At 43.1% G+C, this 110,204-nt stretch overlaps 4 protein-coding genes across 8 annotated transcripts; 2 read left to right on the top strand and 2 right to left on the bottom strand.

The window, feature by feature from the left end:
• The first annotated feature begins 25,784 nt into the window (after positions 1–25,784).
• adrb3a (adrenoceptor beta 3a) lies at positions 25,785–34,799 on the top strand. 3 transcript variants are annotated; one of them, XM_061768507.1, is made up of 4 exons: positions 25,785–25,867; positions 26,052–26,140; positions 26,224–27,533; positions 33,625–34,799. In XM_061768507.1, exons 3-4 carry the CDS (start codon positions 26,242–26,244, stop codon positions 33,650–33,652), a joined length of 1,320 nt encoding a protein of 439 aa, XP_061624491.1. In that variant the 5' UTR covers positions 25,785–25,867; positions 26,052–26,140; positions 26,224–26,241; the 3' UTR covers positions 33,653–34,799. The 3 variants fall into 3 exon arrangements, with proteins under 3 accessions (XP_061624491.1, XP_061624489.1, XP_061624490.1); XM_061768505.1 differs by having other exon boundaries at positions 25,811–25,980; XM_061768506.1 differs by having other exon boundaries at positions 25,811–25,980; positions 26,052–27,533.
• Positions 34,800–44,414: 9,615 nt separating this feature from the next.
• Positions 44,415–52,252, top strand: prlhr2a (prolactin releasing hormone receptor 2a). Its single transcript, XM_061768511.1, has 2 exons — positions 44,415–45,689; positions 50,323–52,252. The coding sequence occupies exons 1-2, from the start codon at positions 45,247–45,249 to the stop codon at positions 50,957–50,959; spliced, it is 1,080 nt and encodes a 359-aa protein (XP_061624495.1). The 5' UTR covers positions 44,415–45,246; the 3' UTR covers positions 50,960–52,252.
• Positions 52,253–52,452: 200 nt separating this feature from the next.
• On the bottom strand, positions 52,453–66,026 carry rab11fip1a (RAB11 family interacting protein 1 (class I) a). Of its 2 annotated transcripts, XM_061768509.1 has the most exons (6): positions 65,350–66,026; positions 59,138–59,562; positions 57,331–58,195; positions 54,322–56,202; positions 53,929–54,037; positions 52,453–53,716 (listed from the first exon to the last, which is right to left on the bottom strand). In XM_061768509.1, the coding sequence occupies exons 1-6, from the start codon at positions 65,697–65,699 to the stop codon at positions 53,513–53,515; spliced, it is 3,834 nt and encodes a 1,277-aa protein (XP_061624493.1). In that variant the 5' UTR covers positions 65,700–66,026; the 3' UTR covers positions 52,453–53,512. The 2 variants fall into 2 exon arrangements, with proteins under 2 accessions (XP_061624493.1, XP_061624494.1); XM_061768510.1 differs by lacking the exon at positions 54,322–56,202 and having other exon boundaries at positions 65,350–66,025.
• Positions 66,027–67,752: 1,726 nt separating this feature from the next.
• Positions 67,753–108,919, bottom strand: adgra2 (adhesion G protein-coupled receptor A2). 2 transcript variants are annotated; one of them, XM_061768513.1, is made up of 19 exons: positions 108,099–108,919; positions 90,400–90,471; positions 77,832–77,903; positions 74,876–74,947; positions 74,714–74,785; positions 74,243–74,406; positions 73,962–74,172; positions 73,707–73,871; positions 73,430–73,628; positions 73,195–73,344; positions 72,175–72,336; positions 71,858–72,058; positions 71,591–71,780; positions 71,230–71,438; positions 71,033–71,160; positions 70,763–70,886; positions 70,554–70,702; positions 69,868–69,957; positions 67,753–69,733 (listed from the first exon to the last, which is right to left on the bottom strand). In XM_061768513.1, exons 1-19 carry the CDS (start codon positions 108,341–108,343, stop codon positions 68,314–68,316), a joined length of 4,095 nt encoding a protein of 1,364 aa, XP_061624497.1. In that variant the 5' UTR covers positions 108,344–108,919; the 3' UTR covers positions 67,753–68,313. The 2 variants fall into 2 exon arrangements, with proteins under 2 accessions (XP_061624497.1, XP_061624496.1); XM_061768512.1 differs by having other exon boundaries at positions 73,962–74,175.
• Between the last annotated feature and the right edge of the window lie 1,285 nt (positions 108,920–110,204).

A 110,204-nucleotide genomic window follows, 5' to 3' on the forward strand; every position in this document is an offset into this window, starting at 1 on the left:
ATCCTGTAACTGTTTAGCCTTTTTTAAATTAATTTTAAAATTACAAAATACTGCATTTTATGTCAAATGATTGTACAAATCATTGCACGATCTTCTGAATGAAATATGACAAAAAAGAATAACCTTTTAAGATTTCCTTTTAGGCATTTATTATTATATTTTTGATTGACTTGATTGAGATCTTGATTTTATTTCTTTATCTCCATTTAGTCTTCTTTTCCATTTATTTTTGTACTGTATGTGTGCTCTCTCTTCTTTGCCATAAGTGTATGGTTCCTGCCTTTTGTGCTTTCTGCCCCTTTTTTGTACCTGTTATTTGTATAGATTATGCAGTTATAGATTGTTTTTTCTGCCTACACCTGTCAGTCTGTTTCATAGAATAGAATAGAATGCCTTTTATTGTCACAATACGATATACACATACAACAAGATTAAAAGCAGCTTCTTCTCCAGTGCCGAAATGTATGTGAAATAAAATATATCAAATATTTGGTCCTGGCTGGGGGAGAGAAGGAGGAGGAGAGCTGATGATCTTCTGCGCTGCCTTTACCACTCTCTGCAGCCTCTCCCTGTCCGTCATGGTATACTGTAATACAATATGTCATCACATCAGGCTCTCAATGGACAGCGAGTGGTAGAAGGTCAGCAACATGTTGAAGTCCAGGTAGATATTGAATTCAGGTCCATCATTCCTTTGCCACTGTAATCCTAATCTAAATTGTTTTGAATGCAGCTAGATTAGACGCCCACTGACCTAACATTCATTGTGCATCTGCAGTTTGAGGTTACTGTAACAGAAAGCTTTCTGCTTGGCTGATGGAAAAGGGTTGACAAACAGAAGATTAATGGCCAGTCAGTGTGATAAAAGGTGTGAATTGAAGCTGACATTCAAGCAACTCGTCGAAACGCAGGCAAATGACAGAAAGTGATTACAACTTACTTACTACTACTTTTACTATTTATCTTGTATCATAATAATGTAATAATTTAGTCTTGACTTAAAGTAACTCATGTAGTTAACAGACCTCAGGAGGAAGCTGGTTTGAATTAAGCACAGTGAGAACATGAAGCTCTGCACAGAATTGTATGAACCAAGATTCAAACCACAAACCATTTAAGATTGTCATCTGTGAAGAAAGCGACATTGTGAACAAGTGTGTGTTCCATGAACGGAACAGAGGATAGGACCCAAAAATGCACGACTCCAAAACAAACGGACAGTTTCAAAAAGAGAGGTTTAATAGGTAATCAGGTTATCAGGCAGGTAATCAAAAAAAGGAAACAGTATCCAAAAACGTGAGGCAAAAAGGCGAGGTCAATAATCGGAACAAGGTCTAGTCTTACTGTGATTCTGTGACGTGGAAACAAGGAAAGCGACGACAAGGTACAACGAACTGGCGACTAGAAAGAATGAAACATGAGGTTAAATGCAAGGGGTAACTAGGGTGAACGAGGCACAGGTGGTGAAGATGCTCAATTCAAACGCAGTGGAGATGAGAGGAAGAGGGTACCTGTTTTTCACGGTTATGTACGTTGAGACCCCGGCAATTGATACAGGGTCGCAGAGTCTTGTCCTTTTTGTCCACAAAGAAAAATCCGGCTCCTGCAGGGGATAAAGATGGGCAAATAATCCCGGCTGCCAGTGATTCATCCACATACTCCTTCATAGCCTTGTTTTCCGGCCCTGAAAGAGAGAATAACCTCCCTCGTGGGGGTGTGGTTCCAGGCAGCAAGTCAACTGCACAGTCTGTGAGGTGGAAGAGATTTGGCCTTGGACTTGGAAAAAACGCCTTTAATGTCCTGGTAACAGGTGGGCACCTGAGTTAAGTCAGGATCCCCAGATGGGGTCTGTGGATTGTCATTTGAAACATAGCCCTGAACATCACATGGAGGCTTGAAACAGTTCTGGGCGCAATTGCTGCCCCATGACATAACCTCCCCAGAGGACCAGTCAATGTGGGGGTTATGCAATTTCAACCATGGGTTCCCTAAAATAAGGTCATGATTCCTGGCGTCAAAAACATGAAAACTAATGCGTTCCGAGTGGGAATCAGGAAGTGGCATTGTGAGTGTTTGGGTGCGGTGAGTGATCTTGCCCATAAAACTGCCATCTGCAGCATAGGTGTTGCGGTGCCGTTTTATTTCAAAGGTTCTAAGGTGCATCCGTCTAACGAGGAGGGAGTTGAGTCAGTTTGTGTCAGAATCAGAGTCAATTAATACAGGTGTTTCAATTTCTTGATCAGGAGAGCATAGTGTCACTTTTGGAAGAACCCGAGTAGGGTATTCCTTAATGAAATTTAGACTCACCGCTCCCGTGCCCTTGCTACAATGACGTGACAGTTGCTCACGGACTGACCCAACTGTCCGCAGTTGAAGCACCGCCCTTCCCTCGTTGATGTTCCTCAGGGGTGAGACGGAACCTGCCCAGATGCATGGGTTCATCCGTGGTGACGCTAGCCAGTGGGTTGAGACCGGAAAAAGGGGATCTGCCTTGGTTTGGCTGGTCACCAAGGCTCGTCCTCCAAGTGCGAGGCGACCCAGCCTTCACCGAACTCCGTCCAGCTCGCGATCCAAAAGCCTCTTGTCGATCTTTACTGTGAGAGCGGTGAGAGTGTCCAAGTCGGTCGGCAGGTCTAGTGGGACCAAATGATCCTTGACGATGGGGGATAGTCCTTGAAAAAATGCATCGAGCAGTGCCCTATTATTCCACTGACTCTCAGCTGCTAGAATGCGAAACTCAATCGCGTAATCTGACACACTGCGCTTGCCTTGTTGTAAGGTGACAAGGGAGCGAGCTGCCTCATGATCTGGTGATTTTTGCCCACTCGGTGGGGAAGGCAGCTGCCTGCAGCTCTAAGTGGAGTTGGCACTGAGTGATGAATGGCTTAATATTCCCAGAATCTCCAGAGAACATCTCCGGTTGTGAGAGTTGTGGGCAGACAGCAGCGGAGGTGGCAGGTGGCTGCATGGTAACTGCTTCACATGAAAACGTTGGTACCGTGGCGGCATCAGTTGTTGTGCCAACTGGTTCCTTCTTCTGAATCATTTTCATAAAAACTTTACTGCGAGGCCACCTGTCTCATCATATTGTCCTGATGCTCTGACAGTCCCTCAAGATGAAGGTGGAGGTCGAGTCTTACTTTGACTCTGTGACGTGGAAACAAGGAATGCTGGAGCGCAACGACAAGGTACAACGAACTGGCGACTAGAAAGAATGAGACACGAGGTTAAATGCAAGGGGTAATTAGAGTGAACGAGCCACAGGTGGTGAAGATGCTCTCAGGAGCAGGTGCGTACGAGACAAGGGGAAAACAACAACCGGAACACACACGCATGACAGTGTGACAGTGTCCCGATCACACTATTATGATAATAATCATGCAACAATGGAGATGTGTTCTAGTAGTAATTGTGCTATATTTTCACAACAACTACCAATAATTTCTGACATGTCAGAAATTAATCCATTTGTGATAGGACCCTTGCCAGCTGCCAATCAAAATGTGCTGCGGACTCAGAATCAGCCTTAAAATGGTCTTGAGTTACACAGAGTATACTGAGCTATTTTTTTGTTTTCATTCAATAATGGGAATTTGACTCAATTTGGACTTGCGTCTTACGAAAAGTGAAGAATCCTATCACCGATCATTACATTATGAATGGTACTTTCCCAGTCTGAAACTACAATTTGACCCATTTAAGTTGTTGACTGAGTGAATTAGTCTGGCACTGTGTCACTTTGTGCAATGCAGTTGAGTGCTGACAGCAGCACCTATACAAGGAACTGCAGTTTTCTCATACTGCCATTTCTCAATCTAACCAGGACAGCCTAATGCGTCCTGTAATCATGCCAATTATAGTGAGAGAAGGAACGGCTTTTTGGTACCACTGTGGCAGTGTTCCAGTATGTCATGCTGATAAGAACTTTATGGCGAGATCAGATCCATTAATGTGACGTAAGTGCCGATCATTCCTCTCAGCCTCTTTCCAGAGACTTGCTCAAACCTTGTTTTATTGTCAGAAGTTCAAAGGTCATAACTGTGTCTCATGAATGACATTAACACATGGAATGCACACCTCAAATGACTATTTATCTAATCTCATTTTGGAGAATGGATTGACATTTCAGATGAAATGTTACAGCGGTAAAATTATCATCAAATATTTATCAAAGCTAACAAAGAAAAGTTGTGCAGCTGTTTAAAAGTCAAAACTGATAATAGGAAAATAAAACAAAGGTTACATGTCCAGATAGCTGCATGTATTATAGTTACAATTTTATATGCTTGCCATAAATTGTAATCATAAAACACTTTCCGTCGTTCCCCTGACTTTAGGATGCATATTAGCTCCGACAATCGGGGTTTCATTCATCCGAATAAGAAAATTGCATAAGCCAATTAGGGGTGCAAATAACAAAAAATTGTCAATTTAATTATATGCCGCATTAACATGCAGTCAGTCAATAAAATGTTGACCTAAATACATATTTCAACCGTGATAGTTATTCATGACCCAGTCATTGCAAATTTGTTGTACCAATGCTGCATACACTGTAGCACTAAATACTACTTCTACTTATACTACTAGCGCTACGACTACCACCACTACTACTACTAATACACAATTCTCTTTGCTAAGTTTAAATTTGTGATGACATCCAATTAAAGTCACATTAAGAACATTTTCTTTTGTACACTGGTTCCAATTGGGCGGCGCAGTGACCGACTGGTTACCACATCTGCCTCACAGTTCTGAGGACCGGGGTTCAAATCCCGGCCCCGCCTGTGCAGAGTTTGCATGTTCTCCCCGTGCCTGTGTGGGTTTTCTCCAGGTACTCAGGTTTCCCCCCGCCTCCCCAAAACATGCGTGGAAGGTTAATTGAAGACTCCAAATTGCCCGTAGGTGTGAATGTGAGTCCGAATGCTTGTTTGTTTCTGTGTGCCCTGCGATTGGCTGGCGACCAGTTCAGGATGTACCCCGCCTCTCGCCCCAAGATAGCTGGGATAGGCTCCAGCATGCCTAGCGACCCTAGTGAGGATAAGCGGTACAGAAAATGGATGGATGGTTCCAATTGTTGCGATGAGATCATGTTGAGATTACTGTTGTGAACAATAATAATAAAAAAAAAACAATGTTGCTTGAACCAAAATTTTTAGTCAATTTTTAGCTTTTTAGCCAACTTTCATTCCCTTTGTACCCAACCATTTTCTCAAACGTTCCCCTCAACTCAAAAGCATATTTTACATTCACTAAGAACGTTTATGTGATGTGTGGTTCAGTTACATTTTAATAGCAGGTTGGAAGCAGGTAGTGTTCAATCCATCATGTTGTCAAATTTGACAGACCGATACTCATATTATTGTCATCAAATATTATTTTTGGCGTAGTCTTATTGCTGCAACCACATTTCCTAAAATAAAATATCTCATATACTGTATGTATCATATATATCGCCAAGATATAGAGATTTCCCACTTTCATATCCTAACTGTGGATTACTTTGAAATGCAACTCAAGACCTTTTGAAGATGAAGAAAGTGAATGTTCTTCCATAGCCAAATCAGTCGCCTCATTTCAAGCCAACAGAGCATGATTTTCACTTACTGAAGAAAAGAGAGAAGGTATCAAGACCATAAAGAAGCAACAAGTCCTCCAGGGAGGGAGTTGAGAATTTAGTGATGTACTTTCCATGGGCTCTAGACTTCTGGGACTTGACATCAATGGATCCCCCCCCAAGTTTTAAAATATAGGATTTAATATCACTTCTAAATGGTAAATGCCATATTTTTGCGAAAGATGTATAAAGGGAAAAACATAAAAACATTGTCACTGTCCAAATGCATTTGGGCCTAGCTATACAGGAACTGGTTGGCTTAAAATGTCCAGTATCCTGTTTGTCCCAGCGGAAGGCCAGTGTGAGGGCCTGAGAACAGGCCTGGAATGTCAGTGTGTCACTTTGCAAGCGAATGCAAACTATGTTTAAAAAACAAAACAGAAAATGCCAAATAAATATATCCTGATTTACACAGTTAGCTCTATCTTGGTGATCAGGATTAAATACCTTATGTCTCAAGGGAAGGAGTCTTTGATGATTATAATTGTACTCGTCCTTCTTGTCCATCCGTCCAGTCTCACAAACTCCCCTTGGCTTGCTTGTTAATCACACTAAAATATTAGTTTCCTCATATTTTTCAAGTGGCATAATTTGCACCGATAAGCATGTGGCCTGTGTGGTATGTGGTGATTTCCAATCAGCAGATGGATTTACTAATGCTGATTCCTTTTAAGTGGAAAATAAACACGTGGGCCGGCAAAGGAGGCCACAAGGTGAAAGGTGAAAAGCGGGTCTATCTGATGAGGAATGAGAAGAATCTGATCAACTGATGCAGTGTGTGGATTTACACACGGCGTCTGGGTGAGGTTGCACACATACTGACTGTACAAAGAGGACGAACAATATAGCGTTGGCAGGAAAAAGCCTTGTTCTCGGACCACACACTAACAAGTCCATCTTTTTTGTGTGTTGTTTATAGTGGAAACTGTCACATGATCAAAGACTTGCAATTATTTGTCTCTCAAATGTGACACTGAGTAGACAAACTCTTCTGCCACTTCAGGTAATAAACGATTTGTTGTTTAAGCATTTGGAGTGCTTTTATGTCAAATCGGTCTCCATAATGGGCATGTGATGACACCTGTGTGATTATTTAATGAAAGTAAATCTCTCAACTGGAGTCTGATCAGCATTAGAAATTAAACATTGGCAATTCAAATGATTAATAAAGGTCAACCCATGTTATGATTCTTGCAAAATAAGGGTATCGATTATGAAGCATGTCTGAATACTTTATGTGTGATATGTTCCTCTTTGGTATTCTAGTAATGTGTTAATGAATCAAACCAGAATAAAATTTAAATGACCCCAGCCATAGGTGAAACTAAGATATCTATCTTTGCTATTTTTCAGATAGAAGTGAAATGAATTTTATTGAGCGCTGTCGGGGATGGTAAAAAAAAAAAGAAAAAGAAAAAGAAAAAAAAAAAGAAATCAGTTGGGCGTGACCACTTCAAGCAAAAGGAAAATCTAGTTTTGCAAGGCCCCTGCCATGTCATGGGCCCTTAGAATTGGCATCATTTCCATCTTCTTTATTTAGACTCTGAGTCTATGAAAAAAATAACTACATTAATTGTTAATTTGAGTTTTTTGTGACCATTGAAACTCTGCCAATGTCAGGGGTAATCAAACTCATTTTAATCACTTGCCTCATTGTAGCTATAGTTGCACTCAGAGGACCGGTTCTAAAATGGTGAAACCACATGAATACAGTAGGCCCTTATAATCTCTTGGGGTGTAACGCTACCCCTAAAATCAAGATTTTGCACATTGGGTACGGTAAGGCAACAAAATGCAAAACAAACTGCTTGTCTGCCATCTAAAATTAAATCATCAACAGCTTAAATATTTCTGTTTTTCCTTTTTTTTTTTTTTTTTTTTTTTTACAGATGTGCACCATCAGTACTTTTAGAAAATGAACAATCCAGACAAGTGCCACAGTCTAAATTATTATGCCACAAAAACTCTAATAATAGCATTTGTCATTATTTGGCTGTCTGAAGAGCCCGGGAGAGGCCGTTTAAATGCAGCTTAAAGTTGCGTTTCTATAGCACTATTTAAAAAAAAAACAACTATGGCTAGCCATGATGTCTGCTAGCCAGAAACTGAGCTGCGCTGTGATTTTTTACGGCCTTGGCGTGTCAACAGAGCACAAGGCAGTCACACTTTTTGTCCCTTACCTTAAAAGTTTTTTTTTCATTTTTGTGACGACTTGTGGATTTGGCCCTCGGGCCTCGGGTTTGCCACCCGTGGCCTTGGCGAACCCACAGACCTTCCGCCTGGGCATAACCTGCTTGAGGAACCAGTGATGGAGGCCAAATTTACACAGCACACAAAGCAAATGCATTTATTGAACGAGCTGCCATGCAGCCCTGGAAATGTCCTTTGTAGCATGAGTGGGTGGAAAAAAAAGATGAATGACAAGTAAGTAACTTGTACAAGACCGTGTTGTCCAATAACTGTGCTCCCCTTTTGTTTGTTACTGTCCCACTGGCATCAGCGATTCCGAGTAGTCAGGGAAGACACGGGAATGGTGGAAACAACCAAACAAACTGCAACCACGCAAATGAAAATCATGAAGCAACCATGATCTCGCTCCCAGATAAGAGAATTCCATCAGTAGAAACTGAAGAAACAACACATGCGTTGTATCACAATTTACAAATGCACAAGGATGATGATGTCCATATCAATATTTCATTTTTATGTGTGCAGTTTAAGGTGGTGTAGAGCTGCATTGCATCACAAAGAGAGTTCTAATATTTTGGGTACTTAATTAACAACAAGATTGTGGCGACAGAAACAACGATCGCGACATATTACAAACACATCTGACATCTCACCCAGCATAAACTATTAACAAATATTACATAAATGAGTACAAATTGATTCTTCCTTTATAGTGTCAATGTATTTCTCTAAAGACAGAATATTGAATGTTCTTGTTTTGTATCTTATTAGAATGTGCGGGTATATTATCCAGTAACAATTAATAAAGCAATTTACTGTATGCGTTTTACAAGCCCTTTTCCAAAATCTTTCCAAATACGTCGCTAATGTTGTGGCTGATGAGTGTCGAGATGATGAGAGATAGCACGAAAAGCAATCCATTTACCTCAGCGACATTGACAGTTTTACGGTTTCCCGGGGGTGCAAGTATCTCTCCAAATAGAGCAGCTATCCCCCAATGCCACAGAAACATACGTAGTGACTATTATATTTGTTTAGCTTATGCCATGTGAACTCGACTCTTTCACAGCTTGCTAAAAATGGGCGTACTTAACATTCAGTCCATTAAGAGGGTCCTGACGATGGATGGGATCATTAGATAAACTTCAGACTCTTGGCTGTATGTTTTTTTTTTTTTTTTTTCTGTGGGAAGGACCTAACTGCAGGCAATATTTTCCAGATTCTCCCTAAGTACACAGTGAGGGTCTACAGCATAGGTGTCAAACTCAAGGCCCGGGGGCCAGATGCGGCCCGCCACATCGTTTTATGTGGCCCGCGAAAGCAAATCATGCTCGTCAATTTACGTGATTTTTGCTAAAATCTGTACCCAAATTCCAAATTGTCATAATAATAAACAATACTGTTGAGATATTGCATTTTTCTGTTACCAAACCCTTCTTCTGCAGTAACGTAAACAATATTTGACCAAACTATTATCCTTGTCTTCTGATTTCAAAACTAGTTATCCCTCAATTTGTTGTGTAATGGTAATAATATGTTTTGGCGATGATTAAACATTTTTATGTTTCACTGTTCTAACGGCCCTCTGAGGGAAATCATAACTACAACGCGGTCCGAGACAAAAAAAAAAAAAAAAAAAAAGAGTTTGACACCCCTGGTCGACAGAAACAAACATACATATGCAGAAAACAAGAAGCCATGGATAAAACATCAGCACAGAATGGAATGATGGTCTGCTACTCAGCTTAATGTTAAACCAAATGGCACTAGAAAGTGTTAAAGTGTTACATGTTGTATGGCCCATTAAAAGTGAAAAAGAAGAACACAAATACAATGAAGACTTTTTTTTCAAACAATGCCACAGCAGCAACAATTGTGTATTTAACACAGTAGCGGGCTGTGCATTTGGTATCTGGGCATTCAGTACTGATTCACCTGACTTAATCCACCTTTTAATAGCACCGCTATCATGTCACAACTACAGAAATAATTGATACTATACAAAAGTACAGTATAAGAGCACACAACCGTACATCTGGAGCAGTTTAGAATCCATCTTTATGCAATAACCTGACAAAACATAAAATAATTAAATAAAATACACAATACTTACCAGGGTTGTTGGCTATCAAATGTATTAATGTTTGCAGATCGCTACAGATGTGTTTTGGGGGTCAAAGTTGGCTTTAACAAGTTTTGCTCCGCCTAACCAATCAGACGATGGAAAAATCCTAACATCATCAAGGGCCAGCACTCGGGACGGATTTGAAATTGGCTTAAGAAACAGAGACGTTGACAGTCAAATTGACATGGCAACACAAAGAGGCTGAAATCTGATTGGACAAAAAAAAAAAGAAAAAGTGCTCCCAAGTGAAACACTATGCAGTCAAGAGAAAAGCTTTGGGGAATAAATCAATATAATTTCATGACACAAATATTAGAATTTAGGTTGTAAATGTAGATCAGTGCTTTTGATAGCGTTTATTCCAATAGAGAAGGCCTAAACATCGTGTTAACACTATTCACTTCCAGGTTTATACCCATGTAATATGTAATATAATGTAATATTTCAGTGCACTCAAGGCTGGGGCTCAAATAAATGGTTCAGGATGGCGTTCCCTTTGTGGCATCCTATTTTTAACACATGAACAACGGATGCCAAAAAACTGAGCGAAGACACCACTTTTATTTTGTCACATGCACCACATGACTTGCTTACTTTTTTCCCCTTGTCATTTACTGTACGTATTAGCAGTGTTCACAATTCTGTTTTGTTTTGCACTCTGCATGGTTCAACATTCGATCCATTACAAAAGTTCCTGCCAGCACTGCCAGGATCACATTGCCACCAGTCTGCCGCGTACAGACGAGGAATTAGGCAAATGATTGTATCAATAACATGTAATTCCATTAGCCATGTGTCCCACGTGAGTTGGCTGTAATGTGACCTGCGCACTTCTGGCTCAAATAAGCGCTGTGAGCTTGTCGACGCGACGCATTAAACTGGCTCAACTTGCTGTTTTTCCTTGTAAATCTAGACAGGGTGGATTTCCACATGAAGAAAATATTGTTCTCTAATATTCAGCTGAGGTACCAGATGGAAAAGCTTCTCACACCTTTGCCCAACAAGACAAATAACTTGAGGATAACAGTGCATGTGTCTCACAATTGTTTTAGTGTCTCCACTTGATGTGGTTTGTTGTGCTCCCCACCTCGCCTCAAGCGATAAGATATCTTGCTATTTCGGGTTGCTGCTCCACTGGCCTGGCAAAGACAAGGCAGGTTGTTCTATTTTCAGCTACAAGCTTGTCAAGTAACTTATACATAATACTGCATCATTAGCGATGTCACAAGGTTCCGTTGCAGAAAAAAAAGATACTATCGCAGACTCTGCCGTCTGTCGTGTTTTCATACCAATCCTGTCTCTCCACCGTCTCAGTCTGCCGTCGAAAAAAACTTCAGACCTATCTTGTCTGCTCAAGCTTATCCTACTCCACCCACACATTGTGACATTTGCAAAATCTGCCCTCAAGTCTCTCCATTGCAATCCAAGCATAAACTGGCCTGTCAAGATTCTTGCCGACATGCAGGTAGACAGGTCATCAGAATGCAAGCGCAGGAAGTGTGTCTCGTTGCCGATCTCAGTCTGCAGTCGAGGCTGTCAAGGGACTTGCGTGCAGAGGAGGAATTTAGGACAAAGGAAGGCAGATGCCCCAATCTCCCCACCCCAATGGCCTCATCAGCCTTTTATCTCGACAACCTCTTGAGATCGACTCAAGAGCGATGAGAGAGAAAGAGAGAGAGAGAGAGAGAGAGCTGGAGCTTTAACACACAATTCTCTTTCAAACTCTTATTCGCTTTTCGACAAAGAATCATTTCTTTCTTTCTTCTTTCTCATCTTTATTTTCAATCAGCACGCCTGCCCCGGTTATAGTTTGCTCCACATGGCGCCAAGCGCTGCGCACAGGGTTAGTGTTGTCGAACTGCGGGCACCTCATTAATGTTCTTTGCTAGTGGCATAATTAATCTTATCGTCAACCACATCTGAGCGTTAGCATACCACAAATAAAAATAGGACCAATAAGCAGCTAGCCCCGAAATATGGATCACACATAGTGCAGGGCATAGTGGAAAACTGCGTTTCTTTTCTTGTGCCGACAGCTTTTGAATTTCTTTTTTCTGTTGTGACGGAACACGCTCGCAATATCTCGTCTCCCAATGATTTTACACTGTGAAGAGCACCAAATGATGCGCTTGACAGTCAACAAACAACAGTTGCAGCTTTCTGTGCCAAATACTTAGCATCCAAAATAGTAGATAAACAAATAGTGACACAAACTAGTTGTTTTCTAGAGGAAAATTAAGATGCCTCGAAAAGGCAAACATAATGTTTAGCACCCCTTACACCCCCCTGACACCTCCCCTGCTAATATCTTTCATCAGAGTTGCAAACACATTCAAATTGAGTCTGGGTTAGCGATGAAGAATAAATACAAGTGCATGTGACGTCTGGAAAAGATGTGTGTGTCTTTGTGTGTGCAGGAGTGCGTGGAGTCATTCAGTTTGTTATGTGACTGTATGCTTGTTTCGTGTATTTTATCATGTGGATCTCCACACACTAATTGTCGAGGTACATGCGCCGCTTACAAATGATTGATCACCGGGACGGCATGAAAAACAGCTTTGACTCCCTGCTTAAAGAAATGTCTTGTTGGGTTGTAATGAGTCCACTCGCTGTGGATGGCGGGCACTCACACAAAGACCTGCCTTGAAACAGCCTGAGAATTGCATACACATGACAAGGAGGTGGATTTAATTGCCACTACAGTCTGACCTGAAGATGAAGGCGCCTCAAAAGAGGTACTTTGAGGCTTTCCAGGTCCGTGCTCCAAAACAGTGTTGTTGTACAAGTCTTTTTGCCCCTGATTGATCAAAGAGGTGATTTCATGCAGTTAGAAACAACATCTTGGGGCATCTTGTTCCAGTAATAACATGAAATTTGATGTGAGTCTCAGTAATTATTTATAGTCCTTTATACTGTAGGTAACCTTAACTTGAGTCAAAATGGAAGCCACGTGCGCCACTCAAAGATAAAAATGAAAAAGTGAGAATAGAATGCAAGCTAGAATTACTTTTTTTTTTTTTTAAAGAGGAGAATACTCAAATCTGTGGTCTTGAAGAGGTGGACTTCAGGCTGGATCATTTGAATGAATTTAACCAGCGCAACATTTTCAGGATTTGAGAATACATGTAGATTTAAACCTGTGCAGCATTCTGCAGCTTTTCCTCTCATCATGTCGTATGCATACAGAACATTTGCGAGCATTGTAACTCCTCCCACATGACACAATTTCGCCAATCAAATTTATATGAATCTCGAGATGCAGGCAAGCTGTCAGGACAAAAGTCAAAGTTCAGTGTACACAGATAATGTTGCGCTCTGTAACGGGAAAACAGAAAAGAAAAATGGATTTAAGCTGCTTAGTTGGTAATATGAGTTCAGATTGTTTATATCCCAAATAGTTTGCAAATGCTCGCATGCAAGCCTTTTTTTCCCTTTTGTTTCTTTAACGTTTAATGTGTACAGAAATGGATGGATTGATGTTTTTACTTTCTTTTCTTTTCTTTTTTTTCCTTTTCAGGCCTTGTTCAAAAGTTATTTTCAATGCAAACTTCATTGAACACGTTTTCTGGTCATTAAGGCATGCAATTCATTTGCATACATCTGAACTACTTCAGCGTAACTCGGCCAAATAAATCCTTTCTGAATCCAGTGAGGAGATATGTCAAAGGAAAAAGGTTCAGTGTAAACAGATCATGTTGTTCTTTAAAACAGGAACTAATGCGTTTAAGATGTTTACTTGGTAATATTATTTCAGAATGTTTGTAACCAAAATATCTTAAATGTCAGGAAATAATGTAGCATGTCAAAATGCACACACCCAAAGCTTTTTCTTTGTTTTTATAATTTTTCAATTGTCATGCCCTTTAGGATGCCTTGTTCAAAGGTTAGTTCAAAATCCACCCATCAATAATGATTTTTATGAGTCTTTGCAGTTCAGTGGGAAAATCAACAATAAATAGTGTTGAAATACTATAAAGATGTAAGTCTCTCTCGCTCTTTTTTTATTTTTTTTTATTTTTACATGATGTTCTGGACCTTATAAAAACGTTTTCCTGAATTGGACGTCTCTAACTTTTATTTAACGACCCTTGGATTCAGTTATAAAGTTAATAAATTGTCAGGAATAGAAAAAAAAACAAAAAAACAAGTCCTGAAATCAAGTCCTAAGTGAAAGTAATGAGTCAAGTGAAAATACAATAAAGAGTAAATTGTTTGCATTGCAAGATCAAATCCGAAGTTTCTTTCTAAAAGAAATAAAAGACACAACAAACAAACAAACAAGCAAAGGGTAGTCATACTAAAAAAATAATGACACGTGTTGTGATCCCAAATAATCTTTCCATCTTTAATGTCTTGTCAAACTCAGTTACAACAATCGCAGTGTACTTGTGTTATCATAACATCATGTCACAAGCTACAAGACACACGACTTGTGTATTTGGTTGTCAGAAAATATTGTTTGTACTGTGTAGCTATCTGAGAAGGAGGGATGACAATGTTCACGGGGTGCGATGAGCTTCACAAATCTATTCGACAACCTGCCATAAAAAAGACAAAACCTATATAAATATTTCAAAAACTTAAAAAAAAAAAAAAAAAACGGTTGAGGAACTCTCTAACTGAATCCATATTTCCATCCACAAATTTAAGCCAGCTCAGTGATCTTTTCTGAAAAGTCAGAATCTAATCAGGTTAATATTCAACCACAAAAACTGTTTTCCTTTTTTTTTTTTTTTTTTTTTCCTCATCCGGAATGTAAGTAAATAACTATTATTTCACATCTTAATCAAGAACTAATCATGTGCTTTATTTGCAAAAATGCAAATTCATGGATAATAATACCGATTACATTTCAGCTTCAGGCACATTATTCAAGTTAGACAGCTTTACAGTCACTTACAGTCACTACCACTGCCATTAACTTAAAATGAGATTTTGTTAATCACCAATGGTGTTAATGTAACGTAGCCATACCGTACATCTCATCATAAATTTGTTAAGCACGCCTAAGCACTTTAAAAAAAATTGTTTTTTTTTAAAGAACTAACTATATTAATCGTTATATCTATATGTACCTCCACTTTCTCATCACTCTGACTTTGACAGCAAGTGGATGCTTGTTGAAAATCTGCTGAAAATATAAAGGATTTATAAAGATATTGTCTTAACCATTTCACCATAACAAAGAATGATAAATAAAAGAAAGATCTGAAGAAATCAGGGCATAAACATACCAAGAAATCGTGATGAAATGAATGCGTCACGAAAAGTGAGCAGCGATTATGTCCTGATAATAGCGCTTGTTCGGAATATGTTGCTGGTGTGCCTAATGTTATGGTCCACGAGTGTACAATACACTGGTTGAAAACTCAAAGTCAATGAGTGTGCATGTTCCTAATCAGCTCACAATTTCCGCGTGAGGTAGTGCTTCCTGTTGTGTACTATTTTTGTGCCTATACGGTATTTACCTTTTTATGCTTAATTAGCTGCCTTCTGTTCTACCTCCCATTCATCTGCTGTACTGACAAGACGGCTGCCATTACTCCAGGCACTCAATCTTTATTTTAGCAGGTCATTTTTGTGCGAAGATTTCACTCACTGTTGGCCCTGCAACTGCACTGCTTTCACTCATTCAATGAGCTCACAAGTGCTAATAAAGAGTAATAACAGCAATTACTGTCAGCGCAACGCAACAACTGACTTTAGCTTTAGTTATTGATCCTTGATCCTTCTTCTTCTTCTTCTTCTTCTTCTTCTTCTTCTTCTTCTCTCTGAGTGTGTCTGGGACGTTGGCGCCATGCACCCTGCGCCCCAACTGCCCACCCTCCCCAGTCTTGATCTAAAGCGAGATCATAAGGAGACCTCTTTCCCGCTCCTTCTGGCCAGAAGGACAACAGATAAAAATACCCCATGACCATCACAAGCGTATCTAAAGACAAGCCAGGTCACATTTTCGTCAAAAATACAAATCGTGTCATGCATGCCTACATGGGATTATAAAACATGAAATCATGTCAAAAACATCTTCTTTTCCAAGCTTTCTGTTATCTGTAAAATCTGCAATTTGCAAGATGCAAAGGCAAAATTTGCAACATCAAAATAAAACAGCAATTTCATCTTTTCCTCATCTGACCGACAGAACATAACAGGGTTATGTTGTAAAATATCATCAAACAGACATTCTCTAAAGTGATGAGAAAGTGTGAGAAATACAAGAGAAAATGAGATTCACTTTCCACTTCATTCAAGTTCTACATCTCACACAGTTTGTTACCTGAAAGGATATTCGTGTGAAGGCCAACCAGTTTGATATATACACCTTTGCTCAGATTTTATTTAATTATGTTATTATTAACAATTCATGATATTCATCAATGTGAAGCCACCTGTCGTGAATTGTTTCTCCCAATAACGATCAACAACGATTGAAAAAGGTGAGAATTTAAATTCTCAAACGATCACTTCAACATCATTCCTAGGAAATCACATTGGTGAGCTATTTTTAGAACAGCTCCACGGCGTAGTCATGTGGTCCTTGGGGGCTACTTGGTGTGAATAGATGTGAATGTGAGTGTGAATGTTTATTTTTCTAGGCCTCTATGTGCCTAGCTAGACATATTTGATTCATCCAGTGAGGAACATTTGATGGTCACAGCAGCGATGTTCACAATTACAACCCAAAAACAGGACCACGTAAAAAGAAAAAATGACAAGCGCAAAAGCAGCATTTGAGGAGGACCTAAGGAATTGAATTGAATTTTTAAGAATTGAACATCTAATCCAAGACGGGAGAAAAAGAGACGGAGATTTTAAGTTGTTGCGAGTTGGACCATGTCAAGTAATAAATAGTCATATAATAAATATAATCCAATTATGCGAAGCTAAAGTCATGTCGCGCCAGCGGATTTACTCTATAATGACATGTTGAGAAATTCAGTACGTTCACTATAAATGCAGCATTCACACAAACTGTTAGAATGCATTTTATGTATGCATGATATTGTACATTGAATAATGCTGATTGTACATGTGCAAAATGTATACATTATTTATTGCAGGAGTATTTTGCTCACATCCAGTGGTGAATTGTTATACAAGTGAATAGTGAACGAAGATGATCTGAACCGCTGTTTCTGGTAGCGAAGCTGACTAAATGACCAATTCGGGGTGCACCCAGCCGCTCGCTGGGAGCTGGGATAGGTGCTGACCCTTGACCCGTATGAGGGCAAGCTGTATAGACAATGGACAGATTGACTGGATCAGACAATTAGTATGGAGTAGCACTGGTGTAATTTCCTGTCACAATGCCCTTGAGAATTCATGCAAAGCAGAAAACAAGGCAATATTAATTATGGTAAAAAGGAACACTAAAGCAGCTTTCATCATTTGCTTCCCACTTATTTATGAATAGGAGCTTCAAACTTAAAAGGCCTGTGGGTTTTCATAATGAAATATTTCGAACAGACCCCAAAATAGCCTGACATTGTTCTCCTGAGACATTCATTGGTGATTTAAGGGTTTTGTACACAACCCTCAGAAAAGACCCCAGGAAACCCCAACATATGTTTCCATTCAGATGAAAATAAGTATGTGTGTCACAAGACGAGTGGCAAAACCTTTAACAATGGACAGTTGAGTTCAAAATTATTCAGACTATGGCCAAATTTTAGCGTTAAAGTGATGTTTTTGGGGTGGAACTCTCTCGGTGAATGCATATCTTTTGACTAGGGATCATACTAGAAAGTTGCAAAAGGTGTCGCGTTCCTCAAATTTGTCATATCGTTTATCAATATCCATATCATATCCATTGTTCTAAATTTGTGCTCGATGAGAATTTTTGTCCTGTTCTGTTTTTATGTATGAAGATTAGAACAGAATAGAAAAAAGATGGTGTCTTGAAATTGTCCGATAAGATCAGGGACACGTAAAAATGATGAACTCAAAGAGTATGAATAATAGCCTTAGTGTATTATAATTATAATATATTATACAAATGCTTAAGTAATCAAATAAAGAGTGAATTGACATTGCTCATGACCAAAATCATTTATTCTGGTGTGCTGGCTAATTTACCATAGAAGCTCTTTTTTCAATTTTTTTTTTAATGGCAGAATATGTCCCACGCTGATGAGAGCTGCTTTTGAGTCTTTTTCCTTGTCGTGACAATTCGGTGGTTTATTCTCCTCCAACTCTTCCGATGCACGTTTGCCAGGACAAGCGGAGCCTTTATTTGCGCTGCCGGAGTGAACTTCCAGCCTCCCGCTTCCAGTCTTGAGCAACTTCCACTATCTAATGGACCGTTTCCTGTCTTCTGAGATCCCCAAGCACACTCACAGGAGGAATTTGTAAACATCTAATGTACAGAAAGCAAGCGTGCGCTCTGAAGAATCCCATCCAAATGTTCAATGGAACATATACTGGAGTGAATTTAATGAACGTGAAGCCCAGCAGGACAATTACTCTTCCATTGTCATTCTTGTCTGTGTTTGACATAATTAAAAGCTTGAGGTACCAGTTTAGCACAATTTAAAAGGCACACGAAGTGATACAAATAAAAAAAAAAAATAGCTGCAAGCAATAAACTTAGCAACATAATTCTCTTAGAATTGTATTGTTGTCAGGGGATGGAGAATGAATGCGAGGCTCTTTTCCAAACATGGGAGCTTTGGCAAAGAACAGATGAATGGCACTGTGGATTGAATTGAAAAGCAAACTTGTAAAATCCAGATGGCTGACGCACATCAGGCATTACTATACTAGTATGCTGATAAATATCAGGAGCTTCTTTTTTTTTTTTTATAATGGCATATGATTACAACATATTGTCTTTCAGGTTTCCACGGAGAGGACAGAAACATTCCCAGGGCAAGATGTGTGAATGAGGGAGTGTGACGAGCTTGTTAAAACTCAATGACGCCTTGGATGACTTACAACTGGGCAATTCCCACATGCCGCACGCTGTAAATTGAATTTCGTTTCCAGAACGGCTACGCTTGCTTTAAAATACGATCTCAATAATCAGCGGGTGATACAAACATTTCGGCGAATATACGAATCTATTTCTTCTATTGCTCCTGCAGTCCATTGGAGGGTCATGCTCGTTTGAAGGTTGTCCACACAATTGTATTCCTTTTAAGGTTTCAACCATAAATCATTTCCAACCTCATTATTCAACAACGCTAGGAGCTTTGAGGATATTTGACCCGCGAAGTGAACTGTGCCTTTAAGCATGTTGCTTTGCGCACTGCGAAACAGTCATGCAAGGCCTTACCCAAATTGTTGCCACAAAATTGGAAGCACACAGTTGTCCGATATGTCTCCGTAAGATGTAGAAGAAGATTTATGGCGAAGTAAGGGGTCCCAGACAGCCTCCTATGATCTAACTAAGCGGCTAAATGATGGATCATCTGGATTTACTTGATCTTACTTTGCTGGGGTTAATGGTATTTGTAGGTGCATTTTGCTCGTCAACGCTGCGAGCACCCCGAGCGAGCTTATTGATTTCTCACACAGATTGACTGAGGGACTGGAGTCAAATGTCAAACCATCAATCAAAACAGTCATTCGGCAACTGCGTTGTGAGGAAAACCCAAGAAGGATGCTAACCAAAGAAGGAGCTGCTGGGTGACAAAAGCAGATTAGCACTGCCGCAAGATGAATATCTCGAGTCTCATGGAAGGCATTTGCTTGAATGTTCTTCCCCAGTTGACTGGATTGATAGCCATCTCCTTTACTGCAGAGTCAGAAGGAGTGCAACGAGTTCCTATTTTCTACACTCGAGCATGCTTTTTGGTCTCCTGAGTAGACCAAAAAGTAAATGGCAAAAAAAAAAAAAAAGTCACAACCTTTAGAGATTCCGAGAATTTTACAGCGATCGAAAACCATATTCAACACAGCATAAACCGCCTGCGGTACTGTATGTGGACAGATCTACATCCAGCTGTGTACAACTAGTCTAGTCTGTAATCTCGAAGACTCATGGAGACAGCAGAGACCAGACGGTAGAATCCAATATGATTTTTTTGAAAATATGAAAATATTTCCCCCGAGTGAGCAAATACTATGTAAAAGAAGAAATGCATTTAATGTGTTTTCAAAGCAAATGTTTTATGTTTGTCAACAGCGCAACACATTTTTCTTTCTGCGACATCTGTTCTCTGCCTCCGGAGACTCAGGTCGCTGTTGTATTCATTTCAGAGCCACAGCAGCATGCAGCATACCCCTCACTGTTGTATTTACTCCAGCACAATACTCGAGTAAGCTTTCTTTTGTATCATATTCATTTGCTTATGCTTTCTTTGTCACTGCCTTCATCAATGTGTCTTCAAATTTTTGACCATCAATTCAGATTCAGAAGCAAGTCTGGCAAAAAGGAGACCCAGTTCGCATTTCCCAGCTCTTCTAATAACACGTCTGTGACACACTTTCATCGAAATACGCCCAGAATAAAGAATTATAACAATTGTACTTTGCAGACTACTGTCTTGATGAAATCAGCCTGTTTTTAGGGGTAACTCCCGTTTCATGCAAATGAGCAACTGTATACCGAAGCTCATATAGTGCTCGGCCAATGGCGAGTCTGGCTTTCCTCAAAATGATGGAGACTACAGTAGCTTATATTTACGACAGCAGAGCCAAGAATGGAAAAAAAGCACGTGCCCGTAAAGACAAGAAAACATTTTTGGTCTCTTTCAGACAGTGTAGTCACTTGAAAGTGGCTCTGAACTTTGCCCAGCCTAGTCGATCGAGTCACGAGCAAAGAAAGTCACCCGCGCTGTCATGTAACTCTCACAGACATCCATCCATCTATCCATTTTCTTTACCGCTTCTCCTCACGCGGGTCGCGGGCTGCTGGAGCCTATCCCAGCTAGCATCGGGCGGGAGGCGGCGTACACCCCGAACCGGTCGCCAGCCAATCGCAGGGCACTCACATTCACACCTACGGGTCAATTTAGAGTCTTCAATCAACCTACCACGCATGTTTTTTGGGATGTAGGAGTAAACTGGAGCGCCCGGAGAAAACCCACCCAGGCACGGGGAGAACATGGGATTTGAACCCCGATCCCCACAACTGTGAGGCAGATGTGCTAACCAGTAGTTCACCGTGCCGACACATATCCCGAAATAGGCAGATAAGAGATTCACTTGGTTGTTTAATTTCACACTGAATGATTGGATAGCCACCCTAACAAACCGACTATTTGTATGCAATCAATTAAAAAGTCAATTTTCCATCCCGTTCTCCCTCGAAAGCTGAATATCTGTTGAAACAGCTTACAAAGCTTGGTGCGGAATCAATAATCCTTTGAATCTACATGCAAGCCTACCTGTCTGGTCCGGTGGAAAAAAATCAATCCGGATTTTGAAAAAAATAAATAAAAATAACTGGCCACTGTCAGTCTTAAGGAAGAACCACTTTAAAAAAAAAACAAACAAAAAACAAACAACGACACTTTTGAAAACTTCTTGGGTACCGATTAATGTGAAGCGCTACTAGTTTTATACACACTTCTGAAACAAACTACCACTTAATTGTATCCATCCATCCATCCATCCATCCATCCATTTTCTGTCGCGCTTCCCCTCACGCGGGTCGCAGGCGTGCTGGAGCCTATCATCGGGCAGGAGGCGGGGTACACCCTGAACTGGTTGCCAGCCAATCGCAGGGCACATACAAACACACAACCATTCGCACTCACCTTCACACCTACGGGCAATTTAGAGTTGTCAATTAACCTAGCATGCATGTTTTTGGGATGTGGGAGGAAACCGGAGTGCCCGGAGAAAACCCACCCAGGCACTGGGAGAACATGCAAACGCCGCACAGGCGTTACACAATTGTATGTTAATAATAATTAATAACATTCATCGATGTGAGGACACTGATCATGTAAATGATTTCACAAGAATTGTTAATAATAGTCTTCTACAACATTCCTAGGAAATCCCGTCGCATCAATGCTGAGCTATTTTTAGAACATTTTAGAACATGCCTGCAAGCTACTCATGCGGTCCTTAGGGGCAACCTGGTGCCCACGGGCACCATGTCGGTGACCCCTGATCTCCAGTATTATCTTTTGTTGAATATGTAAAGATTTAGACAATGAATTGATCTAACAGGATAACATGAATGTTTGTTGAATTTACTGGTCTATGTAAATAAATGTCATTTTTCTCCGAATAATCAAAATGGATTTATAACATATTGCAAAACAGCTTGTGTATTTCTGTAAGAAAAAGGTTTGTTCATGTTTTCTTGACCATCCAAAATGCTCCTTTCGTCTATATCTTCCACGACATCTGCAAACGGTGTCTGATGTTGCCAAGTTGTCAATTAAATGTAACCACCAAGCGGAAAACGTCTCTCGTGCGTTCATTGGAGACGACCGACAACTACATTCGCTCAAGTCTCATTTGACAGTCCAGAATCTGAACACGGGCAGGCCATGGAAAAGCCTGTCACGATGTTGACACTGTCAAGTGACAGATGCCCTTAATAGGTTAACAAGTGTACACCACATTTAACACACAACTTTGGAAAAAGGCATCATCTGCAAGTTATACATTTCATGCCATTCACTTGAGGTGTGTAAATGTGGTACACATTTTAAAGATATGTTGGAGAGCTTAAAAAAGGAAACAAATAATAATAATTATAATGTGCAGTTAGATGCAGAAATATTTGGGCAATGCCGAGGCTCCAATCATCTTGCCTTTATGTAACAACACGATTTCAAGCTGTGATTTTATAGACTTTCTTAAATTTAAGAGGTTTTTACAGAAATATGACATTTACAACATTACTGTAGGATTTAGTTCCTCCATTGTGAGGGGATCAAGCATTTGGACAATTGACTCATTCAAGGTTTACAGACCTGGAGCAATCCATTCCCTCGTTACTTCAAGGCACACGAAACAGACTAAAGTTCGGAGTTGATTTGGCAAAAGTTTGACCGGCGCTAACAAACTGTAGCCCAAGGACAACTCACAGCAAGTGAAGGAAGCCATCATGAATAAAATATTTGCGGACCTAAGTGTATATTGGTCCAGATAGATTGGATTATATAATGCAGAGGTTTAATTTTCATTTCAGAGCTGTTCTTAATATGCTTGCCTTTTATTCTTTTACATTAGACTTGTCAATGGTGTTTTAACCTTGCAGCTGCATTCAATTTGGGCTTCCATTGGAAATAATGACAGACATTTTCACAGACAGACACACGCACACACGCACACACACAAAACATTTAATATACTTGTTAATTTATTTTTTTTATAATTACTATGGCTAACACAGTGGAAAGGCACTCAACAGGGTGGAAAGAATCCAAGAGTGTGGAATTCCCAGCACTGACCCAGTGAATTTTAAGAGTAATTTTATTATTAACTAAATATTTACTGAGAATACACAACATTCAACAAATTAACAATTACATAAATATTTCCCCATCCAAACAAACGCACTCCTTCCCCAAACAACACAACAGAAACACATTTTATGAGCGTCAGAAAATACCCTCCTAAATGGAAAAGAGTGTTACTGCAGCAGCAGCCGAAACAAATGGCAGACATGTTGAGACACTTCAAAATGCCTCCTCCATCCACCCCCCCCCCCCCCCCCCCCCCCAAAAAAAAAAAAAAAAAAAAAAAGTCAGAAAGTTTCCTCGGGACACACAATAGATGGAAAATATTTCTATTCATATTTATTTATATTTTGAGACATTTGAAGCAAATGTAAGCGATGATGAAAAAGCATTTCTATTCATTTATTTATATTTAAATTGTAAATATGTCTCTGAAACAGAAAATCTGTCCTTGGGGCATCATTTAAGGGGAGCTCTGGGCCACAAAAACAAGTTAACATCTCTTGAAAAAACAAAAACAAAAGCATTTTACAGGCATTATTTTGTGTTTATGTCAGAAGTAAAACCACAATCATAGATGAAATGTTTTCATAATAAGTATTTTATTATTTTAAGTAAAACTAAAGACCCCCTTCCCATAGGCTCTCCACCTGTGGGAGGGGCCATAGGGGTCGGGTGCAGTGCGAGCTGGTCGGTGGCCGAAGGCAGGGACCTTCGCGATCCGTTGCCCGGCTACAGAAGCTGGCTCCAGGGGCGTGGATTGTCACCTCTCTGGCCCGATCAGAACCCGAGCGGTGTTCTGTTATTGGACTTCTGTGCTCATCACGGATTGTCCATAACGAACACCATGTTCAAGCAGAAGGGTGTCCACACGTGCACTTGGCACCAGGACACCCTAGGTCGCAGTTTGATGATCGACTTTGTGGTCGTGTCATCGCACTTGCTGGAAGGAGTTTCAACTCACACCTCCGACAAAACTTTGCCCATGTTCCGGGGGAGGCGGGGGACATCGAGTCTGAGTGGACCATGTTCCGCGCCTCCATTGCTGAGGCGGCCATCCGGAGCTGTGGCCGTAAGGTGGTCGGAAAGCAGTGCACCACCAACACTGTGTATAGTGGGGATGGGGCGCTGCTGACCTCGACTCGGGACGTTGTGAGTCGGTGGGGAGAATACTTCGCAGACCTCCCTGGTAAGGTCTATTCAGGGGTGCTGGAGAAGAGGTCAGGAAGTCGAATCTCAGATTCAGGAGGAGCAGTGTGGTTTTCGTCCTGGTCGTGGAACAGTGGACCAGCTCTACACCCTCGGCAGGGTCCTCGAGGGTGCATGGGAGTTCGCCGACCCAGTCTACATGTGTTTTGTGACCTTGGAGAAGGCGTTCGACCGTGTCCCTCGGGGGTCCTGTGGGGGGTGCTTCGGGAGTATGGGCTACCGAACGCCCTGATACGGGCTGTTCGGTCCCTGTATGACCGTAGTCAGAGTTTGATCCGCATATCCGGCAGTAAGTCGGACTCGTTCCCTGTGAGGGTTGGACTCCGCTAAGGCTGCCCTTTGTCACCGTTTCTGTTCATAACTTGGGGATGAGATCCTGCCCCAAGTGGAGGAGTTCAAGTATCTTGGGGTCTTGTTCACAATTGAGGGAAGAATGGAACGGGAGATCGACAGGCTGATCGGTGCGGCGTCTGCAGTGATGCAGACTTTGTATCGGTCCGTTGTGGTAAAGAAGGAGCTAAGCCGAAAGGCAAATCTCTCAATTTACCGGTCGATCTACGTTCCAAGCTTCACCTATGGTCACGAGCTGTGGGTTGTGACCGAAAGAACGAGATCCTGGATACAAGCGGCCGACATGAGTTTCCTCCGCAGGGTGTCCGGGCTCTCCCTTAGAGATAGGGTGAGAAGCTCCGTCATCCGGGAGGATCTCAGAGTACAGTCGCTGCTCCTCCACATCGAGAGGAGCCAGATGAGGTGGCTGGGGCAAACTAAAGTCCACTCATCCCTCCATCCATCCATCCATCCATCCATTGTCTTCCGCTCATCTGAGGTCAGGTCGCGGGGGCAGTAGCTTCAGCAGGGAAGTCTACCCAGCCACTTCATCCAGCTCTTCCGAGGGGATCCCGAGGCGTTCACAGGCCAGCCGAGCGACGTAGTCTCTCCAGCGTGTCCCGGGTCGCCCCTGGGGTCTGCTCCCGGTGGGACGTGCCCGGAACACCTCACCGGGGAGGCGCAGGGGTCATAAAAGTCATAAAATGTATTTTCACGGGTACAGAAAAGGTACCAATAGTCAGAAATGACCCATGTAGTCATCAACATCCAGTAAATACTCAATAGCAAGGAGAAATAAAGAAATGTAGTACACATAAAACCAGTACTTAGGTGTTGTTACTTTAAACAGTTTGTATCTTCATGATTGAGTGAAGCCACAAATGCATGTTTGGTTTCTGCACACTGGACAGCGCTCACATCCTTCAACTCCTCCCCTCGGCCGCCACAATCATAGACAGCTGAGAGGGAGAGAGAGAGAGAGAGAGAGAGAGAGAGAGAGAGCGAGGGAGAGAAGGAGAGCAGACGCAAAAGGTGGGCTCTCACTCTGATGCACTTCTCTTCTTTATCATTATCAAACTGTCGCAGTTGTCGATCGTGCAGCTGTTGGTGATGATTGCGGACAAGGCTGACTTTGTTCAATTAAGGTTTGGACTTTTACCAACTCCGTGAACTTTTATTGTTTCAGCATTGAGGGAAATTTACTTTTTTTGGACAGAACATGTTGACTCCATTAAGAGGTCCTCGTTTGTGGAAGCATGGGAAGCCCGGGCTGAAGTTTGAGTGCGGCCAAGCAATCCTCCTGAGGTGAGACATGTCAGAGCATCTGCTTTGTGCAAGCGGCTAGCACATTTATGACTTTCAAAAGGCTGGGTGTGCAAAACTTCTAGTGACTGAGCTGGTGAATAATGGACGGCAACCTGAGCGCATCAGCGTCCGCCTTGAGCAACAACACGGCCCCCTACCACCCTGCCGCGGGATCCTGGATCCTCCTCGTACTGGTCGCTGTCATCGTCATCATCGTGGTGGGAAATCTGCTAGTCATCATCGCTGTAGCTTCGACTTCCCAGCTCCAGACCACAACAAACATCTTCATCATGTCTCTGGCGTGCGCTGATCTCATCATGGGCGTCCTGGTGGTGCCCTTGGGGGCCACCATCGTGCTGACTGGCAACTGGCAGTTGGACGAAACCTCGTGCGATTTCTGGACTTCGGTGGATGTTTTGTGCGTGACGGCGAGCATAGAGACGCTCTGTGTGATAGCGGTGGACCGCTACATAGCGATCACGAGGCCGCTCCGACACCAAGTTTTACTGTGTAAGTGGCGCGCCAGGGCAATCGTTTGCTTGGTGTGGATCGTTTCTGCCTTAATCTCGTTCGTACCGATTATGAAAGGCTACTGGCGCGCGGACAACGAATACGAAGCCAGAATGTGCTACGATGACCCCGCTTGCTGTGACTTTGTCACCAACTGGGCGTACGCCATCGTATCTTCCATAGTGTCTTTTTACATTCCTCTCTTTATCATGATCTTCGTGTACGCGAAGGTCTTCCTAATAGCGAGACGGCAGGTGAAGCTCATCGATAAAAGCAGAATGCGTTTCAAGCACGAGTGTCCAGCAATGCAAATGCAAGGCGGTTCCGAATTGAACAATGCGGCCCTCCAGTCGGTGTGCATAAGCCAGGGTACGTGCAACAGTGGTCTGTGGAGGAAGGGCATCAAGCGAAGACCGTCGCGGTTATTGCTTGTCAAAGAACACAAGGCCCTAAAAACTTTAGGTATCATCATGGGGACATTTACCGTGTGCTGGCTCCCGTTCTTCGTCGCCAACATCATCAACGCTTTTGACCGAAGCGTTCCGTCGGAGAGGATCTTCAGACTCTTAAACTGGCTGGGTTACGTCAACTCTGGCCTCAATCCAATCATTTACTGCCGGAGCCCCGAGTTCCGCGTCGCCTTCAAGAACCTTCTGGGCTGTCCGTGGCTGTCCTCCCTGTGGCTCAATACCTTCTACAAAGAAGTGCGGACCCGCTGCTCCTGCTTTCAATGGCGGGCCGAGTCGGGCCTGGGGGGCTCTTTCCATAAAGCTCCGAGCTTGACCGGTACTCGAGGGAACAAGAGCGAAGAAGCTTCCCCAGTTCCTCTCCAGTCCAACGGCAGCACACAGTTCAGTGAGTCATCACAACCAGAGGCCAGATTGTAAGTAAAATGTTTTATTTTTTTCTTACTTTTATCCTCTCTTCCATCCAAACAGTTGCCATGACTCTTAACTGCACGCTTAATGGTAAATTTTCCGGACTGCAGATGTTTTATGCATACTGCTTATTGTGCATGCAAACACGGGCCAACTGTGGGAATGTCGTAGCATTGAACAGCCGCGGCATTGACTTGATGAGCGACGTTCCATCTAAGTTAAGTGTATAGCATTAGTGGTTATGCCACGTGACAGATCAGCAATGAAGTACCCAAGTCATGAAAGTCATTATTTACCACATTTCGACTTCCAGTTGCAGATAAACAAAATATGCAGTGACATGGGGGAAAAGGCATCAATTGCCTAAACGTGCTGTTTATGTCTCAACAATATGATGACAAGGAAATAGGTCCACATATTATTTATTGATATATTATTAGTAGTACATTTTATTCTCAGGAGTCTTTCTGGGCCCTCAGGGACAAAGCACAACAATAATTCACTGGTAACTTAATCAATAATGTCACATTAGTTAATTATGTTCTCCATATGGTATACAGATATGGAATAACAAAGTTTATTCAATGCATTTGAAATATTGCTCATCTTACAATACACAACAGTACAAATACAAATATAATTGCATACTGTTTCCTGTAAAACGTTCACATAATTTAAGTTATGAATTGTCATTTTCGTGTTCTGGTTACTTAAAAATAAACTACATTCGCTGTATTGCATACAGTGAAAGCAGAGCTCCATGTTGTGCATTCTTCAGCCATGTCAGCAGAATTGTGCAGAAAAAGAAATCATCTGAAGCATTTGCTGTTTCAGCACAACTAAATTAAACTGGAACTTAATACTTGCTTCAATTAGACTACATGAGGACTGCAACAATATCAGTGATTTGATTATGTGTGCATAATTAATTTCTTGAATTGATGTAAAAACATCCTATTACTCATGGAGTTTTTTGCAGTCACCGTTACTATCCGGTTTGTGAATTAAAACAGTGGATTTAGTGCCCTTGCACGGCCAACACGGTGAGATTTGTGGCACATATCGGCAAATATTAGGATGGGTCTTCGCCAGTCGAGGGGGCCTCGGTGGACCGTGCCCAGTGCCCAGCACAGCAGATAAATCTTTATCATATATGCACAGCACACTCTGTCCAATTAACTGCACAGGCTGTTGAGCACACAGCTTAAACTGTAGCTGGAACTCCAAAACATTTTGCTCAATGTCACACCAAGGTGCGGCCATAACAAGAAAACTGCAGAAAAACAGCATGATAGTTCTTTGGACTGTATTTTTTTTTTTTTTTAAATTAAAAACAACAACAACAACAACAAAACAAACAAACAACAACACAAAGTAATTATTGCTAATAGAAATGAAATTCAACCTAATACAAAAATTTGTGTTGATTGTTTCATAAAATTCACTACACAATCACGTCGGCAATATGAATAAATATGCTGCTTTTCCCTGTTTGTTAGTTTTAAATGCTAGTATCTCATTAATTCTATTGCTTACACTACACTATATAATAAGTCTCTTCTTTGGTAGGTACTGTATACATCGTAGAAACTCCAGATTAGAGTTGAAACTAAATAAATTGTGGCAATAGTGTAAGCCAGATAGTGAGCCACAGTGTACTGCTTCATGTCATTCGCAAGTGTCAAGCAGGAATTTCAGTTTAAATGTTTAAAATGTTCTTTTTAAAGGTGCTCGTGATGTAAATGTTTTCATTAATTTCTCCTTTATATGTCATTCGATATCAATTCTTATTCATAAGTCATTCAAATCTAAGGCAACACACGTTTGTCTGCCCCGTATTGTATTTCCTTATGAAAGTACGATACTTCATATTTAAATATTGACTTTGTTGCTTTATGCAACGATATGTATCATAAATACTTCTGGTGGAATTTTACAGGCGCAATCAATATTGCTATGAAACAAGAAGAGACATTTAGGAGGATATAAAAAAAAAAAAAAAAAAAAAAACATTTTAAAGGAGTTGTATGGAGGATCAGAGTCAGGTTGAATGAATGCAACTATCAACTTCAAATATTAGTTTCTTGTAGTCATAATGCGTTGTGGTGACTCTCAATACTTTGAGCTACTTTGTTTCCGAGAAATGCTTGCAGGAATATCACGGCAGCCCTTATCAACATTGCCGGCAGCAGCCCACAGTCTGTCCCGTATACACCATCCTAATGACGACAACACAGTAATTGTTCGTGAGCTGCTACCATTCCTATTTGTTTTTCATGACCACTGGTTATAGCTACTCCTCCAAGTGGAAGCCGAGGCTAAGGCCTGTCCAATCCATCCGTACATGCTGAAGAAAATGTCAAGAAAATCTAAATGTACACATAAGCCCAAAAGCATTCATTTCAAATGTTGAGTTGAAGTGAATTTTAGCTGGGAATGACAGACGGAAGTAGCAAATGACTGGAAGAAATAGTGACTAGTAATAGTAGCTATTTTTATTATTTTCTTTACAGCTTGACAAAATAGTCAGTGTCCAAAACACAATGAAAATGGCCCCAAAATGCATCACTTTAACTCAATATTTGGGCAGGGTAAGGGTCATTTTGCTATCTAGGAATAGCGTTGCAATATTATATGTGCCTTGTTAGAAGCTGCTTAAGGAAGTGCTCACCTATAATCCATTTTAAACGAACTGAACTTGTTTGATTCAAGTACAGTAAGCTAGAAAGACTTAAACAGACGTACCAATCCAACATCGTAAGTGGACCCGATTCTCTTTCTGCTGCACTTCTGCTACACATCTGAACCTAAAGTGCTTCTGTGTTCACATTGTACACTTTAAACAACACATCTGGGCGGGTTTGAAGCTTTTCGAAGGGCTGAGTTTGTTCACAGTGCTCACATAGATTGGCACAAAAAAATGCGGACTGTAAACGCTCCAGTTGTGTTTGTTTGACCGTTGAGTGAAACCAATTGCGCTGTCTGCACGAGGCAACTTGCACCATGCCTCCGTTTGCACGCTCATCCCGCCGTGTCTGTTGCGCATCAAAAGATATTCCAAAAAAAGTTGACTGGCATCACAGAGTGGGTTGTGTTCAATTTTGGAAGTTCCACTGTTCTTCTTTAGTACATATATTGGAAATGTCATATGGTCTCGCTTCATCCATCTGATATGGAAACCTCGTTGTAACTCGGGATGTAACTAGTGAAATATTGTTTTTAGTGTTAAACTAGTGTTACATGACAGGAAGTGAAACTGTTGATTTGACTTGTCTTGCTTAGTTATATTAGTTAGTTTGATCACGTGTCATCACATGTTCAAAGCTAAATGTCCTTATGTTTGTTTGGATTTTGGAATTGTTGTCAGGCCACTGACTGAAAAAGTTCTTTGCCTTCAAAATGTCTTGTTTTCACTGTAACCTGCTGTCTGGTAAAATCTACAATCTAGAGACCTGAATGTAAACACAGACCTAAAACAAAAACAAAACAAACACACAAAAAAAACAAAAAAAAAAAACAAGATGCAAACCACTGGTAACATTAATGCACAGGAAAGGAAGCCTGAAAACATTAGAAAGTTCTCCAATGTTGTTGAATCAGATTGTGTGGACAGGAGGGGGAAAAAAAGTTCAGTGAAAACTGTAGAAAAAGTACAGCCCGTGGTCCAAAGGGCCAGCAGCCCGGCCCTGTGAGGATATATTTGTAATCTGATTGGTTAAAGAAGCAGTCGCATTGCTAATATAGTTGAAGTTACATCGGTCAGCACAACTGATTCTTAAGGGCAGATTAGATTGACATAGCAACACATAGAGGATGAAATCTGATTGGACAAAAAAAATCTAACATCCACATACATGTACTGGAACCAGTGTAGCCAAGAGAAATGCTATGAAATGGAGAGAATAGAGTGCTGGGAACAGAATTTATTTACAAATAAATTAGGTTGTAAATGTAGGTCGGTGCTTCTGAAAATGTTTAGGTCACCACTGCTAAAAAGCTGAAAGTCTATCCAATCACATTGTGATTGGTTATGTCAAATCCATTGTTGTGAAATAGAATGAAAAAAAAATCATTAAAAACTCTTGCCGTTGCTAACGGCATCTGCAATACATCATGTACTGTAGTTAGCCCCCACAAAAAGATTGTGTTCTATCCTTGTGTAGGCTAATTTTGTCTTTTTTTTCCCATTTTAAATGTACTTTACTCTGGCCATTAGAAAACAACTATTTATTTTCAACAACACACTTTGAAAGCAGATTAGTAGAAGGTCTTTAAAAAACATTTTTATTTTTTATTTTTTTTTGGATCTGCGTTTCTCTTATCAGTGTGGAGGAGTGTGAGTCTTCCTGTACAGACATGTACGCTGGAAGTGATAGTATCAGTGTCCATGATGCGTTGGGGAATTTCCATAAAAGAATGCAGGAATAGGGGATGCCTGCTGTCATTAGCAAGAAAAGAAAAAACACAAGGGAAATGGCAGCATGATGCTACCAACAGAGTTTTCTCCCTAAGAAGGCCATCATACTTTCTTTGACTTTTGAAACAATTGGTACACACTCTTATCTGATTGTAACTGACATTCCATCTAAGGCATGACCAACACAGGCCAACAAGTTGCACAATTACATTCAAATAAGGCCATTTTTATGCCGAAACTAAAAAAAAATGACTGTGAAAGTGACTGCATGCCACGAACCATAGCGTACTCTCTATTGTCTGATGTACCTTTTTAGTTCTTCCTTTCTTTATCCTAAACCACACAGACAACAACTAAAATAAGTTATACATTATAAAACTTTACAACAAAAAAAAAACAAAACTTCCTTTTTTTCCCCCTGTCACTTGTTACTAGGTAGACTTTGTGGGGCACCAAACATTAAAAGATGGTGTACTGTACTTGAACCGTCACCTATTTGCAGTTCACAATTGTAAAAATGTTCCTGTTTTGTTTCTTTCTGTGAACCCTATTCTTAGCTATTCACTGAAAAACTCATCTATTTGTCTATATTTATGCTTTTTGTGTAACCCCCTAACGTCACACAATGGTGCCAAAGCCCTGGCACTTTCTCATGGCCTAATAACACACAGTGCAGTACAAAATGATTGTAAATGTAAGTTTACCTAAACTTAGCTTTAAACCTTGCTGGAGTGATATAATGTCGTGCTGGCGGGAGAAAGTTGTTGCGATACGGTGGCGAGTCGACGTCGCTGTCATGAGCCGCAGCGACGGCGGGCTTCTTTTTCTCCCCTCCAATACGATTGGATGCCATAGTGACAGGCTTAACAAATACAACTGGAAACTGTACCAAAATCAGTAAATCTTTGTTTGGTGTATCATTATAACTGAGAAGACATTGCTCACAAGGTTCTCAGTCATCCTAATTTAATGAATTCATTAAGGCGCCATAACGACTGTTTGAAGATTATTGGACATGTTTCATCGAGGAGTTTTTTTTATTTTTTTTTATTATTTTTTTTTAACAGTGTTCTGCTCAAACGAACAGATGGTGGCTGTAGTATGGCGATAGAGCCTCGATCTTTGTTTCCATTTAAAATGGGAACACTGGTGTCCTGGAAATTGTGTCCATTATTTATCAGGTGGACCTAAGTTGCTCGTTTCTGAACATGAAAACATAAATGGAGTTTCCTTTGTTGGCTTTCTCTCATTGAGCTGCAAATAGACAAAATACTGTAGTTATTCTAGTGGTTCAATCCTTTGGCTGGAACATTTTTGGAGTGGCATTAGTTTTAAAAAAAATCCATGTGAAAGTGGATAAACTATCGCTCATTGGAGAAGTGGAAGTGCACGTCGACAAAATTATCCTTTCACCCATCACAGAAATATTGACAAATATTCACAATGGGACCCAGTTTTCAACAACAAACAAGTCACCACTAACCCCAACGAGATTGAAAACTTGGTCTCCTGGGGCGGAACGTCCTCAGCAATCTCCCAGACGAGTCCAACATGGCCTCAATCAAATGTGTGTGTCAAAAAAAAAGAAAGAAAAAAAAAAACAATCAGCACAGCAAACTGCTATAAAGATTTTTGGAGGCATTGTGTGGTTGTAATCTGTTTGTGTGTGTATATCCCAGCTTCACATTGCAGGAAAAAGAAGGATGAGGACCGCCAATGTCACACTACTGAAGCCATTACTGTGAATCCCAGCAGCCAATGAGGAGCCTCCACAGTGGACAGTGAGGTCCAGCACTGAGATAGCGGGACTGATTTGATTGGTGGCACAGCACCACCTTGGACAACTGATCGTACGCAGCGCCATCGACGTGAAACTTAACACTGACTGAATTTGAATATGTACTTACAAAAAATTATTTACATGCAGACTGCATAGGCACCTGCTTGTGGTTTCAAACTGTAAAAACATTTGCACAGAATGATATAATAACTTATCTATTTATGATATACATGATCGCGAGCAAAATATGCTCGCTAATTTAATAAACTCTTTTCCGTTTAGGAATTTTAATTGCATAAATATTAAAGGGGCTGCCCTGTGAAATCAATTCTGGTATCTTTTCAGCCTTCGTCTTTCCAGCGATTCAGTTGTTGTTGTCTAAATCCCGACTATAAATGGAAACATAACTCAATGTAAACCACATTTTGAAAATTTGCTATCCACTAAAACTGTCTTTCAGCATTTTTCCATCAATTTGCAAGTAACCTACGACGAGCTGCACGTAAAACGCCCCCAATTCAATTTATGGATATTAGCAAATACCTCTTTGGAGAAGCATTTTAAGGATTGGGGTATGCAATGTTTGCAGTTATGTGCCAGTGGAGTACGGGGCTTGCACGTAGCTCCAAAGATGTCAAATTGATAGCGACTGTTTCTGACATCTTCTTGGGGATTGCGAGATGCAGCATCAATCCATCTTCACCAAAGATGCAAGTAAGTGATACTCTGATCATGTCATGTGTGTACTGTACTGTACAGCAGATGTATATGCACCACATTCATCTTGTCCTGCCACAGTTTGATCGCATGACACGAGCAAACCTTTTTTTAAGTAAGAATCAATCCCAATTTAGAAAGATCACCTCTTTTGAGCCACGTCTCTCAAAGCGAGTTGTCTTCGCTGCCAGTCTTTCTCTTGCCTGCTTGCCAGGTCCGCTGAATTATGGTATGATGCAGTCAAAATTCATCGGCCTCATCGATGACTTTTCTTCCCCTGGCTCTTTGGTGTGTGTTATGTGTGTGATGGCGCCATATATTTGTGTTACGCTGACAAATAAAACTAGAAATGCAAAACGTTTGTTGCATGTGTGCTCCCTGCAGACCCGCCACGTCCTATATGATCAGTTTCACTCGACCGTTGCGTACATTTTTTAAAAATCAAAATGTATGTGATAATGTGAGTGAATCTTTCCTCAAAGATGTTGACAGTTAATGTATTGACGAAGCATGTTGGTCACATGAATACTGCAAAAAAATCATACATTCATGTAAAAAAGTCATGCTCATCAATATGCTATATTTAGATCTCAAGTACATGGCACAAACTAAATTACTATTTTGACGGATTTGCCATGTATAAAAATGTATATATATATATTTTTTAATCACCAAATTTTGCTACTGTCTTCATCTTGGTGGAAATGAATATTGGTGTGACCAGTGGTCAGACTGGCCAGATTTTTATGCGGGGCCACAGAGGGGGCCAAACCCAGTGCTCGGGGGGCACTGGCCCCTCCCAGCCCCCTCTAGAACTGCCAATGGGTGTGACCACCACATATATGCTTGGTGGGCATGAGTTGGACCCCCAAAAAGTCCAAGAAGCCTGACCCAAAAGACAGGAAGTCTGCCATTTTGTTTTGAAGCGGCCATTTTAGGGTAAGTGTGGTCATTTCCAGGGGTTCTTCTCAAGTGTACGACGTACGTACATGCAGAGATTTTGTCGGATGATACCAAATCCGCCCCCCAACTTTCACGCGCCTCAACATGGTGGAGTTGCGAGGAGCTGATTTTTCGCAGCTTCAACTTACTGTTGTGGTTCACTGAAGTTTAAGTGGTGTAAAACAGGCCTTAGGCGCAATAGTTTGCTCAACTCTCCTTTACATCCGCCCATTTTGTGTACCACTCATCCTCACTGGGGTCAAAGTTGAGCTGGAGCGTATCCCGGCTGGTGCACCCTGGACCGGTCACCAGCAAGTAGAGAACGTAGAGACCAACAACCGTTCACATCTCAGGACAATTTATAGTCTTCAATTCAAATAAGAAGCATGTTTTTGAAATTGTGAGGAAGCCACAGAAGCACATGCAAACTCCACACGGGAAGGCTTCAAACCTTCTAACTGTCAGGCGGATGTGCCAACCAATTGGCGACCTTACCGCCCTGCAAGTGCTTGCTTTTACTGCCACCTCGTGCACTGATTTGTAACTACCAGCTTTACGTCTTTTTCTTCTGCAGATAATTACGGTAGCGACCGTACCGGATTTTCACTATGAATTACGTTCTTTCCCCGAGAACAATGGACTTCCTCGAAGTCGCTTGAAAGTGGCCCAGTGTCTTCTGTTGTAACTTGAAGAGTGTCTGTTACGCTCTAAAGGACGCTGGATTTCTTCTCCATCATTATCGTGTGTTTTCGTAAATTACCATTCGCTATTTTGCCACAAAATGACCTGAATCCAAGATTAATGCCCCACTTCTCCCGTGCGCAAAGCCCGTGTTGCCGGGGTGACCGTTTCTGTTGCCTGGCAACCTTCGTCCAAACAAAAGGCCGGCAGGTAGCAGATTCATTTTTGCAGGCGGTATCAAAATTGAGCGGAAAGGTGTTGCCTTAATGACCCTTTGATTGCAAACCACCTCACAATGACCTTTCATAGTCATTAATTGTTGGTGTTGATTGTTGATGAACGTTGTGCTGCGGTTTCCAACTAAACACACGACAGGATTATCTTCTGGATTCATCCACCCATCCATTCATTTTCTACCGCTTATCCGAGGTCGGGCAGTAGCTTTAGCACGGACACTCAGACATCCCTCTCCCCAGCCACTTCATCCAGCTCTTCCGGGGGGATCCCGTGGCCTTCACAGGCCAGCTGAAAGACGTAGTCTCTCCAGCGTGTCCTGGGTCGTACCCGGGGTCTCCTCCCGGTGGAAGGTGCCCGGAACACCTCACCGGAGAGGCGTCCAGGAGGCATCTGAATCAGATGCCCCAGGCTCTGGCGCCTCTCGTACTCGGAGGAGCAGCGGCTCTGCTCTGAGATCCTCCCGAATGACCGAGCTTCTCACGCTATCTCTAAGGGAGAGCCCGGACACCCTGCGGAGGAAACTCATTTCGGCCGCTTGTATCCGGGATCTCGTTCTTTCGGTCACGACCCACAGCTCGTGACCATAGGTGAGGGTAGGAACCTTGATCAACCGGTAAATCGAGAGTTTCGCCTTTCGGCTTAGCTCCTTCTTTACCACAACGGAGCGATACAAAGTCCGCATCACCGCAGACGCTGCACCGATCCGCCTGTCGATCTCCCGTTCCATTCTTCCTCACTCGTGAACAAGACCCCAAGATACTTGAACTTCTCCACTTGGGGCAGGATCTCATCCCCGACCCGGAGAGGGCACGCCACCCTTTTCCGACTGAGGACCACGGTCTCAGATTTGGAGGTGCTGATTATCATCCCAGCCGCTTCACACTTGGCTGTGAACCGCTCCAGTGAGAGTTGGAGATCACAGCTTGATGAAGCCAACAGAACCACATCATCTGCAAAAAGCAGAGTTGCAATACTGAGGCCACCAAACCGGACCCCCTCTACGCCTTGGCTGCGCCTAGAAATTCTGTCCATAAAAGTTACGAACAGAATCGGTGACAAAGGGCAGCCTTGGCGGAGTCCAACCCTCACTGGAAACAAGTCCGACTTACTGCCGGATATGCGGACCAAACTCTGACTCCGGCCGTACAGGGACCGAACATATCAGGGGATTCGGTACCCCATACTCCCGAAGCACCCCCCACAGGTCTACATGAGGAACACGGTCGAACGCCTTCTCCATGTCCACATAACACATAGACTGGTTGGGTGAACTCCCACGCACCCTCGAGGACCCTGCCGAGGGTGTAGAGCTGGTCCACTGTTCCACGGGCAGGACGAAAACCACACTGCTCCTCTTGAATCTGAGATTCGACTTCCCGACGGACCCTCCTCTCCAGCACCTTACCAAGGAGGCTGAGGATTGTGATCCCGTGTAGTTGGAACACATCCTCCGGTCCCCTTCTTAAAAAGGGGGACCACCACCCCAGTCTGCCAATCCAGATGCACTGCCCCCGATGTCCACGAGATGTTGCAGAGGCGTGTCAACCAGGACAGCCCCACAACATCCAGAGCTCCGGGCGAATCTCATCCACCCCCGGGGCCTTGCCACCGAGGAGCTTTTTAACTCCAGAGATAGGAGAGCCCGCCTCAGAGAACCCAGACTCTGCTTCCTCATGGGAAGGCGTGTCGGTGGGATTGAGGAGGTCTTCGAAGTATTCAACGTCCCGAGTCGAGGTTCAGCAGCGCCCCATCCCCACTATACACAGTGTTGACGGTGCACTGCTTCCCCCTCGTGAGACGCCGGATGGTGGACCAGAATTTCCTCGAAGCCGTCCGGAAGTCTTTCTTCTGGATTTATCTTGAATTATTTTGTACACTGGTTATAATTTGTATGTGTTGTGAGGACCCCTCAAAAATGAGATCACTGCATCTCAAGGAGGCTATTCTTGAAATAATAAAAAAGTGCAGCACTTTTTGCTGCATTTCTAATGCATGAAAAGTGCTACATAAATGAAGTTGTGTTTGATTGTTTGAAAAGAAGCACTCTCTGCCTTCTGCGCTTTGTACCGTACATGTGAATGCATGGCCTATTATGTTCATGTGCATTCTGTACAATTGGTACATATCCTGTTGTCCTCCTTGCACTTTGCAATTTTTGTATTCCCTGTATCCACTATTGCTGTTGAAACGATGCCAATGTCCCCATTTTAAAACCAATAAAGGTTGTCTTTATCTTATCTTTAGCTTATAATTGTATTTTGCACTGGCATCATAATCAGAAATGTCCTAATATGTTTGACTTTCTCCGGTAACCGGAGGCAAATAAATGTGTTGTATTACAGGCTGCTTCTATTTGTAGATGGCAACATTTTTAGCTTAACACACATCCACATGTTCAGTGTCTTTGTCTTTATATGTAATATGTTTTGGTGATCGATGCTGTGTTTCTTTTGGAAAAATCTTCATTTTTGAAGAAGAGCTGATTGTCTGTACAGAACAGCTTCAACTTCCAGGCTGTTTTGGAGAAGCGGGTACTGTAATATATGTGTAAACATGGCGCTAAACAGCACTGCCCTCACCTGGACGATCCATGCATATCATTCTGCAATTATTTGGGAATAAATCAAGTTGAGGCCTTGGTCATTTTCATCCATTCCCTCCGTTTTCTGTATTACTCATCCTCAGTGTGGACCCGTCGAACTCTCTGCCCTTTGTAATGGTAAATAACCTTTTGCCTTCTTTTAATAGAATTTGATTACCAATTAATAAAACACATAAGATGTTTCACGACTATACCATTTTAGTGTAATGTATTGTTTTGCACTGACACACATTTTAGTGTGATGCTATGTCACATTGACCTCTTTCTCAAAACAAAAAGGTATTTGTTTTTTTTTTTTTAGAATTACATTTCTATTTCTAAAATCCTCGTCCTTTACGGTGCTGGTATGTTCGCTTGAAATTGTACTTGTCACTTGAATTATACAACCCCAATTCCAATGAAGTTGTTATTATTAGCAGCGGGACGTTTGTGTGTAGACGATTTTTGTGGCTCCGAAAAGCTCGTGGACACCACCCCAGTGGTGCGGAACTCTCCCCCAATCAGTGGGTTGTTATTGCACTTCCTATTATGCTATCAGACAAACATGTACAACCAAATTACCCTCGGCTGACTTGTCACTGTCACGCTGATCATTACTGGTGCGTGTTCTTGCGCTCGTTCGATAGAGACGTGAACTGCTGCCTTTCCTCGCAGGAACTTGGTTTTGGAGATTTATTGGCAGCCAATGTAAAGGTTCAAAGGGGTCAAACGTCCATTACAACCACATTTCATCCCGTGTCTGCTCCTGAGTCATTCTTCGTTCTGAACTGTATCACGAGTACTGTTTTACTTGAAAATAAGTCATGCCACCACCGTAGCGGCTGTGTCTAACGGCTCGTTCGCAGCACATCCCATACAGTATCCCGTATTTATATTCAAACTAGTTATTTCTATTCATTCCTAAAATGGATGGGTATTCGGTATCAGTGAGTATTGAAAAAGAAATACTCACGCTCGGTCTAAAAAAACAAAAACAAAAGTGGTATCAGCGCATCCCTAGTTGTATTACTGATTTATTACCTATTACTGGTGCACCAATAGTTTTATGGAATAATATCAGTAATACTATCATATATTTTTTCAGTAACAATGCACCCACCAAATGTGTAACGTTACGTTTCGTCACTTTCTAATTAGACCATCCATATTACATACGCCTGCGCAATCCAATGTGGAAGCCATGACGATATCTATCAAGCAGATTTTTGGTGAGTGTGAATTATTTATTTTTTTTGGTGTGTGTGTGAAGAGTTTTTGCTGGTGTGGGAAGTTTTTTTTTTTTTTTTTTTTGTGAGCGTGTGCTGTAAATGTTCTTTTTTGGCCAATACTGCACAGCTTTCCATCTTAATAACTTGCTTGCAGCAGCTGCTACTGTCATCCATATTTATACATTTTATATGAAGTGTACTTTTTTTTGTCCACTCAATATGTAGTTAACGTATGTAGGACAGTACACGATACATTAGTGAGCAAGTGTTGATCGCCAGTCACAGAAGATGAACATAACAGCCTTTTTTTTTTTCCCAATAGCATGCTTTTATCCACAAACTGTAATTTTCTCTAATTTGCAAGCCCCCGCCACTTTTTCTTTCAGCGTCATTTGCGACAAACAGGTTTCAAAACGACATTTAATGGAGGCAAGAAATGTTTGTTCTTTTCATTTGCGTGGCATTTGGGGAACACTGAGCACAATCAGTCTTGCTCATATTAGTCCATTATTCAGATGCACTAACTTGTTCCTTCTCTGTTTATGACAGGGGGGGGGGGGGGCGAAAAAAAACAAGACTACAAGCTGCACTTTCCTATTATATTGTCCCACACGTTTATAATGTCAATGAATCAGCTCGCAATCTTGATTTAAAAAAAAAAAATAATAATAATAATTCATCCAAGGCTTGTATTGGATCACATTATTCAGGTGTACCTAATGTTGTGGCCGTTGATTTGCTTTTGTGCTTCCATTGAAAGAACTCCTGCGTCGTCATAGCCACTGAATATCCACAGCACACTCAATGGCACTCCATTGTCAATACCTCTGTGGGCCATTATGATCTTTTTAAAAACGCTAACATTACAGTAACTCACTCCAAAACATACTTAACAATAAACACAATAAAACTGTAAGCACGGATTTGGGGGTGAAATGTGTCCTGTGTATCCAGCTGTATTGTACTTCTTGCGTATTTGTTTTCTTGTACGCAGAGATGCCACAATAGGGCAGGCACCCAGCTGATGAGGACCTGGAGAGACAGCCGATATCGCAACGTCCTCCTACTGGTCAAACGAGACGCTCTCATCTCGCTCATCTATTAACAGTTACTGTAAAAGGGTTGGGTGAAGGGAGCTATTGTTTATTAATATTTTGTGCGTGTTTGGTTTTGTGTACAGATTGTGAACATCACATTGTATATATATCCAAACAAAACATGGCTTTTAAGTGATTACTGGCTTTCTCAAGATTTTTGGAATGATTGATTTCTTTTCTGTAACTCAGTAATATGTTTGCTACTCTGTCACCGACACTTCCAGTTGCAATCACTTCACTTTGCACGTCTCAAATGTCCGATGGTGAATACCATCAGAGCGAACCATCCCGAGCCCAGGATGTCCGAGGCAGGCACTTCAAGTATTAACTAAGCTTCCTGTTCACTATTCATTACGTTTGTCAGGTGTCTTCAAAGGGTGAGTCGTTGTACTTGCTTTATTTTGGGTTGAAATCCTTTTGAATGCGCAGTGGTTGGGTTCTCTTTACGACTGTATAACAGTTAGCGATATTCAAAATAACAAAACTCACTGTGTTTAACTTCCAATGATTTGTTAGCGAGACAAATATGAGGTGGGCCACCACCTGCATGTGTCCTTAATGTCTACACTGGTTTTGTCCCTTTGGGTCTAAGATGACATGTTGTCTTATTGAAGCTTTCCGGATGAACTAACGTCTACAGCTCGAAATTTTCTCCTCATGCTTCGATTCTGTTGTTTTCATAGTACACACATTACAACGAAATTCATCACAAGGTTTCTCAGTTTGATGAAAAACAGAAGAACAAGGACTGTCATACTCAAATGCTTATTGTAAGAACTGTGAGGCAAATGTGCTTACCAAGAAAAAAAACAACCATAAAATAAATACTAATTAATCATAGCGTAAAAACAAGATAGAATGAGTTAAACCCTAAACAAAAAAGGTGGCTGTATAGAGAATTATTCCTCTTTCTGTATCCATTGTCATGAAAAACAGATATTGTACCAATTCCTTCTTACTTTTGTTCTTAAGTACATTTCAGTCAGATTTATTTTATTGTTACCGAAGGGGTTAAATCGGTCTTTCTACTTTTACCAGTGTTTTTTTTTTTTTTTTTTTTTTAAATCTGTTAAGTTTCTGTGCTGATACTAAAGTACAGAGTTTGAACCTTTTGGTTCTTGCCATGAAATTGCCCACATGACTCCAAGCGGCTGCACGCACGCGGGACAGCGGGTCGACTTAACTACAAATGAAAAGGAGCGCCAGAGAGACACGTGGCCAGTGCGTCTCCCGCCGTGCGGACAATATCGGGATTCCTCAGACCAGACTCCTATCGATTGTCAATAATAAGCGCTCCAACGTCTGCTTTGGGAGGAACTGAGCTCCTGTTTGTTCAAATGAAACATCATGTCCTCACAAAACATTCACACACCACTTCCCGTCTCCTGCTTATCAGACAGCCCTCAGTTGCTTGTGCAAACACGTTCGAGGATAATGAATGATTACAACTCAAACAGGAGAGCCACCCTCCATTCATGAAAGCAGCGTGACCTTCTGGGCAAGTGTTAAGTGTTACCTTAACCTTTGTCATTAGCCTTTTATATGCAACCATTGGTAGACAACCGCACACTTCGTTCCGTTTCACAGATTTTGAAGCAATTGTTGTTGTTTTTATGGCTTTTTGCAGTAGTGCCATATTAAAAATAAAAAAAAAATAAAAAACAACGTTGGAGCTACTGACCAGGTGCAGCAAAACCAGGCTACAGACTTGCTTAGATTCTTCTCTGGTCATGTCACATGTTGAACATAATGAATCAAATAAAGCCCCAATAACGTACAGTAAATTGGCATAAATGAGCCACGCTCACGAGGTTGTTTCCTTGGCAACTTGGGTCAAAGAGCTTTGAAGCCCAAAAAAAATAAAAATAAAAATAAGAGTGAGCAGGAACACTCAGTCAGACAATCAGAAAATCACTGTGGAAACATTCTATACTTTGCCACTGAATGTGTGATGTCTGTTCATTGCTATGACAACAGATGCTACAATAGCGGTTGTTATTTTTGTCCAAATAAAAGGAGAGATGTTAGTCTGCTTTGTGACCCATCACTCTGACTGAATATGTGGCGCCGGGTTCTCTGTGTGGTGTGCAACAAAAATACCCAAAATAAAGATGATTCTGATAAGAATTTAAAAATGCTAACTTTAAAAAAAATGTAAAAAAAAAAATACAAAATTGACATGATGTATTTCTTGGTTGGAAATGAGATTGTTAACTTTAATCATACAAATGTCAATACCGACAGATAACTACAGTGGATATAAAAAGTCTACACACCCCTGTTCAAATGCCAGGTTTTTGTGACATGAAAAACGAGACCAAGATAAATCATTTCAAAAACTTTTCCGCCATTTATAGGACCTATAACCTGTCCAGCCGAATTGATTTTGAACTATCTCTTCGAGAGGGGAAGTTCAACGTAGATAAGAAGTGCTGCAGAAGTGTGCACCAGCTAGCTAAAATTGGGGAAGTGGCTGAAGTATAGAAAATGGATGGTTGGGTGAATATGAATATGGATGAATTCAATTGAATTCACCTGAATTCAATTCAACTGAATTTACATGGACAAAATTGAACGAGAGCTGCATGTGTCCAGTTTGAATGCAGAACAGTGCCCCCCTTTGACAGTCAGTGGAAGCACAGAACACACTGCATGTGTGTCCCCACAAAGTCTACTAAAATCACATTTTGACAGATTTTCATTTAAAAAATAAATAATAAAAATAAAAAATAAAAATTAGCCTACAATTTCGCTCCTCATTGCATGATGGCAAATCTTGTGTTCTTTGAGCTGAATTTCAACACAAACGCGACGTCACAGGCGAAGATCATGCAAAGGAGAAGTGGCACCTTTGAAATTGCAAAAAGGGGGGAGGAAAGCGCGCGCCTCGGCTCATCGAACACGAGGCTGCATCCATCAGTGTGAGAAGTGTGCCGCTCTTGCAGCTGCCGGACCTGGACGCTCCACACTTGGCGGCCAGCACAAGGTAGGTACTGCCATGCATACGAGAACAATTCAGACTTGACATGCATCGATGCTCTCGAGTATGTTTTCTTCAAAAGGGACCCAGTCACGCAAAAGTACATCTTTGACAGGATTTTTATTCTTTGTTCACGTTTTTCCATTTTCCATTTCATTGCCTGTTTTCATTTTCTACACACATGCAGTTCATGCTACAAATAAATAATTAGATGTAAGGGGGACAAAGTAAAGAATGCGATAAATTCAAATAAGTAGAGCCTGCAAAAAAGGAATGTGGTTGTTAATAAGTTAAAAAAAAGAAGCTGTTGAAGCAAAAATGATATTTGTAATGCTGAAATATAATCATTATTGTTATCCATGATTTTTTTTTTTATTCTAATGTATGATAATAAAACTAATAATAAAAAACTGGCAAAAACACTTTATTTCTTGATTAAAATTCAATAAAATGTTAGTTACTTAGTTACATTACAGAACAGAAACAAAATATATTTCTTTGGCCTGAACATTATGATTGAAAAATGTGAATTTAGTTAAAAATTCTTCAAGAGCTCACTGAAATTGAAAGAAAAACGCATTAAAATGACTTCACGATTCACGTCTCTTCTTGTATGATGACATGAGCGGCAACTTTACGTCCCACCCCTGCGCCTGTGCCGCCGTGTGCGATCGCACACGTCGCACATGCCCATTACCGCCCATTACAATCCATACAATGTGACAGGTGTACACGTTTGAAATGCTGAAAGCGTGATTGTGACAGCTCCACGCAGGCAATTGCTGCAGCACACTGGTCACCCTCTATCGTGCCAGATCAAAGCGTCCAATCAGATGAGCTCCTGCTCACAGTCCACGGGGCGATATTTGCACAGTTACTAGACATTGCTGTGATGTATTAGCCATCATACGGCCCTCATTAATATCAGTCCTTGTCATTTCAATTCGATGATATCTCCACGTCAACTCACATCAGGTCTGTAAGCGATGCGCAGAATACAGTTGCTCCCTGTGGTAATCACGAGCTAATTGTCCCAGGTGGACGTCCGCCTCTTGGGATGGAGGGCCCAACCGGTGATCGCATCACCACGCCCGTGACCCATCAGTCGAACGACACGAGTGGCATCTTCGAGGTGGCGCTCCAGAATGTCTCCACGGAGCGCAAGCCTCAGTTCGAGGGTGTGGAGCTGCTGCAGTCCTTCAAAGTGCTCATCATCCCCTGCTACACTCTGGTGGCCCTGGTGGGCGTCGTCGGCAACTACCTGCTCCTGTACGTCATCTGCCGCGCTCGCAAGATGCACAACGTCACCAACTTCTTCATCGGGAACCTGGCCTTCTCCGACATGCTCATGTGCGCCACGTGCATCCCCTTCACTCTGGCCTATGCGCTCAACCCACACGGGTGGGTGTTTGGCCGCTTCATGTGCTACCTGGTTTATCTCATCCAGCCGGTGACCGTGTACGTGTCAGTTTTCACCCTCACCGCCATCGGGGTGGATAGGTAAGTCACGAATCCATCATCTGATGAGAAATCATGCAGGGGAGATGAGAGACTCTCAGCTTGGAGCTACCTAATCATCAAGTAAATAATGGGAAACCTTGGCACATAATTTCACACACATACACAAAAGTAATGTTATTACCTGGCAAAGGGATTTGCTCAAAATTGCAGCGGCAGATTTTAGCTGTGAAAAATGTTTTTCGGGGTGCAACCAAATAAATAGCTTAATGCTTCAGATGTAGGAAAAAAAGAACTTACTGACAAAAACATGGAACAATGTCTGTCCTTACCTTTGGTCAAAGTCTTTGAGTGCGCTGCAGTTTCCTACAGCTACAAAACCACAAACACGAACAATAATGCATGTACAGTGGGGGGGGAAAAGTATTCAGTCACCCACCAATTGTGCAAGTTCTCCCACGTAAAAAGAGGAGTGAGGTCTGTAATTTTCATCATAGGTATACCTCACCTATGAGAGACAAAATGAGAACAAAAAAATCCAGAAAATCACAGTCAGATTTTAAAGAAATTATGAGCAAATTATGGTGGAAAATAAGTGTTTGGTCACCTCCAAACAAGCAAGATTTTTGGCACTCACAGACCTGTAACTTCTTCTTTGAGAGGCTCCTCTGTACTCCACTCGTTACCTGTATTAATGGCACCTCTTTGAACTCGTTATCAGTATAAAAGACACCTGTCCAAAACCTCAAACAGTCACACTCCAAACTCCACTATGGCCAAGACCAAAGAGCTGTCAAAGGCCACCAGAAACAAAATTGTAGACCTGCACCAGGCTGAGAAGACTGAATCTGCAATAGATAAGCAGCTTTTTGTGAAGAAATCAACTGTTGGAGCAATTATTAGAAAACAGAAGACATACAAGACCACTAATAATTTCCCTTGATCTGGGGCTCCACGCAAGATCTCACCCCGTGGGGTCAAAACGATCACAAGGACGGTGAGCAAAAATCCCAGAACCACATGGGGGGACCTAGTGAATGACCTGCAGAGAGCTTGGACCAAAGTAACAAAGGGTACCATCAGTAACACACTACGCCGCCAAGTGACTCAAATCCTGCAGTGCCAGACGTGTCACCCTGCTTAAACCAGTACATGTCCACGCCCGTCTGAAGTTTGCTAGAGAGCATTTGGATGATCCAGAAGAGGATTGGGAGAATGTCACATGGTCAGATGAAACCAAAATAGAACCTTTTGGTAAAAACTCAACTTCTTGTGTTTGGAGGAGAAAGAATGCTGAGTTGCATCCAAAGAACACCATACCTACTGTGAAGCATGGGGGCGGAAACGTCATGCTATGGGGCTGTTTTTCTGCGAAGGGACCAGGACGACTGATCCGTGTAAAGGAAAGAATGAATGGGGCCGTGGATCGTGAGATTTTGAGTGAAAACCTCCTTTCATCAACAAGGGCATTGAAAATGAAACGTGGTCGGGTCTTTCAGCATGACAATGATCCCAAACATGGGCAACGAAGGGGTGGCTTCGTAAGAAGCATTTCAAGGTCCTGGAGTGGCCACGCCAGTCTCCAGATCTCAACCCCATAGAAAATCTTTGGAGGGAGTTGAAAGTCTGTGTTGTGCAGCGACAGCCCCAAAACATCACTGCTCTGGAGGAGATCTGCATGGAGGAATGGGTCAAAATACCAGCAACAGTGTGTAAAAACCTTTTGAACACTTACGGAAAACGTTTGAACTCTGTCATTGCCAACAAAAGGATATATAACAGAGTTTTGAGATAAACTTTTCTTATTGACCATGTACTTATTTTCGACCATAATTTGCAAATTCTTTAAAAATCAGACAATGTGTTTTTCTGGATTGACTCCCTCCCCCCCTCCCATTTTGTCTCTCATATGCGAGGTACACTTATGATGAAAATTACAGGCCTCTCCCATCTTTTTAAGTGGGAGAACTGACTAAATACTTTCTTGCCCCACAGTACACCGAGCAGCCACATTATGATGACTTGCGCAATACATAATGATATAATGATTCAAATACACAAGATGTACCAAATAGTGTGCCAACTTTACAAAGGTAATGCTCTGTTTTGATTAATAGCTGATTGTGTTAAGTTTATTTTTGTGGTTTAGTCGTTGAGGTCACTTTCCGAACTTCTGTGCATGCAGCACGTTGCCACTCAGTGACCGTGTGAATGAGACTGAACGGCTCCATACAGTGTGTGTCTGTATGTTTGAGAGCTAATTCCGTCATTATCACTTGACCTTGACAACAGAGTCAGGGATGAATGGAATGTGATGTGAATTTGCAAACAGCTGAGAGAAAGCGAGTGAAAGTCCGTGGGAGAGATGGCTGGTGGACTGATGATGGATAGATGGAGGGATGGATGGATGGATGGTGGAAAGATGGTTGAATAGGTTGGTCTGCATATTGTATGCTCTGAATGGCTCTGATATGGATTGGGAACCCTCATAAGTATACATAAATGTGATATTTTATGCAGCACGGTGCCCTAGAGGTGGGCACCATTTCCCGCACCATCCTCCTGAGCAGACTCCACAATATTGGCATTTCACACAGAAAGTCCTCTAGTGGTTCACTTCTTAACTGTCCGGCCGCATGCAGTTTGTTCAAATGAAATCATTCAAATCCCATCCGTCCTGCATTTCTTCTGGTGTTCCCCAAGGCTCTGTCTTTGGCCCCATGCGATTTATCACCTAAATTCAACTTGCACTTTCACCGTTTCGGATGACACTCTGCTCTACCTCCCCACCAAACCCAGCGCCACTCTTCCTCCTTCCTCGTCTCTGAACTCAAACACTGGTTCTCATCCAACTTTCTACAACTCAACAGTGACAAAACAGAACTTCCACTCACAGGTACCAAGTCCATGCTAGCCAAAATTGACTTTTTTTTTTTTTTTGATAATTCCTCTGTTTCAACTCAGGTTAAGAGTCTCGGTGTCATCCTCGACAGCACACTCTCCTTCCGAGCACACATAAACAACATCAACCTGCCTGCATACTTTCACTTCATCCATCCTGCACCAGCCCCGCATTGCTGCTGTCCTTGTTCATCGCTTCCCACCTGGATTATTGCAACTCGCTCCTGTTCGGTCAAGTTACCACAAAAACTATATATTTACCAGAACTCTGCCACCCGTATTATCACAAGGACCCCCGCCACTCACAACATCACTCCAGCCCTGCAACCACTTCACTGGCTCCTTGTCCAGTACTGCATCCAATATAAAATTCTGATCTTCACCTTCAACGACATCAATAACCTCACCCCGCCATATCTTGCTGACCTCCTTCACGTTGCCATCCCTTCCCGGTCACTCAGATTCTCATTCTCCAACTACCTCATAGTCCCTTCTGCTCGTCTGTCCACCGTTTTTGGAACTCACTACCACCTGACGTCCGATACACAGACTTTTTAACTCTCTTGAAATCCAATCTCAAGACACACCTATCATCCATCCGTTCTCAACACCGCTTATCCTGTTCAGGGTGGTGGAGCCTATCCCACCTGACTTCTGGCGAAAGCCGGACTACACCCTGAACTGGTCGTCAGTCAGTCGCAAAAATAAATGGCTTACAGATGATTCTATTTTTTAAAAAAAATGTAAAAATGAAAATGCACTCGTGTGCGTCTCCATGCGGTGACGACTCTCTTAACTTCTTCCGCCTCCTTGGCCAAATTTAGCTCCTCCCTGATCAGCAAAGCTCGTATCTAATTTAAGATGTGTCACTTCAACATAGTTCCTTTGATACAACATGGTACCAAATTCCTGTCTAATGCCTAGCTACAGTATTTTAGCTCCGTTATTGGCCCCATTAGCTATAGCGGCCGATTTCCCAGATCGAGCCTGATATACAGTATTTTGTCAGAAACGACAAAACCTTCTGTAGTGTCACATAATCTACAACCAACGATTTGGCCCTATGATAGCCCTACGACGCCAAAATGAAAAGTCTAGCATGTTTTATTTTTTGGATATCTTCCGTGTAGTGTGACATATCAACGACAATTATCGGACAGCGCACCTTGATGTCGACTAATAGGATTGCATTGCACAAACCAACGTACTGAAGCTTTACAGTATGATTCGACAGAACGTCGGCATGTTTACGTACAGACGTTAGAGCTAGCAATAGCTTGCTGGGCTGCATAATGTTTTGTAACCTCTTTGCTAACTGTATCATAGTAAAAGTACATGAACATACCTCAAGCAATCCTTTAATGGACAGCCCAAAACGGCCTCTCCCAAGAATCGGTATAGACCACCACACATTTCGTTCTTTTTTTTGCCTACACAATACATTGGCCCGATCTATGGTTGTGTATCCGGTTGTGTTGACCGGTGACACGTTTTCTGGTTCCGCCTCGCCGACAGTGTTTTGATTTGACAAGATAAAGTGATCGTAAAAGACGGCATATGGTGGTATCGTAATAAATGTCTGACCGAGATACGACAAGATTTGATAGCAGTAGTCTAACACACTGCAATCGTGAAAGACCAAAGTTGTTTTGTAGTCTGATCGAGGCATCAGAGAAAAGTATTCTACTTTATTACGTTTCTATTAGAAGTAATTAGGATTAGGAAAAACAAAATTAGGACCACCTAGTCTTTTCTCTTCTTCTCTCTCTGACAGGTACTACGCCACAGTGCATCCTCTGAAGAAGCGCATTTCAGTCTTGGCATGCACCTACTTGCTGTCCGCTATCTGGCTGCTGTCCTGTGCTCTGGTGGCTCCTGCTGTGGCTCACACCTACCATGTGGAGTTCCAAAACGAGGGCTTCACCATCTGTGAGGAATTCTGGATGGGTCAGGAGGGGGAGCATCTGGCCTACGCGTACAGCACTCTCTTCATCACCTACGTGCTGCCTCTGTCTGCCCTCTGCATCTCCTATCTGTGCATCTCTGTCAAACTGAGGAACTGTGTGGTTCCAGGCTACCGCACTCGGAGCCAGGCCGAGGCTCAGCGCATGCGCAAACGCAAGACCTTCCGCCTCGTGAGCCTTGTGGTGGCCGCTTTTGGCATTTGCTGGATGCCCATCAGCGTGTTCAACGTGCTACGTGACATTGACATTGATCTGATTGATAAGCGCTACTTCCTGCTCATTCAGTTGCTCTGTCACCTTTGTGCTATGAGCTCGTCCTGCTGTAATCCTTTCCTGTACGCTTGGCTCCACGACCGCTTTCGTACCGAGCTCCGCAAAATGATGGTGTGCCGCCGGCGTATTGGCATTGCCGCCAACAATGGCGCCACTGCAAGTGTTGTGCTGTGAAAGACACTTCAGAAATTACTTAGGGAAAGTAAGACAAATCACTGTGGGGATGGGACTAGGGTCCTCCCAACCTTTTGGGTTTAGGAACTTCTTGGGGAGATTTCTTCCAAGGACAAATGCATAACTACCATGTGCACCGATAATTGCCATGGGAATTCTTTATTCTTTAAACCTTTCAAGCTAAATATTCATTCAAGCAAATTCAGTTGAATTAGTTTGACAAGCACTGGTAAAGACAAGGGCTGGCACCTAAAAAAAAAAAAAAAACATCCTGGAAGGTGATCAGATGATCGTTGTCTCTGTGACATAGCACACCACAGTGTTAATGTGGCAAACTAATATGATTAAAAACATGTGTGTGTATATATATAGATATATATATGTTTCAGTCGAGAAGTCACCAGTGCTCCTGTTAAAGTTCCCAAGAGAAGCAATCCCTGCCTACCCACGGTTGTTCAAAACCTTTTGAACCTTGCCCTCCCCTCTCCTGTCCGTCCACCCACACACACTACTCTATATGCATTCGGCCACTTATGTGAGCCATCGTTTCATAAAACCTTTCTGACTTTGTGGAATATGTAGTCAGTCTATTTCTATCGAGCAAAGTGGTGGTTACGATGAATAACTGGCATGAAGCACCTTCACATTAATTATATGACACATACATTACACATGCATGTGCAGTGGACTTTTTGTACTTTGTTCATTTTAATCTGTTTATTCATATTATGCAATGTGCCGGTTATCATGAATAACTAGCAAGGAACGATCGCATTACATTAACGGAATAAACTGTAAAACGTGACCAATTGTGCTGGGCTCGGCCAAGTACAGCAAGGATTGCCGAGTACGTTAAAGGTCTTTGCTTGCTTTGGACACGTATGCCAAATCGGCATTGCAAATGAGAATTTGTTCTCAATCGCCATTGCCTACCTGGATAAACTATAAACCTAAACGACACCCCTAACACCGGAGTTTGCTTATCTGGAGTTTTTGGCCAGCCAATCAGGCTGAAGCTTGGCAAAAGGGATTTGTTTTGTTGTAAATGAAGCTGCCTGTGTTGTTACTGATTGGAATTCAGGTCCTGAGGTTTGCTGTTAGCTGCTGTATATAAAATCAGTAAAGATCTGTTTAAAAAGCATTGCCAGTATTGATATTCAGTTTGTTGACCATTTAATTTGTGCTTGTTTCTTAAGAGGATTCACAACATACATTTGTGTTACCTTCACTAGGTTCCACATTCAAGCTGATGTAAACAATTTAATTCAATGTTCTGTACAACAACACGATGCTATATTACTGTCACAACTAAAACTTACTGTTCCAGTGGAAACTAGGTAGACAGGCAGGCCAGAACTACCATTTACAGCTGAATGCTTGTGAAAGGAAACAATGTAGAGAAACAACGAATTTCTTTGACAAACACAAAACTTTGTGCATAAGGACAGGTTGTTGAGTGAAAGTGTATTTAATTGAAATAAAACCAGTTTGCATTTGGACAAAACTGAGTGTCTTTATTTAAAATGAAACCACAATTCATGACCTCTGTCATATATGTCGTCAGGAGCGTTATTTGAGCTGTAATCCATGAGGCATCTGGGGACATTCTTTACTGTTTCAGTGCTCGGCCCACACAGAAAGAGAGGTAGCAAAAAATGAGTTCCTCAAATGAGACGTCAACATGTCTCTACATTCATAACAGCAATATTGCAAGAATTTCTGCAAAAGGTATATGGTAAAAATAAAGGCAAATACGGTGTGCTCATCATTCATATGGGCTTCCACTTCAGACGAGGCTAGTTGAAGAACAGCGAGCCTTTTATTGTAGTCTCTGATTATCACAGACTTCCTTCATTAATGGGAGTTTGGCTCCGTGTTATTTCTTCGCGTTCTCAAACGTCACTGCATCGGCTCATAGGACTCAGGTAATTGCAAGTATACAGGTGGCATTAGGCGCTTGCTTAATGCTGGTTTTCTTGATCTAAAAAAAAAAAAAAAAAAAAAAAAAAAAAAGAAAAAAGGCACAGCATCTCGCAAAGATACGGCAAAGCAGCAGATAAGAGAAAAATAAAACAGCTCAGTGGAGGGAAAATCAGTGATCATCGGTTGATGAGGTATTAATTTATAAATTATATTTTTGGAAAATACTCTCATAAAATGTATGTACATTATGGGGAATACATTTGGAATGATTGAGCCACATATACAGTTTGGGTACAGTGGGGAAAAAAAAGAAAGATGAAATAACGCACAACCCACGTCTCAAGTATTGTAAATACATCACGAAGATTTCAAATAAAACAATTTAAAGCGTTTTTAAAGCACACGCCAGTACCTGTGTCCAAACAAATCCATTGATTTATATACACATTTAATTGCTCGTTTATCAACCAGAGACAATTTCCAGCATTCTTAAAGGAACCTGAATATTACTCCACAAAGTGCATATGATATTAAACCTCAATTAGGATGTGTCTCAGTACACACACACAGTCAAGAAAAACATTAGTGGGCCATTACGCGTACTGGGCTCGTCTTCTCTTAGCCGTTACCTCACACTGGCTCGGTAGTGCTCATGGCCTGCAGGATGGCGGGCTTCTCCTCTATGACACGCACTAACAGGTTGTCTATGTACGCCTCAAGCTCGCCGATTTTGCAGTCTTTCTTGGACAGATCCGCTTGCTGCCGCACCACCAGTGTGATCAACTCTTCATGGGTCAGCTGAGTGAATGGTCCGCTGTCAGCCATGCCCGCCACCTGTGTCAAGTGCAATGATGTGTTCAGAGCTTTTTGAATTGTCCCTTGAGAAAATTTGACAGCGACTCAAAAGAGGAATAACTTCAACAATCTGATCCAAAAAGTCTCTACTGTTTCAACTGGAGGCTTTTTACAATGGGGTCGCCGCGAGAGTATCAAAAGTGTCATTGTGTTTTGGTCCACATGTATATTTTATATTCATGCCACAGTACCTTAACCTTTCCAGCTGTGCCGTTCTGAACATGCATGTCTTTCAGTGCCGAAGTGCTGGTGTGATGCTGACTTTCAATAGGGTGCATTACAGGCTTCACTGGATGAGGCCTGCAAGGAAATGTATTTTCTTAACAACAATATACAGTATTAAGCAATTCGACAAGGACTGAAGCATGTTTGTTGCAAACTGGGCACGTCAAGTCAGTGTGTTTAAAAGTGAGTTACACAACATAGTTGAGTCTTTGCTTAGGTTTTAATCATCTTCCAAGTCCAAGCCTGAATTCACCAAGAAAACCAACAATCCCAACCAAGGAAAAACCAAAGACCAAAGATTTTTTTGTCCAAATAGCAGCTGCAATCACATTGTGATGCAAACATTTTTTAAGTCTCACCTGGATAAAGTGGAGGAAAGGCCATCGCCATTGCTAATCTGAGGACTGACAAACTGAGACTCAGAGGGGGGCAACAACGCTCTCTTGGGTTTCTTTCTCACAGAAACAACTTCTCCTTTTGAGGACGGTTCCTCCATTACAACGGGGAGGGGCTCTGAAGTTGCAAAAGGGTCACTTCCAAATGGATCTTCTCCCTCAAAATGATGGACTTGTGCCTTCCCATCAGCTGGATGCCTTTGTGTGATGGACTCAATGACATCATCCCTTTGAGTTCTAGTAGTTTTTTCTTCATCCGAAGATTCTTGGTGAAACTTTAAAGCCTTCTGTGAGTTACTTCTCGAAGGAGGTGACGACAGTCGTCTCGATGAATTTTGTCTTTGGAAAACTGGACTGATTTGCCTGAATTCATCCTCCATTTTGCTTGTCTCATAGCCATTCAAACTTGAGAAGGGATCAACCGGTTTCTCGTCATTGAAAATTTGATCGAGATCATCTCCCGTCATTCCAGAGTTTTCAGGTTTTTGTTCCGTTTGTAGTACCCTGGAATAAAGGTCCTCTGATGTTCTGGGTGGTTTTTCTGGCACCTCCATATATCTAGAAAGAAGGTCCGTGCTGGGATATGGTTGAAACTCAGAATTACCTTCCGTCCCCTGTTTGCCATTTTTGTCCATTTCGCTCATACTGAAACTGGGTGTTTTTTGGATGTTGCCGCTCATGTGCAGATCAGCAAAAGCTGGTGTGGCTCCAAAATACTCTTGTTCCGTTGGCTCTTTAATGACCGACCTTTGTCTCGGTCTCGCAGTGGGAACGTGGATGTCAGAAGTCTCTGGATGTTTTGTCTGCTCAGCAGGCGTTCCCGAATCCCAGTCCATTTGGCTAGTTGATATGGTCCCACGTGCTGGTAGAAAGGACTGTTGCAAAGCATTCTTTGATTCATCTAGAGAGATCTCTTGGAGACTCTCACTTGTAGTTTTGTTCATATTTAGCATTCCTGCGGTTACTGAGGGAAGAGACCTTGTGAGAGACTCATCGACCCAGCCGAAGTTCTGGCTCTCTCTTTGACCGGAATCTGACATTGACTGGCTGTGCATAGTTGACACTTGCATAGGTGGAGGAGGGGCTGCCACTTTTTTGGACGACCGACGTCTGTTTTCCTGCTGATGCGTTTGAAAATATCCCACAACAGGGCTCTCCCCTGAAAATGAAGGTCTAGTCTCGCCTAGGTCCTCTGGACCATCCACACTCATCTCTGGACCTGTAAGTTCTGGTGTACTGTCCATGCGTCTTTGATTGACTTCAGCAATGATATGATCCCATCGAGTGGTCCCCTGTACCCCATGTCTCTTCTGGGGAAATAGGGTTTCATAATCAGGAAGTGGAAGAGAGAGTTTTTTGTCTTGCTGAGATCCATTTGTGTGGCTTGAGCTTTGCACCTCTTGGGTTCCGCCAGTGTGGGCCTCATATATGGGATACAACGGTGGCAAGGGGGCTCTTGCCATTTTATCAGCCATTGTGGGTGAAGATGAAACGTCTATGCTGTTAGAAGGGGAACCAGGCAGACTTTGACAAGGAGAACCAGGCAGACTTTTAAGAGGAGAACCAGGCGGACTTTGACAAGGAGAACCAGGCAGACTTTTAAGAGGAGAAGCAGGCAGACTTTTACAAGGGGAACCAGGCGGAGTTTCCCTTAATCTGAGGGGAGCCAATGATGAATGAAGGTAGGAGAAAGTATCGGGAGAGTCATACGGTACACTAGGGAGGGTAGATTCAGAGGCGCCTGGGGAAGACCACTGCTGGTCCACTGGAGCACTGGAGGTTTGAGGCTCAGAGTATTCAGATTGCAGGTGCTCAGAGGATTCAGATTCCAGAGAATGACTCAATCTGCCAAGAAGTGAAAACAAAGGCCTACAAATCAGTGAAACCATCAAATAACCCAGAGTTGCGTCCACCAGCGTATAACCCCATCACCGAATTAGCTTGCAGCTATCAGGTCAGCACATTTTTATGACAAAAATGATTTGTCAAACATTGTGCAACTACTGTGATTGTTTATGAAACCCCTATTTAATACCTACATAATACCACTGAGCATACATGTGAACTGTAATCATTATTATTGTACATGCCTTTTAGCAAATACACCGTTTAAAACCCACAGACAAGCTACAGAAACAATGCCTTCTAGATGTTTCTATTTTAAATTGTGAAATAATTGTTTGGGTGTAAGCGTCATTATTCCCTTTCAGTTTTCGTAAACCCAATTCAATTGGAACGTAAAACACTTTCCAAACTTAGTTGATTTTAACTAAACGCAAACCAATTTCACCCTTCAAAGCCACAGTCCATCATCGAACACAAAATGCAACATCATTTACAAACACGAGTGCAGTTTGCTCACCATGATGACCCAAAGCCAACGGAAATTGCCACCAAGGTCCAAATGTAAAGCAAAAAATTAAGAAAAGGGAAAAAGGAAAATCACACACCCAAGACATCCACATTACAAGTCACACTTTAACGACTTCTACAAGCGGTTTCCACAACCTGTTCCACAACACCTTTACAAAAACTGACACGCCCTTATTCTCATCATACAGCAGAGCAGTCTGGCCAAACAAGTCTATCAACTGTTGGGTGGAATACTAAAGGTAGTCCAAGAGTCACCAGTGTGAGTCAATGTCAAACAGACCGTAGGTGGAAATGCGTCTTTGTGAAGAGACTGTGTGAAGAATGTTAAGATACTTTCATGTGCATGTCAAACTGTTATGTGCATTTTACTGCAAGATGTGCTCAAGATTTATTGAAAGTAAAGTTCCCATTTGTTCTGTAAAAATCTGTGGGCTCAGCCAAGAGGTAAAATGCACATAACAGCAAAGCTAATGAATTTCAAAGCAAAAGAAGAATGTGCCCACAAGCAACGTCAAAATAAAACTGCATTGCAGACTTTCGAACAGAACAACTCTTTTGATCATTTAAAAAAACAAATTTTAAATAAAAGAGAAGGCCTACCTCGGTTTAACTGTGGACACTCTTGCGGTGCGGTTTAGGAAGAGCATGGCCGACGAGGTTTGTGGGTTAAGACTGGATTTCTGCTCATCGGCTGGACTTTCACTGCTGTTAAATTGAGTGCTCGAGCTCAGCGAAACATTCTCAAACGAATTGGTGGCCCTCAAGACTTGCTGATCTCTCACGTCATAGTGAGAAGCTTGTGTGGTCCCTTCTTCGGGGTGTTGCAGTGCCTCCTCCTTTTTTCCCTCCTTCCTTCGTATGATTCCAAACAGAGATGAGAGCCTTTCGCTCATGGAAGCCTCCTCCTGACTTTTCTGCTCTTCGTTTTTTTGAGTCACCTCCTCCAGTTTACGGCGCTCCTCATCCTCTGTTGCTTCCAGCCTTCTGTGTTCTTCTTCCTCTTCCTCCCAGTGTTTCTCTCTTCTCGCCTCATCTTCAAGAAAGCGCCTGTTCCTGTCATATTCATCCTCCTGCAATTTCTTAAGCCTCTCCTCTTCCTCCTGCAATCTCATAGCTTCAATCTGCCTTCTTTCCTCTTCCTCTTGTCGACGCTGCTGTTCCATCACAAGCCTATCTCTAGTCTCGGACCTAAACAAAGGCCCTGGCGTGTGCCTGTCTGGCAAGACACTGGTGGCGTGTTGTTGTACATTCTCCATAGAACCTTGGCCGGAGCTGTTCAGACTGAGAGTAGAGCCGCTCCTGGCATCTGTCTCGTCTGCATTCACATGTCTGCCGTTAACGCTGGGGTTGTTTATGTCACTGTTGCTGTGCTTGGAGCGGCCCAGTAACGATAATGGACCCAGAGACATCTTGCTGTCAGAGCTACCGCTGCGCTTGTGTCCAAGAAATTTGAATTTCTTCTTGACTACGGAAGAAGAGAAGGGGATGATGTGAGGTTATTGCTTACATGATTATTTGAATTGCACTAATGTCCCTTGTCCACTCCACGGTACCTATTTGGGTTGACTCACTACTGACAAATTAGCATAATCAGGTACTACTTCATCTAGGAATTGGTAAGGCTGAGGTTCTAAGCCTGCTGATGGGTGACGCAAACCACCAATGGTCGCTCACTACGGGTCAGTAGTATACGCCAGTCTCAACTTCGCTGTGCACGTGAAAATAGTCTCCTTATCGTGCAGCACACATGGCGTGAAGTAAATACAAGACTCCATTGTTGTAATTCATTAGAATAGTGACTACACCCACTGTGGAAAATTATCAAATTTCACTTCTTGGTATTAAAATGATCACTTATTTAACATCCATCCATCCATCCATCCATTTTCTTTACCGCTTCTCCTCACGCGGGCCACGGGCGTGCTGGAGCCTATCCAAGCTATCTTCGGGCGGGAGGCGGGGGACACCCTGAACCGGTCGCCAGCCAATCGCAGGGCACATAGAAACAAATAACCATTCGCACTCACATTCACACCGACGGGCAATTTAGAGTCTTCAAGCAACCTACCACGCATGTTTTGGGGATGTGGGAGGAAACCCACCCAGGCACGGGGAGAACATGCAAACTCCACCCAGGCGGGGACGGGATTTGAACCCCGGTCCCCAGAACTGTGAGGCAGATGTGCGAACCAGTTGTCTACCATGCTGGCCGTATTTAACACAAATGTATCTTTTTTTCATCTATCCATGCCAGCGATATACAGTATAGTGAAAAATTAACTGCTCTTCAATATGGAAAAAAGTACAATTAACCTGTATAGCTAAGTCAGTATGGTGCAGTGGAAAAGCACCATATCAAACAGTTATTAAGAAGCCAACTATTTCTACACAGAAAGAAACTGTATACCTTCAGGAGTTTCTACATTGATGCCAGATGAGCGGCTGCCGCTAAGGGATGAGTTCTTCCTAGGAAGACTCACTAAAGTCGACATGGACTGTGAGGTGTTCCGCTGCAAGTTGGATTTAGGTGCAAAGAGGTTCTTGAGCTTGTTTTTTTTCTTCTCCTTTGCAGTTTGGTTGGGGGAGAGCGAATCGTGGTCTCCCTCGCTGTCTGTCAGGACCTGGCTCATAGCAGAGCCAGAGTCCGAGAAGCTGTCCTTTTTCTTCAGGCGGACTTTGTCTTTGAACTTGGAGATGCGGGAACGAGGCTTGTCGTGCATAGAAAGGTCCACCATGCTCGCTGACATGTTGTTCCTCATGAAGGTGATGCCGAGCAGCACGTCGCCTCGCAACTTGTCCGCTTTTCCGCTCTTGTCCACTAACGGGAACCAACTGAGAATGACAGAGAAGGTAAACCATTACTTAAAAATACTATAAATTACTTCAACCTTATTTCTTTATGTAACACAAGATTAAAGATTAAAAAAGACAGCAATCGGATGGGTGCTTGGGTTAGGTAGGCAGGTACAGCCTCAGACAAAAATGTACATTTTAAAACCTCTCTGTCTCAGGGCCGATTTTCACAGCACCAGCGTTGGATTTCATCAAACGAGCTTGGTTGTGGCCAGTGAGTGTAGATCAGGGGTCGGCAACCCAAAATGTTGGAAGAGCCATATTCGACCCCCAAAAAAAAAAAAAAAAAAAAAAAATCTGTCTGGAGCCGCAAAAAAATGAAAAGCCTTATAATTAAGGTAACATGCTGTAAGTGTCTATATTTGCCTACTATCCAAATGACAAGGAGCATTGATGATTAAATGTTTATTATTTCTGCAACGCTTCCTGGAGAGAATGACGCACCACGGGACTACTCTACTGTACGATGGTGTTTTAAGTTTAACTTAACGTTGCATTGATGAAATTCTAGAAATATAATAAAGAAAACTGATTTTTTTTTAATGTCATTTTTATTTTGAGGATTCAAAAGAACAAAATGGAACACGCCTCCTGTAATTTCAGACCTCCCCATGGAAATAAAATGCAGTCCTCTTCAATCCTCAATAATAGAAACAATCCTCTTCTCTTTTCCCCCTTATCTGGGCAACAGAGTGTAATAAAACGCAGCTCGCAATTATAAAACAGCCTTTTGAAAAGGTAAGTACTACGAAAATAAGCCAGTTTCATACAGATTAATAAAATAAAACAATGTACAATCCTCTGCTCTGCTCGGCTGTCAGACTTTTGAATTTGGGCACCCATAAATCTTTGTCAGCTATATCGCCCATTTGCATTTGGAGGTCAGCTTGATTTACTCCCGGGAATGAGTTCAACAAGGACAGCTAAGCATGCCTTCCCTGGAAATGTCTTTCCACATGACTCTTTTTGTTATTTGACAACTTCTCATTACAAAGCAGACATGCAGGCAAACTGTCCGCACTGTTCACCTCAGCTATCTTTCTCTTTTTCCTTTTGCGATCCATGGCCCATCACACACCCGCCGGTTTGTTTGCGACAGCCACTTGCCGCACCGAGCTCAAAGAAGCGCGCGTCGCAGGCTATGGCGGAAATTTTCGTTGACAGATATGTTGAAATTTAATATTTATTGCAAACATTTTTATAGCATTGGAAAACGTTGGGAATGTTTGTCATGTTTGTCCTCCAACAGAAACCACATTAAAACAAAAAATATATTTTCCTCCCCCCCATCTTTTTTTCATTTTCATACATTTTTTAAAAAGCTCCAGGGAGCCACTAGGGCAGCGCTAAAGAGCCGCATGCGGCTCGAGTGCTGTGGGTTGCCGACCCCCGGTGTAGATATTATTAAGAATACAAAAACAACTCATGGGAGTGCCTCATTTCTCATTTTCAGATGTGTTTGAAATATAAGTGGCATTATGATTATTGTGGCGTGATGATGTTGACTAATTGATGTAGATGTCAATAACCCTCAGTCAATGAGAGCAACTAGCTTGAAGGGTGAGGGTTGATTTAAAGCAGAAAATGGCACGATTGACATCAGCCAAAAATATCACTCGGTCATTTTTAGTTTTTACGCGTGTACAGATAAATTTCAACTCGTGGACTGATTGCAGCACACATAACACGTGCATGTCTGACGTATGTGTAATGTGCAATTAATGTATTCAATCAAGGTGTAGAGATTCCTGCAAAATCAACACAAACACAACCCCTACTGGATTGATTCTTTGTGACAGTTGCAAAGATTGAAAGGTGTGGAATATATTACTCAGCTTGTTGCAGTCTCTATTGTCAAAGGCAATTGCGACTGTTTGGTGCCTCCCCGCCCGTGTTTTCTCTGTTATTAAGGATCATCACTTATTTTCTGAAGGGAGAGGGAGGAGTGTTCTGGACCTGGAGGGAATCTTGTTTAAAAAAAACAAAAGCTATTACACCAACTAGCTTTGACTTTCATTGGTACAATTTAAGTACTTATACGTGTTATAATAGCCACAGACATAATGATAGGCCTGTTGCTTTAGAGCTTGTTTGATGAAAAGCAAAAACACCTTTCACTAAAACAAGTTCTCACTCTGGTCAATTTGTTAGCCTTTAATGTAATCATTGGGAAAAAAAAAATTCTTTATGCCTGTGAATTTGTGGTGTTATCTGCAGTTCATGGGGAGTTAACCGCTGCATTAGTCAATTTGCTGTCAGAGACCTCTCGTGGTGCTCTTTATTGTAAACATAACAAATCAGGAGACAAGCTTGGGAATGAATCAGCATTCCTCTGAGTATAATGTCATGAAGGTTACGCTAATTCAAGAGCGTTTCCCATATTCCGCCCTGTGCACTAGGCCAAGTCAAACAAGACTCTCCGACATGTCTCAAAACAAGGGAAAAAAAATAGTTCCATTTACACTCACTGGACACTTCATTAGGTACACCTGAAATGCAACACATATAAGACAATGAGGAATCTTTGACAACCACAAAGTTATTCGTATGTTATTTACACACAATGAATTTTCTTATTTTTGTAAGAAAAATACAATCCATCAGCTTAAATATTAGCACAAATCAGCAAAACGATATAATTATACTACATCTGAAGCCACCCAGGAAAAACTCTATTACCATGTCAAAATTTGATACAGTTGACCAAAAAACTGGAGAGAAAACGGTTCAGCAGCTGAACCCAACAACGAGCTGTCTTGACTCAATACCATCTGACTTTTTCAAAGCTATTGCGAAGTCTGTGCTAGCTGATTTGCAGCAAATAATCAATTGCTCACTTCAGTCAGGCGAGTTTTCTAAAGCTCTTAAAGCTCCAATTCTAAAGTCTTTACACTGGCTTCCTGTCAGCTTTAGAATATATTTCAAAGTTCTGCTACTGGTCTATAAATCACTAAACAGTTTAAGTCCTGAATACATGAATGAAATGCTAATGGAATATAAACCCAGTAGGGCTCTGAGATCGACAGACTCAGGTCAAATAGTGGAGCACAGAGTCCAAAGCAAACATAGTGAAGCAGCACACAAATGGAATAAGTTGCCAACAGAAGTGACGTCAGCCCCAAGTGTGCATGTTTTTAAGTCCAGGTTAAGAACTCTTCTTTTTTCCCATGCTTTTTAGAGCATTTCCACTTTTAAATGATATTTGGCCGGGAAGCCGTTAAGTAAAATGTTTGTTGTCATCCAGAAAACAATGTGAAAATCAAACAGCTCGGCGCTCATGTTGTCTGTTTCTTAGCGGGAAATACCGATAAAGTTGCTATTTTTTTGAGAAATAATCACTAGAGGGGCAACCAGAAAGCGCAGTGTGCAACACTCTGCTTTGTAAACTAGCGCCTCTCTGTTTGCAGCCATGTTGTTAAAGTGGGCAGTGCACATCAGTGGGGACGTTAATTAAACTATGAAAGACGCTTAACAAAAAGATTTCAAGAAAAAAAATATATATCTTACAAACTCAATTTAGTCGATAAAAGTTATTAATCGCCCAGCCCTAAGTTCCAGTTAGAAATATGAGACGCTGGGGCCTTGGAATCAGCCTTTGCATTTCTTACACAGCAATCTCTCAAAAATTGCCTCATCAGAGCTTTAACAGTAGATATGTCATTTATCCGCCTTTGCTTTTTACACAGAAAGAACCCAGCAGGATATTACCACAAACTGTGTGCGCCACTCCACGGCAGCACAATATCCTGTAATCACAATATTAGATTGTGATGACGCCTGCACAGGCCTGACAAGAACAGATTGCAGAATTCCCCAACACGCAGGCGTCATCCCGCCTCCCTTCGTTCTCTGATACATCATGGAAAGGCGGACTATTTGCGGCCAAAAACTAAGCTCCTGTCAAGTTTATCAGGAAATTGCCTGCTGTTACTTGGAGGCATCTTGCCTGTGTCAACGTCAGCATGGCGTGCCCTAAATTGGCTTAAAGAGACAATGAATTGTTACATCAGCTGACTGACTGGGTGTTCATTAACACGATGTTCTTAGCGAGCCATGCATCTCAAGCATGCGTTCGCCATTCCTGCAAGTCAGGTTCCATCTGGTAACTGCTGAGAAGATTTATTTTCGGTGCCAAATGACAAACAATAGGTTGTTTTATTCATGCAATGCCAACCCTCCAGTAAATGAAATGTATGAAAAGTGTATTTGCACTTTTACTGTTTTGAAACAAACCGCCAATGTCATGTGTCACAAGTAGCAAGTACAGTAGGTCTGAAGTCCAATAAGTTGCACAATTTGGCACTCATCTGAATTGGGTTATGTTTTTTTTTTAATAATTATTATTATTGCTGAAAAGGATAAGGTGATAACTCGATATGCCAGTTTGTCTCCTATTCTTAAGCCAATATAATTGCCCAATGGAATAAAAAAATAAAAAACATTAAAATTAAAAAACAAATGATCAGTCAACCATAGTGGATTCTTAGAGGTAACTGCAAAGCTTTTTCATCTGGAATAGTTGGTATTCACAAACCCTGCATCAGCATGTCACGGAAGTAGCGGAGTAATCGAATACGGTCGGCCGCAAGGTGAAAAAATCCAGTAGCCATCCCGCATGCTGTTCCTTACTCAAAACAAAGCGAGTGGCGCACTCGAGGAGAGAGAAACAATTGAGCCATGAACAGGGAAAGGGCAAGGACTGAACTTTCCCAGCAAAGTGTAAAAAGGTCATGTGCAAACACAAGATATGAGTGCAGTATCCAAGAGAATTCGCCTTTACAAACAACCATTTCAAAATTGGGAATGGTTCTCTCTCTACATTAAACCTTTACCTTTAGAATATATTCACACGAGAGGGTGCTTGTCTAAATGTTACACCAAAGCTTCATTTAAGCAACATTGTCATCCAAGACATCAGGGTGTGAGCGCACACAGCACTGAGCTAATGGCTCCCAGGAATGTGCAGAATTGACAGCAGCAATGTGAAACGTGGATTCCAGGGTGGGTCTGCGACGCACCAAAATCATTACAAAGATCACACACTGCAATGAGAATGGTTCATTGCAGCAAGGAATTAAAAGCTTTGGGACGCTTTTCACTTTACTGTTACAAAAAACACGAACACATACAAAGTCCCTTTGAGGCCTTCAACTGGAATTGAACTAGTTAGCAGTGCAACACTACAACGCTCCCAAAGATCAATGTTCAGTACATCCATTTTCTACATCTCTTATCATCATTAGGGTCACGGGCGAGCTGGAAGCTATCCCAGCTGGCTTTGGCAGAGGCAGGGTACACCCTGGGCTGGTCACACAAACAGACAAAGAACCATCACACCTATGTGCAATTTCAAGTCTTCAACGAAGCAAATGTGCATGTTCTTAAAATGCAGGAGGAAAATGTTAACTTAGTAATAGTAACTATAAATGTAGGGTTTTTCTATGCATTTGTTTCTCTCTTCTTTTTTTTTTTTACTGATTAATTGACAGTAAACAAATGGGTCACATGGTCAAAAGGTGACCACTGTGTCACAATACTAAACTAATGATATGTCTGCATTAAATATCAGTCATCAGCGTCAATAAAATTGGTGAAAAGTAAAAATCCACTTGATGAACTCGACCAACAATGATTTCCTTTTAACCTTGAGTTTTGTCTCCCTGCTCCACTGGTGCCAGTGGCCATCTTTGCGCCCCTTCAAACCCCCAGGGTAAACAAATCTACTTGGATGGTGCCAAGATGCGTTATGAGACGAAGAGTGCTTACTCTGGCCTTTGGCGAGCCTTGTTTTCGTGCAGTTCCACGAGGTTGACGACGGCTTGGCCCAGGAACTTGTCGAGTCCGGCCTGGACTCGGTGCATGACAACGACGTACAGCGTGCAGCGGTCGACGTTCCCCGGGTGGAAGAGCGGCAGGCCGAACGAAGCCTCCTCTTTCCACATCGGTGCGGTGCTCTTCTCGGCCACCGATGTGGAAAACTTGTCTTTGGCCACCTGGATGATGGCGTAGGCGTCGTTGGTGCCATTCTTCCCCTTCGGGCGAAGGTTCCGAGCCTGGTGCACCGTTACCTGCACGCTGGTGGGGAACGACTGCTGGCTCTGATCGACCAGAGACATCGCGGCGATCGACGGAGTCGTGACCGAAAGCTTCCCCGAATGGTTGAGGAAGGGCGGCCGGTCTGGCGTCGCTGTTACCTTCGACGTCCTCTGGTAAGTTACAACTGCAGGTTTTGAGTTACCGAGCTCGGCTTCGGTTCAGGAAGCTCAGGTTGGTGTGGAAGTACGCCCACCTCTTCCTCGTAACGCTACATTTTAAGCCTCTGGCTGCGTACATAGACGACAGAATAAAATATAAGCGCAGTGTATAACTATAAGAAGAAGCTTTCATACGAATACCACAGACAGCTCCTTTAACGCGCGTTGCAGAAAATTAAAACGCTTACCTCCCTGATGTTTATGATACCCAATGGTACTGTACACACGGCCACCTGATTGGCTAGATGGAGCTGTCAATATTTCTTACAATTCACTGATTGGACCGTGATGACGAGGGGCGTAAACAGTCAGTCAACTGTAACCAAAGAGTTAGGACTCTGGTCGGGAATCAGTTTGCAAATACGGAGGCGAGTAAGACAAAAAAAAAAAGAAAAGAAAAAGAAAATAGTACGTCACCAGATGTCCAGTGACTAAGAAAGTCATTGTCTCTGTTGCCGTCACGGGGGTTGCCACTTAAACAAAGACGTCAGAGTAGAAATGAATGGGATTGCATGACGTCCCTGCATGGTTGATAGCATGACACATTTTCGACAAGGTCATAATGTACTCACTATTGAGATGTTTTGAGTTGACTAAAATATTGACATACTGCGCCGACTAATTTGGTTTGATTTATGTTACAGTAAAGACAATGCCATAATGTTTGAGTAGCAAACAACGGGGCCAGGGCCTTGCGGGCTGGGAACAGAACCTCCATCATGGTGTTTGTAGAGGACATTTTCAGACAGAAAAGTCAGTTAATTAGCCGCTGCCTAAGTTATCATGCTAACTACCATGCACCGCCTCTATTTTTCAATCAACTTACCCGTACCAATGTAACTTACAAGTAGCATTCCATTTCCCTTGGAGGCAATTTTTGTCATGTTACAATCTTCTTTTAGACTGACACATTGCACATTCAAAGTGGCTTAGACAAGAAGGCTAAACTCATCTTTTTTTTTTTTAATCAGTCTGCCTTAGTCAAATGACATAGAAGGCTTTTTTTTTTTTTTTTTAATGTCTGATGTCATGGTGGAAAGTTGGTGGCAAAATGACTCACATTGTGTATTTAAACTTAAATCTACACAAAATAGCTTCCCTCTTTTAATAAGATACATAAAGTTCTTACTGAGATTATTATTTTTTTAATATTATGTCACATTTTTCTTTATGAGCGAATTAGTGTTGGCTTGACTTTTATGCTATCAAAACAACATTTTCCCATCGCTTTACTAACGTGAACGGAGTAACACAAGATGCTAAATTAGCTAATGATAATAACTGAAAAACACACCTTATTTGGGAGGTTTTTTTGTTGTTGTTTTGTTTTGTTGTTCGCCTTCAGATTATAACGTATACATTTTGAAACCCAGAAACTGGTGCTTTTTAATCTGCCACATGACACAGTGCATTCACCACAAATCATTGTGGGGACAACATTTCAGTTCTCCTCACAAAAGGCCGTGGGTGGAGAATATCCTGCTTCTCGGAATTACAAATTAAATCAACAAAGCACCGATTAAACTATGTTTCTGTAAAAGTACCTGTCTGTGTAACTTTCACGAAACACGCTGATTATTTTCAGTAATTTCTCTTGCAGGATCAGCGTCTGCTGATGTCAGAATGAAAGCTGGTTACTAAATGTGTGTGCATACTAGGATGTTGTAACATTTGGTGTATTGTTCTCTGGATTTCACAAAGACTTCCTTTGAACAATGACAAAACATGGTTACAATAAGATCCATAGCGGAAGGCCAAGTTCCTGTTCATACAACTTCCTTAATAGCTGAATAAAATGCAAACGTTAAAAAAAAAAAATACTGGTTTACAGTGGTCTCCTAACGTTTGATTGCCAAATGCTACAGGAATGGATTATACTTGACAGACATGCACAAACGCACACGTATGCTGTATGTTAATCATATGTACATCCTCCACAATTGGATTTTATTACAAGGAGTTCTGATGGGAATCCATAATGCTAAAAAATTATTTCCACACTGTATTCAGAAATCTCACATTCTTCTTTTTGACAATGGATTATGTACAGCAACGCACACGCACACACACACACACGCACACACACTGCACATGCAAAAAAGTAATTGAAGAAAACATGACCATGAAAGGAATTGCATAAAGCTGTGTACTATGAAATCGAACAGTCTCCTGAAATGCATAGACAAATCAAAACTAAAATAATAAATCTCTTATTAAACTTAAATCCTCATACACCTCATATATGCACAATCCTGCACTATTATCAGTTGAATAAAATACAAATATCCTTTTTTTCCCCTACTTGTCTAAATTTTTACCGTTTTACATCAACTGCTTTGCCACTGAAACAAAAGTAGCAGTTTGGGGTCCTGGATCTGTCTTAAATTATATGGAAATAATCAAGAGCCATTCAAAACATAGTGTTCTCATGAAAAAAGCTGTCAGGGTAACACTGAAGTTCATGTACAAGTACAGATTACACAGTGGTTTCGCTCTTCCACAAACTGCTCTTCACTCCCACAGAACTTTGGGAGTGATCGGTGCCGCTCAAGTCGCGGTCCAGCTCTAGAACCGAGTTCTTCAGGGCGCCATTTGGCGCTGCGGCCCCCGGCACGGTCGTGGTGATGCTGTTCAAAGGGTAAGAACAGCGCTTAGCTTCCCGCTCTGCAGCAGCCGCGAGTTTCAGATTGTCTCTGCTGATGCATCGTCTGTGCGCGCCGTTCATGGCCACCCTGCTGGCCACAGACGGGAGGAGAGGGTAGGGTTTGCGACTGCCGCTGCTCCCCCCGTCGCTGCCCTCCGAAGGGCTGGTGGCCACTGACTGACCGACACGCTTTCCGTTTGACAGCGGGCCCGCGTGGCTCTCGGGGAGGCTGTGATGAATGCTCCCGTTCTCACTGGTGGCTTGTTTATGGCCCACGTGTGATGAGCTGAGGTGCTCCGAGCTCGTGGGACCCAAAGCTCCGAGGCTGCCCCCGCCTCCTGCTGTCCTTAAAGCTTTGAGACGGTAGTGACCTCTGCCATCGCCCCGATGGTGATACTGGCTACCGCCTTGTTTAGTCCTGCTATTTACTTTCCTTCTCTGAGGATGCACTGGAACTGAAGAGTTAATGCTGGGAAAAATATTATTTGATGGCTTGGTGACATTGTCAGTGCTGGTGCCAGTGTTGATACTGGCAGCAGCCCGTGAGGTGTTGCTCGGAGTGTCTTGCGCCACCTGCAGCAGGTTGGTGAGCTTGCAGGGCCCGGGTCCGACACTGCTGATGCCGCTCGGCGTGGATGACGAGCGAGTCGACGGAGAGTTGTGCGAGTCACCGGGCTGATGGCAGTTGATGAAAAGTTGGGACCCCTGCTCCGAGGTTTGCGCTCTGCTTCTTGTCGTGCAGGTGTGCGCGTAGGTAGACGCGTCCCGGGTGCCGCTGTGACCCGGGCAGCACGGCAGCCACGAGGCCTGCACATCTGCTCGTCGGAAGAAGTGGTGCACCACCAGGAACACCCCCAGGGCTATAGCCGCCATTCCATAAAGAGAACTAAACAACAAGCTGGCGTGCCCAGTCAGGAACACTGCCATGGCCCCACAACACCACAGCACCACAAACAGGAAGTGGGTGACCACCAAAATTAAAAACTGTGTCTTTAGCGAGTACTGGTCCTCTGACGCCACATTGGCATTTAAAGGACCCACAACTGAGTCTGTAGACAGAAGGCTGATGCTTCCTGCCAGCGCAGGCTGGCTCTCAGTCACAGGAGAAGACGGTGCGGTTCCTGTGCATTCTTTGGTTGTACGCTGCCTCAGGCAGAACACAGTGCACAGGAAGTAGATCCAGGTCACCAACACCACTAAGCCCGCTGGGACAAAGAAAGCCCCCAGACTGGGGCGCCACACCAGCCAGCAGCTGCAAGAGGCAGTAAAGAATCCGTGAAGGGTCAATGCAGAACAAGGACATCATTGTGAATTATTCACTTTGCCGCGAAACGTAATAACAAAGTCAAAGGGGTCGGCTCAACGACGAAGAAGTCCAGTACTCACTAAGGGCTGTTGTCTCCGTAGTTACTGACATTGACAGCTGCAGTGATCCCGCAAATGATGAGAGGAACTCCACCAGCAATCAAATAGAACCTTGAATGAGAGTTAAAACACATCTGTTTGACCTTTGGCTGTGACATTTTTAACGTATGCAAGTCTGTGTCATATCTGTCCCCGGCTGTAATATGAATAGAGCTGTGTGATCCTTTATTTTCCGAGCGGACTGAGGTCAGTAAGGCAGCAATTTTATTGCGGAATGGTGCAATATATCTGAGTGGGCAACAAAGAGGCTTCGGAGGAGCAGCGCCGTGTATGATCTTTCCTGTGGGATCACAGGGGCAAGACGAGGCCAGGGAGAGGACAAACACAAGGGATTATTTGGGAAGACAGTGCACCCCCTGAATCTCCATCCAGATTTACAGCGACCCCCTCTGCCCTGTTATGCTGCATTCATACATTCTTCTCGCCTACGTCTGGTCTTATTGCTTTATGTGTCTTTACAGAAAGCCTTCAAGGTTTCCTAAAAAACAGAGGGACTTTGGTTGTTGGGCACAGTGATGCCTTTAATGCTGCACAGTGTGGGTGGTCGGGCACGAGAACATCTGCATCTGTCTAAAACATAAACCGTATTGACAGCTAACAACAACCTTATGGAACAAGAGGAGGTGACGGTGAGTTCTTGCTCTGACCTGAGCATCGGTCGCTGAGTAGGCGGAACAGAAGAATCCCCTTCTGCTGGCGGCGGCATTCTCCACATAGCTTCTTTGTAGATGACCCTGGCACTCACGCCGATCCACAGCAGGGTTGACAGCGAGGAGTAGTGCAGGGCGATGCCCACCTGTTGTATGACACATTACTAGTAAGAACATTAGAGAATTGAATCGTAAAAAAAACTTACTGCTTGACAAACAACTGGGTAGCTGGTCAGGCTTATGCCTCCTGCGTAGATGGCTGTTGTCATGGCGATGTGGAAGCACGTATTCAGTAATGTATGCCAGCTTTTTCTTGAAATGTGAATGGAACTGTTGCGGGAAATAGAAAACGTATACATTTGCAATTGTTCATTTGTATCTAACGCAACAGCATTTTATTTCATTTAATAGCACCAGAAAGTGTGTCGTAAAATTGAAGGTACCGCATGTACTGTGTATGCCACGACATGAAGTACCTGTGGTGTAGTATGTGGGTGATGATGATGGTGAAGAGGCAAAGGAGGAGCAGTGCAGTACAGGCATACACCACAGGGTGGAGCACCCGCGCGGAGATTTGGGAAGAGTTGGGGAAGTCTGGCACCTCCTAGATCACAAATGTAAAGTCAAATGACGGTCTCGTTAGCATGTGCAGGGTCAGTGTGTATCGTCCTGCCTGCAGCACAGCATAGTTGCTAAGCAGAGAGCAGCGCATCGTGGAGGTGCTGCTGTCACTGTGGACGAGCTGGCATCCCTCCGGGCTCCAGCCTCCATGTTTGTTCAGCGTCTTCGGACTCCACTGGGCCGCCACGGCATCACTACCAGGTGACAAGTGGCGGAGTGAGACCCAGACAGGCTCTGAGTGGTTCCACATAGTGCAGCCATCTGTGTCACAGAGGAGGGAAACCAATGGATTTATCCATGTGGAACACTGATGGAATTTTTCTGTGTGTCAAGAGAAATGCACTGGGATGGGTAACCCGTCGAGTTTAACTAGTTGAAAGACAATAATTCATTCAATGTTCATTCTTCCTCACCAAGGCCCACATAGATGACTGGAGTGTTGACACTGCGCCTTCGGGAGTGTCCCGCACTGTTGCTTGAATTCCCAGTCAGAGGGAAAAAGCTTCCAGTTCGGAAGGCCACAAACTGCAGCTTGCAGTCTGCAGGCGCATCAGAAGGAAACAAAGTAGCAGGGAGAGTCACAGAGGCCACGGCTACTGAACTCTGGAGTAAGAAAACAAAACAAGCATTAAATTCACAAGCATTGGAATAAATACACACAGATGATGCTTAAAGCTCACCTTGAGCGGAAAATCGTTCAGAGATGTGTTATGGGAGCCTGTGCTGCAGCGAAAACGAAGTTGTTGTTCACGTGTGAACTCTGGCATTTCCATTCCCAGAGTGGCTGTCGAGACATCACGGCGCTCATACGCGGTGCAGGTTATGCCAGTGAAGTGGGCTGGTCGAATCAAGTGGGCTTCCATAACAATGTTCCTTGACACCTGTACAAATCAAAAAAACGGAACTAGAGACTCATGTCTGAAATGGGTTCTAGTCTGTTAAACAAAGTTAGAATGAGATTTTAAAAAAATAATAAAGTTCAGATAAGAGTTCCTACCATGGAGAAGTCCTGAGCGTGGCTGTGCAGCTGAGGCCAGGCCAGAGACTCCAAGGAGCCCACTATGGAGCTGCAGGCTCTCTTCTCTCTCTGGGCCACAGCAAGGATTTGGTCATCCACCTGCATCAGGTTACTGCCCATCTCTACCAACACCTCTGACAACTGGAGCAAATACAGATATGGAGACACATGACTCGCATTCACAGTCACTGTGCTGCGACACATTAGTGCGCTGCGAGAGCGCATCAGGTGTGCCAATTATCCAATTTCACTTACGTGGTCAGAAAATTATGACCCATTTACTGAATTCGTCTTTGTTCATCTATCTGCGAGACAGGCAGTATAATGAAATGCCCTTCCACGAGATTGGTGGAATGGTTTGGGTCGGAAATACATTCAAGAAATGTTAATGGAATGTAAACCCCAGTCAGGCTCTGAGATCTGCAGACTCAGGTCAGATAGTGGAGCACAGAGCCCAAAGCAAACGTGGTGAAGCAGCATTACGCTATTATGCTAAACACAAATTGAATAAGTTGCCAACAGAAGTCAAATGCTTTTATGCTGTCTTTTATTTTTCTGTAATATTTTTGTGTGTGTTTACATAGCTCTTTGTTTCTAAATGCTTTTAACCATGTAAAGCGCATTGAGTTACCCTGTGTATGAGATGAACTATATAAATAAATTTGCCTTGCCTTGCCTAGATGACAGAAGACACAATTAACCTGATGCCATTTACACAACAGAATAGCTTTGTTCAAATAAAACAGGCTCAGATTTCACACTAAGTAGATTTGTGGGTAAATTGAGATGAGACCTTTTGCCAAATTGAATGTAAAATATGAGCTAAAGTAATCTAGCAACTGTATGCCCTCTTCTGACTTTGCAGTTCAGTTATATTCTGCTATAAACTAAATGAGAATCAGATTTAAAAAAAAAAAAAGTCAAATTAGATGTGACGGTGTTAGTCATAACAACCGTCATCTTTGCAAAAGCTCTGTGCGTGTAATGACGATTTCCAACCTCTTGCAGCTGTCTGACATATTCCATAAACTTCTCCATCATCTGCGCAACATAGAGCACGTCCACCGAGTCGGTGAAGCCCGCAGCCTCCAGGGTGTATGTGCGCACTTGGTGGGCCAAAGTGACAGCATTTGATGTATTGATGGGCCTCTGCAATACAAGTGTTTGGAAAACAAATTGGAGTTTGATATTTAACACGCAGGACACATTGAGCACACACGGCAGCCTCACTGACCAGGATGAAGGTATGCAGGACACGGGTGATGCCATTCGTGTAGTGACAGTTGGTGTAGTTGCCCTCCTGCCACTTTCCAAAGCGGTCACACAGGCGAGAGGCCTTTTTCTGCTCCACGTCCCCCTCTACAGACAGGGAGGGGTAACGCAGCTGCAGGCAGTACTGGTGGGAGGTGATGCCTGCCAGAGTTCTTGGCCACCTGGAGTTTGCACCCGGAGAAGAATGTGAACAACGCACATTTAAACATTCAGCATTAGTAGATGCAACTGTGAGTTACCTGAACTCCCCTCGGTTGTTAACAACTTTATCCTCTGGGCAGAAGGAGGCGCTGTTCTCTAGCACCACTATTTCAACAGAGCGAGATGTGTTTCCTCTCCCGGTTGTAACCACACACTCCCACTCTCCACTGGCCTCCACATGTACGTTGAATAGAATAAGTTCACTGGGTATTAAAGATACACACATATGACAGATTTCAGTGCACATTGTCATGGAAAACGTGGTCTGAAAGCACCTGTTGCAGTTTCTTCACCTGGTAATGAAGGTGCAATCATGCACGGCATTGCTCTCCAACTGGACACCCTTCTCAGGGTCAGAGGTCACTAGCTGACCATTGTGATGCCAGTGCAAAGCGCTGACTTTGTCCACCAGAGCGGCAGTACAGTGGAACGGCAGCCGATCCCCTTTGAAGACCACCTGACGCTGGGAAGGCAGCAGCGTCAGGGTGTGCAGGTCCAAAGGGCCTTCTGGCACGATGGAGAAGACAACGTCTGAGACTGGCCCACATCACACCGAAAGTGAGCAAATCCTCACCACAGCTCAACTGGCTTTCCCGAAGTCCTCGTAGGGGTTTCCCCCGCAGGCTTCTTGGATAGGCACACAGGGTTTCATCCCCCAGTCGAGCTGAGCTGCTGCGAAAGAAGCCTGGGATCCAGTGCAGCCCACAGTCACATGACAGATATTCTGAGTTGAAGTTCCTGGTGACAGAACTCACGGTCATGGGACACGACTTCATACTCATGGCACATTCCCAAAAACATGCATGTTAGGTTCATTTAAGACTTCAGTCTGGGTTGAAAATGGATAATTTCATATAATGGTACGTTGTGATGTCTTTGCCGAAGACACTCTTTGATTCTTTGGAATTTTGGCTTGGGGCCAGCATCTATTTGCGTTGACACAGTTCCTTCGAGAATTGCAATTCATGATCAATGTGTGTCTACAATAAGGCAACAATTAATAACGTGATGCTTGGATATTGTGAGGATGATGAAAAAGACTCACACAAGCTTAAGGGATGGTAGCTCCTGAAACACGTCCGGATCCAAGGTTGATATGATGTTTCCAGATAAGTTTCTAACCAAGCACAAATTGGATAAACAAGAGATGTCGGTAGTTTTCCCAAGACTCAGAATATGCAAGTCCATCATTTTAGCTTCCTCTTACAATTTAGTGAGATTAGTCAACCCTTGGAACATGTCTGAAGTCAGGCAGCCAATGCGGTTGTTGGAAAGGTCGCTGGAAGAGGGAAAAGACCAAAAAATGCATTTGGTTACTTTTGATGCATTAGATGTGTCTCCATAAGTGATGATATCATAGCTCCTTCACGTTATGTTTCTGTGACATCAGATGGAACTACATTGCATGAAAAGGATGGCCTTCTTTTGAACTTTGCCTCGATCATCCGCATATTACTTCCCATCGTTTTGGACCACTAGACCGCCTGTAAACTTACATCTAAATAAGAAGGTCTGAAGGCTTCACCTCACTTATCTCGACTCCGTGGCTCCATGGAACACCAGTAAATGTTTATCGCCAAAAGCAGGGCCCCTGGCCTGAGTGTGATGTATCGCCACAGCCAGAGAGATGTGCTCTGGTCCTTGTCTGACGCTACCCAGCAGAGCACTGTCCAAAGCATGTTTATCTCCCCCTGTTTGTTTTGAGAAGCCCCAGACCTTGCAGGGAAAACACAAGCAGGGGGGGGACGAGGGAAGGCGAGTCACGCGGTGCAGCACAGATGACAGCAGCTCCAGCCAGCACCTCCACTGACCAGTGAACCGCCATCTTGTCCTGTATGGGACCTTTCTTGCGCAGCTTGAAGATAAGTTGGTTTGGGCTACATGACCAATCAGCTGAACTTTGTGCCAGGGTGTCATGCTGATGAAGAAACAATCCATTAAATTGATCTATTTGCAGTTTGAGCGTCAGGGATAGCAAGGCCTTGCTTGCCTGCTGGCCTAAACACTATCAGAAGCACTGTCCTATATTTTAATATTTATTTCATGAAGTTGTATTGATTTATTTCCAGCAGTCTATACTCCTTATTTCATAGCATTTCTTTGGCTGTACTGCTCCTAGCATGTGTACATGGATATTAGATTTTTAGGTTTTTCAGCCTCTATGTGCTGCTATGTCACTCTGATCTGCCAAGGGCCTTCAGAATCAGTAGTGCTAGTAAACTGTATGAGAACTGGGACTGTTTCTTTAACTAATTGAATTTCAAATTCGCTTCAGCAGCTATCTGGCTCCCAATATGTCAGCATTTTTCTGCATCATGTAATGGTTTTGTCACATGTTACGAGGTGGATTAAGTTGGCTGAGTCCGGGTACCAAATGCGCAGCTTTCCTCTCCGTTTGAGTCATGCTGGAACCATACCCCCCAACCCCAAGATGCAAAAAGTGTGTTCTCGTCTGTCTATTCCTAATGACATAAATAAAACAAATACAGTGCTCGGCGGTGGAAGAAGTGTAGTTTCTCTTCAGGCCCTTTGACTCATGATGGAAATTAAACGTAAAATAATATGGTAGAGTCCTTTCATCTTACGTCATCTTCCATGAACCAGAAGCGGTATACAGATAGAGACACAAACAAAAATGCAGCAAAAACAGACAAGTGTTGTTTTTATCATTTGTTGGTTTTGGTTATTGAATTTACATTCTGCTGTTCTCTTTCCTTCTTTTTTGAGTATGAGTATGGCGTATTGAGTAGGGAACCATTTTCCTGCCCCCAAACGGTACTTTCAAAAGGTTCACATAGTTTATATGAACCCTCAAAATGCCCACAATTGAGAATCCAAATGAGAATAAGTCCATGGCAAGACAGAATGTGTATAATTGGTCAAAGGTCAACCCTTCTGCCACTCTCCCTAGGAGTGGCCATCCGCCAAAAGCACAGTACAAAATGCACAATGACATTAAGAAAAATTCTAGACTGTAGACTAAAGAATTACTGAAATTTATGGCACATGAAAATATCTCTGTATGAGCTCATGGTATGGGACTGCTTTTCTACCTGCAGGGCCTGATGCGCATTTCTATCATGAACAGAAAATCACATTTCCAAGCTTATCTAGAATTGAATTTAAGACCATTTAGACGCAAATTAACATTGGCAAGGGACACGGAAAAACATGGCCTGACTAAACAAAAACTAAATTGATTCAAACCAAAATCAACAAAAAAGAAAGATCATGCCACATGGGTTCTCTCGCCTCACCACAATGGTTTGATCCTTGTCTCCACCAATTTACTGACTTACTGTTCCCGGTGACAGATATTTGTATTGTATGTGCTGACTCTAAGCTGTTTCCTCTTTTTTTCTTTATCCCTCTCTACTGCTGCTAATTTGCAGTTGCTGTACTCTCCACTTAAACACATCTTACTACATTTTGTTCAGATTCACATTTCTGTCAGGTTAAGTACAATATTTCATTGCTTGGTTGAAGTTATTTCTGCCAAAAGAGGCTTAACCAGTTATTAAATCCACAGGTTCACATACCTTTCCCATCCTGCACTGACGTTTACATTGTGTTCATTAAAAACGTGGAAGCATACTGTGATTGTTTGTGCACGATTAGCTGAAGAAAACCGTGTTTGTCTTTTGTGATTTCGATGAAGATCAGATCACATCGTACGATCAACTTCTGCAGAAATCCAGGCAATTCCAAAGGGTTCACATACTTTTTCTCGCAACTGTATATTAAAGAGGTATATTTTCTACACTGTTTATGCTGATGAGGGTCCCAGATATAATTCATACATACATAGGGTGCATACATCTTACACGAACCAAGAAGCGGCCTGAGAACATAACACACAGAAACAACTTCTGTTTGTCTTGTCTAAGACAGTCACACAGTAATTTACAGTTATTCAAATTCAAATCGGTTCAAATGTAATGTTTGCATTCTTCTGCGAAAACTAGAAACCCTTCTAGTTTTCTTTGCATGGCCCACTTGAAGATGGAACACCTACATGATGACCCTAACATCTGCCATGAACTGCCAGACCAAACCTGTGCTATTTAAAAAAAGATTGATCACTCTAAAGTCTCCGAGTTGCAAAATTCCTATTATTGCATTTGCTGATGTGAACAGGAATAAGGCGAATCACATCCACTTACAGTTTCCGGAGCTCAGACAGGCCTTGGAAGGCTCCAGGCATGATGGTGCTGATTAAGTTGTGCTTGAGATCCCTGTGGAGAGAGAACATATCAAATGATATAATACATGCGGGGGCAATGTTGACACATCTTCATGGAGACCCTTCACAGGAATGCTTTCTGAAATAAAACAAGGGAAAAGCGATGGCGTGATTCTCGTGGCCTAACGTGGCTCCTCCAGCAGGACACAGCAGGATACTGCACAGCGATAGGAAATCTTATCCAGCAGCCACCTGGGCTTGAAGTGAGAAACTTGCCCCAAAAATGACCAAATAAGTCGTTTCTCTTTTATAGTGTAGTATATATTGTATAGAATATAATATAATAGTTCAGCCCATGATCTGCTCAGAGTGACACATAAATATTAATTCTTTCAGCTGTCTTTGAAGATCTAATTTCATCCTACCCACTGCACTTTTCTCCACCCGCTTCCCATTCCACTTCCACACCCATGTGGTAAAGCATTTAGCAAAATTCCCACCCCTCCAATCAACTTTGTCCCGTGTTTGATTTCACGTCCAAGTTTTTTTTTTTGGTTTTGTTTGTTTTTTTAATACTACTATGGGAATAGTGAGGTCCAAGCAGGTTAGGAGACTGATAAGTAATTTTGCGGGACATGGTCAATGCAAGTTGGAATGTCTTAGTTCCTTCAGCATGAAAAATGTCCATTTTCATCACAGTTTAATGAAACGGATTTCTGCGCACGAGCATTCACACCAGCCTATACCGGATGTGGCTTTGATCTATTCCATTTCTATAAAGCATAGGTGTCAAACCCAAGGCCCGGGGGCCAGATGTGGCCCGCCACATCCTTTTATGTGGCCCGCGAAAGCAAATCATGCTCGTCAACTTCTGTGACTTTTGCTCAAATCTATACCCAAATTCCAAATTGTCATAATAATAAACAGTAATGTTGAGATATTGCATTTTTCTGTTACCAAACCCTTCTTCTACAGTAACTTAAACAATACTTGAACAAACTATTATCCTTGTCTTCTCATTTCAAAACCAGTTATCCCTCAATTTGTCGTGTAATGGTAATAATGTTTTGGTGATTAAACATTTATATGGTTTCACTGTTCTAACAGCCCTCTGAGGGAAATCAGAACTACAACGCGGCCCGAGACAAAAAAAGAGTTTGACACCCCTGCTATAAAGGATGCTACTGCAGTAGGCGCCTCATCAGGGGATTCTCTGTCACAAAATCTGTCTTTCCTCACTATTCTCAGCAGTGCTGCCTTACGTCATGCATCACCTCAGAGCTATTTTGATCAAACTGGGAGAGGTTTTTGAAATCAGATTTCACAAAAAAAGGTGTGGTGCATCTGGAATTGGGACTTTGCTAGATTATAGATACTAGCAATGGATACAGTATATGCTGCAAATATGCCATAATGATATGCAATGGATATAAAAAGTCTACACTGTTGAATTTATAAGCAAAATTATGACACAATTCCCTAATATGAACAATTTATGATGTGCCACAACTAACATTTTTCTCCAAACAAGTCTCTTTACAACCTACTCACAAACTGGAGCTCCAGTGAGGTTGATATTTAGGTGATGACTATCGGCGTGCCCTCTTGAGTAGACCTTGACAAGAACTTCACATCTGAGTGGTCTTGACGCTTGATGTCTGACAACAGCTGTCACCAAGTAAGGATAATATCAGACCAAAAACACTCCAAAGCTTCGTGCATGCTGAGCAAGAAAATGAAAAAGGACTGCGGTGGCAGCTACAACCCCAATTCCAATAAAGTTGGGACGTTGTGTTAAACATAAATAAAAACAGAATACAATGATTTGCAAATCATGTTCGACCTATATTTACTTGAATAAAGACAAAGACAAGATATTTAATGTTCAAACTGATAAACTTGTTTTTAGCAAATAATCAACTTAGAATTGGTCATGTTTATCACTGTGTTACATCACCTTTTCTTTTAACAACATTCAATAAACGTTTGGGACACTAATTGTTGAAGCTTTGTAGGTGGAATTCTTTCCCATTCTTGCTTGATGTACAGCTTCAGCTGTTCAACAGTCCGGGGTCTCCGTTGTCGTATTTTACACTTCATAACGCGGCACATATTTTCAATGGGAGACAGGTCTGGACTGCAGGCCTGCACTCTTTTACTAACAAGCCTACTTTGCGTCCATAACAGTCCGGATGGTTCTTTTCCTCTTTGGCGCGGAGGACACGACGTCCACAATTTCCAAAAACAATTTGAAATGTGGACTCGTCGGACCACAGAACACTTTCCACTTTGCATCAGTCCATCTTAGAGGTGCTCGGGCCCAGAGAAGCCGGCGGCGTTTCTGGGTGTTGTTGATAAATGGCTTTTGCTTTGCATAGTAGAGTTTCAAGTTGCACTTACGGATGTAGCGCCGAACTGTATTTACTGACATTGGTTTTCTGAAGTGTTCCTAAGCCCATGTGGTGATATCCTTTACACATCAATGACTGTTTTTGATCCAATGCCGCCTGAGGGATCCAAGGTCACGGGCATTCAATGTTGGTTTTCGCCCTTGCCGCTTCCATGCAGTGAATTCTCCAGATTCTCTGAACCTTTTGATGATATTATGGACCGTAGATGATGAAATCCCTCAATTGCTTGCAATTGTACGTTGAGGAACATTGTCCTTAAACTGTTCGACTATCTTCTCACGCACTTGTTCACAAAGAGGTAAACCTCGCCCCATCTTTGCTTGCAAATGACAATTCAGGGAAGCTCCTTTTATACCCAATCATGGCACCCACCTGTTCCCAATTAGCCTGTTCACCTGTGGGATGTTCCAAACAGGTGTTTGATGAGCATTCCTCAACTTTTTTGCCACCTGTCCCAGCTTTTTTGGAGCGTGTTGCAGCCATAAAATTCTAAGTTAATGATTATTTGCTAAAAACAATCAAGTTTAGCAGTTTGAACATTAAATATCTTGTCTTTGTAGTGTATTCAATTAAATATAGGTTGAACATGATTTGCAAATCATTGTATTCTAATTTTATTTATGTTTAACACAACGTCCCAACTTCTTTGGAATTGGGGTTGTATATGTTGCTACATTTGCTTCCTAATGTTCTGACAAGCTCTTTTCTGCTCAACCAATAGGGCCTCTTATCTGATGCGGCACCGTAGAGCTACGAACAAGGGAGTGGTAATGCAAATTAACTCTCGAATCCCCGTGGGGAAAAAAAAGAATTCTGAATCAGATTTTTCACATTCAAACCTAATTGAATCAAAGAATAACATACTTCTTTATTCTAACAAGAGCTGCAATGCTGCCACTTCTGAGAAAACCATAAAGTATTCATTTATTTTTATTTTTTTTTAAATAGCTCTCTGCTGAAGGAAGCTGGCATTAGCCTAGCTCCAATTAGCTGCACAGATAACATGGAAGCGCCAAAACGGAAGCAGAAAACGAGCTATTGCTGGAGGGGGCGACCGCGGGAGATGGGATGGGAGAAAGTTGATCCAACACAGCGTGCCGTGAAGCTAGAGCGGCTATGCAGTCAGCCGGCTACGTAGCAGCGGGCTAGCTGGAAATGTGGGAGCTTGGTCCAGTCCGCAAGAATCTATACCACATACGAGCACAAAACATACCCAGGATTCTACCTGTGGCTCAGGTACGGCGAGGGATCCTGGTTAAAGTAAGCAGTGTTAAACTAAAAAGAAAAAAACATTCATACCGAGACACGGCAGCTAAAACGTCAGTCAGTCATTCAAAACGTGCCAGTGTTCTTTCCAACCAGTACAAAAGGTTTTTAAAGTTTTTAAATAATTCAATTGGATGTTTCATTTGTTGGACTATTATTTTGGAACAGTACAAGCAGTAACAATTTAATTGTGACTCGCTAGTCATTCAATATTGCCAATAGGAATAGCGAATGAGGTTTCAGGGGACGAGTCCGAGGACTACTGTACTGTGTGAAGACTGAATTTCTCCTGGGGCTGCCCCACTGCTGTTGCGAGGAGTCAGACAGGGCTGGAGAAGAGCAACGATAATAAACAAAATATTATTGAGCCTTTCCAATCCGGTTTTAAAACATTGCACAGCACCGAATCAGCATTAAGAGTTTTTAACTACTGACTCTGTTCTCTGTGTTGTCCTAGTACTTTTAAGTCTGACTGCAGCTTTTGATACAGTGGACCATGACATCCTGATTGCTCGTTTGTAGCACTGGGTGGGCATCAGTGGCACAGCACTTGAATGGTTCAGGTCCTACCTGTCTCAGCGAACCTTTTGTGTTAGCCTTGCTGACTCTGTGTCCTCCACTACTCCTCTTTCACATGGGGTGCCACAGGGTTCTGTGCTTGGCCCTCTCTTATTTCCCCTCTATTTACTCCCACTCGGCTCAATTCTCAGGAAACATGGCATTTTTTTTCCATTGCTATGCAGATGACAGATCTATGCCCACCTTAAAAAGTCAGACTCCTACTGTGCTAAGCCATTGCTGGAGTGCTTACATGATATTAAGGCCTGGATCCACGCCTTTGTGACCACTCGGCTGGATTACTGCAATGCACTTTATATGTAAATTAGTGAGTCTTCCATTGCTCATCTGCAACTGGTTCAAAATGCTGCAGCTCGTCTTTTAACTGGCACAAGAAAGTATAAGCATATATCATCTATTTTAGCTTCACGCCACTGGCTGCCTGTTCGTTTTAAAGTTCTTTTATTTGCTTTTAAAGCCTTGAATGGCCTTGCCCCGTCGTACCTCTCTGAGCTGCTGCACCCCTACATTCCCAGCCCCGCTCTCAGGTCAGCTGACCAGCTGCTCCTGACTGAGCCCCGATCCAGGCTTAAACTTAGAGGTGAACGAGCATTTGCTGTTGCAGCTCCGACAAGCCTCATCACTGTCTCATTTTAAAGCCTTGCTTAAAACCCATCTTTTTACCCTGGCTTTTAACACCAGTTAGCGTCTGATGTGATGTACGTGTGTTGTGTGGGCAGTGCATTTTTATTTTATGTGGATTTTACCTACTTCATTTTATGTAATTTTGATCTCATTCTATTTTATTTTGTTGTTTTTATCCCTATTTTGTATGTTTGCTGTGTTTTTATTGCATTGTACAGCACTTTGGGAACCTTGTTTTGGTTTAAATTGTGCTATATATAATAAAATGGATTTGTTCATGGAGGGCAGCGATAGACTATTAATCAAGACGTGTCGAACAGCCCAGACATAAAGTTCCATTATAAGAAGCACAACGCCGGGGACGTGGGGGCTCAATTGACATTGTTTAGGGCCCGGCCCCGGAGGGAACTGGAAAAATGACTGAGGCCGGGGAATGGCCGCTCATTATCGCTAGACTAGAATCAGGAATTTCCTGTTCCTGTAATTTTCTTATGGAAAGCCATCACAATCCTGAGGCAAATTTATTTACTGCAATTCTATTTATCTCCTGTGCTACAGTTCTATTTGCATTCATTTACAAAAGGAAATACATCTGTGGGTTAGAAGTATGTTTTGAAAATACGAAAGCAAGCGTTTACTAGTTCCTTGTTTCCTGACAAGGGTCAGAGGAACCATTTTTGTTCCGCGTGTCATTTCCTGTCTGGTTGCCGTCTTAGCGGAGGCCCTCACTCGTTTATTTTTACAGTTTCCTTTTTCTCCTTTTTTTCACAAGCTCGCTTTCCCCTCCAGGGAGGGGCAGGTGGTTTGGGGGATTGAGCACTGAGCAAAATTGTCCGTGTACAGTTCAGACCCCGCCTCCTTACTCCTTAACACACTCACAATGGGGTCTCTGTACCGCACCCCCTAAACGCACTCCTGTCTTTCCCCCAAAACAGGAAACCAGGATCTGCAGAGCTCTTGTTTTTCTACTAATTTCCTGCTTTGCTGCCCATTGCCCTGATTATTTTCTTTATTTGCTCTGTTCCCCTAAGATTGGATACCCAATCAACCTTTGTCTGTTTTCATCTGGAGACTGATTGCTTTGTGAAAAGTAAAACATAAGCCAGTGAAACAAAGATAAGATGCTGTGAATAATATCTTCTATGTTAGTAACATGCTTTACGTAACTGGAGCCAACATTGAGACAAACGCTCAGGATTTAACCGTCAATGAAGAAGTGCACAGGGGTAACGCTTTTATTTTGTGCAACGTTTCCTGAGTTGCTTATAAGTTTTGTAGTCTGCAGCAACAGGAGTGTGATGCTATCCTGCCAAGAAAAACTTTATAAGCCTCAACATGTTGTTGACTTCATTTTTGGCATTTGGAAGGACCAAAGAAGCAGACGATTACCGCTTTAGCGCTTGTGTTGGCTTCATGGGCTCAGCTAGCAAGCATGGTGTCTGCCATTAATGATGTTTAGTCGGTGATAAAACATTTAATGCGCCGGGAACACTTTCTGAACAGGAACAATGGCTTTGGACTGTAAATGAGCAATGAAGAAGGAACCTCATTTCTCTTCAACAATATGTTGACTTAATATTCAGTGGAACCTCTAGCGCAGTGGTTCTCAACTGTTGTCACCCTGGGACCCGCATTTTCCTAATGTTGCAAAGTAGCGACCCACTTTTATCGAAGTACAATAAAGATATTTTTTGTTGTTGTTCAGAAATAGCCTCTGAAAACACATGTACTGTATTATTACAATTTTAAACGCCGTTTCAAATACTCCCAATAGACATACTCCCAAAAGCATATTGCTAGCCTTGATGCCCTCTAGCCAGGAGCTAAGCGGCACTGTATTTGTTAAAAACTAGTAAACTCGTGACTAAAACACAAGTAGGTAACATTGCCTGTTGCTGACCTGTCGCATTTGGGGGGAGAAAAAAAATCTGATTAAAAATACATATAATTTTTTAAGTAGCTGTCCACGACCCACCCAAAATGGGTCCGCAACCCACCAGTTGAGAATCGTTGCTCTTGAGACCGTTTTGAATTTGACCATGGAACATACGGTATTCTGGAAAATCCACCTAACAAAAGTTAAGAGGTCCAAAAGCAAGTGATGCGCAGACCTAATGATGACCATAGAACCAAAACTGGAACTTACTGCTATTGACGTAACGCTTTTATATAAAAAAAAAAAAAAAAAAAAACGGTACAATATGCCAAGACATCCATCCATCCCTTCATTTTCTTTACCGCTTCTCCTCACACGGGTCGCGGGCCGCTGGAGCCTATCCCAGCTATCTCCGGGCGAGAGGCGGGGTACACCCTGAACCCGTCGCCAGCCAATCCCAGTGCCACGACATCCACAACAACAAATGACAACACGCTGACAACAATAAGCGAAGGTTAGGCCTGGCATGATGGAGGAACATAGAGAAACTGTGAGTAAGGAGAACGTTTCAGCAAAAATACATTTGAGCTCAAAGTCCATAGAGAACCACCTACAAAGAGATTTTTAAGAGCATTTATACCGTCTCAACTTTTACCAGCAAGTGTGTAAAACAGATTTAGTGATATATATACCGCATTCGATTTAGTAATTGGCTTATGAGGTGACTCGCTATGTGTTTCAGTAAAGCCCCAGAGCCATGCCGGAGCAAGGCTTGTAACACAAACACCCAGCTCCTTCAGTTTATCTGCGAGACACATCTGGAGTCTATCAAGTCCAGCAGCACCCCCCTTTCTGTTTCCTCTCTCCGGCACGCTTAACCCTTTCCTCACCCGCTCCACCCCTGCATGATAAGCACGAGCAGGACGGCGCAGGCAAATGTATTGACGTAAACATTCATTTTTCAACGTGTGGCGTCCGCGGTCCTCGCAGAGTAGCGGTCCAGCGCGAACCCAGGCGGGGCTAGACAAAGGGGCTCCTCTCGGAGTTTTTTTAATGTGCTGCCCACCTCTTCTTTGTTCCAACTCATCAGCGTCATTCGCTTAGCCTCTGTGGAAATCTCTCGCTAAGGAAAACAACCTCACATTTATTTAAGACAAATTGCAGGGGCATGCGTTCCCTCTCTCCCTCGCTCTCTCCGGCCACCATACCATCTATAGCCATCATGGCTACCCCTCCCTTGCGTCAGTAAGCCTGTTTAAGTTGGACTACTTCCTAACCACTAAACGCTCAAAAGTCGCCCAACTCGCATTTAGCAAAAGACACAAAGTGTGCTCACTTTTATCAATAATAAACATAATGTGATAATGCTACCTTGAGTATATATAACATGGATGTGGACCAAACCAATCCAACACGCAAGCTAAATGCTGCATGATGCGCTCTCGTCCGTGAGAGTCATTTTGGACTCTCGAGTGGAGGAGTCCACTCGGCATAATGTTGCCAAGGCCCTGAGTCATCAAGCTCATTGCTGCCGTCCGGACCCGTCCGCTGCAGCGTCCTGCTGCTCCCTCATCCATCATCGCGGCTGCCCTCTGCTCTCTCCAGAAGGCCGAACAGACCTGGTAATCAGGGCCCCTTGCGCCTTGGCTGCCTGTCCTGCGTGTCCCATGGTGCACTGGGGGCCCAGTTGGACGAGAGCCAGGCGGCTTTGGCCCGCTTTTGCTCATTATTCTCATTACCTCGCCACAAATCAGCAGAGGACGGGCTGCTGGGATCTGTCCGCAACTCATAAAGGTCCCGGCTTGTTAGCGAGCCAGTCGGCATCGGCTCCCATCGGAAGGTGTTCACAGGGGTGGATGCACTGTACTTGTGGAGGCCCGATAGCCTGTACTGTACCTGCATGTCAACTTTAGATCAACATATTGCACTTTAATACCCTAATTGGGGGGATTCACAACATCTGCCAACATGAAAAGTCCTATTTTGTTTGTTAGTTAGGAGGATTACACAAAAACTAAACGCAATTCCATAGAATAAATGACACGCAATCTCATCTGTCTATTCCTAACATCTTAATCACATTCCATAAACCAGAAAACAGCCTATGAACTGACTAACTCACAGAAGGACAAACAAGACACATCAACGTTTAAGGTTTTTATCATGCTTTGCTCAAGGGAATCTCAACAGCGCTAGGGAAGCAGACGAGCTTCTCCCCAATATATGTTCCCCTTTTTCCATTCAAGTCACAATGGAACCGTTCTCCCTGCCCCAGAATGAAAAAAGGGTTATGTCATCCTCCATCAGCCAGAAAGTGGCTCGCTAACTAACGAGCAGCAAGACAAACAAACACCAATACCAGGCCCCGTGACTTTACGAATGCATTCCTTCGGTTTCCATTTGCGTCTCCATGGATGGAAATTTTCCACCATAATCAAAAATGGCTCTGCCCCATTATGCATCGTTTTCCTTGAACCAAGAAATAACCCGATAACATACAGGGGGACAAACAAACACAAATATGGACTTGTACTATTATTGTCACTTTTTTTGCAGCCCAACTTTGTATCCGTCTATGCGTGCATCTGCGAGTGTGTGTGTGTGCGAGTGACACTACTACATATAGCACACTCTGCTGCCACAGACGTCAGGTATGATTCAACCTCAAAAAGGGAAAAGAAATGAGGTATTCCGAGGTCCAAATGTAGCTGTTGGACGCCGTGGCTATTTAAAAGAGCTACAAAAACACAGTTAGGAGGCAAAAACAAACAAGGCTAAATTGCTCCACTGCACTTGGGTGGTTTGGCGAGTTATGAAGGCAATCGTGGCTTTGAGGAGGTTTGTCTCAATGAAAGGGCTAACTGTGTAGATTTGTGCAACGTCTGGGCGAGGGCGGCTGAACTATTCATTTATTCGTCCCGCTAGCAGCAGCAGATCAGATTGCATTCGCAATGAATACGTCTGGTGTGAGAGTTGTCTTTAGCAGAGCTATTTCCAATGGCCTGACAAGAACCGAGGGTGCCCATACTAGGAAGCTCGGTCAGAGTGCGCACGTCACTCCTGCCAGGGCGGCTGTAGCTCATCTGTAAGTTCGAGTCCGGTCTGCTTCCTGACCGTTGCCGAGGTGTCCTTGAGCAAGGCACTGATCCCCCCCCCCCCCCCCCCCCCCCAGCAACCCCACCCAGCTCAATGGGTCCAGCACTGTTTGCATGCCCCTTCCAGAAGAGAGAAACAACAAAACAAGATTTGAACCAAAAAAATAAACAAATAAAGTTCAATTATGCCTATCCGAAAAGGAGTAGGAAGGAGTAAAGCTCTTCCTTCCTAATCCTATAAAACATCAATATAGGACTACTATTAATATACACACATCCTTATTCCGATATACACTAATCCAATAATACAAATGATTATATCAGTAACAGCAGTCTCTTGGATTTTAATAATCAACTACAACAAACGAAACAAAAGCAACCATAAAAGAACGCCTAGACCTAGATATATAATATACATGCATACATATAATTATAAAAATAAATATTAAAGTGTTTTTTGTCCCGTATAATAATATTGATAATAATGGTGACTACTTATTGCCTTACTGTGTATCTACACTATTAATCACGACGTGTATGCGGGTGTGTGTGTTCGTGTGGATGTGATGGGTGGGTTTTCTTGTATATTTCTTACTATTTTAATTGTCTGTTATTTTGTTGTTGCTTTTTTTTTTTTTTTTTTTCCGTCTCCGTAACTGAATTTCTCCTTGCACGCTTGCATGTGTGTCATCTGGTTCTCTGCGTGTTGTATACAGCGGAGTGTAAGTTGAATTTCCACTTGAGGGATTATAATGGGTAAAATAAATGTTAAAATGTTTTTAAATTGAATTAAGTGTGTGTGTGCGGCCAGTGAGTGTTTATCTTCTTCTAGTTGGGGAAGTGTTGCTGTGTATTTCCCTGATGTGTGTTTATTCAGCCCTAGTGGGCTTGCCCTTTGATTATAGTACTGACCACATAATATGACTAACTGTTCACTACTGCTCCAAATGACAAGCACATGGAAATGACTTACTGGAAGCAATGAGACGCCCCAGAGCAGCCATGGCAGGTTCATTTGGCCAAATAGAAACTGAAGCTGCAGGGAGGAAAATGGATCATGACTCCATCTCTCCACAAATCACTGCGAGGGTGAATTTGAATGTCGCATTTTTCGCATCAGACAGCCATTTTCCAATGCGCTGGAATGCAATGATGAGCGGTGCGGCTCAATTAAAGGCTGAGTGAGCGGACCTCCACTGTTGTGTGTCAGCCAGCCAGCAGAGGAGTGAAATGAGGCCTGCATAATTTACATTATACAGTATGTCTTCTTACAGCGCACACCCACATCTCCCTATGGGAAACCTTCATACGTGTGAGTTCCTTTGTCAACCTCCTCCAGTCCAGGAAAAGCTCCACCCTGTTGTCTCCTGCTAGTTTTACCGCCGCTGCTCACATAAGGGCCAGCCAGTGGCTGAGCTCGGGTTACTTGACCCGGCGACCCTTCGGCCTTCCGGGGAGCCTTGTCCACACGTACAAAAACAAGCACGTCCAGCTCATTTTACATTCAAAATGTTCCCTTGCCATATTCACATTCTCCTCCATCTGTTCTTCTACAGCATCTTTTCAAATGATGCACAAGATAATTACAAGATAATTAGGTGACAACTTGGCCTAGCTGCAGACGGGAGTAAAAACATCAGCAAATTGGTTTTGTTCTCCACTGGCAGGAGCTCCAAAAAGTGTGCGTAAACAAGATGATTGCAACAGCAAATTACCTCTCTTCTTACATTTGTGAGATGTTTGCTAATCGTCATGGGTGGCAGCCCCGAGTGGCATGTGGAACTAATATTCCTTTATCGTGCGTTTGCGAAACTACAGTATCCCGACTGAGAGAGCGTGTTTGTTGTCAGCTGCCGGGATCCTGTGAAGCTTTACTTCCATTTTCAGCCATTTCATCCCAGTGGGGGGGAAAAAACGTGCCAGACGTGCCGAGATGTTACTGGTAAACATTGGGCACCTGACCAATCAAATCCTTTGAAATCATTGCATGCGAAAAGATAACAGTTCTTGTTTTTGATGTACATACACCAAGGTCATATTTCGCCCTTTTTCTTCAGGAAGGAGCTCATTTTGATTTCAAAGGGTACCCACGCTCCTCCGAGGAGAAAGTAAACGAGTGAAAGATGACAATACAGCACAACCACTCAAGTCAAACACACCTGAAGTCTTACAATTGGGAATTTGACCGACATTTTGGGGGGAAACATGAGACCTCAGGGTACCTGATTTTTAGTTTTAAAATAATATGATCAACTTGTAACACTTTTATGACTGGAAAAGCTACGGGGAAAATCGATGCTGTATACTGATGTATGATTATGATAAAAAATACCGTATAATGACCATGATTTGAATAAAGGGATGGGTCAGGAGGCTTATGTTATTTTATCTAAAGGCGGCGAAGGTGACAGCCTCCCATGACGAGGGATTTACCTGACTGACAATGACTGAAGTGTAACTCTGAGAAGTCGCCAGTGGAACGAGCGCATATGGAGCCAGAGCAGAGGATCATCCTCCTTGCTGCACTCCAGCTCGCTGGATGGAGGCACACAAGAGCTGCTCAGTTCTCATCGCATCCTGTCTGATTCGCTCCCCACGGGCCCCCGAAGCGAAAGAGCAGCTCTCGCACATATGGCGAACTGCACACGCAATACACATGCCAGGCTGATTATTGATAAAGATTGATGAGCTACTCACAGCTTCTCCAGGGCATTAAGTCCAAAGAAGGAGCCATTGTTCAGGACTCTGATTTTGTTGTGGCTCAGTATTCTGCGAAGAAGGAGAGAAAGAACATGTGATTAATAATCCTCGCGAGATGCATTGAAATACATTTTATGCTGCGGACATTAGTTTCGGGGAAAGAGACGAAGTCAGGTTTCAACAAGCTGCAAGGACCAGAGCCGACTGAGTGTGCACTTGTTGCTACGGTCACGCGTGTTACTACCCCGGCGAGACGGCAGACTGGACGGTTCCAATTAAAGATCGAAAAGAAGATCAGGGATTACAGGCGGAATGCTAATCTTCATCATCATTTTGCATGCATTTGTACATCAAAAGGAAGTCTGTCCGCATCAAGCGCGTGGAGACACAGCCTGTGTTCAGTAGGCCTTTTTTTGCTTGCTCGCCGGCACACGGGAGTCTTATCACCGCACAGACACGCTGGAAGTGAGGCGGACATAAGTGACAAGGGATCATGGGAAATGGACAGTTCGAGTCAACAAGGCTCTTCGCTCGTCACATTGTGAGGGTGACGTCCAAGTGGCCGGCGGTGTGACTTATGTGACGCTCTTACAGCGCTGAAGGGAGGAAGTGTGGGTCGGCTCCATAAACGGGATGTTTGCTTTGGCTTGACAAGACTTAAGTAGTGAAAAAGACAACATTTTGTGTCACCTTCTTCAATTCACTGTGCCCCGCATCTCACCCCAAGCCACCTACAGGAAATATAAGGATACATGGAACCGTTGGCCCCTCCCCAGAATTACAATAGTCCTCTTGTCGAACATCTTCAAGAACATCAATCCCCATGAACCTAACGAGAAGAAAAACACTTTTTTTTTTTTTTCACTTTTGTTTTTTCCTTTTGAGTCATGATGCAACTGTTCCCGCCGCCTCCCAATCTAAAAATGATGCAGTCCCATTCATGCATTCATAACATCCTCCATTTACAAGGAAGTGGCCTACTAAAGTACAAATTAAAACAAACAAACACAAAAACAGCGCTCCCTTACTATAATGCCTCCCCCCCCCCCCCCCCCCCCACACACACACACACACTTTTGTTAACATTTCAATCTTGGCAGGTCTGCGCTCAACTGAGAACGGACTTTAAAAAAAAAGAATACAGAGGAATGTGTTTTCTCTTTTTGAAGGTTGAGCCACATGTGAAGCTGACTGCTCCGCCTTTGGGATGTATCTTTGGACAACTATTCCGAACCATAATGCTACCTGCTGGATAGCATACGTAGCTGTCGTCCACATTTGTGAATGCAAAAACTGCCACTTGCAACCATGTGCTGAGTGAGACCAACATAAATATATTCCATGCTTTTTTTTTTGTCACTTTTATTAACAGTTCAACCTTGACAGAGTGAAATTCAAGTTTGCGTAGCTGCACATGGGCGTGTTGACAATGTTTGGGGTTTACTGCCCAGTACACTGCCTGGTGGTGTCTCACCGCAGGAGGTCGACACCGGCGCCGTCATTAACACACCTTTCGGCTTTCACAACATTTTCCTCCGTAGCACGTGGCGATTAACGGGGTGTTTGCGACATTAAATGTGCCTTAATGGAGACAGTCGAGCCGTGGGTGCACCTTTAAAAGGGGGCTGGCTCAGAACACTCTGTGAACACCCCCACCTCGCCACCCCGACTTGTTTCCTGCCACATCAATAAAAACACTGCCTTCAGCGCCACGCCTTCCAAGTCAGTTAATGACCTGATTAAATCATCCAGCCTCGGTTTACTGGAACAAACTGGCCAACGTTCACTTCTTCCCTTCCACAAATACCCTTTGAGGAAGAAAAGAAAGGCAACTTGTAAGCAAAATATGTTTTGCCTGTCAACGCCTTCCTGCAATTATCTTCCTTGACTACCACAGAAATGTTGGAGCAGAAAGGACTACTGATAACAGCATGAATCTAGCTTTTATTCAAGGTATAATGGTGCCGGCAATACATTCTGTCGCTTCAAGGCAAGCAGAAGTGAACAACCTTTACGTTTGCCAGCGGCGTTTATAACCTGCACTTCGGAGGGAAAACAAATGAGTGTGAACATGTGTTGCTGTGCATCAGTCCAGACAGTAAACTGTGCGTGCAAGCACATGGACACAGTTCATCGGAACAAGTACAACATTCATGTCCATCCGTGGTTTAGTTTGCTTGTTTCAACTTTGCTTTCATAATTCGATGAATACTGGCAACCAGTCCAAGGTGTACCCTGCCTCTCGCCCAAAGTCAGCTGGGATGGGCTCCGGCTTACTTGCGACCACTGCGGCGTCAGTTGCAAGACGTACATTTAAAAGGCTCGCGCGGAAAGTAGGAGGGTCGCTTTGTAGAATCTTCAGTCATCACGGTGCGCAGCGCAGGTGCAACTGCTGACCACAAGTTGTCCGCAGTCCATCTTGGAGTCCATCAAAATGTCGTCCATCAATAGAAACGCTGACTGAATGATGTTTGAGAGTGGAGAAATGACGCATGTTGTGGCCCGAACGTGAACCTCATGAAGTCTCTCACTTGACTTTGGGCGCAGCATCGTTGCTATAACCGAAAGCAGCCGCGAGATGAAAGCGAGAGACATACGGAACTGACGGAATAATTCAAAACAGACAGAAGAGGAGAAAGTCCCATCTGGTGCAGGAACACGCCATTTAAGTCAATGCAGACGCTTAAAATACAGATTATTCTTCTTTGACTCAGCTTATTGTGAAACGAAAAAAAAAAAAAAACATTAGTCAGACGACTGACCATATGTTTGGCTCTGTATGCACGCGTTACCTTTTGTAGCGCTGCTAGAAAAAAAAAATGCTTCATTAACTGTCAGAAGAGGGTTACGATTGTACAATGTATCATAGCGATTGTCTTTAACTGTTTGCACAGGTATGTGTAGAAAGTTTAAGTCACTTAGAATTTCAACTCTTAGCACTCTAGCTGTAAAAAATAAATACATAAAAAATACACCTTAGACATTTCTTTCAAAAAAAATTTTAAATAAAAAAAAAAAAAAAAGCGAGGCCAAAGGCAGCTGTGTTTAGTCTTGTAGTGAAGAGACTCACCTCCCAGACACACAAAGTAATCCTCCCTCTCCGTGTTCATTACTGCATCGGTCACGCATCACAATTAATAATAAGTCAACACTTTCATAGTTTTTTTTTAGTTGGACTGTCCTTCCCCAACTCTCCCGCTTTTCATTTTCTGAAACACTTTAAGGTCACTAAAGAGTGAGTGGTTTTATTTGAGTTTAGGTTTGTTCCCCAAGCTTCTTCGCGCCGCCGACCGGTTAGTAGTTCTGCCTGTGTCGAGCAGAAACCTGCCACTGTATCTGTATCAGAGCGGACTTGGTGCGTGAGAGTTAGCTGTTGCGAGAAACCCGTATTTTAAGTAGGACTCCTGATATAGTGTTGTTTCGTTCAAAAGAACAAATCTTTTAGCAATGTTGAGCACTTCCAGGCGTTGCACACTTGCACGTGTGCACGATGTTTAGCTACATCGAGGACATTGTTCTCGAATAAACAATAAAGAAAGAGCTTCTCTGAGAAAAAGAGAGGCCGACCTCTGTAAACAGACCGAAATAGTCGGCGTTCCCATTAGGCTAAACAGGAAACCCAACCAATTAGCTGTTTATTCAGAAGCCGACTTCCAGGGTCAGGCCGAGAAGAGAGAGAGCACTTCCCGGACGGCCATCGGGCAGACGGAGCAGAGCGGTTGTGTGCAGGCAGGTGGCCGCCGACGCGCACAATGCCAAACAACGTAAACGCGGCGATGCAAGAAATGTCCTCACCAAAGATCTGCCCTGCCGTGAGTCAACTGAGGCTTTGCGACAGATTAGCAGACGGAGCGAATTCATCGAATTAGCTCAACGACACATGGCGGAGAGACGCTCTAACTCAGTCCAGACAGTCTCAGCGCTGTGTTTAGCGTCTTTCATTCACTTCAATGTGGATGCCCCGCACGCTAATTGAGTCGATGTCATCTATGTGGGGAGCGAGGCTTCATGTCAGGCTCCAGAGTCTCATTTAATGACTTCTAATCCATTTACAAATAATGGACATGAGATCAAAACACCGCATGATAATCAACAGCGTCGGTCACGCACTCAAACCATCCGCCAATACCTCCAATACATTTTCTATGCTGTCCATCACCAAGAGAAACGGGCGATTTCTCAAGTAAGCTCAAATTTCCATTTATTAACTCAAAAATGACAGTTAAAGAAAAAGAAAAAAACCAATTCCTTCCAAACTTTGTCGAGGGGTTCGGTAAGGATTTTGGGGTAAAAAGTGTGCATATCGGAATTTCTTGCGCTGTTTGAGTTTGCTTTACCGACTGACATCTCATAATTAAGGCGAGATGTGGTCCTTGTTGCATTTCCAAAACACTTCAATGTGCACAGTGTTCTCTTCATCAGTGAATCTGCTGCTGTCTCACAGCCAGGTGCTTAAAAACAGAGAGCAACCTGCACACCATTGCATGATTCAATGCCACCTGTGGTCATCGCAGCGTGGCCGTGTGCACGTGTACCTGTCAATAGTCTCAACCGCGGCTGCCTGTCAGCATTTTCTCCACAGCTGTTTGCGGTCGTGGGTCATTGCGCGTACGGTGGAGTGGGGACGTGCGGTGCGCGGCGGCTGCAGCTCTCCGGATCACAACCTGGAGCAGAAGCGTGTCCCGTCCAAACCACAACCAGAAGGTTTGAGAAGCCAAACACAAGGCAATCGCCCACAGATTTGGTGACAGAATTCTCCATCTTGTTAGAATTGATAACACAAAGCATACACAGGAAATTCTCCATTCTGTCTGGCTATTTGTTTCAGGACATGAATGAGATGCATTAGTGTCTAAAGTGCGTACTCCAATAGGCCTGTGTGGCCCTTAAATATTTAGACGTGCTGCACTGGAGATTGTTACAAGGTGCTCTGCAGCTGCAGGGCTCAATAGGAAGAAAGTTGTCCGTGGACGCTTTTTGCTCCACGAGAATTAATTTCGAGGCTAATCTGCCTGTGAGGGCGGCACGGCGTACTAACGGTTAGCGTGTCTGCGTCACATTTGACAGGTTCTGCCTTCAAATCTCTGCTCCTGTGTGGAGTATGCATGTTTTCCCTGCGTATAGTCATTGTCCATAAGTGTGAATGTGAAAGTAAATGACGATCGCTCTGTATGTGCCGAGCGATCGAAGTCAACCGGGCTCCAGCTCACCTGCAACCGGAACGGGGATTCAGACAACGGATGGAATTCGTTCCTACCCCCCAAAAAAATGAGACGTGATGATAAAGTGTGAAGGTAATGATGATTCAACACTGCACCCCCAGACTTACTTCAGCACAGACAAAGCGGGGCAGCCTCAGTCTAATAAAGTGTGTCAAAACAAACCAGCGGGCCACTGTGTAAACCGCATTTAACTCCAGATTTGGTCTTTACAACGGAGGTCCACACGTGAGGTGAAACAGCAAAAACCCTTGAAAGAGTCATAAAAGCAGTCCTAATTCGGAGACCAATGGGAGCCAGATAATGAGAGCGATTTTTCCATGAGAGCCTCGTGGCTGAATTGACGTTGCGACTCCGTGATGCACACAGCGCCTGCGTCCCAGTAGTGCTTACGCTCTTGTAAATACGAGAAGTTTCCAGAGAGGTGATTCAGGTCTGGCGAAAAGCGATACAGGCCCGCATCGCGTGACTACTTTGATTTGTGTACGTTACGGCTCGGAACATTCTGCGAAGCGCTGTCCACGTTTTGACTGCTTTTCTTCTCGTCCCTTCTTATTTCAAGTGTACTGCGCATCAAAAACTTTATAAACAGATATACATCACACACTTTGCGCTCGGAGTAATGAGGACAGACGTGGAGGATCAACAAATATGGGGCTGCCAAACCAAAAACAGATTAAAACGCTCAATGTGTGTTGGACGAGAAAAATCATTACTGAAATACATTTTGCTGGAGTTAGAGTTTATTATCAAGTAGAGTTAAGTTGTGTTATGAAGTGCAGGCAAACCTTGGGTGTTTAACATGAACCATTTTAGGGCGTTGGTCAATGTCTCATTTAGTTGAAACTTTTAGAACAATATCACATCTGTGACGCAATCACCATAATATTAGATTGGTGTTAGATTAATGGGAGATAACATTATCGATTTGTTTTTCACCTGTGGTTTGTCATTGCTGTACGTGCGTCCGTATGTGACTGAAGGACAAGAAGCAATCAGCGGTTTAATTTAGATGACAAATAACATGTTTAATTTTGCTCTGATGTCTGAGGTTTGGCCAGACGTAATGTGGCTTTTTAGTGATTATAGTTTTGGCCAAGTAAATTGTCATTTTGAGAAACTGTGTGTGAGTTAGAGTAAAAAAAAATAAAATAATTAAAATAACAAAACAAAACAAAAAAAACACTGTGTATAAATATCACAGTGGCATGTTGGTGCCACTGTGGCAGCACAATGTCGTTGGGCGCGCCTTACGTTGATGCGATGCGATTGATGATGATATTTACCATGATTATTTGCAGGCCTCCAAAAACGGCGTCAGCTGAATCCCGGTCTGCCTAACGGACTCTTGCAGAACGGATCTCTCGGACTGCGAGGTGGCCGTGTCATCTTTGTTACAATAAGTACTTCTGAAGAGGCCTCCAGACCGCGCCGCACTATTCAGCGCCTGGGTACGTCCAAATTGCTTAACCCTTTCATTGTCAAAATACAACCCGAGCCCCGAGCCCGAGGTACCGGTAGCCCCCTTCGACCCTGAGCTCATCTTCTGAGAGTCACTGTACTCAATGCAACAGAGAGACTAAATGCCCTTGAGCACAACAGGCACTTTAGTGGCAAATGCACGTCAAGATTTGAATGTCCTCTTTGTCTGCGAGCCACCGGCGGGCTTGTGGCAACCACCAGAGAACGCTGCCTGACTACAAGAGCCGTTTAGTACTTGTCATGGAAAGGGGCATCCGTGTAATTGCACACATAATATTTTTTGTCTTTTTGTGGACTATGAGTGAGTGAGTCAGTCCTCCAAGAGACCGCATTGACGAGTGGAAGAGATTATTGACTAACTTCAAAAGCGAACCAAATAGCGCACAGTGGAGCAAAAAAAAAAAAAAAAAAAGCTCAACCAAGGTTGAGCTCTTATAAAAGTACAATAACGTAAATGTCAAAAACCTTTTGCACTGTCATACTTTGGTTTGTTGTTTAGTTTTATGATGCAAATAAACTGCTCAGGAACCCATTCAGCTTTGGGGAGGATCTGAGGGGTAAAGGATATTTGTTGGGGGGGGGACCAAAATCTTCTCACCGCATTTCTCATCGGGATTTGCCCCAAAATTATGATCTGCCAACACATGGAAAAGATCCATAGAATTCGGGTATGTCGTTTTTGCGCAGTCCTGTTCGCAAACACCCAAATGGCAATCATTACCTCTCAATTGACTTTTTATTCACTTTTCCTTCCAGTTACAACAAGCCAATCAAAACAATACATATTTAATAGTAGGTTTGTACAACAGAGAATCCTGCTTGACTTTACTAGTATAACGTTGAGGCTCGCTATAGGGAGCGCGCGCCTGTATTTGACATGTGCACCCACTTATTATCGAGCGCGCCGCATTGTGCTGGGCTTAGCAGAAGCAGCTATAGGCAGCGGGGCTGTGCGGTTTGCGGTCTGTGCATTTAGGTTCATGTGAGACCTATCAGATGTACAAATATGGAAAGTGCGCAATTTTAACTTGGAGAGTGTATGTGAGTGTTTGGGCACGAGTGGCCCGATCGCTACTGGTCTAAAATTAAAATCAGGGTTTTAGAAACGTCTCTAATTAAGGTGCGGAGGACCAAACGGCTATTTTGAGAGCTGTGGCCGTGCACGCCCTTTCCACGTGTGTGTGTGTGTGTTTGTGAGTGTTCAGGCAAACTGACGGATGAATCCACAAACACACAAAAGACATACAACGCACACAGGCGAAGGTCTTCTACTTGGAGTTAGTCTTACTAGACAACGTGTGCATGAGGAGTCTTTCTTTTTTGAGCACAATTTAGCAAAGATGGCCAAGCAGCAGTGAGCGCAAATGCCTAAACAAACACTGGAGCTGCTATGAATATTAACAGTTGAAATTCCACCGCGTGATAAAAAGTCCGAGACAAACCAAAGCGGAATGTTTATGGCTGCCTCGCACGAACACAATAGTCATCTTAGCCGCAGCGTAAAGTGTTTTTACACCTCTAATGAGGCAATTTGGTGAATTTAGCCTCTTGAATCCGTGAGTGGAATGCGGTGGATGTGTGCTCGCACATTGTCTCATTGTTTTGGTCTCATAACCAGCCTCTGTTTTCTGCTCCTGAGCAAAGGCCGCTGCTGGGAAATCTTGCGTGTACAAAAGAGTGGAACAATCTATCCTACTTTCTCTCTGAGGCGTTTGCGACCGCACTGTGCCTGTGGTATTGTTTTTGAGAATCTGTGATGAGCACAATTAGACAGCAAAGACCAAAATCATCTCTTTGACCGATTTATATGCTATAACTCTTAACAGGGCACTCAAATCAAATACCGTATCTGGAAATTCCAAATTTGAACCCAATTTACATTCATTCTATTTCTGTTAGCATCTTTTTTTTTTTTTGTTTGTTTTTTTTTTTATATAATTCTGCCAACCCACACCGTGCCTCTCGCATAAAGTCAGTTGGGAAAGCCTCCAGCTCACCCACGACCCTAATGAGTTCAAGCGCGGTAGAAAATGGATGGATGGATAAGTAAATTGAATTATACCATCCATCCATCCATTCATCCATTTTCTACCGCTTATCCGAGGTCGGGTCGCGGGGGCAGTTGCTTCAGCAGGGATGCCCAGACTTCCCTCTCCCCAGCCACTTCATCCAGCTCTTCCGGGGGGGGGGGGGGGGGGGGGGGGGGGGGGGGATCCCGAGGCGTTCCCAGGCCAGCCGAAAGACGTAGTCTCTCCGGCGTGTCCCGGGTCGTCCCCGGGGGTCTCCTCCCCGTGGGACGTGCCCGGAACTCCTCACCGGGGGACATCCGAATCAGATGCCCCAGCCACCTCTTCTGGCTCCTCTCGATGCGGAGGAGCAGCGGCTCTACTCTGAGATCCTCCCGGATGACCGAGCTTCTCACCCGCTTGTATCCGGGATCTTGTTCTTTTGTTGAATTATACAGCGTTATAAAAAGAATGAAACGATGAAAAAGGTTCTAAATGTTTCAAAAACATATTTTAAAGTACTGCAATAGTTAAAATTCAATGAGGGCAACATAAAGGCTTAAGTTAGTTTCAGTGAACTGTCCTATAAGGGGCCCCAGGCACTTTTAACATTACTCATGTTTTTGGTCAGTGGGAGGAAGTCATAAGAAAGACACGCATACATGGGAACATTCAAACTGTACAATGCAAACCTCTTGACCGCCATGCTGCTGAAAGAGTAATGGTGCGAGGTGCTCACTTTCATGGGGTTCGAAAACCTTTCAAATGAAAAATGAGAGAAACAAACAAAACAAAAAAAAGACCGGAGATTGCGATGTTGATTTTCATGGAATCAGAGCCGACCAAAAAAAGGGAAATGGAGCTATTTATGATTAAGGAGGCACTTAAACAATGTATGTTTTCTTTTTCCAGCATCTTTCATTTAATTGGATGAGCCATAGAGAGAGATTTATTTTTCCTTCCTCTCTTTGAAACTCTGCTGTTGTAATTAACGAGGCCGTTGGCTTCACAATGTGCAAAATGTAGCCGTGCACGCTGAAAGAAATATGGTGATCTCACTGCACATTAAAATCCTCTACAATGGCTCTTTGTTTACTTTTCAAAAATAAATCATTTGGATGTTCACCAGGTTTTTTTCCCTCCAAAGTTGGAGCGTTCTATGCTGTGGCGTCAAAAGACTTGTGCGCAAATAAAGGCACTGAATGCAATTGAGTTTTACCTGTGAATATGTATTATTCATAACTGATTTGTTGTCAGACGTGATATTTATGTGAATGAACAGGATTGTGTTTAAACAAATTGTCAAAAGGAAGCACGCAGACATATGTTATTGTAACACAGAAGATGAATGCACCATTGTGATAAATATCACACACACACACACACAATATAGCCACAGGCCTTCCCAATATAGACAGCCATTCCGTCCGTGCGTCTGTATCCATGTGTTTGCAGAGCCAGAACGGGAAATTCGGGGGCCGCTGTGGTCAAACGCAGGGAGAGGGAAGTTAGCACTGGCAAGGAAACGTCAAAGTCAGGCATATTTGGAGTAAGATAAGAAGAGTCTGGAGTCTAAAACAACACCGAGCCACTTGAGACGACTACAACACATCTTTGTGTTCTTGCCAAGGCTCGGAAACATCGCAGCGTTTTAATCAACATGTACGACGAAGTGATAAGTGAATTCACGGTCGAGATACGGCACGGCGCAGTAGGTGTGCGTCTTTGGGGGGGGGGGGGGGGGGCTGGGCTGGGCTGGGCTGGGTCTCATTACCTTGACCTACAAGGACACTATGAAATCTCACCCTTGTGTGGCACTGGCAGGTGCTCTAATGGGCTGTAAGCTCAGAGTATCCGATGTCAGGCTTTTGTTTGCTTTTTTGATTTATTGCTGACCGCTGCCCCAGCTCACATGTGCGGAGGAGCGCCCCCTCCTCTCAACACCTCCCCCCCGCCCCCAAATAAATAAACTGCAGCGCTGCAGGAATGCCTCAGCGCGCCGCTCCTCCTGCTATTGGGATCCTCCCCGCTGATAAGATGACTGCTCGGGACATCTCATCGACGTGTACGTCGTCCCGTCTGGGCGCACGCTCGCCCTCGAGGACAGCTCTGCGAGCGCTTTTCAGGCCGTCCGCGTCGAGCCCGCCAACGGGCCGCATGAGAAGAAACCGTAGCCGAAGCGCTCAGCTTGATATCAACGTAGACAATCAAACATTCTGTCAGAGTTGGCTTTGAGTGAACAGAAGCCAACAGATGTAAGCAATAACACACAGGTGCTACTTGGATGCATGCGGGCGTCTATAGTAGAAAATCGTGGAACATCGAAAACCGAGAAATGTGTTGTTCTCAAGTCATACAAAAAATCACGTTCCAAAATGCTGTAATGCATTCCTAGACATCACGATATTTCATGTGTTTTCCTTTTTCTTTGACTATTTCATGTTTTTTTTTTAATGCGTAGTCCAAAAATAATAAAGGAAGAACAGAATGTACGTCAAAAAGTCAGCTGCGTTTAGTATTAATGTGAAGAGATTCACTTTCACATTAAATAATCCTCCCTCTCCTTTTGGGGGGATTCCCCCCCCCCCCCCCCCCCCCCCCCCCCCCCCCCCCCCAAATGCTAACAGAGAGGATACAAATGATGTTGAATCTTCGAGGAAAACATTTGATGGCTACAGAACCGAAAAGGAACATACAGTATCATGAAACGGTGCAGGCGCAGCTGTCATTGTTGCTCAGTACAACTTTAGATTTAGTCCAAAAATAACAAAAGAAGATCAGAACGTACGCCGTTAAGTCAGCTGCATTCAGTCTTAATGTGAATCAGATTCACTTTCACATTAAATAATGCTACCTCTCCAATTCCACATTGATCATTTGTCATCAAAGTTGGGGTTGAACACACATTTTGTTGTTTTTAAAGCTTCACTATAAACAACTGTAACTTATTTTTACGCAGTCGAGAATGTCAACATGTTACTTAAACACTGCCTGTACACTTAGTAAAGCGTTTATGACGGCGGGGTCCTCGGGAACATATTGTTTCCATTATCTCTTCTGGAATGGCTTCACAACCACATCGAGAGAGTGGACTGTCTTCAGTTTTTATTATTTGAGTTCAACATTTTCAAACTTCATTTTTTTCAAACAATCCCCCAAAAATTCTTCAAGTAAAACCAGTGGCTTAGTTTGCATATTACATTGTCACGAGAACAGCCACTATGAGGACATAGAAATATCTGCACTTCTAATAAATAGCTAACAAATGGGAAATGCTTGTACTACTTCAGTATCGTTCACGTGCCTGAGCTAAATATGAAACGAGCATGAGGGGATTGTTGATTTAGTTTAGCTAAAGGCAGGAAGTGGCAGAAATGACAAAAGCCGCAGTTGGAGTGTAAACTACAAGAACAGGGAATCTCACTGAAAACAATGGCAAGATTCGATTAAAGCGCCAACGCCAACGACAATGCCATTCTCCTGCTCACCGGCGCAACCTTGCACTGCAGCTGTCCTGGGTGAGGGGACATCAGGAAAGGACGACCGCGCTGACCTCACAGCACGCGCGTCCTCTAATTTGGGTCGACACCCGCCGAGCCGACACCAACAGTCGTAACAATGATGACAGAAGGACGACGAGCACCAGCAACAAGGCGCGAGGACGCTTCCGTTCTGTCTGTCACCCTCAACAGTTCATTGAAGTGCAATTGGGATAAGGGCTGCACGCAAGTCACATATGTGAGCCGCTACATGATCTTTACAGCCTTTATCCATAATGTTTGTCCTCGGTAGGGTCAATAGTGAGCTGGGGTCCGCCCACGCTGGACTGCTTGCCAGTTAATCGCAGGGCTCATATAGACAAACGACGGAAGCAGATTGCTTGTGAAAACGTGATCAATTTTACGTTCTAAAGTGAAAGTTTTCATATTTTAACGTTGTAAGATATCAAGATCTACGTTTTCACTTTCGCATTCGACGGAACAAAGCGACGCAATTCCTTCCGGTTCATGAAGGGATTGTGTGTCTTCCTTTTGTGTCTTAAAAATCGAAGTTACTAGCTACGCAACTGTGCTGCTCTTCTATAATACTTTCTAAAAATAAATAAATAAGGTCAAGTGTTTAAAAAGATAGAAAATGTAAAAAGAAAAACATACTTTCAAAGGAAGGAATTGCTTCATTTTGTCTGTCCGAATGCCAAAAACGTGTTAAAACGTGAAAATCATCATCGACAATTTGAATAAGAATCCATAACGAGATCTGCAGTCCAAACAAAAACAGGAGCCGTTATGAGATGAGACCAAGTGACATATCTCATTCTGCTCCCTCTGTCTTTATTTTCCAGTCGTTTTGCATTCTCTATTCCTCCTTTTTTCCGTGTGTACATGTACTGTATATCCTTTCTCAAGTGAAGTTTACCATTACAACTCCTATTCCTAAAATGAACTGGAAAATCCAAACAAATCATAAGGTCAAAGGGTGTTTAACTTCCAAGAGTCAGCTGTAAACGGACTAAACGGAACTGATGTGTTTCATGTCATCATTCAGAATGCATACTGTACATCGTGTATCCATCTTCAAGTTCTTTTTTTTTTTTTTTTTGCAGCCCTCCTTCCTAATAATAATAACGTCGTGAAGAAAAGATATGCTACACTGAGGAGCCCTCTTTCTGGACTCTGTCAGCGGCTGCACTGAGTTTGGAGTCTCCGGGGCCACGTCCCTCAGAACCCCCAGCCAAAATTCTCTCCTTCCTCCTCTGTCCTCTCTCTTTTTCTCCACCTCCAGTTGCACTTTCTCCACTTTTTTTTTCTTGCATGTACACCGTCCGTCATTTGTCCTCCGTCTCTCCTGAGCAAATGCACTTTTCACTCCTCTTATCTGCCGCCGTCTCTTCTCCTCCTCCTCCCCCAGAGAAGCAGCTCCTCTGCAGCCGTGCATAATTAGACCTAAACACAAGCCTGCACAGGCTCACATCTGGAAGGAGTTTGGACATGGCAGTTTCCTACCAAAACGCCTAAATATTTAGGTTAAGAGTTACTGAGTGTGATAAAGGGGTGGGAAAGGGAGAGAATCTGAGAGCCGGAGATAAGGAAAAAGAGGGAAAGTGCGGCCGTCGCTTGGATAATTCGTCATTAAAGCGACGATAAGAGTTTGTCGGAATAAGGGAGGGCGTCATCTAACAAGGTCACGCGACGTGAAGCCAAAAAAGAGGAGGTGAAAATATCGGGCCGAGCGGTCGCTCCTTCACGGCTGGCAAAGAAAACAAACAGCGAACAAATAGTTTTGATCAACAAATCCACATTGGGCTTTCCCAGGAGGGTGAGGGGCCTCAGCTGGAATGTTCACAGGGGCCAGCTGTTGCGCGTTACGCCGAAAGGCCGGCCCCGGAAGCCTCCGGACCTGCCGAGTCCTCCGGCCCCGCGCCTGCACGGCGAGGAGGACGAGGAGGAGGAGGTCCCCGGGAGAAGCGGGGGGACGCCGCCGCACCTGGAATACGCTGCGAGCGGATGGAGGAATGTCAGGAATAACGCAAAGACGCACGTAGCGTCGCGCATTCCTCATCTGCACCAAAAACGCACCGAAACCCACCGCAGCGTGCACCACGCCAAACAAATGCCCGGAATTTCTATGAGAGGCTGTGAGAGACACAAGTCAGGATTACCTCTCATACGCACTAATCATACACTCTCATACGAACAAAGAATATATTTCGCTCCCCTACACAAGTGAAACGCTCTCATGCACTTGACTCATTGTTTTTTGACTCATATACACTGCTGAAACACTCTCATACGCACTACTGCAATGCTCTCGCACAACTACTGAAAATGTTTTTGCTCATATAAACTCCTAAAATATTCTCAAACCTACGACTAAAATGCTCTCATACTCACTACTGATTGTTTTTTCACTCATACACTACTGAAATGCTGTCACATGCACTAATGATTTTATTTGTTCATATACACTACTGCTCTGACACGCTCTCATGAACACTATTGAAACGCTCTCATACCAACCACTGAAATGCTCTCACACACACTAACACATTTTCTTTTGCTCCTTTTTAACGCTCATATACACTACTGAAACACTCTCGTGTACACTACTGCAATGCATACTACTGAAACATTTTTTGCTCATATAAACTAAAATCCTCTGAAAACCTACAACTGAAAAGCTCTCATATGCACTAATGAATTTTCTTTCACTCATATACTCTCCCGTTTTTCCCACTCATCTACACTACTGAAACGCTCTCATGCAGCCTACTGAAATGCTCTTATGCACACTACTGAAATGCTCTCATATACGCAAGTGATTTTTTTTTTTTCCCACTCAAAGATGCAATTCTGAAATTCTTTCATTCACACGACAGAAACGCCTATTTCAGTCTGTTATGTAAACGATTTCAGTACGATGTGTGAAAGGATTTCAGTAGTGCATGTGAGCGTTTCAGTTGTGGTGTGAGATCGTTTAGCATATTGTATGAGAGCATTTCAGTAGCGGGATGGAGAGCATTGCAGTAGCGCATATGAGATGTAATCTCGAATTTTTGTGCCCTCGTAGTTTACTGTGTCGTTGTCCATACCCGAGACATCAATCACATCATCTAATAAATGTATTTTCAGTCCACAGCTTTATCGCAGCATGTTAAGTGTTTGTACCAAAACAAGTCAACCATAATGAGTGGGTGTGGCCATGGAAATTATCGTCAATCACCTCAACCGCTGCTATTTTTTTCCCCCCTCCTGTTTGCAGCAATGTGTTTACCAGATGTAAAATCCCGACTTTATTAAGCCACAAACATACGGCTCCATGAATGGACCACTGGCTGACTTTGGCTCTCCCGTGGCACAAATCCATTTACTTCAGCTCACGTGTTCACTCCAGTGGAGCCCTTTTCTTCCAGTGCCCTGACGCTAAACACACTGTGGGAATGAATAAAGTCTGAAAGCAGCTGTGAAGAAAGTCTCCATCCATCCATTCATTTTCTGAGCCTCTTCTCCTCACTAGGTTGGCGGGCGTGCTGGAGCCCATCCCAGCTATCATCGGGCAGGAGGCGGGGTACACCCCGAACTGGTTGCCAGGCAATCGCAGGGCACATACAAACAAACAACCACTCGCACTCACATTCACACCTACGGGCAATTTAGAGTTGTCAATTAACCCACCGTGCATGTTTTTGGGATGTGGGAGGAAACCGGAGTGCCCGGAGAAAACCCACGCAGGCACGGGGAGAACATGCAAACTCCACACGGGCGGGGCCGGGGATTGAACCCCGGTCCTCAGAACTGTGAGGCAGACGCTAGAACCAGTCGGCCACCGTGCCGCCTGTGAAAGAAAGTATTAGAGCTAATTCCTCATGAGTGTACACCAACACCGCCCAAATATGTGTCACTAATACATTATGAGGCCATTCATCACGTAAGCTCGTATGTTTTGGCAAAGCCCGCCGTTCTTTTAACTTAAGTCCGAAAGGACCACACAAACGAGCGCATCGCCGTACGAACATATCCGCCCAAACCGCCGCTAAATGATCGTGATGTCACGCCGCTCTCACAGGCTACACGTTTCTTTCCTCGGCGCAAGGTAATCCGGCGCCATATTTCATGGAAGCGGTCCAAGAGTGAAATGTGTTTGTGTTTAGTCTCATGGGAGGGGAAGAAAGTTTAAAGTGACAGGCTTGTGTTAAAGAGGCGGGGCCACATGACGGCGGTGATGATGACGATGATGTCCACGATGATGCCTTGCGCACAGTTGCTCCAAATTAAGGCCAAAGTAGTTCAAGATGCCCACTTTGGATCAGCGTGTATCGTAATTTTTATCAAGTTGTCAATACGAACTCGGCTCACAGCCTCGTCTGTTTACGCTCAGAATATTAGCACAATCCATTAAGATCCGATATCAGAGGTCATAAATGTTGAAGTCGTGAAGCCATTTAAGATCATTGTAGTTCTCAGTGCAAAGTCTTACGCCACCAGCGTTTAGCGTCGCAGTCAAATTGGAAATAGAGAGTTAGATCATAAATTGCAATAATTACAGTGGCTTTCAAAGATGGGCTTTCCTAAAAGAACTTCATTGCCACTTCAGACCATATAGAAGCTCATGAGAAGGTACAATTAAATATGATCATCATAACGTATAACATACCCAAATACATCCAGGCTTTTAAGTGCAAAACTGTATTTTTTTTTAATAAATATTTTGTAATAATTAATGCTTCCTCCATCCACTTTTTAATTTTTTTTTTAATAATAAATTGTTTTTAACATTATTTTAATAAAATATATGTATTTTTTTTAATAATTGCTGTCCAGGATTTTGTTCCCTTAGTTGGTGTGCAAAAGATTAGTGCTGTTATACAAGAACATTACAACCAATGAACACCCCTCCGGCAGTGTCAATCATCTCTCCATCGATTCAGCAAATTGTCAAATGAAATCGGAGCAGCCATAACTAAAACTCTAGGGGCAAAAGTCGGTGTTCCGTCGGAATGGCGAGTTCTTTACTGCGTGGGCTTGTGGACTAAAAATGATGTCGTTTCTGTGACGATGACGGCGAGGTCGGCGAGGTCGGCGAGGGCCACTCGAATGGCCACGATCACCAGATTTCACCAAAATCCATTTCTCATTTTGGGCTGTTGTCAAAGATGAAGTCGACTTCAAAAATAAAAAATAAAAACTGCATGCGCTGCCGATGACGTGCAAATTCGGAAGAGAAGCACGCCGAGCAACTGATTACAATGAATGAAGACCTCTGCTGAAGGTCAACAATGTGAGCACTTGAGAGAGTTTATTCATTTGTCTTGTTCGAATTGTGACTGAATACATCTCTTTTCGTTTTTTTTTTTCATAAAAAAGTGTGTAGTGCAGCCACTTTTTCACCCCTCGGTACGTCTGATCAGTACAACGTGTGTCGGTTTCATTTGTGACACGGCGAGAAGAAGAACATACTCCGCGCTACATTTGCAATTGAAGTTGCAACTCACAACGTGACGGTTCTGTTGGGCAGCAGCCTGGCGTCGGGCGGTTCGGACAGCTCCTCCTTGCCGCAGCTCACCCTGCGCCCGAGGGGCTGGGCCCCGTGCGCCTTGGAGCGCTCCTCCGCGCAGCTGCAGCCGAGCGGCCCGCGGCAAGCCCGCGACGGCGGCGGCCCGGGGGCGGCCAGCAGGAGCAGCAGCATCAGTACCACGCGAGCCGGCAGCGCGGGGATGCCGAGGCCGGGCGCGCTCATCGTCCCTGGGCTGGATCTCAGCTCAGCCTCCGGTCAACCCATATCTCCGGCATGCGGCCTGCGGAGCGAGCTTGGGAGCGAACTTCTTCTTAGCTTTTCCCCCAAAGGACGACCAACCTGGGGGAGATTTTCTTGTACGACGCAGCAGCCGGTCCCTGTTTTGAAAACCTGAAACTGGTCCCGTTTGGACTTCTCCGTTATGTCATGGCGCGGCGCTTCATTGCTCTTGCTCCAAATGTTGTTTTGTTGTTGTTGTTGTTGTTGTTGTTGTTGTTTTGTGTTTTGATTTGAAATCCAAACTCCTTCTTGAACTTACTTTCGGGAGTGTCCAGATGCGTGCAGTCCTTTCTCCAACTTAATCCAGCGCTTGAGTCACACTTTCATCTGCATGAAGCAGTCAACCGGGGAAGACCAAAAGTTCTCCGAAAACCTTTTTTTCCAAATTCTTTGAACTTTTTGTTGTTGTTGTTGTTGTTGTTGTTGTTGTTCTCTCGCGCAACTTTGGAGAAGCTCTTCTTCTCTGCGTGCCGGTCCTGTTGGCTCCGCTGTCAAGTCCCGATCTTGCGGTTCTTTCTGCCCGCTTGCCACACTCACTTGCTGCGCCCCGAAGATGTCTCCCGGGTCCTAGCGCTTCCACCTCACTACAGCAACTCCTCACAAGTTAGCAGAGGTGCTGGCCTAAGTACTGGATTTACTGTACATTATTAATCTTAAATAGAAGCGAAAAGTAGAAGTAATTATTATTATTTTTTTTATTTTTATTTTTTTTTGGGGGGGGGCTTTTACTTTAGTAAAACTAAAAAAAGAACTGACTCTAAAAAGTACAAAAGTTTAAAAAAAAATGTAAAAAAAAATGTGATGGAAAAAAATCTAAACAAAGTGATCCTATAACTTTGCTAATGTTAGAAACTGCTAACCAGTTTTCCAGGTTTGGTCACATGACGTTCCGCAAAGACTACAAAAGTATGCAAATGTCAATCTTAAAGCGGGCCAAAATATGTCAGTGTTAATTAGCATATGAGTCTGCCGTGAGCCGAGTAAGGTGAGGACAAGCGCTACAGAAAATGCATGGATGGATGATTTTATTTTTGATTTGAAACAGAACAATCAATACGCGACTTAAGTGTACACTTACAGCTTCATTCAAGAGGTTTCACTGATACAGTGCTCCCTCATTACATCGCAGTTCACCTATTGTGGATTCACTGTATTGTGGTTTTTTTTTTTTATATTCATATCACACAAAATAAACACTTTCTAGCCTAAATCATTAAAACTATTTAAAAAATACAAAATAATTAAAACATAATACAAGGAATAAAATGTACATAGTGTACAGTACTACTGTGCATAACTGTATGTTTAAGAGTTTAAAAGTGTTTAAGATACAGAAAGGTGTTTATAAGAGTATGGTAGAGGTTCCTAGGAGTGTGGGGAAGATTAATAAGAGTCTGGTGAGGTGTCGTACAGCTTTCAAATATGTATAAATAAATAAAACAAATAAGTGGTCATTACTTCATGGAAGAATTTCCAGCCATTCTGTGCAGGAAACTCCAATGGGTGGTCAGGAGGATCTAGACAAAGGGACTCAAAGGGGGTTAATTGATCAGCCGTCAAGTTTAGTGGTACTTTACAGCAAATGAAGCACTCATTCGTGGTTGATATCAAAGTAATGAGAAAGACGGTATACAAAAACATCAGCAAAAGTCACAGATACTCCGGAGAATGTGGATATATCATTGGCATAAAACATTGAAAAAAAATTGCGCCCTGCGATAGGCCGACAGGCAATCCAGGGCGTACCGCACGTCTCGCCCAAAATCAACGGGGATAGGCTCCAGCTCATCCGCCGTGACCCTAA

Source organism: Phyllopteryx taeniolatus, chromosome 3 (genome assembly GCF_024500385.1).
Source record: "Phyllopteryx taeniolatus isolate TA_2022b chromosome 3, UOR_Ptae_1.2, whole genome shotgun sequence".
Classification (NCBI taxonomy): Eukaryota; Metazoa; Chordata; class Actinopteri; order Syngnathiformes; family Syngnathidae; genus Phyllopteryx; species Phyllopteryx taeniolatus.

Excerpts from the sequence above, each read along its gene's own strand:
- adrb3a (XM_061768507.1), top strand. The coding sequence starts at position 26,242 with ATGGACGGCAACCTGAGCGCATCAGCGTCCGCCTTGAGCAACAACACG. Across the intron at positions 27,534-33,624 it reads TCACAACCAGAGGCCAGATT|CTTCACATTGCAGGAAAAAG; the intron begins GTAAGTAAAATG and ends TGTATATCCCAG.
- prlhr2a (XM_061768511.1), top strand. The coding sequence starts at position 45,247 with ATGGAGGGCCCAACCGGTGATCGCATCACCACGCCCGTGACCCATCAG. Across the intron at positions 45,690-50,322 it reads ACCGCCATCGGGGTGGATAG|GTACTACGCCACAGTGCATC; the intron begins GTAAGTCACGAA and ends TCTCTCTGACAG.
- rab11fip1a (XM_061768509.1), bottom strand. The coding sequence starts at position 65,699 with ATGTCTCTGGTCGATCAGAGCCAGCAGTCGTTCCCCACCAGCGTGCAG. Across the intron at positions 59,563-65,349 it reads AAGGCTCGCCAAAGGCCAGA|TTGGTTCCCGTTAGTGGACA; the intron begins GTAAGCACTCTT and ends TGTCATTCTCAG. Across the intron at positions 53,717-53,928 it reads GCACAGCTGGAAAGGTTAAG|GTGGCGGGCATGGCTGACAG; the intron begins GTACTGTGGCAT and ends CACTTGACACAG.
- adgra2 (XM_061768512.1), bottom strand. The coding sequence starts at position 108,343 with ATGAGCGCGCCCGGCCTCGGCATCCCCGCGCTGCCGGCTCGCGTGGTA. Across the intron at positions 74,176-74,242 it reads GGAAAGCCAGTTGAGCTGTG|AAGGCCCTTTGGACCTGCAC; the intron begins GTGAGGATTTGC and ends CCATCGTGCCAG. Across the intron at positions 70,703-70,762 it reads ACCCAGTTGTTTGTCAAGCA|GTGGGCATCGCCCTGCACTA; the intron begins GTAAGTTTTTTT and ends GTCATACAACAG.